A 143,423-nucleotide genomic window follows, 5' to 3' on the forward strand; every position below is an offset into this window, starting at 1 on the left:
ATTGATTAACTTCATATTTCCCATTAAAGCACATCAAATATTTATAGTGCTTTTCTTCGATCGATCGTTAAATGAATATTTATATCTCTTCTTTCCTTTTTTAATATCCATTTTTCTTATCAAGTTTATTCGTGGCTTGAGTCAAGTAATTGGATATTCACTTTGCCAATTTGTTTAAAATTTTAAACAAAACTTCTTCGTGTCGTTGGCGATAGGGTTAAACAGAGAGAAATAAAGAAAGAAATACAAACAAGTAAGAAAGTCGCAGTCGAGTGTGCTCGACTCTGAGATACCCGCTACCCATTTTGAGTAAAACGAATTTGTGCAAATATACCAAACATTAACCTCAAGAATACTAAACCGAATACTATACCGAAGGCTTTATTTGGTATATCCATATTGTACTACGTTCAAAATATACCACAGTTCAATAAAACCATATTATACAAATATAGCACAAAATACTAAAGTATACCAAAGGCTTTATTTGGTATATCGATATTGTACTATGTTCAAAACATATCACAGTTCAATAAAACCATATTATAAAAATATACCGAAAATATACCACAAAATACTAAAATATATCAAAGGCTTTATTTGGTATATCGATATTGTACTATGTTCAAAATATATCACAGTTCAATAAAACTATTTTATACAAATATACCAAAAATATACCACAAAATACTAAAATATAACAAAGGCTTTATTTGGTATATCGATATTGTACCACGTTCAAAATATACCACAGAGTACAAAATATACCAGATTATTTCCCAAATATACCAACATATACCGCAAAATACTAAATTACCGAAGGCCATATTCATCGATATTGTACAACATTCAAAATATACCATAGAGTAAAAAATATACCAGCTTATTAGCCAACTATACCAAAATATACCGCAAAATACTAAATTATACCGAAGACTATATTTGGTATATCGATATACCAGATTGTCAGCCAAAGCAACTAAAAACAAATAAAAATATTTATACTATATAAGGTCGGAGACTCCCTTTCTTTCATAAGGGCACAAACTTGTAATACCCTCCTACCATATTGGTTAGCGGGTATAAAAACGTTGCGAATATTTGCATAAGAATAAGCAACAGGCCCACGACAACGTCGAAAGAGAAACGTGTTTGGAATTTATACAAGTTAAATAGCAAAATATTATCATGTTTCATGGATGTCGTCGACATTGTTTAACCTATTCACAAATAAAAGTCGAAAAGTTTTTATTTCAATTTGCTGAAACTAGCGCATTTATTAAATTATTCAAAGAGCAGTACAAAAACTTAAAACAATTGCATAGCCATAGCTATCAGGCTATGTTATAATATGAAAATAGTTGCTTCTCAATTTTTTTTTTAAAGAGTTTTGCTTAATGTTTAACAAAAATTGCTTTTGCATTTAGGGAGTTTTTTTTTCTTTTTAGCAATTAACTAAATAAACAAAGGGAGCATTTAATGTATTAAATGGCATAAGGCTGAGGAAGGATTCAATCTAATTTATATACGATAGTAAGTAGTATTTAGAAATGTATACTTAAGCTCCCCTTAAATTTTTGAAAAGTACATCAAGCAAGTAAGAACTAAGTTATATATTGAAAATGAATGGGAAGTCGCTATTGTTTTACAATTTTGATAATTAAACGCGATGGCTAATTGATGGTTGGTTGATTGATTGGTTGATAGATTGGTGGATTGATTGCTTTACAATAAAAAAAACCATATGCAGTAAATTAAGATTACATTATGTACGTACATTTTACAAACTAATATCAAAGTTTAGTTATCAACAGTTTAATTTGTGACCGTCGCATGCAGCATGCGCGTGCCTTTGCCCTCTTTCTATATAGTACACTATACAGATAATACATGAAATAGCTCTGAAATAAAGTACACGCTACTTTCCATATATATAATCATTATATATTTCCTATAGATGGTGCATGGATTAATTCATGAATTCATTCATACTTGTGTTACACAGTAGTAGTATTTAATTTGTTGCTATTTGTCTGTTTTTTGTCTATGTAGCTGTCTCTGCCTCTGCTTCTGCTTCGGTTGTTACGTTATGGCTATAAACTTCAGTGTTCAGTGTTGCATCAACGTTTCCTTTTTTCTCTTTGCTTTTGTTTTTACAATTCTTACAACTTCTTCGTGACGTTCTAACTTACATGCAATTATCAATGACTTTGTATGCATTACGCGTTTATCACAATTTCATTTGTTAATTTCCATAAATGTTTTCTTTTTTGTTTTGTTTTGTATTTCTATTTAGTATCTCTATGTGTTTGTTTGGGTTTTGTTAATTCAATTCGCTGCTTGTCGATGATTTTTGGGATTTTTGTTGGATGCGATTCTATTGTCAACTATTTTGTATAGTTAATAGGTAATAAATTATGAAAAACGTTATATAAAAAGATAATCAGGCTTTCGGTTGTACGGGTAGAAACTTCATGGTCTAAATGTCTATTTATGTGCTACGTATAAAAAAAGTGTTGCGATTCTTGGTATAAACTCAAAATTCAGTTGGCAAATCATAAATATTGAAATACAGCGATTAGCTGGCTGCAGTAAAGATGTCAAATTTGACCGTTGTTTATGTTGCTGTTGTCTCCAGCAACTGTTGTTGTTGATGGTGCTGCTTCTTCTCCTGCTCCAGGCTTGCCTGCATTCAGTTTCGCTTTAACTTTCAGCAACAGCGCCTCAAATGAATCCTCCTGCGGAGCAGCAGCCGGCGCTGCCTTGGGAAACACGTACGAATGGTAATTGTTAATGCCGGCATTGTCTGCAAAATTTACAAGAGAGCGAGAGAGAGAAATTAAATTAAATTTCTTAAATCAATTTAGTGGTTAACAACAACAACTCACCCAAGTCGGCGTACGATGCGCGACAGAAGGCGCGTCTGCCCCCGAAACTAATGTCATACATGTTGATTTGCGCATCCCGAGGGCTTGTGTCGATGGCTGTGAATGCGTCCTGCGCACGTTCAAAGGTCACAAAGCCATACTTCATGCTGCGAAGGAGACATTTAAATTGAACTTTAATTCACTTTCTCTGCTACAATCACGCTTGCTTGCTGTCAACTTACCCATTCTCCTTGTAGTGTATCGTTATCTGTTTGATGCTGCCGTAGGGCAGAAATTTGCGACGCAGCATCTCCTTTGTGGTCTCCTGCTCAATGCGTCCCACGTAGACAATGCGACGCTCCTCCACCGCTGGCTGCGACACATTGCGGTCCACGTAACCACGTCGATTGTTGTTGCTATTGTTGCTGCTGTTGACAGTTGGCGAACGCGAGCGTCGCAACGGACTGCGACTGCGCTCGCGATCGCTAAACTCTGATCCCGAGGTGGAACAATTGTCGCGCGTTAGATTTTTCGAGCGGCGTTTGTTGTAGCTGGTGCGACGTTGTCGCTGCTGCCGTTCGTACTTGCCCGACTCCGAGTAGGATGAGGAACTCACCGAGCTGCGATGACGCCGTGTGCTGCGCGATGAATAACCACCGCCATTGATGCTTCCGCCTACGCTGCATGCGGCAGTCGCATCCGAGTGGCGAAGTCGCTCTGTTGAGTTGGAATTGGAGCGAGAGCGATACGAGGCCATGCTGCTGCTCGAGGACGAGGTTGAGGAGCCACTCGAGCTGCCATTCGAGCCATCAACGCGACGCTTGCGATAACTGCGACGCGTGCGTTCACGCGACTGACGCGCTGTGGGCAACGTGAGGAGCGGAAATTCGGGTTGCAGATCTGTCTGAGTGCCCATGGAAACCATTCGCTTCCGCACACGATTCTTGGCCAGATGCATGATGACCTTATCCTCGCCATGATGTGCATTCTTATCCGCCAGCGTCGCTGTCGCTGCTCCCGTTGTTGCCTCTGCTCCTGCAGCTGATGTTGCGGCAAGTGCCACGCAATTCGTTTGTCTCACAACCTCGCTCTGTATGCTGGCAATCAAGGAGTTTGTCATATCCTTGCCCGCCTCGCTGCTGTGCGACATGTTGTACAGCAACACCGAAGACTTGAGCAGTGAGCGTGACGAGGGCGTCGTTGTCTTGTTGTCCCTGAGCGCCACGCTCGCCTGATGCGGCGGTATCGTAATGTCTGTGTTGCAGCTGGCCGACACAATGATGATCTCCTCGTAGTCAGCGTGCAGTTTGCTATTCGCAGCAGCTGCTGCCTGCGTCTCCGGCTCTGGCTCAGTCTCCATGCAGTACGTGTCCCTAACAATATCCTTAAGTGGCGGCAACTTTGTCACGCGCGGCACCTTCGCCGACACCCGCGAATCGATAATCTTCAGCTGCTGCGCACGCTTCAACTCCAGCATGCGTAGCACTTTGTTTTTGGCCACCGTTATGGGATCTGTGGGCGGAGCTGCTGCCTGACTCGTCGGGCTCTTCAGACTGTTCACAATGCTGCAGATGGCTGCCTTTTGCGGCGATGGTTGCGTCTTCTGCACCGGCATTGGTGGCGCCACCACCGGCACCTTGCTAGCCTCCAGCTTGGGCTGCTTGGCAGGCACGGGTGTCTGCTGTCTTGTGGATGTGGCTGCAACTCCGCCGCCACTCTTGCGCTGCTTGTACTCTTCCAGATTCAGCTTACGCTTAGGCGCAGGCACCGACACGGGCGTTGGAGACGCTGCAACTGTCGCTGTGGGCAACAACGCAACAGCCGCATCACGTTCATGCTTCAGCAGCGCAAGATTCTTGCCGCCCAGACCGAGTCCAGTGCTGATGAGCTGCTTACAAGCAGCTGCGCTCTTGTGGTTAGCCTCTTGCGCCTTCTTGGCCGCTGCCTTCGACTTGCCGCTCGTCGCTGTGCTGACTGCTGCCTTGCCGCCCACCTTGCGTTTGAGAAACTCGCACTGCTTCTTGTTGGGCACCAGGCAAATGTTGTTGCTGGTCTTTGGCTTCGCTGCACTGGCTGCTGTTGTTGCTGCTGCTGTTGGTGTTACTTCTGCTGCCACTGGAGCTGTCTTGGCTGCCGTTTGACTTGACGCCGCCTTGTGCTATGTGAAGACACCAGTTGAAGAATGAGTTACATGCTTCAATGTGTGTTTTGGTTGGCTGCCCAGCACTTGATACTCACCTCGGCAGAGACAATCCGCTGTTTCGGCTGCTTGGGACTCCACGATGGATCGGCCTTCACATTGTCCACATAGCACAAATCGTCAGCGGGAGCCGTTTGTTGTTTGGCCACCCACAACGATTCATCCACATCGATGACATCGACAGTCTCCACATCAATGATGGAATCCGAGTCGTAATCAGAGTCACGACTCTTTGACGAGATAATCACAGGCTTTGGCAGCGCTGTGACCGGTTTCACAGCTGGTGTTGTTGCCGCCTTTGCTTTGACTGGCGCTGCAATTGGTAATGGGACAGCAGCAACTGGAGCCACTGCTGCGATGGGTGCTGGGCTTTGCTCCATCGTTTTCACCGCCTGCTTCGCGCGCAGTGAGCTGAGATTGTCGGCGAAATCATCCTTTGTGATAAAGTCAGCCAAATCGAAGTTGTTCACATCGATGTTCAGTCCCAGGGCATCGGCATCGGAGCCAATTGTATTCGTGCTCAACGTGCGATTCTTGCGCTCATCCTGCAAGGCAAACATATCTGCCGTCAGCAGATGGCCAGCATCACCTAAGGAAGCCATTGGTTCATCGGGCACATCATCATCGTAATCACTCGAATGCGATTCGTAATCGCCAATCGAGGAGCTGTCAGTGCGTGTGCGAAATGTTGAATTGCTGCACTGGCTCTGCACTTCATCGCCAGCCACATCTTCTTCGTCATCCTCATCATCATCGGAGGTAATCAATGCGCTCAGCTGACGCTGTTGCTCGTAGGCAGCCTCGACCTCGCTCCCTGAGATGTGCCTATAAACCTGACCATTGAGCACATTTGCATCGTCGCTCAGATGCTGATCGACAAAGTCGCTGTAGATGAGCTGTAAATAAAAGCATTAATTAGTAACTATTATAAAGCAGTTTGAGGGCTTTCGATCTCACCAAGTTCTTGTTGTTTTGCAGCTGCTCATCGGACTCCTTTTGGCCAAGCAGCGATTCATCTGTGGGCGCAATGGGCAAAATACCATTCAGCGTATCCGTGAGCTGCAAACTATAAGAGAGAAGTGTCAATAAGAGTGGTCAATGTGTGTTGGGGAAAAATGACACTTACTCATCATTGGCGGACCAGAAATTCGGTTCTGGATCATACTTGACAAAGTTACCCTCGAAGGGATCCTCGTGAAACACATTCAGCATGCGTGAATCCATTACAATTAGTTTGTGCAATCAATCTGTTAAAGAAATAGAAGAGTGCAGAGTTAAACATAATTGTTTTGCTATCTTAGGCGGCCATGAGTTTTCGTTGAACATTTAATATAGCCTGAAAACTAGTTTTGTGCATTTTTAAAGCCCAGTCAAAGCACATTTCGAAATTTTATAGAGGAAATAATGCCTCCCAGAAAGGTCATAACTCGACGTCAGCGCAAAGCGGCCGAAGCCAAGCGTCAAACGCAGGAAGAAAGCATTCTAGAGAGCAATAATGTATCGTCGATGCCCCTTGCTGGCTGGCCATCGAACAATAACCATCAGAGCATTACAGAGCACGTGACCAAGCCAAATCATCAAATTGTTGATGTTGTAGAGACCGAGGGCCCAACAAGGGCTCACAATATTATCAACGATCTGAACGAGGCTGGAAATGTCAACAAGTCAAAGACACAAACACCGCCAGAATTAATAAAGGAGCAAAGCAGCTCCTTAAGCAAATCTATGACACGCAAAGCAGCTGCTACAATTACGAGAATTCAGAGATTGTCCAAGGCGACCGACACAGTGGTCAATGAATCGACATCGTCAACCGACAACAGTCTGGACGGGACCATCAGAAAGGCACTCGAAGGATCCGAAAACAAAGGATCACCATGCAAATGTGAGTTCTGCAAAGTGATCTTGAGTTACTTCTTGCCAAGCAAGAAGGCAAAGAGTGGCAAGAGGTCCAAGTATCGAGCAAGCAATGTGGAGAACGAGGAGTGCAAATTGCTGCCATCATTGGGAACTAGACGCCACATTTTACAGTTGCTGGAGAAGAAGGCGAAGCGACTGGCTCGCCATATGTTAAGACAAAAAAGCGAAAAAACCGCTCACTTTGGGAAAAGGAACTGCACTATGTCACGCTTTACCAACTAAACCCATCGTCAAATCTTCTTTGTCAGAACCTAAAAACAAGAGCAAAGTTAATGAAACACACGAGGTTGCGGTTAAAGCGCCACATGAAATGACCACGAGCAGGGAAAACTTTCTCAATGCCATGCAGCAGTTGAAGACCCCCTCAGCGCCCGTCAAGGTGATCGGCAACACCGGATACTTTGTGCTAACTGGCACCAGGGATGAGTTAGCCGTACAGCTTGCCGAGCTAGAAGAGGATCACAACGTGCTCATCCGACGTTGCAAGGTGCTGATGCCCGGCGTGCCTGACGCAGTGGAACCGCAGCTAGAACATTTGGAACAGCATCGAGAGGAGATATTGCAGCAAATGCACGCCAAGCACGAAATGTTGGAACCACGACGTCAGCGGCGTGTCAAGCGACCCCCAGCAAATACCATTAAATTATATACGCGATTTAATTGGAATAATTATTAATCTATATCTCACAAATTGTACTATTTAAAATTCAGAATTTGAATATCCACGTGCAGCGAATTTAAAAATCGATAACTTTGCAAAGTGGCGCGCAGTAGTCAACAAGTTGGCAACGCTAAAAGTGCACCGCCGAATGGTCGCACAAAAGGGAACGGCAAAAACCAGCGTGGCACGTTTTTTTCTCTTCATGCAGGCAGCAACATGCTGTTGTTTTTCTTATTCGCCATGCGGCATGCCGCTAGTCGCCAAACTAACTCGAAATGCTAAATGGTTTATACTGTTTGTTGAGTTAAATGCTTAAACAAAATTGTTGGGTATTTTTTTTAGGCATCACTTTTTTTTTAAACAAATCGTCATCGCACAAAACAATAACAACAAACACACTTATAAATACACAGACAGCCATGCTTGCGCACACTCACATGCAAACACACACGCACACAAACACTCACGCACGCACCAAACACCGACAAGGCGACCACGTGTGTGTTTGTGCCGCCGCCGCACCATGTGCTTTTTTGTTATACATGTGTGTGTGTGTGCTAATGCTAAATAACAATCTCCTCTTTTTTCATTTCTTTTTAATAAAGTCTACTATCACATTTCACACACGTACACACACTCACACACAGGTTTTTGTTTAGAAAGCCATTTTCTTGATAAATTCAAAGGCGACGGCGACATCGCATTGGGTTTCGTGCGAATTTTTTTTTGTGAACAGCTCGTGTATCAACGCACTTGTAGACGGGCGGGAGGAGCACTTGTCTTTCTTTGAGGTGTAATTTTTTGATTTACAAAAGCAAAGGCATTACCTTAAAAGAGCACTCTGCTCTACACTCGGCTTTAATTGTTTATTACTTTAGTCACTGCTCGAATTAGTTATTAACAGTTGTTGCAGTCGTCTGTTTGTCTGCTTTAACCTCACATGTTGAGCGCCGCGTCTACAACGCCAACGCACAGTTTTAAAATATTTAAATGTTACAAGACGACCACGTTTGGATTGTTTATTTTGGTTTTGAGATTTTAATTGGACTCTCGGCAACCACCACACGGATTTAATACGATTTTTATCTAATAATTAATGAATCACATTGCTGAATGATGTTGTGTTCACGTGGACGCGAGCGAACGGACGCACGACCGCGGGGAACGAAACTTATTTACTATTATCGCAGCGCTGGCAGAGGGCGGTGAGTTATCGATGACAAAATCGATAAGCACATCGATTCTTTTTGCGGACAAGTGGCAGTATAAATTCGTTATTAATTAACAATTTATTTTTATTTTGAAAAAAGTTTTGTTTAAAGTTAATTTTTTGTGGGGATGTGACCAGAAACTGCACGTTATAGGATATACCGAAACACTGAAACCCTGCATTGCTGAACGGTTACACTGTTCTAGGGATTGCACAATATTTAAAAAACGCGAAAAAAATAAATTTCACATTCCATTCGGATCTCCGCCTACCGCTGAGATTTTCTTTAACAGAAATGCGACTTTGCGGCCCAAAACCTAAATCGAAAATAAAGTAACGGCAATATTTGGTTGGTAGTAAAAGTCGAAAAATCTCAAAAATTTGTCTTTTTTTTTAAATTTGGTACGAAGTGTATATTATATATTATCTTTGCGCGCTGCGATGGCAAATATCGATTTTCTCACCAATTCTATTTTAATCGAAGTTAAGCGATGTGACCGATTTTACAATATATACGTTAATTTACCGATGCGATTCGGTATATACCATTACCACACTTTTGTCCGTTAACAGCGAACTTAACAGAGTACTAAGCAGAGGACCGGTGGCGCAACTTTCAAAATTCAACAATGTGCCAACTTCTTAAGTGTTTTGCAATTTCAATTAAAGCCAACTGGTCAATTTACTATTTTTGATAAACAGTTTTATTTGTATGTACTTTATTTATGCATCCAATTCTAGCAAACCGAGGCGAAGGTAGGCTAGTTGATTATTATATTTTGTAATTGTGATCAATTTGTAAAAATGTTGCCAAGCATATTACATTAGGGCGAGCGGGATTAGCACATATTTCGGATAAAGTACAATACATTATGTATATTATTTGTTGTATATATAAAAAAGAGGGTACGGTTACATTTGCTGTGTTGTATATATTAGACAATGCGGAAGAGAGATAAATATTTAACGCCGCTTAACGCTAGTCCATTCACCATCATCGCCGGCCTTGTTTTCTGTTCAAAATAAAGATAATCATAAGTAAATGTATGAGAATATATATATTTTTGGACACTCACCCTTGTCCTGGGGCTGTTCGCGCTTGGGAGCAGGTTTCTCGTCACGTGGCGAGGGAGCAGTGCGCCAGTTGCCGCCACCACCGCCTCCTTCCTTGGGTCCAGCGCCAGCACCGCGATTGTCGCGTCCATCACGACGCTCGCCTCCAGCTGGGCGACGATTGTCACGGTTGTCACGATCGCTTTGGCGGGGAGCATCGCGCCAGTTGCTGCCTGTGTCACGAGCTTGATCATCATTACGACGGAATCCACCGCGATCATCGCGGTCGTCACGGCGTGGTCCATCGTTACGGCGGAACGAATCACGATCGCGGTCACGATCACCACCGAGGCGATCACCACGCTCGCGGTCACGATCACCACGCTCACGGTCGCGGTCACCACCACGATCACGGTCACCACCGCGACGCCACTTGTCATCGCGTCCACCAGCTGGAGCACCACCGCGCTCGCCACGATCAGGGCCGCCTCCGCGTTGAGAGTCGGGCTCGCGACGCACACGCCATGAGGAATCGGCGCCACCTTCGTTATCCTTACGCTCACCACGGTCACGATCATTACGGTCGCGATCGTTGCGGTCAATGCGATCATTGCGCTCTCCGCGATCACGATCATTGCGGTCGTTACGATCGTTGCGATCATTGCGCTCTCCGCGATCACGATCGTTACGGTCATTACGCTCGTTGCGGTCGCTTGGTGGAGCATTGCGACGCCATTCACCGGCACCACCGGTGGCAGCTGCTGGACGCTCACCACGATCGCCACGTGGACGCCAAGTATCGCGTTCCTTTTCGCTGCGCTCACGCTCGACAGCCACCTCACGAGCCAGACGCTCGCGATCCTCTTGAATCTTGCGTTCGGCTTCCTCCTCCTTGGCACGTTGTTTCTCGTACTGCTGACGACGTTTCTCATCCTCGGCTTCGCGTTCCAGGCGACGAGCCTCGGCGGCTGCACGCTCTTCGGCCTCGCGAGCGTGACGAATCTCCTCCTCCTTGCGGAAACGCTCCTCCTCCTTGGCACGCAAAAAGGCCAAGCGGCGTTCCTCGCGACGACGAACAACGCGATCGGCCAAACGCTTCTTGCGCTCCTCGGCAAGCGCAATGTCAAACTTCTTCAACTTCTCGACATAGAGCGAAGCGCGCTCCTTCTTGAGAGCTTCGAGGAACTCATCGCGATCGGGATACATGCGCTTCAGACGATCTTGCTGCAGCACAGCATCCTTGCGATCGGAAATAGCCGTCTCGATACGAGTTTGTTCGGTGGCCTCCCAGAACTCCTTGTCCTTGGCATGTTTCTCAGCCAGATACTTCTCAAAGAGCGGAATCTCTTCTTGACGCTTGGCACGCTCGAAGTAATCGATCTTCTTCTCCTGCGACTTGAGCTTCGACTGCAGCTCCTTGCGCTCACGCTGCAACTCTTCGCTCTCGCGCATTGCGATTTGCTCGGCATCGAGCTTCTTGATGCCCTCTTCGTCGAGCTTCGACAGCATCTTCTTGCCGTGCGCCGTCTGCGAGATTTGCTGCACCTTCTCCTTGAGACTCTTCTCCTTGATAGCCTGAATCTCGTTCTCGTGGCGCTTGCGTTCGCGCTCCTCCTGCTCCTGCTCGAGGCGCTTCTGCTCGGCCAGCTTTGCCTTGCGAGATTCCTCCTCGTGGCGACGTGCCTCCTCCTCTTCGCGGGCGTTGTTCTGCTTCTCAATGAACTCCTTGCGATCCTCGATGATTTTCTGGCGCTGCAGAATGCGTTGATGCTCGCGATCCTTGATCTCATGATAATGATGCACCATCTGAGTACGCAGCTTGGCGCGCTGATCACGCTCACGATTCGGATAGACAATGGACACGGCACGGGTCAGCACTGTCGACATGTTGACGAGCTGCGAGCGAATCTGCTCCGAGGGCATAGATTGCAGAGCGGGTCCATCGGGACGATACTCGCGTTGACTCTCGGTCAGATCGGTGCCAAAGAAGATGCTGTTGCGCTGATGATCGATGCGAATCTGCATGTCATTGTGACGCACCGACTCCACCAGCAACTTCTCCAATTCGAAGAGTTTGCAGAAAGGTGCCAGCTCAAGCAAACGCTTGAACTCGATGCTCTCGTACACCTGCGAGATTTGGCGAATCAAGCGCATGATGGTCACATCCTTCAGAGGCTGGATGTAGGGAGCGAGCAGGGTGTTCTCGGTCTCACCGCTCTCAATGGTGTCCACAATAGACTGAATGCGCTTGCAGAGGTTTAACGGGTTGAAGTCAACCTCCAACCAGTTGTACAAGTTGCGGAACTCGTCCGACACCAGATTGGGCACATTCAAGCGCACCTGGCGAAAAAAAAAGGATTAGCAAAAGTTAATTGATCAATTATTGATGCAACACTTACAACTTCGCGTATGAGCGAGACACGGGTTGGTGGCTGGGGCAGACCCAGCAAGACGGCCAGCTTTTGTGCCTTCTCCAGCGGACTCTTGTCCGCCTCAATGAAGCGATCGAATTCCGGATGAGCCGATGGCAGCGGAATCGAGAGAGTAGCGAGCAGCACGTGAGCTGCCATGCGCTGCAAATCATCCTTGGTCAAGTTCTTCTTGAGCTCGCGCGTCAGTTGGAACAGCTTCAATAAGGCCGCAGCATGGAAGAGCTGATTGCCAGCCTTGCTAAAGACCATAGCCAGCTTCTGGTAGTAGTTGGCCATAGTTTTGGGCACCGGTGTCTTCTTGGACATGGCCATCAGACCATGTATGTCCTCAATGGCTTTGTAGGCCTCCTGCCACAACTCCATCTGTATGGCCGAGTCAAGCAGGTATAGCCTAGTATCCAGGCACATCTGCTGAGTCTCCACTTTGTTGATGGACACGCCAGTGGTTTGGTTGCTGCTCTTGCAGATATCCTCGAGATGCTTGCGCAGCTTGTCGCACAGACGACGGAACTCGCTCTTGCGATTGTACTTCAAGCAGAATTGGAAGGCCATGCGAGCAATATCATGATACAGGGCCTCACAGTGCGTGTTAACACGCAGCAGCTCCAAGCACTGGCAATAAGATTCCCAGAGGAACTTCACCCAGGGCAACAAAATAGTACGATCCGAACGATCCTGTGCATCCTCACCGCATACAGCGCTCATCAAAATGCTCTCAGGGGTGGCAATGTTGTCCAGATCGTCCAACTCGAGCACTGCAACGGCCGCCGAAGATTGCGCTTGAGCTGCTTCGGTGTGCTCCTCGGCCATCTTCAGGTAGCCGCGAATTACATTCTCCAGGGAGTTCACATTCACCAGCTGGAACATGTTGCGGTACTGGAAGAGACCCTCCTTGGCAATGTGGGACTTCTTGAGCTCCACGCACAAGTACAAGTACTTGAACATGAGGGGCTCAATGACCGTCTCGGAGTAGGCATAGTTCCAACGCTTGTTCCTGAACACCTCTTGCAACGTGTCCAAGGCACGCAGTGGTTTTCCCACCTCAATGAATTCTGCAAAACATCATAAAGGGGTTGGGGGGTTGATGAAAGGGTAAACGAGTTTCAATTGCCCATTCACAATGCGCGGCAACAATACGCACTGCGAAACGGGTGAGTGGCATTTTTGACATTTCACTTTGACCAGCTCATTCGTAGCCGCATGGAAAGAAAATTTTTCACCCACTCACCATTAGCTCGTTTAAGAGCATTTTCCGGACGTTGCGTGTAACGCGCCATATTCACTTGATAACAATTTTATGCACGGGCCACTTAACTTATGTTTTTCACTTTGCTTGTGCAGCTTTGAAGCTTGCTGTAGCTGAAAATTTATTAAAATCTTCGGCTCGCCTACGTGTGCGCCTCAGAAATTAATGCGAAAGGCCGTGTCGATTACAGCGTGACCGTAAGTGCAATTACAAAATATACTTTTTCGCGTTGCAAACGAATTATTGGTCGGCTGGTCACACTATGCAATGAGGATGATGAAACTTGTTGTTTTAGGCTTTGGGAACTTGTTTAAGAAAATTTAATCTAATATTTTGATTCCTGAGTTTAAATACAACACGTTTAATTAAAATGCTAATGTGTCTGACAACTAACATTTGCAAAATTCATTTATTGGTATTTTTATATACCAAACAGCTAGACACACAGTTTATGGAATGGTATCGATACTTGCGGCGCTTGTACAAAGTAAACATAAATAACAGCACATGTTGTTATAATTTTTTCGCATAATTTTGATTGAAATGACAAAGTTTTGGAAGAAGTATGTACTTTGGTTTGCCCAAGAGCATGTTGATTTTCGTGTGGCTGAATTCGAGTCAATCGTCAAGCTGTTCGGTCTGGAGTTTCGGCATTTTTCCGACAATCGCTTAGTAAGCAAATGGAATACTTCGATTCAATTGTTATAATGAATTGTTTATGCTTAGAAACCCTTTTGGCTAGTGGAATTTCCCAATGATGAAACCGCACTGCAGTACGCTTCCCGTTCGGTGGCATTGCGCTCCATCATTGAGCTGCAGGCACACGCCAACACACTCCCAGAATTCCACCAGAGATTAAAGACGCTAGTGGACACAGATCGAGGAGCACTCTCGCAATATTTCAATGCGCAGAGCTTTAAGGTGACAGTGGAGACGTACAACAAACACTTTACGCAGCGCGAAAAAGTAGACAAGATCGAAGCCATGGACTATTTGCCACTCCAAGGAGCTGTCAATCTTAAAGATCCTCAAGTGGAATGGTGGTATCTGGAATTCTGGGGCTTGGATCCCACAGATGTCCCCGATGCACCCGAAGATATAGTCTTTGGTCGCATGCTAGGCCAAGGACAGCGACACCTGATCAAGCAACTGTCGCTGAAACAGCGCAAGTTCATTGGCAACACCAGCATGGATGCCCAGCTCAGCTTGCTGATGGCCAACCAGGCGATGGTTAAGGATGGCGACTTGGTTTTTGATCCCTTTGTGGGCACTGGTTCTTTGCTAGTCAGCGCTGCCAAGTTTGGTGGCTATGTTCTGGGTGCAGACATTGATTTCATGATGTTGCATGCGCGTTGTCGTCCAAGTCGCATTACACAGAAAGTACGTGAGAAAGACGAAAGCATCAGAGCTAATCTGAAGCAGTATGGCTGTGCAGAGCGCTACATGGACGTGGTGGTGGCTGACTTTTCCTGCCCGCTGTGGCATAAGAGCATGCGTTTCGACAGCATCATCACAGATCGTAAGTATGATCTATGAAAATAGTTTTATTGTTGTTTGTAACAAGCTTTGTCCATTTGTTAGCTCCTTATGGGATAAGAGAGGCAACAGAGAAGGTGGAAAACAAGTCACACGGCAAGGACAACACACGCTCGGCGGACATGGCGCATTATCCCTCCACTTCGCACTACTCCCTGCAACATTTGTACACGGATTTGCTTCAGTTTGGAGCGAAACATTTGCGGCTTGGTGGTCGTCTTGTTTGCTGGCTGCCTTTTCATCGGTAACTAGATGAATCTGTATAGTAATAGTATCAGCATTCAATAGCTTCACCCTTTGCAGTGAGGATTACAATGAGGCTATGCTGCCGCAGCACACGCATCTCAAATTGGTGGCCAACTCAGAGCAGCTGCTGGCAGGTAACACAGCGAGACGTCTGCTGACATACGAGAAGTGTACAGAGTACAGCGATGACAGTAGTCCAAATCCTCTTCCTCAAGAGCCTGGACAAGACTTTAGAGAGCGCTACTTCAATACCAATGGTTCGCTGGAATCTCGGCAGGATCGGCGCATGCGTAAAGCAGCGCAGCGGGAAGAGGGGCGACTGCAAATGGAGATGCGAGGGAAAATTCCCTGCGATGGTCGCGCCAAGAAATGTGATTTGAACAAAGCGCGTTTTGACTAAATAATTTACTAACTGACAACATGTGATGGTGGTTTACTATAATTGTTAATTCGGCTAGTTTGTGACTCGTTCTTGTTGTTGCTCCTGCAGCTGGCAATTGAACTTCTTGGCCAGACTCTCTAACAAGGCAGCAGAAGCCTCGGATAGACTGACCTGGCGTTGGAGCTGCTCACTCAACGAAGTGACGCCCTTGCCCTCAATTCCGCACGGCACAATGTGTTCGAACCAGCTCAAGTCCGTCGAGCAATTGAGGCCAATGCCATGGGTGGTGACATAACGCGAGCCATGCACGCCAATCGCACAGATCTTCTTATCGCCCACCCAAATACCCGTGTCCGCAGTGGTGCTGGCATTAAGTACTCCCAGCTGGCGACATGTTTCGATCACCGTCTGCTCCAAAGTAGCAACATAGCAACGCATGCTCAGCTTAAATTGACGCAGATTTAAGATGGGATAGGCAACCAGTTGCCCAGGTCCGTGGAAGGTAATGAGACCGCCGCGATCTGTGCGATGAAATTCGGCGCCCAGCTCTCGTAATCGTTTTTCATCCTCTTCCGTGTATCCTTTGGTCCGTATTCCAATTGTGTAGACAGGATCGTGCTCCAGAAGCAACAGGAAATTGCGAAACTCTGCAAAATCTACGGTTTTTTGTTTTGCCAGTTGTTGCTGTAACTGCAGACCAGCTGTGTAACTCAGGCGTCCAGCGCGTACAACAGTGAGTAGGGGTCTAACGACCATAATATAATTAATTATTTAAAGTATATCAGACTTTTTGCATCTAAAAAAGCTGTTTTATTTGTGGCAGTGTGACCACAATCCGTATTTTTTAAATATTCAATATAATACGGATAGTATATACAAAAATGCAGAAACTGCGATAATTTCTATAACTGGCACGCTGTAATCTAAATAGGTAATTTCCGATTTCACCGACTAATAACAATGCCATTTATTATATTTTATAATTTAATTTGCATAATGCAACAGCTAAATAACCGTTTTTTCGCAATACCCTAAATAATGCCACCAAGAAATTTAATCGATATGTAAGTTCGTTTGCCAGCCCTGTTGACGCTCCGGGTGATTGGTAAGTTGGTATTCTTCTTGCCACATACACTCACACACGCAAGCATAATATATTATTTGTGTTAAAAGTTATTGCAAAAAAAGCGAGCAGTGTAGCAACGTATTTATTATTTATGTGTGTCGTTGCCACACAACTAACGCAAGCAGCAAACAGCAACTTGCGAATGCAAAGATTGCGCGCAACAATTGACGCACTACACAATCGCATGAAATTCTAATGGGACTCTCAGCGTCAGTGCGAACGAGAGCGTGAGCAGAGCAGAGAGTGAGTGAGTGAGAAAGAGGGAGGAGAAGAGCAAAAAAAACGCGCTGGCATTGGCACGGGGCTGTTCCCGTTGTGTTGCGGGATATGACGACACGGACACGTCAGGATGAGCGGAGCGGCATCGTCGACGTCGATGAGGCAATTGCCGCCACATATCATCAGCTGCCGCCGCACAGTGCCGAGTTGGCGAACTTTCTGGCACATCAACAACAACAGCAGCAGCAGCAACAACAACAACACTTGCTGCATCAGCAACAGCAGCAGCAACAACAGCCTGGACAGGGGCCGTTGATGTGGCCACCACCGCCACCCCCGCATTTAGGTGTTCAATATCCGCCCCATCATCCACACCCACCACCACCACCGCAGCATCATCATCAGCATCCCCAACAACATCCCCAGCAACATCAGCAGCCACAACAACATCCTCAACAACAACCACCGCAATCTGCGCACGTCTATAACGAATATTTGTACAACTTGGCTTACCCAGGAGCAGCTCCTGGCCAACCCGAGACCTACTCTGTGCTCCCCGTGGGCCATGGAAACTTTTTGAAGGTTTATCACTGCTCCGAGAATGCTGTGAACGATGTCTACGCTCAGCAAGCAGCGGCTGCTGCGGCCAATTTCTCGCATATCAACATGGCAACACTAAACCAGCATCAGCAGCAACAACAACAGCAGCAGCAGCATCCACATCATCAGCAACAACAGCAGCAGGCAGCTGCTCCGCAGGCACAGGGACAACAACAGCCTCCGGTGCAAGTTCAGGCGGCAGCTGCTCAACAGACGCCTCTCTATGAGCTGTTTGCCACCAATCCGCTGTTGCCGCAACCTGAAATGAACATTGCCACGCAACAGCAGCAACAACAACAACCACAGCAGCAGCAGCAACCACAACAGCAGCCAGCACCTCAGCAATTCCATCAGTTCGATGAGGCTGCTGTCATCTCTTCAAACATTGCAGCCAGCAACAGCGCCAACATGTTCATCAACAACCTGGTCAACAATTGGTCGCCAAATCTCACAGGCGCCAGTTACATTCAGTTTGGTGGCGAGCTGCCAACGGAGCAAGTCAACAATAGCTACAAAGAATCCACGCCTGCCACTCCATTGGCAGCGCCAGTTGCAACAGCTGTTCCACCAGCTTTGACGCCACCACAGCAATGCTCACCGGTCAAGTTGCAACAACAACAACCGCAGCAGCAGCAGCCGCCAGTTGTGCTGCCGACCAAGAGCGTGGAAGTGCCGCCCAAGCCAGCAGTGGAAGTGGTCAATACAATAACCCCAACACTTAACACAGCCGCAGCACCAGCAGCAGCAACAATTGCAACAACTCCAACAGCAACCGCAGCCGTTGCAGCCACTGCCATTAAGAAGGCGCCCATTGTGGTGCCGGGAATAATGTCCGAGGGCAAGAAGCGCATTGTGGCCGAGGTGAAGCCGATGCCCATGTCCTACTCCGATGTGCTCAGCAAGGGCAGCAGCTTGCGCAGCAGCTCGGCGACAATACACGCCAACAGCAACCTCGGCGAATCGCGTTCTGTGAACAACTTGGAGAATGGACATGCGCCGCAGCGTCGTCAGGGCAAGGACGAAGGCAATGGCAATCGGGAGCAGCGCAACAATGCGAAGCGTTCGCCATTGCATGAGCTCAAGGATGTGCCCGGGAATACAACAGGACATCGCGGCAAGAAGCGACAACAGCAAGCAGCAGTGCAAAAGCAACAGCAAGTGGTGAGTAGCAGTTGAAATAGTTGAATAAGTAAACAGTTGAATAAACTGTTTTTTACAGCCACTGTTGCAACAGCAGCAGCAACAACAGCAGCAGCCAGCAACACAGACCACGCTGAGATCAAGTAAACCATTGCAGGAAAAGAAGCGTCCAGTGCAGCTGAAACTCAACAATAGCAGCAACAACAACAGCAGCAGCAATCTGAATGGTTACGCCAAGGCGAGCAGCGATAGCAAGGCCAACAACAACAGCAGCAGCAATGGCAACGGCAACAGCAGCAGCAGCAATGCTTCGAACAGCAGCAACAGCCAAAACTACGCATCTCGTAAGTCCAACAGCAATCGGAGCAACAGCGGCAACAATAGCAACGCCAACTACTCGAATGGCAATTCAAGCAACTCGACGGGTGGCAACAACAACAGCGGCAGCAACAACCACCATAACAGCAGCAGCAGCAACAACAATGTCAACTCGTCGTCCTCGAAGCGTTACGCGACTTCATCGAATTCGAATCTAGGCTCCAGCTCCGGCTCCTATTCGTACTCCTCGAAGCGCAATCGCAGCGGTGGCTACGCCTCATCCAATTCGCCATCGCATGCGAGCAGCTCGAATCGCAACTATGAGCTGGCAAAGCGGATACTGCACACCTGGTGGATCTACACGCTCAAGTTGCTCACCTGGCTCTTCTATCTGGTCTACGATATTGTCGTCCTCGGCTGCAGCATGGCCTACGAGCGTCTGACCACAGCGTATGTGGCTGGCGTGGCGTATGCTCGTCAGCTGCACAAGGAACTGAAGCAGAACTCGGGCAAGCCGAGCATTTGGTGGCGCAACTATTGGCGTCGCTTCGATGCTCGTTTCAAGAAGAACTCGCGCTGGGCATTCTGGCGGCGATTCTACAAGCGCAAACCTCCCGAGGCGAACGCTGAGGCTTTCAAGACGGGTCGCCTGCCGCAGACGGGCGAAGAGGCCATGTACTCGCTGCTGAATTGCAAGGGCAAGGATGCCTACAGGCAAGTGAATGAATATGCTTTGGTTTATTCAAGTCAAGTACTTAATTGTCTTTTGTTTCTTCAGCATATTGGGCGTGCCAGCGGACAGTCCGCAGGAGCAGATACGTAAGCACTACAAGAAGATCGCTGTGCTGGTGCATCCCGACAAGAACAAGCAGGCAGGCGCCGAGGAGGCGTTCAAGGTGCTCCAGCGTGCATTTGAGTTAATCGGTGAACCGGTAAGTAGAGTGAGGATAACTACAACTTAGATGGGATAAAGGCAAGAGTCATAAAAGTAGATGGACATATCTAAAATGAAGGAAGAGATTAAGCAATTCTTGGTTAGAATCAATTGTAACAAACTTCACTCTTTTAAGTGATGAGATTTGGCATTTAATTCATTGTAAAATAACCAATTATCAACTGTAACAATCTTCACTCTTTTAAGTAATGAAAATTGTGATTTAATTCATTTTAAAATAACTAATTATCAAATGTAACAATCTTCACTCTTTTAAGTAATGAAAATTGTCATTTGATTAATTTCAAAACAACTATTTATCAAATGTAACAATCTTCAATCTTTTAAGAGAAGAAAATTGTCATTTAAATAATCACATTTAAATAATTTGAAACAACTAATTATGAATTGTAACAATCTACACTTATAAGTAATGAAAATTGTCATTTAAATATTTTCAAAATGATCATTTATACACTCTTTAACATTTCATTTAAGCAGTTGCTTCTACCCATCAAATTTTGTGCACCATTTACCATAAATTAAGTTATAACTTGTACTCACTGTTTATTTCTTCAATCTAACTAACTTGTATTGTCTATAACAGGAAAATCGTCTTGCCTATGACCAAAGCATCGCGGAGGCATTGCACGCGGAGAAGGCGTGGACGGAGCTGCACGATTTGTTGTCGCAGTTGCAAACCAAAATGACCGAGGCGGCCAATACTATAAGGTAAGCAGTCTATTATATTTTATACTATCTAAATAATTGCTAATATTCCAACTTAACTATCGCAAAACAGATGCAGCACCTGTGCGCAGCGTCATCCTCGCAAACTAACCGAACGTCCTCATTATGCGGCGCGTGAATGCGCTTCCTGTAAGATACGCCACTCGGCCAAAGATGTGAGTAAAAGATCTCAATCTCTATCTCTAGCAGAGCACAACTAATTGTATTCCTTCTGCAGGGTGACATTTGGGCAGAGACTAGCATGCTGGGTCTGCGCTGGAAGTATTTGGCATTGATGGATGGCAAAGTCTACGATATAACCGAGTGGGCCAACTGCCAGAAGGGTGCGCTGTCGCATCTGGAGCCCAATTCGCACATGGTGCAGTATCGCATTGTGCGCGGCGCTCAGCAACAGCAGCAGCAACAACAACAGCAGCAGCAACAACAGCAACAGCAGCATCCCCATCAACAGCAGCCACCGCCACATGCCCATCATCCCGGTGGCCCAGCCAGTGGTGTCAGGTGAGTAGCCACTTAATCTTCGAGAGAAGCAAATTCAAATAATTAACTGTTTACAGCGAGGCAACTTTGCATGAGTTTCTGGACAACTTGTACAGCGGACAGCATCCGGGAGCACCGAATGCCACACCATTTGCTGGCAATGCACGTCGTCGCGCTCGTCGCAATTGATACGAAGATGATCGGAGGAGGCCGTTTGCTTGGAAATAGAATTAAGATGTTTTTAAAATCTCTAATCTACAGTTGGCCGTTGGCTGCTTACTCACAGATACAGATACCAATATAAAAGCAGATACAGATACAGATACAATTATCGATACAGATACAGATTAGATGATAACCCCACTCACAGGCCAACAGCAGCGCAAACATCTCTCACTTTGCACACCCCAAACAAAAACAACTCAACACACACACGCTCCATAAACACAGCAGCGCCTAGTTCTATGTTTACTCTACACATAAGTACAATGACTACAGATTACAGATTACGAATAGATAGCTGTTTGAGATGATTTTTCGTTGTACTACTCGTCGTCGTACTCGTCGTGCATAAGTATCAATCAAATGATGATAACAATTGCCTACCACTTAAGTAGTTGACTTCTGTGTTCTACATTTTACATATTTTACACTTACACACTACACTTTACATATTACATATTTTACTTTCTGCCTACCCGCTTATGGACGGACAGCTTAACACGCTTAGCTCGTAGAAAAACAAGTCTAGATCGTAAGTTTAAAATAATATCGATAGACCGCAAAACTGCAACCGGATCGCTGCAATACGTCCTGCGTTGGCGTATGCTCTCCGGCCAAATATGTAAAATCTAACACATCCGAATTATAAATGTTAATAAAACCGTATAGAGAACCTACAAAACATTCTTGAATTTATTTTGAATTTGGCGCCTTACATGCGTTTATTGCATTGCAGTGTAACCAAAATAAGTGAAGAAATGGTAAATTTGGTATATTTTTTTGCTTTTGAGGTATATTTTAAAGTCCAAAGTATGGTCACCCTAAAGATAGCGGAACAGCAGTGGGCGGAAATGGGGCAGAGCGCATGTGCGAATGGCTGACTTTAGCAAGCGAATGAGCTTGTTGCCATTTCTGTTCGCCTGGTACACTTGCTTAATTTTTCAATGCACAGCAGCCGCTTCAGGTTTCCAAAATATTCTGTGCGTGCGTGTGTGTGCCTCGCATTCGATCGAACGCCAAACGAACGACTTTTCCCATACCCACAGTCAGCTAAAGTACCAGGCGAACAGAATCCGCAGTGAGCGAATTTGTTTTGCACAGCCGCCATGCTGTTAGAGAGCGAGAGAGAGACAGCGCACTGCACATCACTGGAAGTGGGTTGAGCACATGTGTGTGTGTGTGTGAGTCAGCCAACAGCTGAGAAAGCTTTGTCATAGTAAAGAGAGGAAGAGAGTGAGAGAGTGCACGCTGCATTTTGGCGGGAATTAGATCAGAGTTTACATCTGTTGTGTGACGTCACAGCTCTGCAATAGAAATGCGCCATTTTAATGCAAACGTTGAATTTGAATTTCCAGTTGCAATTATTTGTTAATTGACCACCGATTAAAAAACGCCTTTTTACATAAGCGAACTTTGTGTTTGTTGTTTTTTTTTTGTTGTTTTTTAGTGTTTTATTGAAAAAATGCTCCACTCCATTTTCGCCTAATTTTCTACACATTATTTTTGTTTTTTGTATTTTTTTGTTTCTGTATATAATAATAATAATCATAATCGTAATAATAATAATAATAATTACAATTACATACATAGTGTTTACATACTGCTCCACGATCCACAAAAATGGCTACCACAACGCATACAAAATGTATTGCAATTGAATTACCTATGGAACCTAAATTGTGGGACTTAAAGTCTACTTTGTGGTTTCTGTTGTAATCGGGGATTTCTTTCGGGATTTCTTAGTTTCATTTTGTCAGCTTATAAATATTGTGTGGGTTTTTCTTTTCTTTCTCATTTCATTTCATTATATCTCATTTCATTTCATTTTGTTGTAACATTATGAAATAGCAAAATTTGCATATTTTATAATTAATTTGTATTTGTATTTTGCAGTTTAGCGGTATAATTTATTTGTAATAAATTAATGAAACATGTGGGTAGGTTTTTGTTTTTTGTTTGATTTTCATTTGTTTAAGAGTTTTGTTTGCTTGCTTTGCTTTACTTTATATTCGTGGTCGTTTATGATTGAAACGTCATTTCTTGCTTGACTTAAACAATTGTGACTGTTGTTGTAGTTGTTGTTGTTGCTGTGTTAAATTCCTCAACAATTATTGCGACTAATATTAAATTACATACAATTTATGACCATTTCTGTGGTTTTCCATTTACTTATGCTTTTTGTTTTTTTTTATGTTTATACATTTACAAAACTTTTGTGACTTATGCTGGAACCAACTAGTTGTGAATTTTTTGTTTTATGTATATTTTTTTGTTGTTTTGCCATTTATTATTTTATTATATACTGTATAAATTAAACTCTATGCTTAAATACATAGATTAATTCCTTGCTCACACACAATTAATTTTAATAAGCATTAGGCTCAATTAATAAATTGTTTTTATGCTTTTGTTTTTGTTGTTTTTTTTTGTGGTTTTTAAGTTGTTTTTTTTTGTGTTTTTGTTTTCTTTATCTATACAAAGCTTTGTACAACTAAAATAGTTAAAAAGAGAAAAAAGCAACAAAAAAAATGTATTTTTCATTAATTAATTAATGGTATGCAATGCAATGTGAACAGCAATGCACATACATACACACACACACACATACATTATCATAATTATTATTAAATATTTTCGTATCAATAACAATATATTTCTTCTCTTTGTGTGTGCATGTTTATGCTTGCTTCGTTGTGTGTATGTATGTGTGAATGCATGTGTATGTGTGTGGTGTAGTTGTAGTTGAAGGTGTGTGTGTGTGTGTGTGCTTATGACTCGTGTGGAACAAACAGTTTTTTGCTGCTCCTGGCGCTGCTTAGCTATGCCTGCTCCTCGATCCTCGATCCTCGATCATCGATCTTCTCTTCTTGATCTTTTCTCCTTTCTCCTCTCTCTGCTCTAAGCTCTGTGTTGGCGCCGACCCGCATTGCCCCGATATTATTTGGGTGTCTTTCGGTGTGTCAGCTCCTGTGCCACATCGTCGAGCAGCTTTGTGGCATAACCGTTGCCATTGCTGCCATTTCCATAGCCATTGAGCAGGATGCCATTCGTTTTGCTGTGCACCGCATTCCCGTTGGCCACATTCCCGTTGCCATTGGCCAGCTGCTTGTAGCCATTCTTGAGGCCATTCGCATGACCGTTGGCCAGCGTGCCATTGGCCTTGGCCTCTGTCGTTGTCGCTGTGGCAGCTGTGGGCGTGGCTGTTGCCACCGGTTGTGGCAGAAACAGATCGTCATGGGCATTGATGCTCTTGCAGTAGCCATTGGGTTTGGCATGTCCGTTCGCCAGCTGCGCGTTCTTCTTCTGCAAAAAAAAAGAGAGATTGTGTTACTAGGCGTATGCTTGTTGATCGCGCACATTGCGCATGCGACACGTTGGCTGCCCCACTAAAAGCCGAAAAGCGAACGCGAACGAACCGATTATGCAATCGCTTTGTCAGCATTTGTTTATTATTTTTACTTTTATTATTATTTCTGTTCATTTGTGTGTCTCTCTTTTGGCTCTTTCTGTTTTTTTTCTTCATTCAACTTTCACTTGTGTGAACCGCACTCAATGGATGCTGTGGGTCGCTTTTCGGTTGTCTGTTGTCTGTTGTCGACTCGCAACTCCAAGCACCGTAAGCGATCATTAAACGACGTCATTTGGCGTTTTTATGTCGTTGCTTGTTTTTTTTTTGGGTCTTTTATGCGGCAATCGGAATTCGGCACCCAGTTTCTCCCCCCTCCACTTCCCCTACAACCTACTTGACGAAATTTCGTTAATGAATTTAGACCACAGAGACAGAGACAACATGCAATAGGCGTTCGAGTCGATAAATGGACGCAGATGATATAAGAGTTGGCATTGCAACGCTTTCATTAACTCAATCCGGCATGAATGTGGCCCACAGCAACGTGGGAAGCGCTGACAATTATCAACATAATGGGGCGGACGTGAGAAGAAGATCAAGCTCATTTCCGTTTGGGAAACTCACCATGAGACGGTTTTTGTAGGCTGCCTTGTAGAACTCGTTGAACAGGAAGAAGAACATGACTGCATGCATTCCGATCCACCAGACGAAGGCCTTCGGGTAATTGCAATCGATGAAGAGCAATTGGAAGGCGTGCACCATGATCAGAATGAACTGGACCTGCAATCCCAAAAGATTAATAACTAAAGTGTTTGTCGTTTAACGTTTTCAACTTGCCATCTGCAGCGTTGTCAGGTACTTCTTCCACCAGAGATACTTCTGGTATTGTGGACCCATGGCCGAGAACATGTAGTAAGTGTACATCACAATGTGCACAAAGGTATTGAGCAGGCCAAAGAAGGTGCTGTGGCCACCTTTAAGAAGGAGAAGGGATTGAGAGAGAGTTAAGAGTGATTGATAATGATTTGTTACTCAAAGATTACTCACCTGGCGTGAACTTGACGCCGAACCACACGGACATGGGCATGCAGCCGTGATGAATGACATGGAGCGTAGTCACCTGACTTGTCTTCTTGCGCAGCACGAAGAACATCTTTAGAGGGAAAGGGAAACACAGAGAGAGAGAGAGAGAAAGAGAGAGTTAAAAAGTCAATTATTAAGTCCATACTTTTCGCTTTCTTTTTACGTAATTACTTAACTGATTTATTGAATCATAAATCAAAAAAATTTAATAAATATATACTATACATCAACTAAAACTTAACGATAAATCAATTGCCAAAATAATGTAATAAATATGTAAAAATATTTTAAAATATATAATCATAAATCAATTGCCCAAATAATGTAATTTATATGTAAAAATTGTTACACAAAAACTCAGCTCTGATCAGTAATTTATTAAATGATTTTAATTTCCATTCGAGCAAGTGACGTGAATGTAAATTGAAATCATTTCATAAATTCCTGAGCCGAATTTCTTAAATACATTATTTTTGGTTCAATCAAGGGACTCTAAATTAAATAAAAAATGTGAAATACTATATAAATATGTAAAGTTTAAAAACTGGAATTTCAATTCGAAACATTTCATAAATTATTAAACATTAGCGACCGATTTTTCAATGACCCCATAAAGTGACGCAAAGCTATGTTTCAAATTGGAAGAAATAATCATTAATTATATGACAAGTGTGAAAAAATGTGTAACTGAAATTTCAATTGAAAACAAATTTCAAAATGTCACTTTAACAAAAGGAATAATATATTAAGTATGTCAAATACAATACAAAAGAAAATAAGACCTTTCAAGCATGAATTTGAAGACTCTACAGTGCATTACATATGCTGTAATTTATATATCATAAAAACACAGGACAACTTGAGAATGTTAAATGTACATCAAAATAGAAAAAGTTTCTTAAACGCTGGGAAAGTCCCTTAGGAAAAAGAAAATATGTTAGCCATAAAAGACCTAGGATTTGAAGGCTAGTAAAGCATGAACTTGAAGACGACACAGTGCATCGAATTACCCTGAGACTATATAAATAAATCACCATATGGTGTAATTTATAAATTTCATAAAAACACAGGGCAAATAAGAGAAGATCCTAAAAATGTGACTTGAAAATTTTAAACACTTTAAAATGCCCTTAGAGATGTCAAATGTTCATGTATTGTATCACATATAGATAAAAATAGAAAAGGGGGGTTCCTCCAAACTTAGAAGGTCCCATAGAAATAAGAAAATTTGTTAGCTATATAAGACCTAGGAATTTACGAAATAGTTCAATAACAGAATTCACTCGAGTTGTTGTGGTCTATTCAAAGACTAATAAGAAAAGAAAATAATACAAAATATAAAATACATGTTCGATAAATGCAACTACATACATTAAATACTTGTATAAATTTAATTTAAAATCACACGAAAAATATAATAGTTTAAATCACTAAACTAATTGCAGTTAATTGTACACTTCTTGTATGCAATTATCGATAGTAATGATCGATAGTAATAACCGATAGTAATAATTGATAGTTATAATCGATAGTAAATATTCTAGGTTAATCGAACTGAATTTCAAACTTCGAAACTTACCGTATCCATGAACTCAGTGAACTTGGAGAAGTAATACCACCAGCACGCATGAACCATCTGACGAAGGAAGTAGATTGAGGCAGCAAAGGGAGGAAAGAGAGCAAAAATATCGATTAGTCAAGTTTTATTAATGATCAGCGATCAAGTTAAATTCATGCATACGAGTCTAAGCTACGTTCATGATCATAAACTTTGATTCATTTATCGACGTAGCGTAGACAAAGTTCGAGCAAACCGAACTTGCTCAATTCACACACACTCAGCGCGAAAGAGAGAGTGAGAAAGAGTCGGAGAGAGAGAGGGAGAAAAAGTAGATTCATTGTTAATGTTAAATCATAATCAAATTCACTTTCAATTCATTCAATTCAATTCATTCGGGGTTCATTCATGCATCACGCTAGATCAATTAAAGACTATAAGTAATTATATTAATTGTCAAAATGCATCAAAATTGTTTATATAGAGAGTGGAGAGTTCAGTAGAAGTAAAGGGGGTAAGAGTAAGGGGAATATCAAACATTCAATTAATTAATTAAAATTCGAGTTCAACTTGAAGTCCTGACCAAGAAAGTAATTAAATTGTATGTATATATATAAAGTAGATAAAGATATCAAGTGTAGAGGTTGAGGTAGGTCGGGGCCCAAGAAGAAGATATATATAGAACATAGATCCTAAGGTCTGTAAAAGAGAGCTGTGGAAAGGTCTCAAACGTTTAGTGACACATATTTGTGGATAGAAATTTGTTTGCTGACAGTTACATGCTTCAAATCGGGATTAGCATCAGTTAGTGCTATATACAAAGATATGGTTAATGCTTATGATAGATCACCGGGAATATTAAGTATATATATGTGGTATATAGTATTATTATTCTATTCTAATCCAGAACCAAGTTGTTCGGTACACGCACACACACCAAAGCAAATATTGGGGAAATATTGGGGGGATGCATTTATCGTAAGTATTATCAAATATATGGTTTATCGTTATCGTTATCGTTACCGTTGTGAGGTTAACACATACCCTTAACGTTCTAGGATTATTACTATAGTCAACTGGCTGACATCGGAAGCTATAATGTCCTGTTAGCCAACCGGAAACTCCTATCTGCAAATGTAGAGTGTTGAGAAACGTTGTTGTGTGTTCGTTGTTGGTTATCGATAGTTCGTTTGATAGTTGATCGATAGTTCAGTTTGTTGTTTGTAGTATTTTTGTAATGAATTTTGTGAGTTGTGGCGTTTGTTTTTGATTCGTTTTTTTTGGCGTCGTCTTCTTCTTCTGCGCTTCAGCTGTAAAAGATACACACACACACAAACACACACACAGATAGACACACACACACATACAGACAGACACACAGTGCTATTTACACATGTGCAGATTGATTTATTTATTTAAGGGATGTTAGTAGACAGCGTTTAAATAGTTAATAAACTAATAAGAAAATCAAAATTAAAAGGCAATAAATTCGATTAATAAAAGCAAAAATATATTGTTTTTTTCTTTTTAATCACCAGCTAGCATTTATATACAAGACAGTATATAGTATTGGTATTATCTAGTCTAAGCAAGTCGCAACCAGCTACACAATTGCTCGCCTCGTGTAGTACTTTTTTTTCAGATTGTGGAGCATAAAGCTAAATAAAAGTAAATTAAAGTATAGTTTATAATAATAGTTGAATGGAAGCATTGCTTGGTTATTTGGCTGAGCGAATAAAGCGAATAATTTAATCATTTCTAGCTGTAACTGAACAGAGAAAAAAAAAGGGCAGAGACTTCTTTTGATGCAAAATAATCTGTGGAGAGCACTTTCACTTCACTTCACTTTACTTTACTGACGATCGAAGGGCGGTTACTAGCATATTTATTTGATATAGAGTAGACTAGACTTTGTGGCACTTACTCTCCGGGATGTGGGACTATCGGTGTAGTCCACCGGCTGACAGCGGAAGCTGTATGCGCCCCACCAGCCGCCCATTAAACACTAAAAACGAAATCAGATTAATGCCAAAAAAAACAAAAACAAAACGAGCACAAAAAAAGAAAGACAGCAAGTAAGAAAGAAAGAGAGAAGATACGTAAAAAGTAAACATAAAATTAAAAGTGCACATTAAAAGCAGCAGCAGCGTTGACAGTGGCAGCTTAGTTGCAGGTTGCATGTTGCAGGTTGCCTGGTTGCAAGTTGTCTCCACTTCGATGTCGACGACGACGCCAGCGATGCGATGCGTTTGATAATTGTTGTTGATGGTTTGTTGTTGTGTGTCTCGTTGTTGTTGTTGATGGTTTGTTATGTGTGTTGTTGTTGTGTTTGTTGTGTGTACTTTGTGTACTTACCTCGTAGAAGAGCCACGCGCTAAATACAACCTGTGACGCATTGTAGACGACCAGCAAATTCTGTAGATGCAACGGCTTTCGATTCTCCATTAATCGCGGCCCAAGCACCTAAAAAAATAAAACGTACACAAATATTTATCATTAGCTACATTGCTAATTGTATTTTATAGCAACTGCAAATTGTCGAGTCAGCACGACAATTGAAATCGACTTGATTGATACAGATAATTCAGCAATTGAATAGCAAAGAATTTTGCAACTTTTTTAGAGTGTCTTTAAAATTGAATAGTTTCTTAATTTGGTTGACTGATATAAAGTTTGCATAAGAATAATCTTTGAAAGATTGTGTAGCTTTACATATAGTTATCAGCAAGTAAGAACTCTTTGCTATGAGCCAAGTATTATACATTAAAGTTGTAGGCAGCACAAAAAAATACGCATACGAACCGTTGACAACAAAAAATATCTTATACTTAAGTAAGCTGCATTTATGTTTAAAGATGTGAGATACTCGCTTCTCATTATGAATAAAAGCTAAGCAGTGTGGTATTAATTTTAAAATATACCAAATTAATATACCACACAAATACTAAAAATACATCCAAGGCTGTATTTAGTATATTGCTATAGTACTACATTGAAAATAGTAATTGAAAAAATATACCAAATTAATATACCACAAAAATACTAAAATTATACCGAAGGCTATATTTGGTATATAGATTTATAAATTCATTTGAACTTTTCAGCATCTGCATTCTTTGAATAAAAGCTTAAAAGTGTGGTATTAATTTCAAAATATACCAAATTAATATACCACAAAAATACTAAAAATATACCCAAGGCTGTATATGGTATATTACTATAGTACTACATTGAAAATAATAATTGAAAAATATACCAAATTAATATACCGCAAAAATACTAAAAATTAACTGGATAATACACTCATTTAATTTTAAAATATACCAAATAAATATACCGCAAATATACTAAAAATATACTGGATGTTATAATTGGTATATTGATATAATACTACATTGATAGTAAACCAAAATAATATACCTAGAAAATACAACAAAAATACTCAGAAGACTACATTCGGTATATTAACATACTACTATATTCAAAATATACCGTGTTGTCAGCCAAAGAAATAAAATAATACCATTCTTCGCTATGAGTAGCGAGTATAAAAATAAGAAAGCTCAAAATTGCTTTAAATTTAATTGCAATTTAACATTTCATTTTTGAAAATCTTAAAATTAAATAATCTTCCTAACAAAACTAAAATCTATTAACTGACATTTCAATTTTAATGAAAATCTGTCAACAATTAAACTGCAAAAGTGACTCTCAAAGTATTTTGTAATCAAAAGTAAATCAGCTGTCTAAAACATAAATATATGGTGTTAACTCTTATTCTTGTCGTTACAATCACATTCAGAAGTGGTTTTTCAGCTGTGTTAATCTAACTTTGTGCAGACCGAAAATGCAGTTATCTGTCTGTTAATCTGTCGCGTATTTTTTTTATTTGACTCACTGTTCAGAGTGGTTAACCACGTATATTTTTTGGTGTTTGCTATCAGAGCGAGTGCTGAGTGGGCTGGCCTAATATTAAAGCAGGCCTCATGATTAGAATGCCTGCATAAATGTGGGTGTGTGTGAATCATAAATAATGTAGTGTGTACTTGCTCAACACAATACACAACACAACACACCACACAACAAAAAAAAGAGTAAGCAGTCAGTCAGCTATCAAGTGATAACGCGGACGCGACGCGTCGCCCGATTTCCGCATGGGAATAGTACTTGAGATTATCTTAAAGATTGAGAGACTGACGGACGGACGGACGCAGCCATGTGACCCAAATCCCAGGTGTAAAAGTGTAAAAGTGAAGTGGATGCCATAAAAGAGCATAGAAGAGAACAGGTGGCTTTTTATACCTATTAGCCATAGGGTAAAAAAAACAGCATGAAGTATATTCAGTACATAGTATATACTGGCTTTTTACACCCATGAACCATAGGGTAAAAAAGTATGTAACAGAGAGAAGGAGACATCTCCGTCAGCATAAAGTATATTCAGTATATAGTATATACTAACTAAAGTATTTATGATTTCTAAGAGAAGTAGCTGCCAAACAGATAAAAATCTTAAAAGGTTAAAAAATAATTGTTGTTGCTTAGGTATATTTTGATATATGTTGAACTCTACGGTATATTTTGAATGTAATAGTATATCGATATACCAAATATACTTCTTAGTATACTTCGGTAATTTTGAGTATGCTCATTTGGAATATCTTAGTATTTTTCGCAATATTAATTTAGTATATTTTAACTTTTTAATTTGGTATATTTTAAAAATACTATTTCATACTTTTGGGTATACTCATCTGGCATATCTTAGTATTTTTTTGGATAACTAATTCGGTATATTTGAGTCTTTTTGGTATATTAATTTGGTATTATTAAGAATATTTCACAAATTTATAGTATATTAATTTGTGATATTTTAATATTTTTCGTGATATCAATTCGGCATATTTTAGTCCTTTCGGTATATTAATTCGGAACATTTTAACTTTTTAATTTGGAATATTTCATAAATAATAAAAATTTTTGTATATTAATTTGGCATATCTTAGTATTTTTTTGGCTGACTAATTCGGTATAATTGAGTCTTTTCGGTATATTAATTTGGTATATTTTCAGAGTAATATCGAGTAATATCGCTTCTATTCCAAATTGGTAACGTGTATCTCATATCTAGTAATATTCGGTATACTAATTCACTATATTTTGGCTATTTCGGTATATTAATTCGGTATATTTTTAAAATAAAACCTCACAGTTTTGTGTTTATTAAAAGTAAAGCTAAAAGGTATCTTTGAGCCGATCACACTCAACTATTGCTTTCTTCCCTGTTTATTTTTCAGACTTACCTTAACCAGGTAGACGTATGTGAGGCAGACAGCCAGTGTGGGGAAGGGTGACGACATCATGGGCCAGTCCTTTGTCCTTGAATCTGGCAAAGAAAATAAAGACACAGAAGGTTAAGGTTATTCAGAAACATGTAACTACCGACTAACAACTAATAGATAGATAAAAGACTTGAGTAAACGCTGTTATCATGTGAACAACATTAGCATTGCACATTGACCGTGATCTGTTGCACGTTCCCAGCAAAAACTAATGATAATGCTAATGATGATGATGATGATGATGGTAATGATAATGATAATGAGGCGTGAGCAGCGAGTGAGACGTGCAGTGAGAAAACTTACAGATACATTTTGTATCTTTTACTCGCTCAAAATTGATTGCTTCATTTGGCATTCAGTTCAGTTCGGTTTGGTTAAGTGATAAATTTAGCTGGGGCGTTTTTTTTGTTTTGTTTTTTTGTGGGTTTCTGCATAACTTATGCAAGCGCAACTTTTGGATTGCCAAACGCGGCGAAAAATCAATAATAATTATTAAATATAAGCAAACATTTCATCGAATAGATAACACAAAAAAAACAGAAAACAAAACGGAATTGATGAGCGCTAAGTTTTGATGAATGGATTACGCGAAAAACTTGCAAAGTTAAAACAAAAAAACATACGAAATGTTCGTTATTAATTAACGCGTTTGAAAAATGTGCCAAGTGAAATTGCGAAACGAGTTAATCGAAAACCAGACAAAAGGAAATCTACTTTGAGTGGCGAACAACTCAAGTTCAAGTTTTAGATTAGCGATTTATGGGACTTGAATTGTTTTTTAATTGAGTTGCTTAATCGTTTATGAGGTTCTTAAGTTTGTGGATTAGCATTGATTCCAAAAGGGAGATATCGCACTTGAGACTTTGATTAACTCATTTCCATAGAGACTAGCTGGCCAATAAGTCATCATTGCATGTGGCGCCCCTTAAACTGTCTGTGTATAGAAAAGTATCTGATGCCGCGTCGAATGTATCTCGAAGTCGTATCCATGTCATGTTGAAACATAAATTTAGCGCTCGCGCTTCAAATTGCTAAACATTTGTCAAACGCGGCTGTTGGCCCGTGTTTTTTCTGCTGTTTTCTGTTTTTTGTGGTATAATGTTTAGAGTCAACAAAGCAGCGACAACTGCGAATAGCGATAAAGGATCAGACTGAGACACGTTTCTGACATTGAAATAGAAACATTACAAAGAGAAGAAGATCTCGCTGCTCTCTTTAATTAGTGAGCTGGTGTCAAAAATTACTCAATCATTTGCTAAACCTTTAAACATTTCGCAGAGAGAGAGCGAGAGAGAACACAATCACATCAAGGTTACACAAATTAGCAGAGGCTATATACAAATCTATATAAAGTTGCTTCTTACCACTATGTGAGTCCATATATCTGTTTATGCTCTCGATGTATTTCATAATTAAGGCCATTTTGTTGCTGTGTGTGTGTGATGTGTGTGTATTTTTTTGGTGTGCTGCTTGTTTTGCGGCTTCTGTGTTGATTTCTGTTTAAGCGATTCGCTGCTAAAGTTGTTCAAAACTGCAAAGAGAAAGAAATTGAAATTAGTTAAATAACACAACAATAACGAAATTATTCTTAGTTATATAGTTTCATATATTGAACGCGGCAATAAACTAATCGAAATTGGGTTAATAAACTGACAAAGTTGCGAGTCAGCATTTCGGCGGCACATATTTTTACATCGTGTTGTTTATAAAATTTGATGTGAGCTCGTTGCTCGCTTCCAATTCCAATTCGAATTCCAATTCCAATTCGAGTTGCCGTTCTCTTTTTTTTTGTTTTTTTTTCGATAAGCGCAGACTTTGAGCTGCGGGCCAACAACAAAAAAAAAAAAAAGACAGAAGATATGATATGAACGGGGAATTGAGCGATAAGCCAGATAAGCAATGAATCGATATCAACACACACACACTTTGAAGCGAGGTGAGAAATGTAACATGCGGCGTATGAGTAATAAAACGAAGCAAATACTCGTAGGACAAATGGCAAGCGCAAAAGTTCAAGGACAGACAACTCAAACACATTCTGTTTTAAAAGTGCAATAGCCGCATCTGCTGACAGCTCTTTTCTCCCCTTTGTCTCCCTCTCTCTCACTCTCTGGAGATTGCAATTTGGAAATGTTGCCCAAAAAAAGCAGCCGCACTTTATTTAGCCAAGTTAGCTCAATTGGACGGGCCTCTGTATAAATAAATAAAATATCGTATGCATAGCAAGTGTTGACGTCATTTGCCACCCAACAAACAAACACTTGCTTCCACACATTACTCATACGCTCAGTAGTCTTTCGTTACTCATACGCCGCGTACTACTGTAAATATTTAATAACCACGCTCAAAAGGAATCTCGTGTCTAATTGCTTACATCACAGACAGCAGAGAGAGAAAGAGAGAGTCGGAGAGTGAGAGAGAGAGCGAGAGAGAGAGTGGGCAGAAAGAGGTCAAGCATGTCTGACATTGGCCAGCTACAGTTTCTTGGGGCCAGTGCAAATACACTGAGCGAAAAAGGCTGCTAAACATACTTTGTGTTGATTGAACATCTGCTCATTATGCATGCGCTGCATTCACTTTAATTCAATTGGCTGTTAATTGAATATTGATTTCAATGCTAAACAAATTTTATGCACTCGCATTTTCTTAGCGCTTTCTTCAGCTTCTTTTTTCTTTGTAATATTTTCCCAGCTACCTTTTTCTTAGCAATATATTCCTATATTCCTTCAACTTCTTTTCTCTTCGAGTACAGTAAAAATATTCCTATATTCTCTTCACTTTCCTTTCTTCGAGTGCAGCAAATATATTCCTATATTCTTTTCGTTTCTGTTTGCTTTGAGTGCACCAAAAATATTATCCTATATTCCTTCAGCTTCTTTTTTCTTTGAGTGCATCAAATATACTTGTACTATATATTCTTTCCGATTTATTTTCTTGGATATTCCTTCAGATTTTCTTTTGCATTGAGTGCAGCAAATATATTTAAATTCTTTGCACTGTCTTTTCTGTGAGTGCAGGAAATATGTTTCTATATTCCTTCATCTTCTTTTTTGTTTGTAACATTTTCCCATATTCTTTCATATTCATTTTGCTCTGTAGTTTTTTCCTATATTTGTTGCAGTTTCTTTTCTTTAAGTGCAATGAATTTATCCTATATTCCTATAGCTTCGTTTTTCTTTGTAACATTTTCCTATATTACTTCTTTTTTCTTTGAGTGCAGTAAAAATATTTATATATCATATTCCTTCAACTTTGAGTGCCTTCAAATCTATTCCTACATTCTTTCTACAGCTTTTTTCTTTGTAACATTCTCCTATATTTCTTGCACTTTCTTTTCTTTGAGTGCATCAAATATGTTTATATATTTTCAGCTTCTTTTTTCATTGCAATATTTTTCTATATTCCTTCAGCTTCTTTTTTCTTTGAGTGCATCAAATCTATTCCTATATTCCTTGAGCATATTTTTTCTCTGTAATTTTCTACTATACTCCTTGCACTTTTTTTCTTTGAGTGCATCAACTGTTGCTGCATTTAGATGCTGCTGCGTGTCCTGCAAACCTTGCTCCACTTGCAGCACAAATTAATTCAAAGTCACAAGCAACACAAACTTGGCTGTCAACAACAAGCAGCAGTAGACTGTGTTTTACTCTGGCCCGTTTTTTCCTGCCTTAGGTCGACACCTCAACAAGGGGGGAAGGGGAGGGGAAGGGGAGGCCCTTGGACTGAAGCTTTACCTTCGCGTCGCTGAAGAAGAGGCAAACAGCAATGCGATGCCAAACAACAACAACGAAGCAATAGCAAAAACAGAAGCAAAGCATCGACTTAAAGCCGTGCCAAATATTGCTATTTCATTGACCTGATTTCAACGTTCATTCGTTCGCTTTGTAGTTGGTTGTTGTTGTTGCCATTTGCTGAGCCCCGTTGTAAGCCCACACACACACACACACACACACATAGACAGAGAAGCGAAGCATGAAGCAACAATGTACAACATGAGCATGTAAATCGACACCCCAAAAGAAAAATAAAAAGACACCCCCCCGCCCGCTCTGTTGGCCAGGCCAACACTCGCGTCCATATCCGAATTCGAAGCCAAAATCCGTAGCGAATTGAGTTCCAGTTCCCCTTCCCCTTCTCCTCTTCCTCCTCCCTCTACTGCTTGCTGCCGAGACAGCGACAAACATGCCGCTTAACCGGCGCCACGTTGTCACACACACACACACACACACACACACACACCATCACGTGATGTGCTACTCCCACTCCTCCTCCTCCTCTCACCCCCTCTTTAATGCCAGCTTGCTAAGGTTTCTCTTCGGTGGCTCTTTTGCCTCTTTCATTTGCCAGCTGGCTTTTGCGCAGAGTCGCGCAGCGAATTTCTTGAATGAAAACGCAGAGAGAGCTGCCTCTGCTCTCCAAGTGAGTCACAAACCCTCCCTATTCCCCCTACTCGCCCACTCTTCACCCCCGCCCACTTTCAGAGCCCTGGCACAAAAAGCGCCTAAAAGAAAAGCGCGTTTAATGTGCAAGCAACACGCCATGAATGACGCCTAAAAGACGCGTGGCTGCGCGTAATTGTTGTTGTACTTGCCACCAGCGGTGGCACGAGTGGCAATAGTGGTGGCAATAGTGGTTGCTGCCACATATTATGTCAGTGGCTGCTCAATGAGCAGGGCGAGAAGGGAGTGACAACGACGACGCCTCAACTCGACTCGCCTCGCCTCGAAAATAAAGAAAATAAAAAGGTGTCACGTGCGTTGCAAGCCCCCCAAAAAAAAAAAAAAAAACAAATAAGAAAACTAGAGACGAGTGTGCTCGACTGTCAGATACCCGCTACACACATTTTCAATAAAACCTTATTCTACAAATATATCACAATAATACTAAAATATACCAAAGGCTATATTTGGTATATGGATTTATTACCAGGCTCAAAATAACATAATTCAAGAAAAATCATATTCTATAAATATACCGAAAGTATACCGCTAAAATGTACCAAAGACTATACTTGATATATCGATGTTGTACTACGTTTAAAATATATTTTAGCTCAATAAAACCGTATTCTACAAGTACACCAAAAATATACCACAATAATACCAAAATATACCGAAGGATATACTTGGTATGTGGAAATAGTACCAGGTTTAAAATGTACCATAAATCAATAAAAAAAAATATATTCTGCAAATATACCAAAAATATATTGCAAAAAATACTAAAATATACCGAAGACTGTAATTGGTATATCTATATTGTACTACGTCAAAAATATATCTTAGCTCCATAAAACCATATTCTACAAATATACCAAAAATGTACTGCAAAAATACTCAAATATACCGAAGACTATATTTGATATATCGATATTGTACTACATTCAAAGTATATCTTAGCTCAATAAAACCATATTCTACAAATATACCAAAAATATACTGAAAAAATTCTCAAATATACCAGACTAAATTTGGTATAACGATATTGGACTACGTCTAGAATATATCTGAGCTCCATAAAACCATATTCTACAAATATACTAAAAGTATACCACAAAAGTACTAAAATATACCAAAGACTATATTTCATATATTGATATTCTACTACGTTCAAAATATATCTTAGCTCAACAAAACCATATTCTACAAGAATACCAAAAATATACTGAAAAAATATCACATATACCAGATTAGATTTGGTATATCGATATTGAACTACGTCTAGAATATATTTCAGCTCCATAAAACCATATTCTGCAAATATACTAAAAAATATACCGCAAAATACTAAAATATACCGATAGCTATATTTGATTTATGGATATTGTACTACGTTCAAAATATATCATAGCTTAATAAAACCATATTCTACAAATATACTAAAAATATACCGCAAAATACTAAAACATGCTGAAGGCTATGCATGGTATATCGACATTGTGCAACATTCAAAATGTACTGGAGAGTAGAAAATATACCATTGGGTACAAAATATACCATAGAGTACAAAATATACCAGATTATACAGCTATAGCTATACAGATCTAGGTGTTCACACAGTCAGGCAGACAGACGGACATGGGTATATCATCTCGACTGACGCTGATGAAGAATATACTATATATACCGAATGTGGTCAGGCAAGACTTCTGCTTATAATAACATACCATTCTCCCCTATGGGTAGTGGGTATAAAAAATAGAAGGAGGGTCTAAGCAGCTCGCGTATTCAATTCTACCTATTGATTTTTGTATGGCAACAACTTAGTTGGCCCCAAGTGTTAACATGCTGGCTCGACAAGTGCTGGCCAGGTCAATGAATGGGCCAAAAGACACGACAGTTAAGCCAAAACAAGAGCAGGCCAATTATCTAGAGTGTTTTTGTATTTTTTTCGATGTTTTCAATGCACAGCGAATCGATCTTGAATAACAGCATGTAATTACAGCTCAACAGCTATGAACAGCCATGAGCAGCAACTGTGGCACGTGCGCAACATTCATGAGATACAATTTGTATCTTAAGGGCACACACAACAAGTGCGAAGTGAAGGTTTATGTTTGAGCATTAAATCGTTTGTTGACTTCCAGTTCAATGCAACCTGGGGGAATTACCCGATATTAACCCGATATTCGAATCAATGCACCTTCTACAATAAAAGAGTTAAGCAAACGAAAGACAACCTGATTTTTAATTATTAAAAATCAATTTCTATCTGAGGGATTCATTCGATTGAAATTGTGTCAAATTAACGGATTCTTTTTCGCAACCTGTTTCTGCCTAACACGATGACCGAGCAAGAATCATTATGAATCTGCATAAATGTTGATTAAATGAATAATAAAATACACACAACACAAATTTTTGACGTTATGCTTGACTGAAGTTCAAAACTCAAAACTCAAAACTCAACAATGCAAACAATTGTTTGACAACAAATATAATAATAACACAATAATGAAGATGATGTAATCTGCGTAATTTACGTTGAAAAAGTGTTCCAGGAACGCGCAGGTAATGAGCAGAGTAAACTTTTAAATTGTTTATCGCATTATACTTTGAAATGAAATTTGCGCACAATTTGTGACATTATCAGCTTAGCGTCTATAAATAATTATTAGCAGATTTCATTTGACAGCGAAAAGTGTCAATGAATTTGGTAATTGAATAGAGACAATACTTTGAAGGATCATTTCTAACAAATTGAATAAACAGATGAAACACTTGTTTGTGTTAATAGATAAATAAAGACCTTAATATGAAAGATCCTTTCTATACAAATTAATAAAATGAAGAGATACTTATTCGTTTTAAGCAAAAATTAAATATAGACAACACTATAAACAATCCTTTTGGTATAAATTCATAAAAAGTATTAAAATTTGACGTAATGAATTTTAATTTCTAATTATTCAAGATTATGAAAGATCCTTTTTATAGATATTCATAAAAACATCTGTTGAAAAAGCACTTGTTTTTTTGTTTGTGAAGCAACTTCATCAGCTTAGTGTCTAAAAATAATTGTTAGCTATTTAATTTCACAGAAGTAGAGTCTATAAATTTAAAATTGAATTACGCCAACATTCCGAATGATTCATTTTAAACAAATGAATAGAAAGAGCAGGTCAAGAACTGCTTGTTGTTTGTGCTACCAAATTTTAGTCGAATTTTAAACATTATCAGCATAAATTGTGTCAATTAATTGAAAAATTGTAAGTGCCAAATTTATAAGGAAACCCTTTCTATACAAATTCATAAAACAAATAATTTAATAAGCTCTTCCTTATGTTTTGAAGTCTATTTAAAATTGTTAGACAAATAAATTGAAAATTCAAATTTAAAAATATCCTTTTCATACAAATGAATACAAAAATCACAGTTTATAAGCCACTTGTTGTTGTGCTAGGTCAGTCAGCTTTTGTCTGCCTGCAAACTTGAAAGTTGTTAAGTTGGGATAAGGGATAACGATAACAGGCATATCGATAACTGGACAAAGCGTCAAAGCGCCGTCAAAGCAGTTTGGAAAGCACCTTAGGCTTAGCGATAATCTATCAGTCTTGTGATTTCTTAATTAACATTTAAATATGCAAGAGCTGGCACACTTTTTATTGTTTATGGCACATGATAATGAAGCATTTTGTTATGAATTTTGTGTCGGAATTTTTGATCGCAACGAATTGGAATTGGGAATTGGAATCGGAATCCGAACTCGAATTTACCTTTTGTTGTTTCGCTTGCTGCACTTTTGAGTTTTTGTTTTCTGCAATTTTTGCACTATTTCTGTCTGTGTGTGTGTGTGTGAGCTCGATTTTGGAGATTTTCCAATATATACTACAACTACTAATACAACTAGTAGTATATGTGTGTGTGTAGAGACGTGAACAACAAATTGCCAGTGGCTAAGGAAATTGGGAGTAAAACCAGTTGCATTTAGTCCAAATTCATTTGATTGATTATAATTATAAGTGTGTTGCTATTGTTGTTGTTGTTTGATTTTGCGTTTTTTCGATTTTCGTTTTTGACTAGGATATATCATTCGCACGTTGCTTTTGTTGTTGTTATTGTGGTTTGTTATCAATTACTCAGCAATCGATGAAAGCTATAAAAAATCACCATTTACTTTTCTTGAGAGGCCGCCAGCACTTTTGATTTTGTTTTGCATTCGACGAATATTATTTGCTTATCACACAAATACAAATATATAAATTCAATATATATGCGTGTATATACCAAGTATATATCAATTAATCATTCAGTCGCGAGTCCTTTTTCCATAGCACATTTTCAAATAAATTCTGCAAGCACAAGGCACACTTTTAAGATGCGGGGCCACACTGGGTGACGGTGACGCGAGGTGGACGACGAAGACGACGACAACGGCAATGGCAACGACAACAAGGGGGCTGCAAAGCACACACACAAAACGGAGAGACCGATAACCGCGAGAGAGGCAACAAACCGCAGACTGCGACTAGCAAAGCACGACTAACTGGCTGCAGCAACGGCTGACTAACTAAAGCTGTAGACGTCGCGTCGCGTCGTCCAAGCCGCTGCTGCGGTCGCCGTCGCGTCGTGGTCGCGCGGTTGCAGTCGCAGTCGACGCTGACATCGCCGTCACACATACTATACAACTAAAGCTGCTGTCGCGAATCGAGCGCGCAGAGCTGAGCTTTGGCAGCGCTGCTACGGCGATGTTGACGTCGCTGCTGTTGCTTTTGCGGTCGCTGTTGATTACGAATTAATAAATTTTGATAATTTCAATGCAATGCGATCAATCTGTGTATGTGTGTGTGTAGGTGTTTGTTGTTTTGATAGTAATTTAAATAAATTGAAAAGAAATGTAAATTGCAACGCTTTGGCGCGCCTAACAACAAACAGCGGAGGAAGCACAACAATAACAACAGGTGCATGGCATGCTGCTGGCTGCGAAGCTTGCAGCGCTGTCGCAAGCAGCAAGCGTTGCTCGACGATGTGTTGCAAGGGCCCCCAAAACAACAGCAGCTACAACAAAAACAACGACGACATGCGACGACGCTTCAGATCGATTTCGATTTTCGGCGACACGATACAACAGGCCACGACATGACGCGACACGATGCGACACGACGCAGCGCAGCGCATACCAAACCAAAGCTGCGCACTTGTCGATCAATTAATTATTACGGCATTTCTCACACACACACACCGTCACACACACTCACGTAGATTGCTATGCGCAAAGCTCTTTGGGTTTTTTTTTATAGGTGGTTTCGCTTTTTGTTTTTGTTTCCCTCCCCAAATATTTCACGTTTTTGGGACTTTTGCATTCAAAATCGAATTCATGGTCAAAAGTGTGTCGCCAAAAGCAACAACAACAACAACAACGACAACGACAACAAATGAAAGCGGACAGCAGAGCTACTAAACAGGTAAACTTGACGAAATGGAAATTAAGACGACGCCGTTGCCTAATTTTTTTTTTGTTGCTGACGCTTATCTATTATTTATTGTGTATGCACACCCAAACGTATGTGTGTTTGTGTGTATTTATTGGGTCGCCATTGCAGAATGCAATTTCGTAATAATAAGCGATCACATTTTTGGTTTTCTAACCCCCACGCCAAATATGCAAATATGAATAGACACACAAACAAACACGCACCGACACACACACACACGCACACACAGACACGCATTGGCAAGTGTATTTGTGACTTGGGCAAAAAGGCAGCGCCGGCATGCATTTTAATTAAGTTGAAGGTGGGCGTCGCTAAAGGGTTTGCTGGGTGGGCTGTGGTGAAGTGTGTGTGCTGGTTTGGTGTGGTGTGGTGGGTTGCCAGGCAGCAAAAAACGTTTGCCGTCGCCGCCGTCGTGGTGTGTTGGGGGGAGTGTCACACATTTCCGCTAGACAGATTGAATTAAGTGCTGCAATCGGGCAAACGCGCAAGATGACTCTGATTGTGACTTGTTGACGACGGCAGCTGCAGGGGCAATGCGAGTGAATGGAAGGGGGTGGCGGGGGGAGTGCAATCGGGCGATGCCGATGCTGTCTTCGTATCGTATTTGGGTTTCGGATCATTGGCGCACCTGACGCTCTCAATTGCTGCTCTCTTACAGCACTTCAGAAGTTGGCTGCTCTCTTTTTACGTGTGTGCGTGCGAGAGCAGGCCATTGAAAAAAGAGAGCGAGCGCGCTCTCTCGGACTTTTTTTTTTTTTTTGGGTGCCATTTGTATGTGAGAGGAGGCAAGTGAATGTCTTGGAATTATGTCATATCTTCCAATGCCACCACACACATATGCCCACAAAACGTGCAACGTTGGTCGTCGGTCGCTTGTCGAAGCTTTTTCGGCGTTATCGTTGTTGATTAATTAGCTGCCCAAATCTCTCGCTTGCCCAGCCAGACTGATAACTAACTACAGCCAGGTAAGGTGACAATGCGACGAGAGGCGAAAGTCAATCGAGTCGAATTGAGTCGATCGAGTTGGAAAATGTGCCTTGAGAGCTTTGAGCGTAGCGAGCTCAATTAAATGGGCGATGGAAGAAAGGAAAAGAGGGTGGGTGGGTGAGAAAGGGACAGAGGGGGGGTAAACAGAGGCGAGCTAATTGAGCGCATGATGCCATGAGAATGAGTCTCATTCAAGTGGGGGCGTCTGGTTATGCAGTTATGTAGTATGCCACATGCAACAGCAAACACAAATAGATATAGTAGATAGTAGTAGAGAGGCGTGTGTGTGTGTGAGTTGGTTGTTGCATTAACTACTATATAGTTGTTGTATTTATTTATCGAGACGATTTTGCAAAGCGTTGCGCGCTGATTAAACGGTTTTTCAGTAGGCGGAAACTGACACTTGAACCGAACCGAACTGTTTTTATTGTATCTGCGAGATACATTTGTGTGTGACTTGTAAGTTGCGAGTTGCAACATCGACGACATCGACGACGGCGGCGGCACTGCAACTTAATAGAACTGTACGTTTCTTCATTTTCATTTTCATTTTCATTCGCGCTGTGATGTCACGTGTAATTGAATACCCTTTTTCGTTAACTTCTCATTTGTAACTTATTTTTTTTTTTGGCAATTTACTTTTTCTTTTCTTGCGCTCCGGTTTCCGTTTTGCGTTTGCAACAGTTTTTATCTTTTGCTTTTGGGGGGCAGGGCAGGGCAGGCAGCCTAGGAATTTATTTATGCGAATAATAATAATCTACTACTATGCGAATTGAGTTTGATTATTTAGTCAGCAATCTTGTTCTTTTTTTTGCTATGCTAAATTTTTTTTTGCTTTTTAGTATTTTAATATGCTGCTGTTTTGTGGCCTGGCCTGACCCAAAAGCGAACCAGAGACGAGACACAACCCAAAGCGAAATGCAAACTGAGGCGCTCGAATTGGGCGAAGAGCGCGCGAACCCCGCCAAAGCGAAAAACAGCACACACAGAGCGAGAGCGAGAGTGCCAAACGTAGTATTGGGAGAGCCAATCAAAAAGAGAGAGCCAGCCAGAGCGAGAGCGAGTGAGAGTGCCAGGTGCTAGGCTGTGTATCTGTTTCTTGTGGCTGGCAATCGGCAAGAAGCAGCAGCAACAGAAGCAACGGTAGCAACATTCGCCTTTGCTACACACGTTGCGTCACGCGGCAACTACAACTACAACTACGTGCGCTCTCTTGCTCTCTCTCTGACAGATACATTCAAGATTCAGCGACAGGCACAAATTCGGTTGTGGATGTGGCGCAAAAAGGCCGGCTGCCAAAACCGGCGCTCTCTCTTCGCTCTCTCTGTCGTCTCGTTCCCTGCTCTGTTGATGATAAGACGCGCGCTCTCGCTCACTCTAACGCTGTATCCATGGGATATGTGTGCTTTTTTTGAGGGTTGTCGCCTATTTTATTTTTGTTGCTGTTGTTGGTCTTAAACGCACATGCCGCAAAATAAATATGAGTAGCCCAGAGCCAAGTAAACGTAGTAAGCGTGTCGACAACAACAACAACAACAACCACTCGCATATGTATGTTCATATGTCAACACCAACACACACACACACAGACATACACTCTCAAGTACTCATACTCGCACTTGGACTCAACTCGACTCATGCTTAGAGACTCGACTCGACTCATACTCCACTTGGCATTTGGCATTATGTCATCCCAGTTGAGAGAGGCCTGGCGCTTTCAGTTATTGCTATTGCCATTGCTATTGCTTTTGCTATTGTTTTTGTTGTAGTTATACTTTGTTGTAGTTGCTCTATTAATAGTGGTTGTTGTTGTTGTTATTGCTGCTCTTCCTGTTGTTCGCCTTGTTGTTGTTGTTGTTTAAACATTTATTTTCTGTTCATTTTTTTTTGCTTAACTCAATTTGCAGTTGAGCCACCCCTTTGGCTCTGACCAGGACATGGCTCAGTAGACACCAACACACATACAGAGATAATCACACACACACACACACTAGTACACTCACTAAGGGCCGCACCTCGCTCGAGGTGTGCGGAAATGAACCGGAAATGATTTTACCCCCATTTAGTTAGTGAGCTTCGCTCCTTTTTCCTCCTCCTCCCCCACCGCCACCTTCTTCTTGCTGCTCTGACAAAAACAACTACCGAAATGGCCAAGTTATTAAACGAGCAATAAACGCCAAAAAAACAAAAACAAAAAGAAGGCAACAACAACGTCAATTCAATCATAACACAAAACGCATTAAAAACACAATTTCGCTGCTCGTTAAGCGTCGCACAGCTGAAGGATAAACAAATGGATTATTTGCCGACAAATCTTAAATTAGTTGAGTTGATCTATAAATTAAAAGATGTGCGCTAGCCTGCAGCATAAGTAATTAAAGCAAAATAAGCTGCTAATGCTTAATTGAGTCTGCGGAATGTTAAAAACGAATAAAATGAATATTTAAACAATCCAAACAACTCTTAATACAAATTATCAACATAAAATCATAGAAAATTGATGTCTTAGTTAGTTAATAGTTAATTTAAAATGATAAGCAAATAGATAAATTTAATCCTAAAACCAGATTTTGAGAGCTAAGCATTAAAGATCGAATATTTAAAAAAAAACAAATTTCTTTCATTATATTAAAAAAAAAAAAATTGAGAATGCCTTCAAAAAAATAAAGTTTTACTTTTGAAAAACCTAATTTAAATGGATAATAATGATAAAGAAAGACGACTTGCTCAGAAAAAAACAAAACAAATTTCTTTGATTATATTTAAAAGAAAATAAAATAAAATTGATAATGCCTTCAATATAATAAAGTTTTACTAGGAAAAACCTATTTTAAGTGGATGATAATGATATAGGAAGAATTCCTGATATAGTTGGGTTGATCTTTATATAAAAACAGTTATGATCGACCAAACTTCAAAAACTGAATTCACTAATTGAAATGTTATTAGCTAGATTTTGACTTAAAAATACATAAAATCAGATATTAAACATCGACTATTTTAAAAAAAGCAAACATCTCTAAATGCAAACAAGATTGTTTTCAACAGAAAATAAAACTAAATTGATGAGGTCTTCAAAATAATAAAGTTTTACTAGGACAGACTTAATTTAAGTGGAAGATAATGATAAAGGAAAACGATTTGCTCAGAATTCCGGCAATAGTTGGCCTAATCTACATATAAAACCAGTTGTGATCGGCCAAACTTCAATACCTAATTCACTAATTGAAATGTTAACAACTGGATTTTGACTGTAAAAAAAGGATTAAATATTCTAAACATAAACATCTCTCAATACAAACAAGATTGTATTCAAGAGAAAATAAAACGAAATTGATGAGGTCTTTAAAATAATAAAGTTTTACTAGCAAATAATTTATGTCTTAACTGTTTTTAGTGCTTTTTAATTTGATGTTGCATTAAAAGTAATTTCAAATACTCATAAAAATAGTTGTAAAGCAGCAGACAGTTTTTATTTGCATCGAACTATTCATTTGAACTTGCAGCTAAGTAAGATCTTTGATCATGTATCTTTAATTATGCATTAGATGCAAAATTTAGATGCCTCAGCTGCAGATAAAAAATGTTGTTTATTGTGAAATTCTGTAGCAGGTCTCAAACTAAATAGAAAACAAATCTACAAAAAAGTATCTCTATTACATTTCAATCAGCTGCAATTGCTAAAGTATTTTAAAGATACTAAATATATCTTTAAGTAGTTACTCTCCAAAATAAAAAAAAAACTTATCTATAATAATGTAAGTATCTCTTTATCTTAAAGATACTAAATGTATCATTAATTTATTACTATTCAATTTAAAAGAAAATAAATCTACACAAAAGTAAGTAAGTTTATTCGCTTTCAATCAGCTGCACTTGTTAAGGTATCTTTAAGCTTCTAAATGTATCTTTAAGCTATTACTCTTCGATCTCTTCAGCTTATCTCTTAGCAAATTAAAGCAGCGTCAATGTGAATATAAATATCTTTCAATTTATTGCCAATATCACTTATTAAACAGCACTCAAAAAGTTGCGAGCTGTAAAAAGTATCTCAAAGTTGCACTTATTAAGCGTTCGCTTTGATTGCTTTTTGAAAGTTCTGCGTCAAAAACAGGCCGCTCTCCCCCTCCCCCTCTCCCTCTTCCACTACCTCTCTCTGGGCACTTAGCGTGTGTGTAAATTTACAGCAAGCAGTGTAATAAATCGCTACTAACAGCTGCAGCAGTAGAGGGAAAAATGGCAAGCTAATTAGCTCATTAGCTGAAGGCGCGTAAAACTTGTCAACTTTGGCATACAAATAGAAATTGCTTGACTGCCACAATAACAATAACAATAGGGTTAAAGAGTTGATGAAACTATTTGAAATAAGCAATTAATATTGCATTATTACACAATGCAATAAATAAATAAATAGATACAAAGCCAACGACAGCGACAACGACAGCGGACTACGCACTTTAAAAATATACCAAAGTCACACACACACACACAGATGTAGAAACAAGTGGGAAAGCTAGAGTCGAGTGTGGTCGACTGTGAGATACTTTTTACTAATTTTGAATAAAAGCAAAACATTGCGGCATTATTCCTAAAATATACCAAATGAATATACCGTAAAATACTAAAAATATACCAACGGTTATATGTAGTATATTAATATAGTAATACATTTAAAAATATACCATTTAGTAAAAATATACTGAATACAAAATACTAAAATATACTAAGAATATATTGACGTAGTACCACATTCAAAATATACCATACAGTAAAAAATATACTAAATACAAAATACTAAAATATACTAAGGGTATACTGGCATAGTACTGCATTTAAAGTATACCACAGAATCAAAAATATACCACATACGAAATACCAAATACTAAAATATACTAAGGATATACTGGCAGAATACTAAATTTAAAATATACTATAGAGTACAAAATATACTATATACAAAATGCAAAATACTGAAATACACCAAGGGCTATATTTGGTATATTGACATGGTTCAACATATAAAATATACCACAGATATAAAATATGTCACATACTAAATAAAAATACTAAAATAAACTAAGGGTATATTAACATAATACTATATTTAAAAAATACCATAGAGTTCAAAATATACCACATACTAAATATTTTAGTAATGCTATATCATATTTCGTGTATTGACACAGTACTAAATCTAAAATATACGATAGAGTACAAAATACTAAAATATACTAAGGGATATATTTGGTATATTGATATAGTACTTCATTTAAAATATACCATAGAGTAAAAAAGTATTTCATAAATAACTTTTACAATTTTCATCTGTTCGCAATCAAATTTTCTGGTATCATTGATAATGCAGTTGTGATTGTATATTCCGAAAATTTCCTGCATTCACAAACTTATAATACCCTTCTATGCTATGTGTAGCGGGTATAAAAATATACACACACATATTCGATGACTTTGTTGTGTGTAATAATAAAATTAAAAATTGATACGCATGCGCAAATGTTTCTTTTTTTTCTGCGATTGCGACAGCAACTGAGAGAGCGAGAGAGAGAGAGCGCGTAGAGAAAGAGAGAGACAGAGAGAGTATGAGGAGGAGGAGGAGAGACACTATCGCTGACAGTCTGTAGGCTGGCCGATGGCCAAGATTCTTTTTGGCTTTGGCAAGACAATGTCAAAACTAAACGTGTCAAGCGAGCAACAACTTTTGATTTGTTGTTGTTTTAGTTGATGTTGTTGTTGTTGTTGCGTGTCATCATCAACGCAGCACCAACGCTAACGGTTAATGTTAAACAGACAAACACAACAATTTACATCTCACCTTGGGCCCACATGCAACGCTTATGTATGTGTTAGTATCTGTGTATCTATGGCTAAATATATTTTTGTATCTGTGTGTGTGGAAATGCCAAAGAAATTGGCCGAGTGTTTGTCGAGTTGCGATCGCTTTTGCTTGTCTCTCTGTCTCTGTGTGCCGGCGCATATAAATCGATTAATAAGTTTCGTAAAGCCATTATCAACGCTAACGCTGACTGCGGCAGCGACGTCAGCAGCGACTGCGACGTCGACGTCAGTTGCCCAAACGCGAGACGCATTGCGATGTCGCGATGTCTGCGCAATAATTTTGTTTGTCAGCTTCAACTTTAAAGTTCAACTTCAACTTCAACTTGCTGGCGATGTGTGTTAATTAATTAATTAATTTAATTAACAACTAGTCTCTCTCACAGACAGCGTGTGGGCAGCATCAACAGACTTGATTAACATCATCATAATCATCATCAGAGTACTAATGTGCCATCAGCAGATCCAACAAGTATGAAAGGTACAGTCGAGTGTACTCGACTGTGAGATACCCGCTACCCATTTTGAATAAAAGCAATATATTTTGCGGTATTATTCTCAAAATATACCAATTAGACTGCAAAAATACTAAAAAAATATACCAAATGGTATGTTTGGTATATCGATATAGTACCGCATTCAAAATATACCATAGACGACACAATATACCAGATTGTCGGCCAAAGTAACTAAGACCCCTAGTAAGTTGGCGTTTTTGCCCATACAAAAGTATTTCTTTAATAACTTCGACAAATTTGTATCTGATCGTAACCAATTATTCAGGAATCATAACTACTATAGTTATTATTATATATACCAAAATTCGCAACTCTAGCATTAAAATTAAGCTTGTTATTCGATTTTTTTTGATTTGCGGGGGCGGAAGGGGGCGTGGCCCAAATTTGAAACAAACTTGATCTGCGTGCCAACATAACAAAAGCTGTCGAAAAAAATTATAGCTCTATCTCTTATAGTCTCTGAGATCTAGGTGTTCATACGGATAGACGGACAGCCACACAGTCGGACAGACGGACATGGCTAGATCGTCTCGGCTGTTGATGCTGATCAAGAATATATATACTTTATAGGGTCGAGGATGCCTCCTTCTACCTGTTACATACATTTCCTATCGGCACAAAGATATAATACCCTTCTACCCTATGGGTAGCGGGTATAAAAATCTTCAGTTCGAAGTCGAGTCAACTCTCGATACTCGATACTCGGCATTCTGCGCATGCGCCACGGCCAGGCCAAGTAATTGAGTCAAGGGCGGGCGCCGTTTTGGCAGCGTGTTGACAATAAAAAACATTACACAGCCGACACGTAGTACGCACACACAAATAAAACTATTCGTTCCCTGGCAAAATTTTACATTTGTGTACAACGAACGCGTACACCCAGCGCCCCAAAAAGTGGGCGTGCCAGAGGCCAACAATTGACTTTGTTTTCGCCTAAAGTCAATAACTAAGAAACACCAGCAACAACAACAACAACAAAAACGACAACAACAACAATGAAATCGAAGACAAAACACAAATTAAAAAGTATGTCAAAATCGAACAATGAAATTTGTATGTAAATGCAGACAAAGTGATTTTCAAATGTTTGCCAAATGTTGTAATCAATGCCATTGTTAATAATATTATTTATGCGTTTCGTTTGCTTAGTTATAGCTCAACATATTCTTAAACTAAACTCTTTCGATGTGACTTCAGTAAATGTAGCTTAACAAAATTATGATTAAATTTACTGTCAAATAATATATTACTAAAAGTAAATTTAATTAATGGTTCTTCGTTTCTTTAAATATTAAAACTTTTATTAAATGTTCACTTGTTTAATTTTATATGCTGTATTAAAAGTATCATTCATTTAAGCTAGTATATTCAATATACTAATTGAACTAAGCTCTTTCAATCTGATCCCAGCAATTGCATCGGGTGATTTTCTAAACGACTTTACGATTCAATTCCAAATCAATGCTATACAAATTTACTGTCCAATAATATGTTACTTTAAGTAAATCTAATTAATGTTTCTTCAATTCTTGAAATATTAAATATTAATTACTTAATTTCGAACTGTTTTATTTTGAATAATGTATTAAAAGATTCTTTCATTTAAGTTGGTTCAATATTTCAAAAAGACAAACAACAAAAGACAAATCTTATTACAAAAATGGTATCAAAAAGGCCGCAATAATCAGAGTATCACTTTTGAATGGAACAATGTTAAATATAGAACACGAATTTAAAAATATGAAGCTGTTTTACTATGGTGGGATGGAAATTTTTCAATGGAGGTGTTATTTATTTTAAACTTGTATGAATAAGAAAAGATTTGATTTCTTTACCTAATTAACATATTTATATTACTTATTTATTTTAAACTTGCATAAAAAGGAAAAAATATGATTTCTTTACATAACTAACATATTTTCCAAATACGAAAAGCAATGAATACTGAATATTTAGTATTAAAAACATTTGTCTAATCCCAACAAAATTGTGATTACTTCGATTCAATTATTTCTTGCTAGGAGAAAGGAAAAGTGCTTTTAAAGTGTAACTCTAATTTCCGAATAGTTTAGAATTACGACATTTTGGTATCTCGCTGGTAATCTGAGTAATTAGCTTGATTAGAATGAAAGTTGCAGAGTGTTAACTCACAGGTGAATCGAATATATAACAAAGCTAGCTTGCAATGCGTTAGATAATCGCAGATCGTTGCAATGAATTAAGACTGCACTCAGATTGAATCGTAATCCGCTTGAAAGCGCCGCTAGAAAGCGATTGCGATTGTTTGAGATTCGTTTCAGGTGAGCCTGAGAGCAGCGAGTGATCTTCATAATTAGATTAAAAGTGCATAGACAATGGAGCTTAGACACACACTTAGAAAGCACATTTAAAGACTGCGCTTAATGAGCTTGCAAGCACTTAGAAAGCTGTTTGGCTGTTGACTTTATAAAATGTTAGCACATCAAGATGATCATCATCGCATCGCATCGCTGTGTTCATCATTTATTTCTTTGGCAGTGGAAATACGAGTATCTGATGAAATGAATAGCGCTAAGGCTCTCTCATTATCTTCGTCTGATTGCTGGGGAGTGCAACAGCAGCAGCAACTTCGACTGGCAGTTAACTGTTTTATGTTGTCGTAGTTGGAGTCGGATTCGGAGTCGGGGAACTGGGATTTTGTGGCCCCCATAATGACATACGACTATAAATTGAATTATGTATGCAACACAGCTGTAAACAAAGCCAAAAAAAAAACCAGAGACAAACTATTTAAATTGAAGTCGATGCCTGCTTTTGTGCTTTGCTTTGGCTTTGATCTGTTTTTGTGGCATGGGCATGGGCAGGGGCAATTGCAATTGCACAATGGTCGAAGCCGAAGCCGAAGACTAAAGACTGAAGACCAACGATAACTAAAAAATACAAATAAAAAATAAAAATAAAGAAAAAGACAAAGACACCTTTCAAATTGAAGGCTCAGCCAACGCTTGGGCTAATGTGTGGTAATGATAATGATTAAGCTTGGCAAACACACAACAAATAAATCGTCACCACGTCTAGCTTGAGGGTTTTTTCCTTTTTATACCCGGTAACTCATGGGGTGGAAGGGTATTACAACTGTGTGCATACTGTCAAGAATATGTTACTTGATCAGCGTTAACAGGAGATGCAAAGAATAGTATACACATATACCGAATATAGTTTTCGGTATATTCTAGTATTTTTGGTATATTTATTTGGTATAAGTTAAGAATAATACGGTAACGCATTGTGGCTACAGTCAGAAGTATATTTATTGATTGCGTCAACAGCGGACAAAATACTAAAATATACTGAAGGCTATAGTTGGTATATTGATATACTAGAGTATATAGTATAAATAAACCGAAATCTATATTATCATCGAAAACAATATATAATGGTATTATTTTTAATAATATACTCAAAATACTAACAAAATACCAAAGGCTATATTTGGTATATTGATATATCAAATACAGCATTTGGTACTATATATAATACGGTATCGATATACGAAAAGTATACCATTTGTATTTAGTATTTAGTATTTTCGGTATATTAATTTGGTATACCAAAAGCTATATTTGGTATATAGATAATAATGTATCGATATACGAAAAGTATACCATTTGTATTTAGTATTTAGTATTTTCGGTATATTAATTTGGTATACCAAAAGCTATATTTGGTTTATTAATATATCAAATATAGCATTTGGTACTATACATAATAATAATGTATCAATATACGAAAAGTACACCTTTTGGTATATTCCAGTATTTTCGGTATATTAATTTGGTATAATATAACAACAATAATGTAACGTATTTTGTCTACCAATTACAACAAATGTATCCTTTGGTATGTTCCCGAATTTTTCAAAGTTAAATTTGGTATATTTGAAGGATAATAATAAAACCTAAATTGTCAACAGGCGATATGCGTATTTTGGCACTTTTGTGGTATATTAATTAAGTATATTTTAATAAAAATACCATAATACTCTAATTGAAAATGGTTAGCAGGTATTTCACAGTCGAGCTCACTCAACTGCAGCTTGCATACTTTTTTTTTTCTTTGCTTTAGACATTGGCTAAGACACAAGCTGAAAGCTTTCTCATTGCTTCTCATTAATGGCCCTGAGAAGCCGCATAAACAACTGAGGTTTGCTTCGTCTACGTCCGTCAGACCGTCCGACAGAGCGACAGTTGAGACATCAAATATTTGTCAAGCGATCCATCTCGGAAACGAGTTCTAAGCTCTCGTGAAATTTGGCCAACAAAATGTGCTGCTCGGTGTTCAGTTGTTGAGCTGCCTAATGATAATGAGAAACACAATGAGCGCAAGTACTAACTGGCTTAAATATCAAATACACACTTGCCTGCCCTCCCTCCCCTCCGCTCCTCTCCTCTCCCCGCACTCCTCTCTCCATTCAGCACATCCCCAAATACGTTCGAGATACTCGCTCGTTGTAGTTATGCGAGTGACACGCCCAAAAATGGGCCAGCTGTTTGCCCAATTGGCGGACATCAACTGCAAACATCTAAAGTTGCGTCGCACACACTACAACCAACACATACACACACACTCATACACACACCAACACACTCTATACACTGTGGATATAAAATGCGCTCAAGCGTTACGATTTCGCAATTGGCAAGCAAATAAAATCGCATACGATATCAAAAAAAATTCTCAGCGCACAGAGCAAAGCAACAACAAATAGTAGCAACAGCAACCAACAAAAAACAGTAGCAACAACATCAACATCAACAGCAACAGTTCCGCCAACGGTTCGGCTACTTAATCTTGTGCTCAGTGTCGCTGCATTGCGAGCGAATTAACAGCACATAACATTTTCGTTTATTAAATGGACTGCAAAAGATTTACTAAACACTTTTGGTGACCTTAGCAAAGATCACAAACGTAGTAAAAGTATCTGTGAGATACTAAAGTATCTGTGCTTTAGAAGCCACATCAAATTAGTAGCTGGAAAAGAGGCAATGAACTAAATGAAACTAAGTATGAAACATAATTTCATGGCTATATAAGAAAAGATTAAGCTGAATGCTCAAAGCGTCAATTGAGTTACCTATTTAGTTACAATTATGATAATCTAAATTTATAGCTTAAATATATATGTCTTTAGATTCTTATTCTAACTATTCTGATACCCAATGAGTTTAATTGAATGATAGATTGCGAGAAATTCAATAAATCGATTCGCAATAAAAGATACATTTCCCTTTGCACTTGGCATTAAATGCAGCACATTATGTAGCTCCAATAATTCAGATACTAAATAAACTGTGTAGAATGATAGACTCCAAAAATATAATAAATCTGTTCACAATCAGCTACATCGTTCATATTTGCACTTAATATTAAATGCAACATGTAAGCTTAGCACATTATCTATTTCTAATTATTCTGATACCCAATATAATAAATCTGTTGACAATAAACTAAACTCTTTGCACTTAAATGCAACATGTAAACCTCTCACATTATCTAGCTCTGATAACTGCCAAGAGCAGTTCATTATAATAAATCTGTTCAATGATAAGCTGACAACAAAAACATAGAACACACTCTATATTAATCTTTGTAAATTTAACCATAAATCCAATGTAATCACTTCAACTATCCAACTAATCCATAAACATGAATTATGTTCAACAAGTGATGAGAACTTTCTGATATATTCAATCCATTAATCAACTATATATTTCCTCAGAGAAATAATCCAATTTTCACACAGCTAAATCTCTAATGAAAACACTTTTAAAGAACTTCTGTTTGCAATCAGGCAAAAAAAAATAAACTACGAATCTCTAAGCTGCCAAATAACAAACCTTTAGTCAATGAAATTAACTTTTTTTTTGAGGGAACACTTTCAATAGAAGAATATTATCGAAGAACAATATCGAAACAATACTAAAATATACCGAATGCTATATTTGGTATATCGATATACTATATTTCTCTTAGTTAATTTAACCATAAATCCATTGCAATTGTTTAAAGTATCTAACTAATCGATTAACTTGAATTATGCTCAACAAGTGATGAGAACATTCTGATATATTCAATCCATTAATCAGTTATATATTTCCTCAAAGTAATAATCTAATTTTCACACAGATAAATCTCTAATGAAAACACTTTAAATTAACTTCTGTTTGCAATCAGGCATTCTTCCAAAAAAAAAATAAACTACGAATCTCCGAGCTGCCAAATAACAAACCTTTAGTCAATGAACTTTAGTTCAACCTTTTTTTGTGTGTGATGATGTGTGTGGGAAGCACATTTAAAATTTTAGTGTGTTCTGTGGCACACCTCTCTGTGAATTTCATTGAAATTGCTTATTAATATTTTGATTTTTCATTGTTGTAGTCGTTGTCGTTAGTTTGGCGGAAAGTTAATGCCTCGTTTTGGGCCGCACAAGGCGCAATTTTTAGATTATTTACCTGAACACAAGCACAAGCAAATAGATAAACAAAAACAACAAGCGAGTACTTTGTCCGTCCAGCTAAAAAACACTTGAATCCCAGCGATATATAGATAGATAGATACATATTTGCACACTGTAGTGGACCTTCATCTCGACTTTTTGCTCAGCTGCTGCCGAACTTTGCATTAAAAAAGGCCAACCGGAAAAACAGGCAAAGGGAAGGGAGAAGGAAGAGAATGTTACATGAGAATTATGAAGTGAATGCAATCAATATCACATTCGAATAACTAATTAGACAGACTTATTGATTAGCTTTCATAATTATTTAAATTATATAGGAATTGAGCAGCTTAAGGTGAGATAATTATAGGAAATTCTTGCTATTAAATTTGAAACGTGCATAACAAATTCTTAAACACTTTGAACTTGAGAGGGAGGAAGAAAAAGTAGTAAAAATTTAATATTGATTCTGATTGCGATTATCTAATGTGTGCAGTAAAAATGCTAATTAGTTAAATCAAAAGATAAAGTAATCTAAAGGTTCCTATAATCAAAGTCAAACTTAATGAATACTTAATATACAATATAGAATCGTAAATTACATAAATAAAGACAAGTTAAGGTAATAATTCAACGCCTTCAATATTTCCTCAAATAAATACCTTCAATTAAAGTCATTTTGATTTTAGAAGTTTTATTTATGGATTAAATATGCTAATTATCTAAATAAGAAGACCTTAAATTTGATTAAAGGGAAATAAAATTCTGTAAAGTCTAGTCGATGTAATCATTTAGTAATGCCTTCAACATTTCCTCAAATAAAAGAACTTTATAATTTTTTAAGAATTTGACTTTGATTTCAAAATATACCAAACTAAAATACAGCAAATATACTAAAGGTTATATTATGTGTATTGATACAGTACTTTAAAAATATACCAAATTGAAATACAGAAAATATACTAAAGGTTGATACAGCACTTTGATTTAAAAATATACCAAATTGCCACACATATAATATACTAAAATATACCAAAGGTTATATTTTTAGTATATTGATATAGTACTTTGATTTAAAAATATGCCAAATTGTCACACAGATAGTATACTAAATTATAATAAAGGTAATATTTGGTATATTGACATAGTACTTTGATTTAAAAATATACCAAATTGTCACATAGATAATATACTACAATATACTAAAGGTTATATTTGGTATATTGATACAATACTTCGATTTAAAAATATACCAAATTGAAATACCGAAAATATACTAAAATATACTAAAGGTCATATTTGGTATATTGATATAGTATTTTTATTTAAAAGCACACTAAATTTAAATACCACATATATACTAAAATATACTAAAAGTTATATTTAGTACATTGATATAGTACTGCATTCAAAGGAGACAAATAAAAATGCAAGTTTTATAAATAAAAATAGAGATAATCTTCAGTTTAGCAAATTAAAGGAATAACTACAATGAAGTCAAGGCAAATCATTGTCTGCTCTCGACATTTCCTTATAAAGAGTCTTCAGCTAAAGCACTTTTGTGTAAAATAAATGCGAGATTTAATGCAACATTCAATCATCTGTAGAAGTTGAAGCGAGGTAAGCTAACCTTCCATGGCAGGCAGCGAAAATAAAAGAAGAGCAGCGTCTGCAGCTTCTGCAGAGACAGACAGTGAAAAGCGAAGGTCTTGTGGCATGTTGTGGCTAATTAAAATTGTTAACTGGCAGGCTTATGTTAAGGCCATGGCAGAGGCAAAAGCAGACGGCAGACAGCATCCCTTGACCAAGGCAACCGTCGTGGCTAATAAGTCACTAATCTCTGTGCAAAGTCTGTCACAAAAACACAGACCAAACAGACAACGGAGAAGAGACAAGAGACCATCGTCATGCGAGTAAAACAGCAAATTACGATTTAATATAATGCGAGTACTTACTCGTACTTTTGTGTCCAATATATGCGGCTAAAACAAAACCCATAAACCACAAAGGCTGAGACAGTTTCAAAGGCAAAGGCAACATCCAAATGACAATGTCAAGTGAATATATCTGTGAGTGTATGTGAATGTATGTGGACTATTCATTGTTGTTACTTTTGTTGCTTTTTGACAACTTCATCAACGTCTCTCTCTACAGCTTCAACCTCAAACATTTGCCCAATTTCAATGTCATCACAACAACAACAACGAAAAAAATGAGAAGTTTTCATTTGTTATTCTGCTGCTTCTTCATTGCTGATTTGTTTATAGCAAGTTCAATGTAGGCGGCATATTAACAAAGTATTCATTAAAACCAACTAAAAATACTTTAACTAACTACGCATATTCTATTTCAATTTATGACAGCAAACTGCTTTATACAATTGCCTTTTTGTTTATGCGAATTTGAATAAAACTTTTTGCTTCAGAATGGCAAAAGTTTAAAAGTTGTTTTAAACACTTCCGATTTCTGTATTTAACACCTATTTTAGTCACATTTTAACATTACTTTAAATAAGTATTTTAAATTTATATAATTTATTTGCTTAGTAAAGAAAATACAACTTAAAATTGCTTAAGAAAAATTTGAAATCTAACAACATAAAATATGCGACATCTAAATTCTGAATGAATAAGAAATAAATAAGCGTCAGATATATGATCAAAAAGAACTATAAGTAAATAATAATAAATCCCATTCTAATTTCTTTAAAATGAAAATATAATCCAATACAATCATAAATAAGTTATCTATTAAGTTATCTATTAAATACAATTTAAAATTGTTACAGAAATGAAATCTAGAAACATACAAAATGCGACATCTAAATAAATAAATAAGCGTCAGATAAATAATTAAAAATAACTATAATTGAAAAATAAATCCCATTCTAATTTCTTTAAAATGAAAGTTCAATCCAACACAATCATAAATAAGTTATCTATTAATAAATACATTTAGTTCTAGGGAAAGCAAAGTTTTGTGACCTGCAAATAAAGTTGACAGCATGTTGACAAAACATTTAGCAAATTGCGCTTTAAATTTACAGTTGTCAGTTGTCAGTTAATTCTTTCGTATTTAACCAATTACAAAGGGAAACACAAGATCATTATCATAGTTAGACAACAATCTTTTTGCCTGTAAAAGTCACAAATGTGACGACCTTTCATTAACGTCTTTCGGTTCTTACGGAAGCCACAACAAATATTTAATTGACTACATTAAATGTAAAAAAAAAGAAGAATTCTGTAAAAATTCGAAATGTGTTTCGAGTAATGTTATTTGTTTATCGCATTAAACTGAGACAGAGACAGAGAAAGAGAAAAGAGACTGAGAATGAGACTTTTGTATTTAGCTAATTAATTCATTGCAAATTGTTTGCTTGCCTTTGTCGCTTGAGGGAGAGAAGCAAACGGAAATAATTAACACTCAAGATGCACTTGCAAAAAATCACAAAATCTCGAAATCTCAAAAGTGAAGTTCAAGCTGCATAAGCTGCGCTTTTTGGGTTAGACAAATCGAAGAAACGAGCAACAAATTGAACAAATGACTTTTGATCATGACAAGTCAGTTAATTGAATTGAGTTTTGAGTAAACAAAAAACACGAACTTTCCAAATTATCATTTAAATACAAAACAAATTAGGGAAGAGTTCAAAATATAAAGCATAAATTACAATTCTAATTCTTATTTGAATATAATATTAGCTTATTTACTAAATAATCAACTAAAAATAAAATAGAAAACTTGTATAATCCGCAATGCTCAAATTTGGTTCAAGTTGTTCTTTGAACTCTCCAAAAATTTTGTGAACTTTGCAATCTTTAAAGCTAATGAACTTCTAAAAATAACAAATAATTAATAATTTGATTACCTCACTTTAAAATATATTAGAAGTTTAGTGAGTTTCCCACGCATTCTTTTTTAATTTTTAATACATCTACATATTTAATGAAAGCGAAAAGATTTCAAACGAATTTCGCAATGCTCCCTTTTTGGATCGTGTGACAAATTAGTTTAGGAAACATGTTATTCTTTAAATTTCTAAAGCAAATGAAACTCATCTTCAGACAATACCAAAAAAAGTAAAGTAAGGTACTTTACTACAAAATATTTTAAAAGGTTGCAGACACTGAAACAAGTTTATAAATTGTAGAGTCGCAATTTGAAGCTGCTTAGCTTAATTGGTGACAATCTGATTATCATCAGCCACTTATTGTAATTATAATTCCAAAAAAAGTTAATACACCAAATAATGAAGGAATTAAGCGCCAAATATTTGTGGGCAAAAGATTTCGTTGCAAGTGATGAGCAAAGGTTAAAATGATAAATTACACACGGTTAATATCAAATGTACAGTTTGAATATGCGAAACAGAAATTAAATATTAAATATGAAAGAATATTCACATCTATCTGTTATTGTTAGTTCAATCTTATTGCCTCAATCATTATTGAAGAAAGTTAGTTGTGGCTAAGGAAAGGAAATTTAAGAATACAAAATGAATTGCTTAAATCGATATTCAATGTAAACGAAAATGACTTTAAATAAAATGTATCAAACTTATTAAAAAAAAATTGGTACATCTTTTCAATAAAAAGTGAATTTGAAGAATACAAAATAAGGTGTTAAATTGATCGAACCTTGATATAAACCAAAATTGCAATATTTAAGTTAATAAAAGTAAATTTTAAGAATACAAAATAAAGTTGCAAATGGCTTAAAATGAAAAATGAATGTAAATCACATAAAATCAAATGTGCCAAATTTATTGAAAATTTAAGTACTACAAGTTCAAAGTAAGAATTTTAAGAATTCAAAACAAAGTTGCTTAATTCAAAATAAAAACCACTTATGTAAATAAAAAGCTCTTAAATCGGGAAGCAATCGACTGCAAATAATTGTCACGCATTTTCGCATAAAGTATCTGATTTATCAACAATAAACTATTTGAGTACGCATAAATATGAAATAAAGTACATTCAAGCAGGTGAATGCAAGTGCGTATTTGTCATATTCAAGTAAATAAAAGTGAAGGCAAAGTGTGAGGAAGAGAAGGGAGGAGAAGGCAGACAAGTTAATAGCCCGAGTAGCTGAACCGCATGTTTTCCTTAATTAGCTGAACCGCGTTGGTTGTTAAACTAGGCTTGAACTTTGGCTAAAAAAAAACCGTTAAGCGTGTCAGAGGTTAGCCAATTAATTAGCCATGCATGCTGACCAACTGACTGAGTTTCGTGGCTTACACTGCGTATACTTTATACTCTCTGGCATTTATAGTGTTGTCTGATTATGTTGAAATCAATTTGTTGCATTTTTCGCATTGCTTTTGTTCGACTCGACTCGAGTTAAGCGCACTAATTACCTCAATTAACAGTTAATATCTAAACATGACTCCATTCGCAGTATCTTTCAATCGTGTTTCCCATTTGTTTTGATTTTGTAAATCGCCACAAATGGGCCAACAACTGATCGCTGATCATTTATTGGTTTGGTTTAAAACGGAATTTGGGAATCAGCTGATTTCGATTTGAAACCACAGCTGCGAAGCTCAGCTGTTTATGCAGTCTGAGCAGAGAAGGATAATAATTCTAGAATTACCGGCAATATCTGTCTGTCTGTCAGCTATGTTTTGATTATGCGGCACACGTACAACGCGAGTTGGCAGATAAAACTCTGTTAATTGTTTTCATTAGTCATAACACACAACAAGCGTCGACAATTTGCACATATTTACGCATTGCAAAATCGCAAGTGTCTCGCCTTATTCTCATATATCATCATGACGGAAACAAAGTTCTCTCTTGACTTTTTTCACATTCGGTTTGTAAACAATTTCACAACACAGAACGCAGATCACAGATCAGGCCAAAGTTCGCAAACGAAACTTCTTCACGTAACACGCGTCGTATGCGCAATGTGTAGGCGTAATCTTAACTCTACAGTTTGACATGCACTGCTCACGTGTTATTTCCATTTTCTATTTCTGTTCTCTGTTTACATCGCTTAATTGCTAATTTATGGCATTTAATTTTAATCGGAAAACTTCTCTTCTCACAAATATTCCGCGTAAAGTTTGCACATCAAATTATTATTATAGCCAAATGGAAAATTTAACAGTTTCCAGGTAAATGATTTCACAATAGACCAAAAGTCAAAGTTCTTATTCTAATGAGGCAATCACTTGATTTTTATGCGTCGCACCGCAAAGCACACGTGTCGTATACGCAATCAGGCGGAAAGGGAAACCCATTCTATACAGTTTGACAGTCCTTGACTTTGTCAGACGATTTGCATAAATGAGTCATGGTTATAGTAAGAAGGGGAATTAGTTGTTTAACTATTATCAAGAATTTACGCAACGTGAGACTATTTTTTGTTGAGGGAAAAGTAATGTAAACTTGACAGATTTAAATTTCCTTGACTTTAGTAGAAGGTGCAAAAGTTGCCATAAATCAACAACTTTTTATGGTGACTTAATTTTTCAATAAAATATAATTACTAGCTAGAATTTACACCATTTAATGCTACGTTGTTAAGAGAAAAGTCATGTAAATATTCAGTTTGAAAGACAATATTTGAATCTAATTTTCGGATGGGAATTTTAAGGGAACTGAAAGAGTTGCAATAAATTCAAAACTACTTTTTGATGAGACTACGAATTAAATATAATCATTATAATTAAATAATATTAACCTTTCAGCTTGAAGGAATACTTTTTAATCCAATATTTTTAAAAGGGATTTATTTTAAAGTAAATTTCAATTTGCGAGATAAACTATTAGAATCTTTGAAAAAAAGTAAAATTGATATATCATTGTTTGTAAAGTATTCCATGAATTTGTAAGTTAAACTTAGAATAAAGTAAAAATTAAATATCATTGTAAAGTATTCTATGTATTTTATATATTATATTTAAATATTTTATACTTAAACATGTGAGCTAAACTAAAATAATCTTTTAAATAAAGTAAAAATTAATTGTTTGTATAGTATTCTAAGTATTCGTAGTATAAGTTGAATTTTGTAGGATAAACTAATAAGATCTTTGAAATGAAGTGCTATAAAAATGAATTATCATTGTTTGTAAAGTATTCAAATTATTTTATTTATTATATTATATTTAAACATGTGAGCTAAACTGATAGCATCTTCTTAATATAGTAAAAATTAATTATTTGTATAGTATTCTAAGTATTCTCAGTATAAGTTGGATTTGTAGGATAAATTAATAAGATCTTTGAAGTAAAGTACTATAAAAATGAATTATCATTGTTTGTAGAGTATTCCAAGTATTTTTATATTTAAACAAATGTGTATCAAAACATCTCGTGCTCTTTTGCAATCTTTCTATCTTTCTTTTTCTCTTCTTCCCTCTCTTTCTTGCTCTCTCTCTCTCTCTCTCTCTCTCTTTCTCTTTGCGTGGAGCTTCTTCTGCTGGGCTTTTTATGAATGCCCAAAATCACAGTTGGCTGTCAATGTCAGCTCGTTGTTGTGTTTACAAATTAGCATGCCGCAGACCAGGCAAAAAGACTTTGCCCCGTGCCGCCCCCGGCCCCCCTCCAGGTCAATGTTAAAGGCGGATCCTGTTCTAGACAAACGTGCGTTTGAATTATTTATAGAGAGTGAGTGAGTAAATGTGTGTGTAAATGCGAGTGTGGTGGAGTCCACACTTCCATTTGTCTGCTCTCGAAGCAATTTTTATGTTTGGGGAATTTTGCGCTGAGCACATTGACCGCAGTGTGATCGGAGAGCGCGATCTTTAGATCAGTCAGAATGGAAGAAGAAGAATAAGAAGCAGAAGGGTAAGTCTGTAAATTTCATGCTAAATGTGAACTACGTGAGTGGAATTCCAAGTAAAGAGCAAAGAGCACGCGGAATAATGTAATGTAATGTCTTTGAAAGCGAAATCCCGAGCGATTCAATAACTCATTCAATTGGCAGGCCACAAAATAAAGGGGGAATTTCTGAAGGAACCGGTTGATGCATTCCCATTATCATTACCTAGGCATTAACAAGTTCAATCAGAAGAAAAAACATCCTCTCAATAAGCAACACAATACGGAAGTGAACATCAAACTATTTATAAATATTGTATATCAGATTGATATGGCAACGAGAAGAAGAAGAAGAAGCTGGGAGTCATCCCGATCTTGCACTAGGCGAGGGAGGGGAGTCATAAAACATTCTTGCCTCACCAGACGCAAAATAAACGCTTGAAAGTTGTTTCCAAAAGTTGTTTTAAATTGGCAACACAACAGGGCCAAGTTAACCGACTCGGCTATAACAACAAAGGCGTTGCCTCTCTCATCAGCCGGACATAATGTGACAACGCAGGCAGGTAAAACGAAGCGATGCGATGCGATGCGATGCTCCCGGACAACAAGAAGAGTCAAGTCCAAGGTTGAGCATGGACTGGGGTTAAATTTTCTGTGATCTGTGATCGTGCGGGGATTTCGTGCAGCTTGTAAATGGCACTGCATAACGAGCAATCAGTTAACACAAATCTGCTAATTATAGTGCTGCTGACTCAAGATTTACTGCACTGCTAAATATGTAAGAAGAAGAACAACAGCATAACAAGAACCATGGCTGGAGAGTCGCTGGAACTTTGCACTGCCAAATATGTAAGAAGAAGAACAACAGCATAACATGAGAATTGCTAGAACTTTGAACTACGTCTCCAGCCCTGCAAGCGCCCTCTATGTAAACAAAAGTCAGCTGATCATCGATGGCAGCACCTCAAGCGAATTAGACGAAAAAGGGAGAGTGAAGAGAGAGCGAGATGGCAACCAGTGCCATAAATCATAAATTACACATTAGTAATTAGTTGCCTGATAGCGAATATATATTAATTAGCCAATTATAGCGAGTATTATATTATTTATTGGGTCAAGTGTGCAATCGCAAGAAATGTGCATCATAATTTTCGTTGTTTTTGTATTTGCAATTGCCAGTTTCTTTTTTTTTTCTGGTTTGCTGGTGCCGCTGCTTCTACTTCTAGTCTGCGCTTTGTTTATTATTTGAGGTATTTCGTTATTGGGGCAGTGTTGCCAGCTTGTTGGACAAAGCGCAAAGCAGAAACAACAACACAACAGTTGCAAAAGAAGTAATAGCACAAAACGTATGTGAAGAAAACTTACCAACAATTTTGCTGCCCGCTGCTCGCTTCTTGCTGCTGTAGCTATTGCAGTTGCACTTGTTGTTGTGTAGCTGTCGCTGTTGCACTCGTTGCTGTGTTGTTGTTGTAGTGGTTGTTGTGCTCCTGCTTGCAATCAATTGAAACTGGAACTGAAAACCGCAAAAAACCACAACACACAAATATAACGCTAACGCACGGCCAAAAGACTAACTAAGTATGTATTTAAGTGTGTCTGTATGGTATGTGAGTGTGTTTGTGTGTGAGTGTCTAGCTCATACGTACATATTTCACAAGAACTTTGTAAAAATCGAAAAAATTTTCGCAATTGCCTAATGAGCAACGAACGCGAGCGGGAGACAGAAAAGCAAGAAACTGACTAACTGACTGACTGACGTAGACGCGTTTAAGCTTAACTTCTGAATGAAACTGAGCTCAAACTGTGCGGTGCGCCTGTTAAACGCGCAATGTGCGACGACGCGACAGCCATCAGCAGCAGCGACGACAGCAGCGCGACGCCTTGCGTCGGCCGTTGACGTTGACGCGAGCAGCGCGCGCGCAAAAAAAAGCTGTGCGGGTGAGCAGGCGCAGAACCAAAGGCGAACTTCAAAAGCTTCTTCTGACTGACAGCTGGCAAGCAAGCTCGCCCCAGACTGCATCGCAAAACTTTTTCATGTAATTGTCCTCCCCTTCTCTCTCTCACTCACTCCATCTCGTTTGAGTGCAGCCACTTAAGCAAACCGACTAATTGCTCCGACAGAGGGCGCGCTCCTGTTCTCGGCAACAGATTGAAGTTCAAGTGAACATTTGTTGTACACTACGTAGTAGTTTGTGTATATTTAGTCAAGTCAATTGGGCGCATGCGGCATGCAGCTTGCAACGTTGTAGCCGGCAAAGCCACTTGGCGAGTGAACCCCATGATTATCTAATTAACTTCAAGTGACACTCTCAGTGCAACACAACAACAAGTCATGCAAACAATAGCTGACGCGCGCTGCACTTCACCAAGGTCAAGGGGACGAGGTGCTAAATATTTGCCAGCAGCTAACACACCAACACAACAACAGCAGACGGCGGTCAAGCAGTCCACAGAGCGTCTGGTCGACTAACGCCATCAGGCGGCTGGCAGATGCAACTTTGTTTGCCAATAATTAGTTGTTGAGGTAATCGTTAATTTTTTCGTTAATGTTAAGCCAACAATAAAATGCGCAGTCGTATTCGCATTCGTATTATTGTTGTTAACTTTTACTTAATTGCAGCTCCTTTACTTTTGGCCAGCCAAGCGGCAAACAGCCTTCGCTTAATGCATTTATTTAATATATCTAAATCTATTAACTCGACTCCTGAGTGCAACGTGCACTGTGTTGTTGTCTTTGGGCTTCCCCTGTTCGTCAACACCCCCCTGGCCCACCCGCAAAACGGGGGCAAGGGCCGTGTGAAAACGTAAACGACTATAAACAAAAATTTGCCCACTTCCGTTTTTATTGACTTGGTATTGGCGTGTTAACTGCCTTGTTTGCAAACGTTGCTTGTCTATTGACCGCGAGTCAACCTCATTGACAATTTGCCCCCGCGGGGCATATCCAAAAATACAATTTACATTGTCCGGACTCCGGAGTGCAATTGATTGATTTGAATGCGATTCAAGTCGAGAGTGCGAATTCATCGCTTATTATTATTTGCTTTTACAAATTATTGACAATAGCATTAACAATGTACAAAGAACATGTTTGAAGGGTGCTCGAATGTTAATTAATTAAATGATTATGAAAATGAACTTTACTTACTTCATTATCTGCATTATGACCGCCTACTATTTGGTTTGGATTTTCATCATTTGAAACTGCGTTGCACACTAGATTTGATCACTTGTTGATAATACTAATAACTTAACTATAAACGGTGTTTCTTGTTTTTTTTTTTTTTTTTGGGGGGTGTATGAAAATTAATTAATATTAATTTTATTTGAATCATAATTCAAAGCCAAGTTGTTGCCTGTCAAAAGCTTCCCTTGCATGCATAATTCATTCTTTTAACGCCACTGCCTAAAAGTATGCAATGGAATTTTGTTTGTACCTAAAAGTATGCAGGGAAATTTTAATATCGGGGAAATTTTTAAAAGCGCGCGTTCAAATGATTTGCGAGCGTCGAGGCGAACTTTAGTTGAATAAACTGACGTTTTCATTGCCTTTTGATCACATTCAAGCTTAATTCAATATTTTTTTTATTTCATTCTCAAAGCCAACAACAATAATACAAAATTATTAAAGCTTTCGCTTAGAGAATTTGTATATAATTAAAGCTTGTTATATCCATTCTATCGAAATTATAAATGAAAACAATTAAAAAACAGTAGCCGAAATAATTTGCATAAATATCATTATTAATTAGCACAGACTAATTAAGAGATACAAATATCTAATTAAGCAAGTAATTCCTTATTTGGTTGAAACTTCAGCAGATGCTTATATTGCAAATTATTTAACCAATAAATTGCAATTAATACTTGTTTTAATGACTCCTAAAATTGTCATTTCCATAAAAAGTCGTCTTGTTTGTTGTTTTCATAATATTTCTTTAATATAAATTAATAAGCTTTTTCTTACTCATGTTTGTTTTGAACTTGTCAGCTTAAACCACAACTTAACAAAGAAACCAATGCACAGATTAACAGACAGTAGTACAATTAACTCTTAAATCCTTTTTCTCATTTCACATAAAAATTATTCAACATTTACGAACCCAAAATACATTAAAAAAAAAAAAAATACATACATACGATAGATAGATAAGTAGATAACAAATAAAAAAAGAAAACTACGCACAAAAGCCACACCGTGTGAACGAAATTTCGATAAATTTGTTATTGTTAATGTTTTGTTTTGTTTTTTGTGTGTTGCTCCTCTTCGAACTGATTGATTGTCTGCTCCTTCAGCTGGTTGGTTGCACTTACAAGTCTAATGTTTTGTTGCTTAGTATTCTTTTTGTTTGATTGGCTAGCTAACTACAACATCGCACTAGACATTTACATATAGGTTTTTAACTATTAGACTTTTACAAAATATTGCAACAAACATACAAGTATTTCAACTTCGATCTCCAATCTCCAATCTTCATCACTTCTTCACTAGTTCTCTCTTTCTCAAATATACAAAAACAAGCTACAAATAGTTTAACGTTTTAAGTTTAAAGCAGGCTTCAGAGCATGTTTGTTTTTGTTTTCCATTTTGTTTTTGTGTTTGTTTATGTTATCATTTATCTTTATCGTTAGGTTGACACGTCTCCGTTAGTTATCCAAAAATTGCCATATAAAAGACTACACCTAGTTAATGTGTATGTGTGTGTGTGTGTTTGTGTGTGGGTGTGTATACAGGCGTGTGTGTGAATCAAAAAGTTGAGAAATACTTATTTTGAGCCTACAAAATACGATTACAAAAAATATGCTTGTGATTTTGGAGGTTTCTTGAGGTTGTTTTTCGGGGGGATCAAGGGATCGAGATAGAGATAATATAATAGAGAATATATATATATAAAAAATTTATATGCAGCACTTGTGTTGCTTGTGGTTCTGGTTCTGTTCTTAACTCTAAACTCGACGGCTGCTGCTGTGCTTGTGTTGATGTTGTTGATGGTGGTGGAGAGGGACTTGAGGTTCCCCTGGTTCTGTTCTGCTTTCTTGCTCTAAATAATTCCACTAACAATCCGGCATGCCATGTCCACATATATATATAGGAATATATATATCATTCTATTATAAATTATATTAATAATTATTGTGCTGCCTTCTCTGCTCTGTTCTGTTCTGCTTCTGCTTCGGTTCGGTTCTGTTCTCTTTTCGTTTTCTGTTCTGATCTTCTGGTTCATCCGCGGGTTACATGCTAAACACTTAAAGTTAACATAATGAATATCATCGTAGTTGTCCTTAGTAGTAGTTATTTGACTTTGCGCTGATGCAGACTAGAGCTACTGCTGTCCGGGTTCAAGATGGCATCGTTGCTGGACAGAACGCCCTCCTTGAAGTAGCCATCCCCATAGACATTCCCATGTCCGTTCCCATTGCTCTTCACCGCATACTCATCCTCCAAGACGGGCTGAAAAAAAGTTGAATGTGCAAAAGAAGTTAAATTAACTAAAATTCAAATACAATTTAGTAGTTGGGTTAAGTGGTTAAGAGAGGGTGTGTGTGTGTGTATTCATTCAGTATGATTGGACCTTCGCATCCGGCTTCACATGCTCACGCTAATTGAAATGTCCCCCGCACGCACGAGCGTTGAGAGTTTCCCCCTTCCTCAGTTGCTTGCTTGCTTGTTTGTTTTTTTTTGTTTGTTTAACTAAGCTAGTTAGAATTTTTAAGTTGATATGTGCGACGAGGTATGTAAATACTCATACATATGCATATGCCAGATAAAAGACAGAGAGAGAGAGAAGGGGGGCTTGGCATAAGCGAGGAGGCAACACTCAACACGCTCGCCACTCAGCGACAATCGACAATGTGATGTTTGTTTAGCCACGGCTAATAACTTTCAAGGGCTACTTGATTTACAAAATGCTTAGCTACTTTTTCGCGACTATTGCGACTGCGATTTAATGGAGATTCGATTGGGGATTGGGGATTGGCCTCACCATGCACGCTCCCTTATTGCTGTTGCCATTGGCTGTTGTCTGTGCATCGCCATCGCCATCGAAATGCTTGTTGTTGACCTTGCCATTGGCAGCTGGAATAGCTGAGCCATTGACATGTCCATTGGCCTTGACCGCTTCGCGTCGTCGTCGCTGGGCATTCACGTATTTGGCTTTGTAGAAATCGGAGAAGAGGAACAGGAACATCACGCCATGCAGTCCAATCCACACCATGAATCCCTTGGGATAATCGCATTCGCGGAACAGCAACTGGAATTGATGCGTGAAGATGGCCACGAATTGCAACTGCAAAATGGGAGGAGAAATTGTTAATGAAATGCTTATAGAAATGTAAATTCCTGTAGCTTACCATTTGGAAGGTGGTCAAGTATTTCTTCCACCAAATGAATTTCTGATACTTGGGTCCCATGGCAGCAATCATGTAGTAAAAGTACATTACAATATGTACGAACGAGTTGAGCAGGGCAAAGAAGGTGCTGTGGCCGCCTAATTCGAATACAAATCATCAATTAATTGCATGCAAATCAATTAGGTTTGATTAAATGTACTTACCTGGTGCAAACTTGAGGCCCATCCAAACGGAGAAGGGCATGCAACCGTGATGAATGACGTGCAGCGTCGATACGTGCTCGTTCTTCTTGCGCAGAATGAAGAAGAGCGTGTCAAAGAACTCTGTGAATTTGGATATGTAGTACCACCAGCAAATGTTCACCATCTAAGGAAGGAAAGAGTAATAAGTTAATTAAACTGATCAGAGAAGTATTTCAACTTTCTTAGATAAGGTTGTTGAAAGAGTATTAAATAGGACTCCTTGTGCTTAAATTTCAGCACTTTAGCTTTTCTAATCCCAGAGATTGTTACTCTTGAACAGAACATTGTCATAGGACTGTTGTTAATTATTATACAAAATAATATAATAACTAAAAGAATGGAGTGCTGGCTACGAAGGCCATTGACTCAAAAGAGTAATAAGATAATTAAGCTGAACAGGATAATGAGGTAAAGTTCTTAGATGTTATTGAAAGAGTATTAAGTAGGACACCTTGTGCTCAAATTTCAGCACTCCAGCTTTTCTAATCCCAGAGATTGTTACACTTGAACAGAACATTGCCATAGGACTGTTGTTAATTATTATACAAAATAATATAATAACTAAAAAAAGGAAGTGCTAGCTACTAAGGTCATCGACTCGAAAGAGAAATAAGTTAATTAAGCTGAACAGGGAAATATAGTGGAGTTCTCAGATAATATTGTTGAAAGAGTATTAAATAGGACATCATGCTCTAAAATTTCAGCACTCTAGCTCTTCTAATCCCAGAGATTGTTACACTTGAACAGAAATACTTACGCGCATTGCCATTGGACTGTTGCTATAATCGACGGGTTGGCAAGCGAAGCTATAGTTGCCCCACCAGCCGCTCATTAAGTACTGTTGAAGAAGAAAAATAAGTTGTATTAGTAAGTCAAACCATTTGATTACATCATAGTTACCTCATAGAAAATCCACGCACTGAATATGGTCTGTATGGCGTTGTAGTAGACTAGCACCTTGCGCAGATCCATCGCCTTGCGATTGGCCATCAGTCGGGGGCCGAGGGATTTGCTGAAGTACGCATAGAAGAGGCACATTCCAAGTGTGGGCAGCGGCGACGAGGCCAGAAACATGTCTTTGACACGCGGATCTATTTCATCCGAAGAAAACCACACTTTAATAAAACACTTCAATGTAATAATCAACAATTTATTTACCGCTTTTGTTGTCCATGAGGTCTCGATACCAATGTATCGCATCGTGCATTAGAACATCCATGTTGCAGAGGTCTTGTTGGTTCTCCTTCCTTGTTTAGTTCTTATTTTTGGTGTAGTTGTGTGTTTTCTTGTTTTCGAGTCTGTAATTCAATCAAAAATATATAGCTTTGTAAGTAAAATAGTAACTTGAAATCTAAAAGTAATTTATAGGAATATATATTAATATCATAGCATACTCAAAGTCCGAACTTTGTTACGAGGAAGTGTAATTAATAAATCTGTAATCAACACTTGCATCATCACGAAAGTTAAGATTGAATATATTCTATCATTGATTTTATGGCTGTTAATCACAGGGTCAATAAAACATTCTACAATGGAATTCAATTAGTTTCTTTTCTTTCATTTTTTGTTGTTTTTTGTATTCGCAGCTGCCTCATTAACATGCCAATGATTATTCTAATGAAAGAATGCACTCTGTTGTTGTCAAACGGAAGCTGTGACCTCAGCTCATTTAGTGGGTGGATTTGCATTACAATTTCCATTCCAAAGCCCCAGAACCTGTGCGTTCAGTTCATTAATACGCATGGCAAGCGGAAGACCCCCGAAGAGAACATTTTTAATTAGATTTGCAAACATATTAAAACTAGTTTCATTAAGAACTCGATTCATTAATAGATATTTTTGACAGTGCATTTTAATCACAAACAAGTAGTATTAAGGTAAGAAGTTCAAAACAAACAGTAGAATGGCAAGAATTATAGTTACTGAACTAATTAAGGTTTATTAACATTTATAATTAATATTAATATGGTTTAAAATCTTAATCTTAAAGTCAAACAAGTAAAAGTTGAAAACAAACAGGATTAAGGTAAGAAGTAAAAAATAAACGGAAGAATGGCAAGAATTATAATTGCTGAACTAATTATGGTTTATTAACATTTATAATTATTATTTATTATCGTTTAAAACTGTTTACTAGTCTAACTTTAATGACAAACAAGTAGAACTAGAAAACAAACAGGATTAAGGTAAGAAACACAAGAGTAGATGCTAAAAATAAACAGTAAAATGGCAAAAAGCATGAACTAATTATGGTTTAATATCAGACAAATGTTATTAATTTACTAATTAACTAATTATGTGCATATAAACACAGAAATTAGAATAATATATTAAACTTTTTTACTATAGGAAGTATTCACAGATCGCAAGATTTAATAAGATTTAAATTTCGCAATTTTATACAATACAAAATATTCCATGATCGTATAATCGTAAAAAATTATTTGCGAAGTTTTGCGAATTTTCGAAAATTTATACTATGCGAATTATTTGAAGATCGTAAGTTATAATAACTAAAAAAAAGCATAATGAATTATTAGTTTTGTGATATTTTATGTTATATGAACTATTCGAGGATCGTATGATCATAATGAATTATTAGAGATTTGTGAAACTCTAAAGTTTTAACATATACGAACTATTTGAAGATTTTATAAAGTAATAACTGAAAAAATCGTAAATATTTATAAGAGTTTTTCGAAATTGCCACCGAAAAGTATTAAAATTAAATGCTCGTTATTAAAAGTAAAAAAAAGACTTGATCGACTTGACCATGCCATAAATATTTCGAGTAATTGAAAAACATTGAGTAATTTTTAACATCCTATGCTACTTTTAATAAAAATAACAACTCAATTAGTGGCTGTTAAAAAAACTTCGCACTCTTGAAACTTTTCAATTGAAATTGATTCGATTAAAATTTCCGAACGCGAATATTTCTATATAAGAAATCGTTTTCGACTTGAACAAAAATTCGATATGAAAAAAGTCAGATAATAAACTATCATTAGAGTGCATTAAACTAATGAACTCGTTTTAATATCAATTCATTTCGTAATTAATGAGTTGTGGAAATAAGTAGTTACAGTTATGGTTCAATAAGTAACTAATTTTTAGAGCATTGCACTTCAAGTTCCTTGAAAACTTAAAGTGTTTGCAGAAATTTCCATTATTACAAAATCGTTTTGTTTATTACTCGCATTTGATTCGATAAATACACGTGACATTCATTAGAATTTGTTATTGGCTGCACAATCACACAAACACACACAAACATTCGCACACACATTTTGCACATGCTTTGACGGCCTTCCGCATACAACAGTTGGATACAGTCCCATGACACAGACAACAATCCCCATTTCCCTCCTCCTCCTTCTTCTTCTGCTTTTTCTTCCTACACAACAACTTCGCCGCTATTCGTACGAAAACTTTGTCTCTCTCTCTCTCTCACTCTGTCTAATGGCAATTGAAAGGCAATGTACTCGCGAGCTGCGACCACTTGAAGTTTGTTTTGAATGTCATGAACAATGACTGGCAACGCCGCGTTTTCGTCGCGTTTTCGCCGCTGGCGTTTCAGGCGACCAAGGCGAAGGCGAATTCGATGCCGATGGCAACTGCGACGTTGACTGCGACTGCGACTGCAACTGCGACTGAGGCTGTGCAGCGCAAGTGCCGCTTGCTTAATCTCTGTGTTGCCCGCTGCTGCTGCGACAAAAATGTGCCGCTAGTCGGTGGGCTGTGTGTAGCCGTTTTTTATTACCGTTGCTTATGGCCACTTGTTGTTGTCTCTGTCTGAGTCTGAGTCTCAATCACAGTCTCAGTCACAACTTCAAACGGTTTGTCGCTGCCGCTGGCGCTTGCTTGTTGCTTGCTCGTTTGTTGTGTGGGTCAGTGGCAAGTTTTATGGCTTTTCAACAACAACAACGACAACAGCATCTCAGATCGGAGTCAATAAATTTCAGTCTTTGCTGTTTTTTTTTTTTCTCTTTTTGTCTGCTTTTTGCATTACAAACAAATGTTGAAAAATTCGTCAATTATGAAATGTTGATGAAACACGCGGAATCGCATTCGTTTGTTGGGCACGTCCATTTAAGCCAAGCCACGTCACAGTCTCTTGCCCCTCCTTCCTCATCGGTGTGTGTGTGTGTGTGTGTGTGTGTTGACAGTTCGAATTGTCAAGGTAAACAAACATGCCGTGAGCTGTGGCATCGTAAATCGCGGTAACAACATGTACAACAACTACACGAAAATAACAACAACAACAACTACAACTACAGCAACAACAACTACAGCAACAACAACAAACAGCAGCAGTAACAACTCTAGTTGGCTTACATAATGAGGCCGAGAAGAATTACAACTCAAAGTGGAGCAAATAAAAATTGGCAAACAGGCGACACGAAATGGGTGCGACGAAGTGTGCGATGAATGGAATGGAGGATGCTACATTCGTAGTATTCCACCCAGTAGATACCCTGTTGTTGAGTTGTATCCATTCACACATTTCTTTCACTTGAAATAACTAAACTGTGATTAAGAATTTAATAGACGTCCTTTAATTTAAATTGAATTCATAGGAGATTTGGAGTAATACATCCATATTATTACACTCCGTAGATACCCTGTAATTGCGCCCAGATGAGTTTACTCTCATATGAAAGCATTCAATATGAATTTTTATCGACTTTACTTAAATTACAAAGTCAGTTGACGATTCACATCATTCTTCTATTAAAAACAACTAAACTGGGATAATAAATTTAATTGTCCCTCTTTAATATTCATCTAATTCAAAGATTTTGAGTCATATAAGTGTAGTATAACACGCTGTAGATACCCTTTAATTGCGCCCAAATGAGCTTACTCTTATATGATAGCTTTCAATCGGGATTTTTACTAAATTTGGTTGGATAATAATGTTAGTAATCTATTCACATCTTAATTTTATTTGAAATAACTTAACTAAAGAAGAAATAACTAACTAAACGTAAGAATTTAATAGGCGCCCTCTAACATAAATGTAATTTATACAAGATTTCGAATTAAGATTAAGAATTTAATAGGCGCCCTTTAATTTAAATCGATTTCATAGAACATTTCGAATCAGAGAGGACAACTATTGAGCTTTTAAATATATTTAAAGTCATAAATGATTAATAGAAACTTTATGCAGTGTTCATTCAGATATTCGACACTCTAATTCCTTTGGAATGTACTTACTACAATGATAGTATGGGGAATCCCAGATAAAACAAATCCACAAAATTAAATGCAAAGTGAATGATTGCCTGTTGGCAAACACACATGAAAAGTTTAACAAGGTTTGCAATAATTATAAAAATAGAGGAACGAAATCAAAGAAAACAATGTGAAATCTTGCACGATTATAAAAATAAAGTATTACTAAGTAAGTATTTTGTACTGTAGAATTTAATTCAAAGATATAAAGAAATTACTGCTCTAAAAATACAACTATGTGTAATCAGTTTAAGTGGAAATGGTATGGTATATATTACCATACAAGGGTCATATAAGAATAATATGAATCATGCTATTTATATAGTGTAATCTAGTTGAAAACACTCATTGTTTTAAAAAAAAACATATGAATGAATGCATTCCCTATACTGCAGTTATCTTGCTTCATTCTTTATAAAATTCACAACTTGTTAAAGATTATGCAATTCCTTTTTACAGGGCATTCTACAGTTGAGCACACTTTTCGTGTGTTTTACGGTTTTATCTTATTTTCAATTTTGCACATTATTTTGTTGAAGTTGTTGCTTTTGTGCTGCGTCATCAACGATGTCTGCACCGCCCAAGTAAACAATCAATGAGGCATGCAACAAGAGGAGAATGACTTCCCCTTAACCCCGTTAACTCCCCCCGTTACAATCGCTGTTGCTGACGCCTGTTGCTTCCGGCTGTGTGCATTTTACAGTTGGCAGATTGGCCAACTAATCGAAGCAGCAGCAGGTGTTATAGAAGGAGCCACAACATCAACATCATCATCAATAACAGCAGCAGCGGCAGATTGCACACGCAAGTGTTAACATGCAGCTATTGTTTTTGTTTTCATTGTTGTTGTTGTTGCATTTTGCCATATTAATTGGAGCAGACACAAACGCCCACAACATTGAGCTGAAAACGCAAACGCTGTGAACTACACACAACACAAACAACAGAGAAGAAGGGCAGAGCAGAAGAGCGGACTAAAAGAGTACACTGAGAGAAAAAGTCTATTTACTTGGCATATTGTTTGTTGGTTGATAAACAAGACCATAAATAAAGCATTTTATCTTGAACAAGTTTGATAAGTTTCGAGGCAATTAAACTGATTATGCTGTAATTAAGATTCAGAAGCAAATACTTTGATAAATAAAAAAACAAAATTGAAGAGAAATTACAAAAATTGAGATATCTTAAAATTTTTGGAATTATTATTATTGGTTATAGAAAAGAAAATAGAAGAGAAATTACTAAATTTGACTATTGTACTATCCTAAAATTTGTAGAATTAATGTATTATTATTTATAGAAGTGAAAATAGAAGAGAAATTACAAAAATGGACTATTGTAATATCCTAAAATTTGTGGAATTAATATATTATTATTTATAGAAAAGCAAACAAAATTTCAATCTTCAGATATCTTAAAATTTTTGGAATTATTATATTATTATTTATAGAAAAGCAAATAGAAGAGAAATTATTGTTATATCCTAAAATTTGTGGAATTAATATATGTATTATTTTTTATAGAAAAGCAAATAGAAGAAAAATTACAAAAATTGACTCTTGTGATATCTCAAAACTTGTGGAAATAGTATGTTATTCTTTCTGTATATTATTTTGACCAATACATTCCCAAAATAATACAGCGATTTCCCACAAGGACGTTAAGCTGATTATGCTGTTATTAAGATACAGAAGCAACCAAATTTAAAAATAGAAAATACAAAATTTACTTCCTTTAAAGAATATTTTTGTGGCGAATACAAATTTCTCGAATTGTTATATTATTTATGTATACTATTTTAACAAAGATGATCCCAAGTGAACTCTGCGATTTTCCACAAATTTGTTTAAGAGAAAAATGGTTTATAACAACGAAATTGAAAAATACAAAATTTACTCTATTTAGAGAATACTTTTATGGCGAATAAAAATTTCTCGAATTTTTATAATAACATATATATATATATATTATTTCGACAAATTCTGTGTTTTGTCACAAACTTATAAGAGATGAATTGATACTCAAAAAATGAAATTTAATCTTAGAAAATTGTAAGAACCAAAATGCTTTAAATTGTTTCTCTGTTTTTCTACCACTTTTCTCTCAGTGTATTTGCTACTCATTCACATAGTTTCAAGTTTGTTTGATTTAATCTAGAGGGACAGTATAGAGGAAGAGAGACAGTTGGGGAGGGGAAGGGGATGAGACTGCCTGTTATGCGATCCATTGTTACATGAGAGTGTGTTATCGGCTATAATCGCTCGTTTAGAAAACTTAACTGAGCGCAAAATCGATGCATAATGTCGCCTATTCCTAAGTGTGTGGACGGAACTCAAAGAGGGGCGTGTTCAAGTGCCACAGTTGCAAGCTGGCCGTGACGCATGCAAAAAAAAAGAACGCCTTTCTAGCTGAGTCACAAGACGCCACCAATAATTCACATTCGCGAGAGCATAAAGATAAATCCCCAACCGATAAGATTAGTCTAATAAATTTATGAGGAGGTCATCGTCTAGGTGTTTCACCTGCCGATGCCGATTCCAACTACAACAGCTGAGTCAGCTGTAAAGATAAACAAAGTGGTCCCAAAGTATTTATTTCCTTGAAGCAAGCGCCCCCATAATTGCCGTTAATCAGCCCCTATCAATGCCAATTGGTGCCCATTCCCCCTCTCCCCTCTTCCCACCATGGTAGAGCCTATTAATAAATTTATGATTAGCCTTCTTCAGTTTTTGGTGGGTTTTTTTTTGTTCGTCGATTTGGTAACTGATAACACAGTGAATGCGAATGCGAATGCGAACGGCGAACGTGGACGCGAAAGGTGACTAAACACTCGCACCTGGCAATGGCACACTTAGGAAAATATCAGGTAATACCAGATCGGGGAGTTAAAGCAATTCGGCTTTGCCCTAATCTTTTATTTCTTTTATGTTTCTTGTTGTTTTTGGTGTTTTTGTTTTTGGCAGGCGAATCACGTTTGCGTACTTGGTGCGATTATACAATGCGAATTTCGTATACAGACAACCGGGGACAGCGAGCGAGACGGAGATAGTCCGAGTGAGTGAGAGAGAGAGAGAGAGAGTGCGCGACAAGCTGGTTACAAAGTTCGTTAGTTGACCACGCACCTGCTTTTTCAGCAGTTGTTGTTGTTCGTTATACTTTTTTTTTTATTTCTAATTATATTATTTATTTATTTACGTTTTTTTTGGAAAGTTGTTGGCTTTTCTTGTTGGCTGCAAAAATTGCTATTATTTTTGTTTTTTGCTTTTATTTTTAATTATGTATGTACATTGTATATGTATTTTGTTGTGTTTATGACGATTAGATAATCACAGAGACACACAGAAACAGAGACACACTGAGTGACACTCACATAGATATAGACAAAGACGGTTGACGAATTTGTGTTGTTAACGTTTTCCGTTTTCCGCTTCTCGTTTACCGCTCGATGCTTCGCCTTGCGCGCTTTTCAGCCAACTGACGATTCAATGGATGCGCCTGTGAACCTTATCAGGCAGCAGCGACTACAACAGCGACAGCGACCAACGACCACCGATTACAACAACAACAACAAGAGTAACGACAACGACAGTAAATGTGACGCGTGACGAGACGAAAGACGAGTCGCGGCGACTGAATCGATCAATGCGCGCACGAGCAAAGCGATTACAGAGCTTAACGATGAATCATGCCCTAACGAGCTATCGAAAGAGCACAGCACACACACAGAGAGAGAGCGCAATCGAACACGAGAGCGGAGAGAGCGCACGCGCACAATTGAGTGTGACCGCACTAACTACTGCGCTCTTCTTCGATACCAGAAAAAGGAGACGAAAAAAAACGTTACCTTTGCTCAAAAGTGTAACTGACCGTTTATCGGCGTTTGTTTGTTATTGAGAAGCTGATTATCGACGAAGACGAAGAGGAGGCGCAGAAGAAGCAGCAGCATCAGCATCAAAAGCAGCCAACGGCGCAGATTGAAGCGCTAGCTTGTGAACCGTTGGCCAGCGTGCCAAAAATACAACTGAGCCGTCGCTGGTCTGGACAATGCTGCAAAAGCTGAACTGAGCTGAGTTCCCTGTATTTGCTGAGTTGTGCTTGCATTGCAAAAGCGTCAAAGAGAAGAAAACAACACACACATACGTATATGTAATCAGTGTATTAGTATGTGTGTGAAATGAGGCATTTGTGGCAAGGCAAGTCGCGCGCTATCTTCTGCGGCGGCAATGTTGACTGACCGTTGATGTAACTGCCGTTTTGCTGGCCATTTGTCTAAGCGTTCACTTTCGCTTTCCGGCTTATGACTGTGCCATGTAAATACTTATGTGTGTCTCCTCTGTATGTATGTGTATGTGTGTAAATGGGGATAGCAGACAGCCAAGCATTTAGAGTTAACTGTGCCACATGCAGCGGACACCGCACACCAATCAACAGGTGTGCGAAAAATTACAACAACAACAGCAGCCAGAAAAAAGCCGCAACAAGTCCCACAAAAGGCCGAACAAAGTCCACAGCGCAAAGAGAGCGCCACAACAGAATGCAAGAAAGCACAAACATAACTGTGCTAGAGCAAAGCGAAAGAGAGCGCGGCTTGAACTCGTTTCAAATCAAAACGAAACAAAAACAAATGCCGTTACTTGCATATGGCAGAGAGAGAGAGAGGCCTAATTTGTTAATCGTCTATGTTCTGTCTGAATGTCTGTCTGTCAAACATATTCCACCAGCTTTGGGAAGAGTTGTCTAACTGGAAATTACAATTCGAACGCGCTTCTTTCGACTGCTTTCTTTTCATTCGTTAATCAGTTCTATAAATGCAAATGTAAATGCATATTAATTATTTGACTTGGGCGTTTCCATCCGTTTAGTTTTCGCCTCGAAATTGTTTATTCATCGCTTCAAATGACGTTGCCTACTTTGCACCCAATTGGTAATGCACTAAACCCCCAAAGAGAGACGACCGACATGTGTCGTTGCAAAATTATGCAATCAGGCAAATAAGTCAATATCCCTGTTTAATTTCAAAACAAACAACATTTCAATTACCAAACTAAAGTGACAATAAAGCAAATTGACTGCTTAAAGTTCAAGTGCAAACGATTAACTAGCGTTAAAAGCTTCAAGTGCGATTAATAATCGATAAATTGTTTAGTATATCCGCTGCGTACTAAAGTGCTTAATAATCGATTAACTTGAAAAAGCAAGTATTGATATTAATGATCGATAAACACTAAAGCATAACTGTCTCCCTTTTACACGCTGTTCTAGTAATCAATCAATACTCTTTAAGAACAAGCACACACACACACACACACACGCACACACATGACACAAAAGTATTACATTGTCATTTTTTATGAGACAATGAAAGCGAACGTCGTTTGTTTTGTGTCACAATTGGGGGCACGAAAAGTGATTTCAGGAGTCACTGAGTTGACCCCACCACCAACGTCATTAACCGTAAATTGAGTTGAATGTGGGTCAGCAGCAAATAGCAGGGTGACTTCCAGTCGAGCACACTCCAATTGATTCTATACATACAAGTAGTTGAGTGTATAATATTTGTTACGCCCACATGTAAATGAGAAACAATTAAACCAAAACAACAACAACAACAAAAAATGGCACGCGAAGCGGGTCAAAGTCAAAAATAGATAAATAAATATGATGTTGAACTTTTTGAGGGCAAGTGCGAAATCATTGCACAAATCGCACGACATTAAACAGCAATAGCAATAGCAAAGTCAAAAAAGTAGCAGCTGCTCGTCGTACCATACAAATTGGCTTTCTTACAAAACGGAAACAACAACACGTAGCAAATGAATTTCATGGTCAGATTCGGATTACGGCGAAACGTCGAAAAAAAAAGATATCTTTCAATTGGGATGGATGAGCAATAGATGCGCGATGTAAACTGTTGACCCTCAACTGGTTTGACTTTGACTCTCTGTTGTTGTTGTCGTGGTTGTTGCTATTGTTGTTGCTCTGCGTGTCCATGTGTGTGTGCTTGGCTCATTAGCGCTAGATGGCGCTGATTTCAAATGCAAACAAAATGGCGTACTCACAAGCCTTGTTGTCGACTGACTCTTTGGGGAATGTGGATACTAAAGCTGCACATGTGTGGATGCCGTTGTGGATGATGTTGCAAAGGCGGCCCACAAGCCAACAATTTGCCGACGTTTTATTTATGAATGAGTTGGGCACACACACAAACACACACACGCATACATGTATCTATGGAGGTCGATAAAAAACAACACCTGCTCACACACACACAGACACACACACGCACACTTGGCATGTAAAAAATCAACAACAAAGTCAATTAATTTTTGATGCGCTCGAAAATTAGCACAAGAAAATGAGTTCACTACCGATTCCGCTAGAGATGTGAACTATTTTTTAATTGTAACTTGCTATTCGAATACACTGTAAGTACTATTATAAGAAAAAATCATTTACCAAAACAATTTATTTCTTTTGAATAAAGATGAATCGTATTAGCACTTTAATTAGAGCTATGAATGTTTTTGGAATTATTTTTTTTGTTTTAAGACAATCGCATAAATAAAGAAATTGTATAATAAAGTAAAATTTTGTACATATTTTATTGTAAAAAGTTCCTAAAATCGATCTAAGCTCTTAATAAATTGCTAATAAGAATAACCTTTACTTATTTTTTGACTATTGTTTCACTTTGTTTTTTTTTTACTATAAATAGTATTTGCCAGGGGAATTACCATATTTACTTTTTCAGTCATGTCAAAGTCAAGCTTTAGTTTTAAAGCTCTTTTGAGAAATTCACACTTTTAGGCGCGCGTGTTTCAAGGGCAAACAAATCTTAAGTGCATGAACTCTGTTCCTAGGAAATATACTGAAACTATACTTTGTATAGGAAATATACTTGCGTACAGTTCTGTATATAACAAATATACTGAAATATACTGTATATGGGAAATATATTGGGTATAGGACATATATTGAAAATATACTATATGTATATAGGAAATATACTGCATATACCATTCTTTCAGCTCTGAAGTTTGTAGAATATATGCACAGAGATTACTTAAATAAATACAATAATATACTGAAAATATACTATATAGGAAATATACTGCATATACCTTTCGTACAGTTCTGAAGTTTATAGAATATATGCACAGAGAGTAAATAAATACAATAATATACTGAAAATATACTATATAAGAAAATATACTGCATATACCATTCGTTCAGTTCTGAAATTTGTAGCAGATGAACTCAGTTATCAGAGATTACTGTATAAATAAATACAACAATATTTGGTTTATTCATAAGATTGTTTATACCATCAACATGGGATATATAGAGTGGAAATGATCGATGAATAATGCTGTTGAGGTGCATTTTTGCTCATCTCTCGCGTGGCAGCGGAAAGAGGCCGCAAAGTAAGCGCAAAAAGCGAAAAAGCGCAGACACAACTAAACGGGCCAAAAGTAGCTCAACACCCAAAAAAAAAAAGCTGCTCAGGTGCGTGACTGACTGAATGACGGACTGACTTGGAGCTGAGCTTGGTGCAGAGACCGAAAGACCACGAAAGAGTTACAGCCCCAAAATGTGAGTATTGTAGTTGAATACTTGGCATTCCAAGCGTTTCAAAAGTTAAATAAAGGCAACGGCCGTTGAATTGGTCGAGGGATCGATCGCGATCGTACGATTCGCCATCGTCAAGTTTTAATTTATTTATTTATTATTATTTCTTTCTTTTACCACGTTTTTTCTTTTATCTTTTAGTGATGTTAATGATGTTGTAACGAAAACGCAAGTAGCCCCAAAAAAAAGACAAAACTCGAACCCGACCGACATCCGACATCGAGCCCTTTTACTGCGATTCAGTGGGAAAGTTTCACTCGCAATATCAAAGTGCCTCCATTCTAGGATGTGGAGAAACTCGCCAGATAATGGACTTGCATAATGCCTAGGGCAAACATCAACGACAACGACAACGCAAAAGGAAAAAAACCTGCCTAGTTTACTTCGAGAGTAATACCTAATTTATGACAGCAAAGAAAAAACGAAGGCCGCCAAATTAATGTGCGAAAAAAAAAATATGAAATTGAGTCAACGATATTAAGTTTAATGAAAGCATAAACAAAACAAAATGCAAGAAATGCCAAAAGTTAAACAAAATATTCGAGATGCTTCCAAACTGGTTTAACACACTCGGAAATCTGTATCTTGTGGACAAGTATTGGCCAAAATCCCAGCCAGAGATGATATGATATGTATGGTCAGAGAGAGTGAGACTCGTCCACATCTTTGGCCATTAATCACATACACATATTTAATTCAAGGGCGACTGTTTAAGTTTAGTGATCAAAATAGATAGAACCGCCTTATAAGCAATACAATCAAATTCAAGTGGGAGAAACGCGTTGTCTTTGAAGTTACCAAAAAACGAACTGAGGCTAATAGACTCGCAAGTTCTTATATGTAGAGCATGAGCATAGAACTCGGATATGGAAATGCTTCAAATGACAATATTATAAAAATGTATATGCTTCACCCATATACAGATGCATATATATAGATATCTTGAATTCTTTGAGCTTCACAGAAAACTCTCAAGTGCTGTGGCAGCCACCGCAAAGAGATAACGGCATCTTTTGTAGTTTCTCAACAGGTGGTTGAGAAGTCGGTTCTGTTGTCGTTCTCGTTGTTGTTGTTGTTGCTTTTCAAATGTTTGTGGTCAAACACAATAACTGTAAAGAGAGCTTATGAAGATTTGAATACGAATTCGTATTAATTTCAATACATAGATATACCCTGTAGTCATAACTAACTGCTGATGGGGTATGCTAAAGTTTAGCTGATGTGAGAGTTCTTAAGTAGTGGGAAGCTAACACTTTACAGGGTATTCTTCGTGTGCTCTTCTTTGGCTGCGGTGGGCAAACCGGTTGAAAGAACTTCCAAGCTAATAGCCGTGCCAAAGAGTGCTTATCAAGCATGAGATGCTAAGACACACACATATATACGTTTCACTCGCACATCAGCACACCAAGATCCACATATTTCACTGTATATGTATGTGTGTGTGTGTGTCGGCAATAGTGGGTTGTGGACTTTGATCGCGCTGCGTTGCTAAAATGAAATTTCTATACGATACGATATTATTTTTAACGCTCTCCCAATTTGCAGTGCAATCAGCCAGCAACAACGGCAACGGAATCTTCACTCTTCCTCTTCCTCTTCACTCTTCACACTCTTCTCTCTTCGACGCTCGCCATCTAGCGGGCGTTGTTCGCATGGCATGCGAACTTGAAACTTGGGACTTTTGATTTCAGAGTGTATTTTGTTTTTTTTTTCTATTTAGTGTTTACTCTTTACAATGTTTAGTTTGCAATTAAGACAAATGGCCAAATGACGCAAGTGCCAAAAGATGGAATTGCGCAAGGTGCAAGGTCTTAGAATTTAATTAACAACTTGCAGTTTGCATAGTCTAATGACATGTTATTACTTACGCACACACACACACGCATGGCAACTTGTGAAAGCTTAAAAGCTTTCATTCCATTTGGCACCCATTAAGCAAAGCGATCGACCTTCTGCAATTGCATGAACTCAATTGCCATTTCGATTACTTCGTCGATAGCAAATTTGCGGCCAATGTTTCCGCATTGCTGACAGGTGAAACTTTTTTGCACAGCAATCGACAATCAACATACATACTATATAAAATGCAATGCTGAGGGCTGCGCAGGCGCGCGACGCCAACACACACCTCCGCCAACTTCACCGCACCTCACCTCACCCCTCGGCGAGCACTTTGTCGATTTGCTGACAACTTGACGTTGAATGGAGGAGAGGCCGCGACGTGTGATGCAACAAATATGAATTGACATAACGCGTCGTCGAATGGTGTGCAAACCAATTCGCTGGGAACGATATTTGCATAATTCGATTTTAAAAGGAATCCATTAATCATTTATTACTTCCCTCGATGCGACATTAATATTTATGCCTTAGTTTGTTTAGTTTTTTCATAAATCATAATAGTTAATATTTTTCTAGTACATTAAACACATCTATTAATGGCCCCTCTAAAAAAAGGGCAAGTCGAAACACATACGACCATGCATACGGACGCCTTACTCTCACTCTCGCGCTCTCCCATCATACACACACACACACTAATACGTTCAGTACACGCAGCAAGTAAGAGAGGGAGAGAGAGAGAAGTACGCGACTCACACACGTGCACTCTCTTAAACTCTTACTTTGGCTGTTGCTTCCCTGCCTTGACACTCTTCTTGCAATGCGTTGCTGGGCGCGGCGGGAAACAGGAGACCGTTTTTTCCGTTTTTTTTTTCTTTTTTAATTAAAAGCACGCAGCAACTACAGTGGCAGCGATGACTAATTTTTCTCAATGTAACGCACAACAAGTTGTTAACTGAAAATCGATGGGAAAAACTCACCGCCAATTGAGAGTAGAGTGTGATGGGGGGCTGATTTTCAGGCCGGCGAACTTGGCAAACGTGCAGGAACGATGTCGACAACGATGGAATTTTGCTTAAATTTCAAGAATTTCACACACACACACACACGTATGGACGCACACGCACACGTACCCGCACACACTTGTACGCTAATGAACTGATCGACGAAACGACGCGCGAACTGTGAGTGCTGAGAATTTGTAGGAAACGTTTTGGTTTTGGTTTATTTAGCTTGTTGTGCGACGGCGGTTGCTGCTGATGCTGATGCTGTTGATGGTGATGGTGATGATCACAATGAAAGCAATATTTTTACATTTAATTAACACACACGCAATACGATACGAACACACACGCAGCACCCACGCACAGGAGGAGGAACCGAATCGAAGAACAACTAACAAATGATATCCGAAAAGAAAACGGCAGCAACAACGGCAACAACCATGCACAAGAAAGTCTAAAATGAAACTAAGCGGGAAACAAAAACAAAAATCCCAAAAGGAAAACGACGAAAGTGAGCGAGAGAGAGCATGCCATGTTGCCATCCACTCGATGAGGTTGCCACAAAAGAGACGCCTCTATCAATGACGTCATTCGCGCAAAACGAACAGCGGCAAATAAAAGTACTTGGCATTGTGTACTTTTGATGAAACCAAGCCTTTCTTTATCAACTATTCAGTTAAACAGACATTTTCTTATTCGGCTTTTTGCAATCGGCGGCCAAATATGGCAGTTTTGACGTCACGCCTTGTGTCTCTTTGCGAGAGTCGCTCTCTCGCTCAGCAGTGTTGCCAGTTTAGCAATTTTATGGCTAGTTCTAGCCATTTTGAAAGGCCGAATGCTAGAAAAATTAAGAAATTGCTACTAGCTATAAATCTAGCTACTTTAAAATAAACATCAGCTATTTTTGGCAATTTTCTCGAACCCGTGATTTTGGTCTGTGAAAATTACCAGTTACAGCGAAAATACTCTAAGTGACTTGAGTGAAAATACTTATCGAACAGTGATTTCTACTTTTGACCATCACTGCTTTGTGTGTTTCATCTCTAGTTTGTGGTGTACATTAAGTGACGCAAAAAAGTGATGCAAAAATGCCTAAAGTGCTTTATACGCAAAAGTTTCGCGATGCTTGGATGCAGGCTAGTGAGTTCAAGGCCTGGATCCGGAAGGATGAGACGGATTTGTCAAAAGCTTACTGTAGCTACTGCAAATGCAGTATTAAAGCGAAAATATTCGAAGTAAATTGCCTTTACTTATTGTTTTTGAAGCCGATATTAGTGGAAATGCAGCGCTTAAACAAAAATTTTCAAAGCAGAAATTCAAATGCTACAAAACTTTTGAAAGATTTAATAGCAACAATCAAATCGTTGAAGGCTTTAATTATACCACCAAGCTGTGATATCGACATTTTGAAATTTGATTTCAAATGTATGGTTGAAACTAATCTAAGCTTGGGGTATGACTTTGAAAAAAAAATTAAGTCCTTACAACTTCAGGAGCAGATCGAAGTTGAAATTCGAACGAAGTGTGCGAATTTCGTTGTGGAGTTGGTCCAACAGCTAAGAGCCAGGTAAGTTAGGTATTTATGATATTGACGTCCGAGATATTAACGATTTTGTTTTAATTTTAGATTGCCGGAGAACTTCGAAACGCTGGAAAAAATAAATGTTTTTTCTGTTGATAGGATTTTGAGAGCTCAAAAAGAAAAAATTGAAGATTTCTTAAAGCAGCTCAATGTGGAAAATATAAGCGATATCCTAACGCAATACGGAAAGATCCATTTATTTGACTGGGAGAACAAGGAGGACACTGTCAAATTTTGGGCAGAAGTGCTGAGCTTTAGGGACTCAGGTGACAACAACCCTTTCAAGTCCTTAGCGCTGTTTGCTATAAGACTACTCTGTTTGCCTTGGTCAAATGCTGAGGTAGAGCGTGTGTTCAGTCAAATGAACATAGTAAAAAGTAACCTCAGAAACAGGTTACATATAAAAACACTAAATTCAATTTTAAAAATAAGGTATTTCCATTTACTTAAGTTTTTAAAGCAGCATTATTAATATTCCTCTTTATAGATACGGCCTGCGCAGAAATGGAAAATGCTGCCACGATTATGAAGTGCCAACGAAATTTTTAAAAATGATGGCCGAAAATGAAAAATATAACAATGAAGACAGTGAAGATGTAGATTTAATAAAATCATTATTGGACATTTAAATTAAAATTCAATTTTTTTGGTTATTTTGGGGTTATTTGGTTATTTTTTGGGGTAACAAAATGTTAGCCATTTTTTCAGCCATTTTTACAAACAAATTTGCTATTTTCAGCTAGTTTTTTTCGTAAATCTGGCATTATTTTTTGTTCAAGACCTGGCAACACTGTCGCTCAGTCAAATTGGATAAAAAGAGCGAACTGTTTTCAGTGATATGGCAACGCTGTAGCAAAGGTGGCCAGCTCGTAAAGTGGATAAATATGCAAGGCAAAAAAATACTAAAATACCAAACATGGCGGCATTATTTGAAATGTGAAAAGTAAATATGCAAATTCCTTGGCTAATTTAGAAAATGTACTTGACGATGCATAATTACATAAAAGTATGCGACCAACTGCTTAGTCAGTGTCTTAATAATCTGAAAAGCTTGTAATTATGTATCTACTAAATGCCAAATCACGATGACAATTGTAACTAATCTTCCCTCTCTGTGTGTTGTTATCTTAATTAATCATCGAGTATTATTAATAACCAGGTAAAGCGAATACGCAAAACCAGCAAAACAAGACAAGACACGAAAAGACAAGAGTTTTTTCAATCTCGATTTTATTTATAAAATAAAAAACACATCTCTGTTGATCAAAAAAATCCAAAGAAATAATTACACACATATAAAAAATTTGTTATTTGCTTGCAATACCAAAATCGGTTATGATATATCATATATACATATATTTACATACATATCTATATATTAAGCTATGTGTGTGTGTGAAAGGGAGAGATAGATATAGATTAGTATAGATATATATGAATATATATAACATATATTTTTGTGTTGTGCAATTTGGATTTCGATGACATGGATTAGTTTTCCTTTCTTAGAATTACACTTGGACTCCCTATGCTTATAATTAGTTCATTAATGTTACGTTTTCATTTATGTGGTACATTTAATTAATTTATGCTTGGTTCTTTCTTCTTCTTCTTCTTCTTATTATGTTTATTTATTAATTGGTTTATTGGTTGGCTGGCTGGCTGGCTGTTTGGCTAGCATTGTGGACGGCGAAGGCGAGGATGAGAAAATCGCCTTTTCTTCACTTGTTGCCCGCATTCACATTCACTCGCTGTCTCGTCGTGTTCGGATTTATGTTTGAATTGAGAGCTGGATTGCACATTTCGGTTGTGAATTTGTTGAACGTGTTCTGGAATCGATTCACACTGAAGGGAGAAACCTTCTTTGGCGGCGGCGCATCGTCGTCCTTCTTCACGTCACCATTCGCATGTCCATTGGCCTTGACAGTGGATTTGTCCTACGAATAATAATAGATTAGCCTCTCTCTCTACTAAGTGAGAACTCTTTAAACTCACCTTGCCATCGCGCTTCACATAGGCACGCTTGTAGAAGTTGGAGAAGAGGAAGTAGAACATCACCGCGTGGGCGCCAATGAAGTAGGCAAAGCCAATGGGATAGTTGCAATCGTTCTTGAAGAACAACTGGAACGAGTGCACCATCACCATCACGAACTGGATCATCTGCATCACCGTCAGATACTTCTTCCACCACAGATACTTTTGCACCTTGGGTCCCATCGCAGCGAGCATGTAATACGCATACATAAAGATGTGCACGAATGTGTTCAAGAAGCCAAAGAAGGTCGAGTGGCCGCCGGGTGTGAACTTGACGCCCCACCACACCGACACGGGCATAATACCGTGGTGGATCACATGCAGTGTGGACACTTGATCGTAACGCTTGCGCATCACAAAGAAGAAGGTGTCAAAGAACTCGGTGAACTTGGAGAAATAATACCACCAGCAGCCATTGGCAGTCTGTAAAAGCGGAGAGAAAACATTTCAAATTAGTTAAAATATATTAAATGTAGCGTAAAAAATCGTTAAACTGTATTTTAAGCTACCACAGTGCGCATGCGTAATAAATTCTAAGCTTAAGACTGCTATTCGAACAACTAATGTGCCATAGATGGCGCCACTTCGCTGCTAAGAACATTTTCTCACTGCAGCTTAGACGCAACTTAAGCATAGATGGCGCCACTGAGCTGCTTAGAGCATATTCGCAAAGCTGCGCATACGCAACTTATGCAAAGCATTCTAAGCAAACGCGCTATAGATGGCGCTAATAGCATTTTTTGCTTGCTTTGAACTCAACTGTTAAAATTCACAGTTTATCTGAGAAATTAATTAATATTTCGACACAGACTAGTTAAACTCGTATCTTTAGAATCTCAGCAACACAATTAATGCCACTTATTGATAACTTATTGTTATGCTCAACCAAAGAGCATATAATTATAATAAATTTAAAGCTAAGTATATCAGAATTAATGATAACTTCGTTTTTCTGTTTCAAGCATTAAAATTGGCGCTGCATTCTTTTCACCAAATTATGAATCTTGCGGCATATTTATAATGCCATGCAAATTTTAGAGAGAGAGAAAGAGAAAACACTTTCTACAAAGGCAGTCGTCAAGCGGACTAGGTTACAGCTTTTTCCAGATTGGCGACACGTGAGAGAGAGACTTCATCTTAAGAACCTAAGGCTTAAACTTAAACCGGCCGGCATCGAGTCTGAATCTTTGGCATTGTCGTTTGTCATCGATTGATTAGCATAAGAAGAACCAGTCTGTAGTCTCCGTTATAGTCAAAAACTTAACAAAACGGGTTGACTTAATACATGCTATATAAAACTGGCACACTCTACAAACATTTGTGGTTTTTTTTTATATTCTTTTTGGCAAGCACGAGCTTCAACTTGTCTCGCTATATATTGAATCGCTCATCATTGTTGTATATATCTCTATCTCTTTCTGTATATATAACTCACCCGTATCGCATGCGGTGAAAAGGAATAATCAACGGGCTCGCATCTCCAGTTATAGCCATTCAGCCATCCACCTAGGCATGACTATAAATTCCAAAAAGAGTGGAGAAGTGAGTATTGAGGTGAGAATTGCTCAGAGAACTTTTATGGCTTACCTCGTAGAATAGCCAGCTGCTGAAGAGAACCTGCAACGCATTGTACACGATCAGCACTTTGCGCAGCTCAAACGGTTTTCTGTTCTCCATGAGTTTGGGACCAAGAACCTGGGAGGGAAGAGAAGGGGAAGATTAGAGAAATGTATGAAATTTGTTATAGAAGGAATGTAAGTTATTATAGGCAAGGAAAAATACAATATTTTAAGGGGAATGTCTGATATACGAATATAAAACTATTTCTATCATCCTAGCTATACCTTTATATGTAGGTTGTAAATGAAAAGAACAATTAAGGGGAATGTTAGAAATTTCTTAGAGAAGGAAATAACTACATATATTTAAATAGGAAAGAAAAGGAAGAACATGTAAGGGAAAAGACTCTTAAAAGAAAACAAAATATAAATAACTATACCTTGACTTGAAAGAAAAGATAAGAACAATTAAGAGGAATGTTAGTAATTTTTGAGACAAGAATATACAAAATATATCTAACTCTCTAACTAAGCCCATATCTCCCAGTAATAAGCTTAAAATTGAAAGTGTGTCAAAAGGAAATAAAATATATAAGCTTTATAACCTAATTAAGCGCAAGAAAAGGGAGGCAACATTAGAGAAGAAACTTGAGAGAGGAAAATATAAAATGTATTTATCTTTTTATCGATTCCTAAAGCTGCATTTCTTTATAAATTAAATTAGAAAAGTAAAGAATTTGTTCAATAATGAAATACAGGATAAATGGCAAATTCATTTGTGCTTATATTGTATATATGAATCATCCTTTAAAGCTATCTTCATGTACAACAATTTGTGTATCCAGTATCCTTATCAATATAATGAGGAAAAGGATTAACTTATAAAAGAAAAAATATAATAATATAATAAACTGAAAGAATTCTATGACTAAATCATCTTCATATAATTTTCATTATTTATAACTATGCTGAAAAATCTGACTGCATTTGAGTCTCATTCTCATTATCATCTCATTCTATGTCTCAAGTATCCAAATAGAACTCTCATTATTTATGTCAATCTAATTTTGCATTTATTTTTTTTTTGTTGCAGCTCTTTGACTATCTCAAAATGTTATCTGTTCACTGAAGAATAGTTTCTTCTGCACTCAAATATCTTTTCACAGCAACTTTTTCTTTGCACATCTTTCTCTCTGCACTTTGTGCATTTCTCTTTAGCGAAGCTTCACTTTAGACAGCCGCCGTTAGTCTATTGTGCGCACTGCTTTTAATTGCTTTTCTTCTTTTTTTTCTAGTTAAGTTAAGAGGCGGTCTGTGATCACATGCGCTGTTCAAACAAAGGCGCGATGCTGCAATTATCGAATCAATCGGATTGTTGATTTTGGGACAAGTTCGTTGCCTAAGTCTTTTGTTGTGTGCGTGCGTGTGTGTGTGTGTGTTTGGCCGCTATGTGAAAGCCAGTTAAATGTTTAAATGATTACATGCATATGTATGTTATATGTTGAGCTCAGCTCAGCTCGTTGAATCTGTATAAAACAGAAGAAAACAAAAATGTAAAGCAAACCTAAATAGAAATCGATTTTGGTTTTGATTTTGGTTTTTTGGATTTTTCAACTCTTTTGGAGATTTTTTGCATATGTAATTTTGGCCCACTTGGGTCAAAGATTTCAACATCGATCGAGCGAACGAACGAACGAAACAGACAACTGGCTGATTGGCTTTGATTGTCGAATGGATTGACTGGCCCTGAACTTATTTCACCTGCCATTTTTTTTTTGCCTCTGTTGTTTGCAATAAAAAATCTGAAACTAGTTTCAGGACTGAGGCTGGAAATGCATTCGTGTGGCAAGTGGATGATCATCAAATGGGATGATGCTAGGTTGAATTCTAGAAGCATTCTTCTCTTAATAGCTGCGTGTTCATTTCGGTTTTTTCCCCCGAGATAATTATAGACAATGCTTCGGGTGTTTCCCCCTCGTTGAGAGAACGAAGATCGGAGATCGGAGAGTGCCACTTACCTTTACAAAGTACGCGTATGACAAGCTGATCGCTATCGTTGGGAACGGCGAACTCATGAGCGGATAGTCGCGGGTGCGCTGATCTGACTTGTTGTCCATAAGATCCCGCCAGCCATCGTAAAACTGTGAGAGGTATTCCTGCAATAACGAAGAAAAAAACAGACCATAAAATTAACAACCACATTGATAGCAAGATACAAAACAACATGCAAATCCATTAGCTTTGCTCACAAGCTATTGCTTAAGCTTAAAATTCAGCCTTGGTCGCTTGCAGCAAAAGGTTCAAATGTCAAATCAATATAAATCCACGTCACAACGTTGCAACATTCTCACGCCCCTTAATCTACACTGCACCAAAATCATAAATCACATTTTAGCTGCGGTGATTTATTCAACGTTGGGGCTAAGAATTGACGATTAACTTAATTTTTGCATTATTTAAAAGTTTAGAAATAGAAAAAGAATGATAAAAGAGGTTAAATTTGCCATTTAACAACTAAATTTATAATTATTGACAAATAATATCTTAACTCTATATAGAACATTAATTTATTTTATAATATATCCTATGTATTTTTACTTTTTGTACTTTTAAGCACAGCATTTTTGATTGACTTAAGTTTTATATTATTTAAAATTTCAATAATTTCAATAATTTTAAAAATAATATTCCAAAATAAAGAAAGGTAAAACAGCTTCCATAATTTTAACAAATAATATTCCAACTCCATAGAAAACATTATTTTATTCAATTCATCTGTGAATTTTTGAATGTTATGGCTAAGAATTGACCATTCATTTAATTTTTGCATTATTTAAAAGTTTAGAAAAAGAAAAAGCTAGATAAAATACTTTCGATTTGTCATTTAACATTTAAATTTATAATTGCTACACATAATATACCAACTCTATATAAAACCTTCATTAATTTAATCAAATATCCTTTATATTTTTTTAACTTTTTAACAAAGAATTATCCATTGACTTAATTTTTGCAATATTGAACATTTCAGCAAAGAAATCATGTTTAAAATAGACATTTTTCCATTTCAGTTATAATTTAAATATCCCAACTCCACATACAAACTAAATTTATTCAATCCTAATCTGTGTATTTTTTTTAACGTTGTAGCAAAAAACTATTCATTAACTCAACTTTTGCATTATTTAACATTTCAGAAAAAGAAAAGAAGCTTCAATTGCCTTTTTTTTTAATTTAAGTTATATATTTGCAATTCTAATTTAAACAATCAACATCGCACCTCTATATAAGACATTAATTTATTTTGAAGATGTTAGTAGAGCGTTATTTCAGAATATTTAAACAAAAAGATTTCATCATTTAATTGATATTGATATATTTGGCAAAACACTTTCAATTGTCGTATTTCAATTTCAATTGTATATTTGCATTTATAATTTGAAGAATTAACGAAAGAAAAATTAATTCACTTGGTTGCAATATATTTCTCTTATTATTCTTTTTAACATTTAAGCAAAGAATCATTTTAGAATTGTGGAATTGTCCATTTACGTAAATGAAATACTTATTTGGCAAAGTCATCTTTAATTGACAAAATCTACTTTTTGTATAATATATATAATATAATTATTTGCATTTATAATTTTAGCAATTCATTTCGCTACTTTATATTCGATGCACTTTGGAACACTTTCAAAAAAGTATTATTTTGGCAAAGAATAACAAGTTATCAAGAATTGTCCATTTAAGTAAATGATTTATTTGGCAAAACATTTTTAATTGCCATAATTTAGTTTTAAATTCCCATTTGCATATCTAATTTTAACAAATAACTAAGCAACAATCTATTTATAAAAATGAATATTAGTTTATTTTTAGCAAAGAATTGCGTATTCAAGTATATAATATAATATAATTGACATATTTAAATTAAAATTGTATTTTAACCATTAATAAAGAAACTCCATATTAATGAAATATAATATAATATAAAATTCAAGTATTTAGCAAGGAATTGTATATTCAAGTAAATAATATATTCTAAAAAAATAAATAATCTTATATCTTATATCTATTTTTAAATTAATAATAAGTTTGGCAAAAAAAGATTCAATTGCCATATTAAAATTTAAAATACATATAAGGAATTAACTACGCAAAATAAAATATAACTTTACTGTGTTTTTTTTAGCTATTTTTGTAATTAATTTATTTATTAAAAACTATGCAACTCTATATATTTTTTAAATATAATATATCTTTAATTTATTCAGTTCTAAAGTCGCTAATAATAGCGTCTTTCTTTTGTAATTATTTTGGGGAACATTTTTCTTGGTTGAAGAAATCTGTGAATTTAAATCAAATCCCACATCAAATCGAATAAGGTAAAAAATAATTTGTTCTCTATTTAAAATTTCAATTGTATCCCATGAGGTAATATCCTTATTTAGTTGTTTTCTTGTTTATTTCAATAACAAAGAAATTATTTATTGCGCATGTGTCGAAATTTAATCAACTTGACTTTCTTTTAAAATGTATATTTTTGTTTTTTAAACTGAATAAATTATTTTTGGGACAGTGTACATTCCGTTAGATTCGTCAAAAGTTGAAGCCTACGATCAAAAGGTTTTTGCGAGGAGGAGGAGGCGGGGCAAGGGAGGAAGATAATTTGTTGGTTATTGTCTGGTTGCCAGCTGTGGTTGGCCTTATATATAATATTATGTATGTATATGCGATAATAATTACGTCCAAAGGTGGTTGCCACCTACCCAATTGATCTCAGGCATTTTGTTAGCTATTTTGTGCAACGTAAAACATGAAATATTTAGAAAAAAAATTCAAACCGGCTACGACAAAATTTGTGAACAGACTTGCGGAAAATTTTCCGTATTGAATTTCCATCTACAAAATTTTAATAAACTGGTTCGAACTTTTGCAATAGCCTTGGCACAAAGACTAATGAGCTTGGTGAATAAAATTGAATCGAATTGAATTGAATCAGGAAAGAACTTGTCTTAGATCTCCGATCATTGGAATGCAGCGTGCAAATTACAAATGTGTTTTTTCTATTTGTAATTTGTAATTTGTGTAATTTGTACAAAAATGAGAAATTAAACAAGTTATGCTAATGTTAATCATTGTAAATCATTGTTCCACCAATCAAGTTTGTTCCCTTTCCCTTTTCCCACCTCTCTCTCTCTCTCTCTAATTAGTTGTAAATTGCAGCGTGATTATAGCGAAAGAGAATAGACTATTCTATACCCGGCAATTGGCTTTCTGCTCCGACTTCTCAGTCTATAATCAATTGGTCTGTAATCAATGCTCAATCTCCATTCGCAATTCGGCTTGTGGCGAATATGCAATTATGAAATGGCAATTATTGAGTGTGTTCACTGTTGGTACACAGACATTTGCACTCACTGTTTGCCAATCATCAATATTGAAATTCAACAGCAAATCGTGAAGCTTCGCGAGAATGCAAACTGCATTTATTTTTGTTTTTGTTTTCTTGATTTTTGTTCACAGTTTTTAGAGAATTTCCTGGTTCAGTCACAATACTAATAGCAGCCACTGTGGGCGTCTCATTGATAGTCTGTAATCGCTGCAGTTATTCATAATTTCATACTCAATTTTGCAATGTATTGAGCCAAGAAAGCAAATTTTTCAGTTGCATTTTCAAATATTGATTTGGAAGTGTTTTTTTTTTTGGTTTAAATATTGTGTTTAGTTGTAGAACAGAGTTTTGAGAATAAAGACATTTATTTGTGTAATCAAATAGCTTCCTTCTCAATACATTCTTTAAGCTCTAAGTGCACGAAACTTTAAGTAAATTGACACTGTAATAATATAATTTTGATGCATATTATTATGCAAAGCATAAAACTAGACACATTATAAATATTGTTTTGGCTTTGAAATATAAAGTAAGGTGCTTCCTTATATTTACATGCTAAGTGTTAAACAAGTGTTAAACAGATTTTTTAGTATTAAAGTATTTCAATGTTTAGTTAGATTTGTTTCATCTAGCAACATTCTAAAGATTTTTGCTTATTGAAGAAAGTCTTGAGAACTAAAGTATTTATATATATGCATAAAGCTTCGTTTTATTTAATGCACATTATAAACTCAATGTAAATTCTTTAAAGTGTTGAACAAACTCTTTAAAATTAAATCATGTATAGTATCATTTTAAATATTGTGTTTGCTTATAGCACAGAATTAGAATTAAGAAATTTATTTTTCTAGTCAGACAGCTTCTTTATAAATACATTTCATATGCTCTAAGTGCTTAAACATCGAAGTAAGTTTAAGAAGCTTGACAAAGCATAAAGCTAGATAAATACTAAATATTGTTTTACCTTATAAACAGAGTCTTTAAATTTAAAGTATTTATATTTCTACACATTAAGCTTCCTTATAGTTATATGCTAAATATTGTTTTTAGAGTTAAGCAGATTCTTTCAAATTAAAGTATTTATTTGTCTACTCAGACAGCATCCTTCTTTATAAATTCTACATATGTTAAGTGCCTGAAACTTGAAGTAAATTGATACTAAAATAATATAATTATTAAGCTTAAGCTTCAATAGATATTCATATCTAAATAGAAAGCATTTAAAGAATTATTGAGGAAATAAGCAATTAATGTTTCATAAGAACTTAACTCATTATAATTGAAATTAAAAAATTCGAATTATAAACTTTTTGAATCAACTTGCAACTACATTTATTTTAAGAAGTAGAGCTTAAGTAATTAGTTATTGTATGGCAATTTTTATTCTTGCTCTTTATAGTCTATGAAACGTTCAGTATTCTAGTTGAATGACTCATTAAGCTAAACTGCACATTAATCGCTTTCAAAATCAATTTTGAGAGTATTCAAAATTTAATTCTATTCTAATTTGTGATTAAATTGATTTTCATATTAGTCACTCTCAAAATTCTACTCCATTTTTTGATTAAATGAAATTGCACATTTATCACTTATTTATATTCAGTCACAAAAATCACTTTGCACTTTGTAATACTTGTTTGTTTTTCTTATTTAATTGTCATTCTTTGTTTATTCCCGACCTTGCTTTACTTTCTCAGCTGACTTTCGTTTTCTGCAGTCTCATTATTTGACTGATGATTGTGTGGTTAAGAATTCGACCTTGTTGAGTGTAAATAAAAAGGCCGTAAGCATTTTATAATTGTGTGTGGACTTTAATTGTTAGCACACTTTCAGAGTGAGCTGAGTGATTGAGTTTGCTTAACATTTCGAAACGTTGCTAATTTATCCTGGACTTTGTCTCCGAGTCTCGGAGTCTCAGTTGTTGCCTCATCTCGAGAGCTGCATTCGGTGGGCAGTCCACCTGTTGGCACAGCCCATTCATCTGCATGTCATGCTGAGCTCGAGCTACTCGATCAGTCTTTCAGTCAGTCATTTAGTCAGTGTATGTTAGTCAAGCTGTCAGTCAGTTAGTTGAGCCAAACAATGCCTATTTTTCTGTTTTCTGTTCGCTTAAAGCGTTGAAAGCCAAGTCATGGCATTTGGCTTGCAGGTTGATTGTGCTAATGGTGTACAGTGGGTGCCATTAGGCAGTGTACTACCGAGGTGAAAGAGGAGAAGCCAGAAGGGGCAACTGTAATTACTGGCTGTAGAATCGCCACAAGTTGTTTTTCACAGTCATATTTTCATTTTCTTGCGAACACATTTTATTGTTATTGAAACGTTACATGTGTGTGCGAGACTCTGTGTGTGTGTGTGTTTTGTGGGTGTGGCAAGACTGGTATTTAGTTAGGGCCATTGCAATTTGTACGCCAAGTGGGAGGATCTCAGCTGTTACATTGTGCATATCACGCATACGCACTGTGAACCAGCATGACTAGCAAAAAATACTGAAATACTGAATGTGTGTGACGCAATCTCTGTATACAGCCAGTGAAGCGTGTTAAGACCGACCTTATAACGAATTGTCACCCAGCAACTCATCATCACAGCATGATTCACCGCATCAACTTGAGACGCAGACGCAGATTGGATTGTTGATTGCATCTAATTACAAGAGATTTTCACTTTTTACGAGCCATGCGTGTTGCAAGCTGCTTTAATTAAATCTTTTTCCAAATTGCGCCCTAACAACAACAACAAAAATAATGGGCGAAAAGATAAAACAGCTTCCGCTGCTGCTTCCAAGCAATATTTTCTCCTTAACAGTTTCCGCCTCAAAGTTAACAAGAACTTTGATAGAGAGTTGCTTCAGTTGTGCTCTATAAAAAGTGCAGCAATTGATGACAGTTGAAAAGAGGAAAGTCGAGGTGGAAATACTGAATACTAAACAGATCTTTAAACTAATTAAATGTTCAAAAAGATATGTAACTAAAATGAAACAAGTAAGAAAGTTACAAAGGAGTGTGGTCGACTGTGAGATACCCGCTACCTATTGTGAATAAAAGCAAAAACTGTGGGGTATTAATTTTAAAATATATCATATTAATATGCCGTCAAATACTAAAATTATACCAAATTATATATTTGGTATAGTGACATAGTACTACATTTTAAATATGCCTTAGAAAATACTAACATATACCAAAGGCTACATTTAGTATATTTAAATAGTACTACACACGAAGTGCAAAATATACCATAGAAAATACTAAAAATATACCAACGGCTATATTTGGTATATTGACATAATACCTCATTTAAAATATACCACACAGTGCAAAATATACCACATACTAAACAGAAAATATACTTAAATATACCAAGTGCTATATTTGTTATATTAGTATACAAAATACTAAAATATGCCAAGGGCTATACATGGTGGATTGACATAGTACCACATTTAAAATATACCACTGAGTACAAAATATACCATATACCAAACAGAAAATTCTTGAATATACCAAGTGCTCTATTTGGTATATTAGTATACAAAATACTAAAATATGCCAAGGACTATACTTAAATATACCAAGTGCTCTATTTGGTATATTGGTATACAAAATACTAAAATATGGCAAGGACTATATTTGTTATATCGACATAGACATACATTGAAAATACGAGTTTACCATAGAGTATAAAATATACCAGATTGTCGGGAGCACTGCTATTGCAAAGTTCACAAATCTTCTTAGCTGTTGACGCTGATCAAGAATATACATATATGACATACTTTACTTTGCCTCCTTCTGCATTTTACATACATTTCCTGGAGGCACAAAGTTGTAATACCTTTCTACTCTATGGGTGGCGGATATAAGAATATAACATAGAACAAGATTTGTTATTTAGTTAATATATCAACGTCATCAGCTCAAATGTCATTTAATTGCACAACTCAATTTGTTATTTATTTATGCACTTATGCAGCTGACGTAGGTCAGTTACAAGCGATCGATTGACTGGCTGCATTAATTTGCCATTCTTTATGTCACCGATAAGCAGCGAGGAAAACTACTCGCGACATTAGTCTCGATGTCGGGTTATTAAACCAGTTTAACGCTTTTCACACTAGTCAGATTGCGGCTTAAATAATATACATTTAACTGGCATTAAACCGCAGCTGCAATTACGTTTAATTGTTTGTCTTTCGCTCTGCCTTTCAGCACTTTGTGCATTTCCGTGTGGTTCGCTTAGAATCGCCTTTTGGGGGCGTGTCTCGGGCCCCCAAATATGTCAATTTGTCCCAAAACGGAAATCACAGCTCGTTAGCTCGATCGATCAATCACAGCGAATCGAATCGATCAGGCTTAGCTAACAGAGTTGTTTGTACAAATCTTTTTATCGCGAGCAGCACAAAACAAAAGACTTAAGACACAAACTTGACCCCCGCCAGGCACAGATTATAGGGTATACATTCAGTTGGGGTCTGCTGTGCGTGGGTGTCATAAGGAAATATAATGCAAAGTCATTTGAGGCCTTTTTTGCGAGTTACGCAGTTTTTTTTTCTCGCTTTTTGCTTTTTGCATTTCTTCGAAGCAATCGCATCCGTATTAATTGATCGCACATGTTGGCACTTGTTTTAATGGTTGTTGTTTGTTGTTGTTTATACCCGCTACCTATAAGGTAGAAGTGTATTATGCCTCCAGGAAATGTGTGTAAGAGGCAAAAAGAAGCATCTCCGACTCTATAAAGAATATATATATAGTATATATTCTTGAATTGTCTATTTGTCTGTTTGTCCGTCCAAGATGTCGGAGACTATAAGAGATACAAATATACTTTATTCCTAGTTAATAGGTGTCTTAGCTGGTTTGTCTGACAAACTAGTATATTTTGCACTATATGGTATATTTCGCACTCTATGGTTTATTTGACACTCTATGGTATATTTTGCACTATATGGTATATTTTACACTCTGTCGCATATTTTACCCTCTATGGTATATTTTTTACTCTGTGTTATATTTTGCCCTCTGTGGTATATTTTACACTGAATGTTGTATTTGCATTCTATGGTATATTCTTCATTGTATGGTATATTTTGGTCTCTATGGTATATTTTACAATCTATGGTATATTTTGCACTCTGTGGTATATTTTGTACTCTATGATATATTCTACACTCTATGGTATATTTTACACTGGATGTTTTATTTTGAACTCTATGGTATATTTTTCATTGTATGGTATATTTCGCACTATATGGTATATTTTGTACTCTATGATATAATATGTACTATTTTGCATTCTGTGGTATATTTTACACTGAATGTTGTATTTTGCATACTCTATGGTATATTCTTTATTGTATGGTATATTTTGCGCTCTATGGTATTTTTCGCACTCCATGGTATATTTTGTACTCTGTGGTATATTTTGCACTTTGTGGTATATTTTACACTGAATGTTGTATTTTGACTCTATGGTATATTCTTCACTGTATGGTATATTTTCCTATCTATTGTATTTTTGCACTCTATGATATACTACATGTAGTATTATATCAATATACCAAATATAACCTTTGGTATTTTTTTAGTATTTTGCGGTATATTAATTTGGTATATCTTAAAATTAATACACCATTGTTTTGCTTTTGTTTACAATGGGTATTTCACAGTCGAGCACACTTGTTGTTGTTGTTGTTGCTATTGCTGTTACACCGCTAAGCGCTAATGAGGCAACTTTAAATGCTTCGCGCATTGCGCAAAACTGTTTTCTAAACTTTGTTTACTTTTGCGTGTTTTTTGTGTTCTTTTCTGGCATTGCGCAATTGATTTAGATTTATTTTATACACTCAATTTACTCATTAAATGCACTCGATTCCACATCTCGACTACTGGGTGGGCCTCCCATAAAATTGACATCAATTGACAGGCCAACAAAATTATTGAACATTTGTAGGCAAAACGCATCAGGCACAAAAATATTTCTGATGCGGTTTGTTGAACTTAAAAGACGCTATTAAAATTGACAAAAATAAAAGACAGATAAATGAAACCGGTCGGGACTAAACTTAATTATTGTTAATATATGTTATGAGCGAACTGAGGCCAAGGCGATGGAAATTTTGAGCCACAAGTTCTGGCCAAACAAAAGCTCGCTCTTTAGAGTGTTTACATATATATATATTAATTAAGTCGTATATATATGGAGACATACTAATATCTATTTGCCGCTTTGATTTTGCCGTTTCATGCTGACGCTTTGCTTTACGTTTCGATCGATTGTCAGAATTTTCGCCAATTGCTGTTGCCGCTGTTTTTGGCCACGCATTTGCTTGGACTTTGAACAGCTTCGAGCGCGCGAAATGTAAGTTTTTTTTTCTTTGCCTTACATAAGCTGGTCAAGAGAGGAGAGGGGGAGAGGAGAAGGCGATGCTTGCGTAAGCTTCGGGCAGCATCTCATGTCTTGACCCTTTTTTTTCTTTCTTTCTTTTGCTTTTCGAGTTGTGGCTTTCTTTGGTTCACACGCGCAGCGCCAAATGCTTTCCCAAAAAAAAGTGACCACAAAAATGCTTCCGTCAGCGGCAAGTGTAAAAAGGTATTTGTAATTGTTGTTGTTATGGTCGTTGTCATAGTTGTTGCTGCTGCTGTTGCGCGTTACATTTTAACGCTTCATTATGCGCCATCAGCGCCTCAAACAGAGAGTTAGAGAGACAGACGCAACTTTTAAATTTACTATGTCAATGATTGAGACTGATGCGACTACAACAACAGCAACAACAACTTGAAGTTCCTCCTCCTCTTTCATGACTCTAGACAATGGATGTTTTGTATTAGCAATGCCTAAAATGAAGCCTTGGCTTCAGCTAATTGCTGCGCTAAACTGTGACTCTGTGACGCCTTAATCATTCCCAATAAAAACCCAGCAGCTTTTTCATTGTCAATTTGCTTAAATCGACAAAAGTTTCCACACACTTAAAACTCAGTCTCAAGCTCAAGGTGATTTCCCCTTTGGATTGGATTTATTATTACAGCATTTCAATTGATCAACACACTTAAAGAAGTGATTAAGCTTAAAGCGTATTAAGTTGTCAATAGAGTGGAAAAAAGTGACGAATAAATCAAATTGTTATTCAATAAATGACAGCAAAGTGGAAAAATTAGAATATCAATCTAATAAGGAATCGATTAAAGAAATTAATTGTTAGAGAGTGGAAAAATATGAATTAAATTACTATAGGAAGATTTTAGAATATCCATTTAATAAGGAATTGAATAAAGAAAAAATGTCAGCGAGTGGAAAAATATGAAATAAATATTTATTGAAAGAATAAAATTAGAATATCCATCTAATAAGGAATGGAAAAATATGAAATAAATATCTACAGAAAGCTGGAAACAAAACACAATACGTATTAGCATATTTACAGACATTCTTACATGCTTCACTGTAAGAACTTAAGATTCAATGGAAGATAGTTAACTACAATTACTGAGGAGGAGCTCAAAGAAAATATGGAAAGTTTACAACGAATATCCGCATTAAGAATTAAACGCTCATTATTTGCATATTTACAGACATATTTAAACCAGGAAAAAAAACTTTATATTAGAGAGAAGATTGGGAAATATAATTGCTATGTAGAAGCTGAAGAAAATATTGAAATATTCAGCGTTTAAAATAATAATTATCAATACAAAGTAGAGAATTGAGAAATGCTTCATTAGAACTTACATATTTACGGATTTATTTATGCCTGGAAAAACTTTAAAAAGATGATTGTGATATATAATTGCTGCATTTGAAGAGCTGCTCAAGGAAATTACATTTGTTTTATTTTATTTATTATGTGTCATTTAGACAATAAGCAAATTTGATATGGCAATTTTGTAGGGAATTTTTGTGACTACTAATTTTATTAAATAATAGAAAGATAGCTGAATTTAGACTAAGAAGAAATACAAATATTGAAATAAATATCTATTAAAAGTTATGAATAAGAAATTTACAATTAAAATGTGTATATTTACAGACATATTTCTAGCAAGAAAAGTTGTGAGACAACTTTATATTGGCGAAGAAGATGTTGAAATATAATTGCTGAATGCGATTTTCTGTATTTTTATTACTTAATTTATATGAGAAGCTCATGCCAATTAATGGCCAATTTACAATAAATATTTCTGACTAATACAACAATTTCAAATACATAAAAAATAACTAGCTAAATCTCGTCTGCAATTAAAATAAGTTTATTCAACTAATCGTGTAATTTCTAAGCGAATTCAAGAGGCTTAAGCTGAAGCAAACGATGGCAAGTTTTTCAATAAATATTTGTGACTAATAAAAAAAACTTGAAATACATAAAAATAACAAGCTATAAGAAATCAGCCATTAAAATAAGTATATTCAACTAATCGTGTAATTTCTAAGTAAAACTTAAAAGCAGAAATATCCACTCAATAATAATCTGAAAAAGGCATAAACCCGTCAAGAGTCTATAAATGGTGAGTAACTATAAAAAATCTTTGAGATGAAGAATTCAAACGACATTTATGATGAGTAATAGAAATAGCCCTCAGATTATCTTCTAGTGTGTGTGTGTTATATTGACACTTGGCAAGCTCATGAAATATTAATAGACCCTAGAGAGGGTCTTAAAGGTAGCAGCAGCCAAATGTATGCAAAGTTGAGGTCGAGTCGAGTGTCACCTTGGTCAATGCCAAGAGCTTGACGAGGCGACGCACTAAAAAGCAACAAAGGTGGAAGATCGACTGCAGTTTAAACAAGTAAGAAAGCTGCAGTGGAATGTACTCGACTGTGAGATACCCACTAAAAATATACTGACAATATACCAAAAATATACTAGAATATACTGAAGGTAGATCGGTATAATACTACTACTAATACTCCATTGATAAAATACCATAAAGCGCAATATATACCAGATTGTCAACATAATTAAGATACCAAAAAATACTAAAATATACCGAAGGTTATATATGGTATATAGATCGAGTACTACATTACCGTAGTGCATAAAATATACTATAGAGCATAAAATATACCAAATTGTCAACCTTAATAATATACCAAATAATACTATAATATACCAAAATCTATATTTGGTATATGTATTGAGTTATACATTCAAGATATACCAAAGAGTAAAAAATACACTGCATAGATTGCAAAATATACCAAATTGTCAACTTAAATAATATACCAAACAATACTATAATATACCAAAATCTATAGTTGGTATATAGATTGAGTTCTACATTCAAGGTATACAAAAGAGTAAAAAATATACCATAGACTGCAAAATATACCAAATTGTCAACTTAAATTATATACCAAACAATACTATAATATACCAAAATCTATAGTTGGAATACAAATTGAGTTCTACATTCAAGATATACCAAAGAGTAAAAAATATACTGCATATACTGCAAAATATACTAAATTGTCAACACATTATTTCCTACAGGCACTAATTTATAATACCCTTCTACACTATGGCTAACGGGTATTAAAATATATTTGTTATTAAAGATACAACAAAATATTGATGATTGTTAAAAGCTTAGCTAATCGGGAGATGCATATATGCAATAAATCAAGCAAAACATAATAGATCAAGCGCAGTTTACAGAAAGTCAACAAAATGTAATTAAATTATCAATAAAATGTGAAAAGACAATGCCGGGCAACATTATTACTATTACTTCTATTATTATTATTCCTATTATTGTTAACACTTTACAACATCTGGGCAATTAATTAAATCGAGACAAGTCCCAAAAAACTGACACAGACTGCAGACGGCCATAAAAAATACGAGTTTCAAATGCAAAGCGCTGCGATGCTGTGACTGTGACTGAGACTGAGATTGAAGAAGACAACAACATCGCGATGAAGATGACGATGATGATGATGATGATGATGATAAAAAGGTGTTGAGCCGATGGCAACAACGATGGGGCAACAATGTCTGTTCATAACACAGACACAGCACATACTATTTCTCTTTACAAGGCCAACCAGACCAAGTCCAAGACTTGCTTACAGAGCTCTCTTCGTTTTTTCTTTTTCTTTTTTTGCCAACCTCAAACTCTTACGCTGAAATGTATCTGAATGGGATTGCGATTATGCGAATGGAATGGGAATGGGAATGGGATGCTGCTCTTCTTCTTCTTCTTCACTCTTCTTCGCTCTCATTGCATTTGATTTATTTTAATGAGGCTAGCGGCAAAGCCTTTTATATAAGTCCGCAGAACTGTCATCTGCCATCGCGGTGACCGGGGCGGCACTAAGCAATTTGCAATGCCATAAAAAGAAAATAATAATAAAAAAAAATAAATACGCGCGCCAGCTCGAATATTTGTAAATCCGTGTAATTGAGGCAGCCGAAAAAAAAACACTTTTACTTTCCCTCCTCCTCACTCCCTCCCCAACCGGAAACTGGTTTAAAACTACAACCGATTGATAAACAAAAATTTTAAATTACCAACTGGAGAGGGGGAAAAAAAAATAAAGGTGAAATAAAAATACTTGTCGACTCGTGTCGCACTTTTTTTGCTCCCTCTTGCGGTTATTTAAGACAAAAATTGCTGCGCTTTGAATAGACGTAATAAAATGAAATGGAATGAATTTATTATATGTATGTTATACTAAAAATATACCAAATTAATATACCGAAAGTATACTATATTGAAAATATACCATAGAGAACAAAACAGACCATTAAAATCGTTTGAAATCAACTTGTATATGCTCACAATAATACCAAATTAATATACTGAAAGTATACTAAGGGCTATATTTGGTATATCAATACAGTACTGCAACGAAAATATACCATATAGTACAAAATGTAGCATATTATCAATTTATGTAAAAATCGGTTGAAATAAACTTGTATATACTAACAATAATACCAAATTAATATACCGAAAGATACCAAAATATACGGAGAGTTTTATTTGAAAATGTACCATAGAGTACAAAATATACGAAAGAGAACAAAATACACCTGATTATCAATTTGTGTTAAAATTGGTTAAAATTAATTTATGTATACTAAAAATATATCAAGTTAATATACCAAAAAGTACTGGAATATACTAAGTGTTATATTTGGTATTTCGGTATAGTACAACATTGAAAATATACCATGTATATATTATACTAACAATAATACCAAATTAATATACCGAAAATATACTAAGGGCTATACTTGGTATATCAATACAAACTACATTGAAAATATACAGTACATTACATATATGCTAACAATAATTAATATACCGAAAAATACTAAAATATGTTGAGGACTGTATTTGAAAATGTACCATAGAGTACAAAATATACGAAAGAGAACAAAATACACCTGGTAATCAATTTGTGTTGAAATCGGTTAAAATTAATTTATGTATACTAAAAATATATCAAGTTAATATACCAAAAAGTACTGGAATATACTAAGTGTTATATTTGGTATTTCGGTATAGTACAACATTGAAAAATATACCATATATACTAACAATAATATCAAATTAATATACCGAAATACTAAAATATACTGAGGGCTGCATTTAAAAATGTACCATAGAGTACAAAAATATACCTGATTATACCAGATTCATTTATGTGTACTAAAAATGTATTAAATTAATATAACAAAAATACTGAAATATACCAAGAGCTATATTTGCTATTTCGATATACTACTACATTAAAAATATACCATATACATATGTATAGTACAAAATATACCATAGAGTAGAAAATATACCATAGAATACAAAATATACCATATTTTCAATTTGGGAACATTTTTTAATCAGCCAAAAACACTTTTACTTTTCCTCCTCCCTCCTAACCGGAAACTGGTTTAAAACTACAACCGATTGATAAACAAAAATTGTAAATTACAAACTGAAAAAAAAATGTGAAATAAAAATACTTGTCGACTCGTGTCGCACTTTTTTTTTGTTGCTCCCTCTTGCGGTTATTTAAGCAAAAATTACAAATTAAAGACAAAAATTGCTGCGCTTTGAATAGACGTAATGAAGACGTAATTGTGGAACCTGCACAACATTAAAATCAATTTATAGGTCAAGTTGAGCGCAGTCGCTGTTGGGTGAATGTGTGTGTGTAAGTGTGTGTGTGTGTGTGTGTGTGTGCAACTCGCTTTTTCGAAGCCGAAAATTCAGGTTCAGCTCTTGTGACTTTTACTCGAGTCTCGAGTCTCAAGCGGCATCTCTGTGTCTAATAAGACGAATTATGCAACCGCAGCCGCAGACATGGAATGGTCCGAAACACACTCACAGAGTCATACACACATACACCCAACACTCAGACACACAAACACACACAGACAGAAATGGCTTTAAGCAAATGCAATTAGCTTCCCATTAATTTGAGCCACGATTTGTGTAATCGAAATAAAAGAGAAAAAAATTAAAAGCAGTCAACACAGACAGACGCTCGCTTTTTTCGCTTATGCTGCACTCGCTTGTGGGTCAAGTTGAAAATGCAACACGAGCTGCACAACATTCACATTCACACATTCACATTCACCAACACACACACTTACACACATTCACATTCGCTGCAACGAAAAAGTCGCGAGCGACTTGCGCGCTGTTTAAGTCGCGTCTTTCAGCGCGATTTCATCATCGCAAAGTCGAAACCGCTTTGCGGCAACATTTGCTGCAACAAATGAAATCAAGAAAATACATCTTGTCGCTCGTAAACACAGCTTTGAGAGTCTTTGGGAGTCACAAATCGCGTTAATTTGGCAATCGAAATGGACGCTAGTCGCGTTGTTTAGCCTAAAATAGCGAGTAATTGGTGCAAGACCCCCTCGTTTTATTATACCCGCTACCCATAGGGTAGAAGGGTATTATAACTTTGTGCCGGCAGGAAATGTATGTAGCAGGTAGAAGGAGGCATAAAATATATATATTCTTGATCATCATCAAAAGCCGAGACGATCTAGCCATGTTCGTCTGTGTGGCTGTCCGTCTGTCCGTATGAACACCTAGATCTCAGAGACTATAAGAGATGGAGCTATCATTTTTTTTCCACAGCATTTGTTATATTTGCACGCAGATCAAGTTTGTTTCAAATTTTTGCCACGCCCACTTCCGCTCCTGAAAATCAAAAAAAAAATCGAATAACAAGCGTAATTTTAAAGCTAGAGTCGAATTTTGGTATATACAATAATAACTATATTAGTTATGATTCCTGAAAATTTGGTTGCGATCAGATAAAAATTGTCGAAGTTATTAAAGAAATACTTTTGTATGGGCAAAAACGCCAACTTCTAGGGCTCTTAGTTGCTTTGGCTGACAATCTGGCTGTCTATGGTATATTTTGAATGCGGTACTATATTGATATACCAAATATACCATTTGGTATATTTTTTAGTATTTTCGGTATATTTTGAGAAAAATACCGCAAAATATATTTCTTTTATTCAAAATGAGTAGCGGGTATCTCACAGTCGAGTACACTCGACTTTAGCTTTCTTGCTTGTTGTTGCCCGCTCACTGTTTCTGCGTTTCAAGTTGCCTTTTAGCATGTGGCATATGGCATGTGGCATGTTTGTAGTCAAGTGCAGCGTTGCAGCTGCAAATACTTCACAGAAGGTGCGTAATCAAGTTCCACACTCCAGTTTCAGTCGAAGTCGAGCATCAATTCGTTTGACATTTTATTTGGCAATAGAGCAAATTCGAGTTTTATTTTTATTTTTCGGCATATGCAAATAAACTTCATGTTAAACATTTCATGTTCCCGTTCTTCACTCTGTGATTTGTTAATAATCAACTTTTGTGCTTTTCTGCTTAACTCGTATTCAAAACAGCCGATTCATTGCACTCACAATCGCACTCACACTTCGTCAATGCACACTCAATTGTTTATTTACGAATTGCAGTCGATTTGGAAACACAAACGATGACATTTCAATTTGCCCAAAGGGCTCTCAATTAGCGCAAACTTCAGTTACTCTATCGAGTATTGCAATGATTCAAACATTCCTATAATTTTCCGGTTTTTTTTTGTTTTCGCTGTTTATCCATAAATTACTTATGTTTTTTTTGGTGTATGCTTAAGAACCGGCTAACACCTTGAACGCCTTAATCGTTGATTCAACAACCTCCACACACATACGATTTATGCGCATTTAAGCATTATATTTGATACTTTCACAAAAATAATTTAGCTCACGAGTTCGATTTATTGAAACGAATGTTGTGGAAATACAACTCAACTTAATATTCAACTTTTATGCGATTTTTTTTTAAATTCTTTGGTTACTCAAATAAATATATTTATTTAAAAATGAATTAGAGTTAAAGAAACCAAGATCTAAAAGTTGATCAAACGATAAAATTGTTTTAGAGGAAATAAATTCAAAATATTATATAGTAATTGTAGTTTCTTCAAATGAATAAATTAAAAATATTTTAAATCGCGAATGTTGTGGAAATACAACTCAACTCAATATTCAACTTTTATGACATTTTTTGTTTAACGAATTCTTTTTCCCTACATATTTTGTTTGCTTAAATAAATATGTTTATAAAAAAATATATTCGATTTTAAGTAATAAGATCTAAAAGTTTACCCAACGAATTAAAAGAATATGAATTATTAATCCTTCACATAATTAAATAAAAATAATTTAGCTCACGAGTTCAATTCATTGAAATGTAAGTTGTAGAAATAGATCTCAACTCAATACTCAACTTTTGGGAAATTTGTTTTTATAAATTCTTTGTATCCTCAAATAAATTTGTTTATTCGAAAAATTAATTAGAATTAAAGAAAAAAAAATCTAAAAACTTTATGAAACGATTCAATATTTGTTTGGTGAAATAAATTTAAAAAAATAGAAATTATTCTTCCTGTACATTTTTCTATACAAATGTCTTTGAAGGAATATTATTTATTTATTTATTTGAAGAAATAATAATTTCTAAATGTATTTGAAGGAATAATAACTGCAATTCGCTTGAAAAAGTGTCTTATAGAAAATAAATTCAATGAATATTATAATTTTATAAGTTTTTTTCAAAGAGTTTAAGTAAAAAGAGATCTACAAAAAATAATACAAAATAAATGACATTAACTCAAATTCATACTTCAATTATGCTCTCCACACTTTCAACATAAAGCGACGCATGTAAACACGTTTTAACGATAACGATAACACGATAATTTCCCTAATCTTAAATGGACAGTAATTGAATTACAAAAATGGGACTCACTTCGATCGCAACGCGATAAGAAGCCGCAGTTAGCGTCGGCGTCAGCGTCATCGACATCGTCATAGCACACACACACACTCACACGCGTGTTTTATTATTATTTGGAGAAAAATCCAAAGCAAAAACAAAAAAGGCAACTTATCAGTTAGTTTTTTTTAGCACTTGAGCGCTATATAGACTCGCGACAGCAACAGCAACAGAGACAGCGACGCTTCTACTATTCGAGCGTCTACACGACTAAAAGAGTTAACTCTTTGGACACACACGCACACTAACACACACTTGCACACGCACACGCACACACTTGTGTATACAATTGATGTAGAAAATAGGCTGACGAAGGCACGCATTTCGATTCAATGTCAGACAATAAACCTTTGGCCAAATTGCACTATTATTTTGCAACATGCCGCGTCTCCTAGTTGTTGCTGTCTCTCTCTCTCTCTCTCTGTGTGTGTGTGTGTGTGAGTGTAAGTGCAATATCAAGCATACGCCGCGGTGTGCAAACAAAAGCGCACAACGCAAGTCACATGCGACAGAAACAGAAACAACAACAACAACAGCTGCTGCTTATCGCACTCTCTCAACAGCTGAGCGTCGCAGTCGCAGTCGCAGTCGACGTCGATGTCAACGCATTGCGCTCTCTCTTCCATTCTCTCTCTCTTCCTCGCTCAGTTGCAGCTTGCAAGCAAATGGTTTGATTAAAATCCATTTTTATTATCAATTGTGCTGGCCTAGTAAATGGCGCAGCTTTTTTTTGGCGTCGTCAGCGCGTCTTGACAAATTTTCGGCTTTTCAGTGTCAAAAAAAAAGAAGCGCAAAAATAGTGTAAAGCTGTAATCATAATAATAATAATAATTGTGCAAGAAAACACACACACAGCAAAGAGAAAATGAGCCAAGGATTTGAATACAAAATAAATGCTGCAATGGGAGCTGTTATTTTATTTTTTTTGAAGCTGTGGCTAATGATCCAACCAAAAAAACACCAAAATTTTTTGTTGTCTTTCTTTTATGTTGTGCTTTTTCCTCATTTTTATTGTTGTTGTTGTTGTTGTCGTATTTGCAGCTTCACTGCTGAATGAATATAAAAATCATGGGATTTCTACACCAACCAACCAATGATGAGTAAAAAGAAGAAACGAAATGAAAGAAAAGACAAGCGAAGCAAAGCGCAAAAGGGGCAAAAACAATGCAACAACAGCCAAAGCAATCACTTGTTGTTGCTCTTGTTGTTGCTGCAATCGAGGAGATCCAATTTGCTGGGGATGCGACTGTTAACTGGCCATGAAACAATATCCATTTCATTTCATTTTAGTTAATTTCACTTGCCAATCTCGAATCACCTGCAAAATGCTGGTAATAAAGCCAAATGTGGCAACTTTATCCAGTTATCCAGTTAAGTGATTCAAGGTCAGCTGCAACTCCGTTGCATTTCCGTAAGAAATGTTGCCAATCCAGCTACATACATACACACACATATATATCTATATAGGTAACAACCTCGCAGCTTCACAGTCACTTCACGGCCTTCACTTCAGTTCGAAATCAAAATCAAATTGCAGCGCTTGCAATATGATCGTATTTTTTCTTTTTTCTTTTCTTAAAGTTCAAGTGCGAATGTCTTTAGCAAAACAGAAGAACAACAACACAAAACACACAGCACAAAAAAATCAAAGTCGCATAAAAATTGCATAAAAAGAAGAGAACCCAAAAAAAAAGGTAGAAAAAGCGAAGAAAAGCAAACAAACTTGGAAAGTTCTGTGCGCTGCAAAATGTGCATTAAAAGACATTGAAAACTGCGGAAAATTTGTACTTGATAAATACGAACTGTTTTTTCTTTTCTGTTTGTATTCGCGTTCTTCTGAATTTGAAGAACCCAAATACTTGGAAGAAAAAGCTTTTTTTGCCACAACGTCACTAATTGAGTTGAAGAATTTCCCCACATACTCGTATTTTCAATTAGATTTTTCGACACTTACCATTTTGGTTGAGAGATAATTTAACTCCTTTCGCTCTGATTTTGTGCAATGTGTAGTTATTAACAATATCACTTATTCACTTTTGTGGTTACACTATTATTATCCTTCAGCTTGCATTGGACTTTAATACTTGTAATTGTTGTTGAATAGTTATTGCCTTTTATCGTTTATCGTTTATCGAACACGCGCACCACTCAAAATATTAAGAAACAGTTAGACAGAGAGAGAGTGTTTTAGAGTCTTAGAGTCACACAGTCACAAATCGAAATCACTTAATTTTTTTTGTCGTTTTCTTCGTTAACTAAAATCACAGACTCGTAATATTACATATGTATGTGTAATTCCCGTAACTCTGGCTGGCCAACTGAGCGCAACCAAACTCTGTTGCTAAAACTGCTGCTCGCCTGATTTTGCAATCTCTATCGAAAATCTCGTATATCGTGCGAGATATCTCTGTCTCCAGTAATAATATCTCAAGTCTGTATCTCAAGTCGGTGTTTGGACTCGACCGGGATTGTGATGTGATGTTGTTGGTTGTGGAGAGCGTACGTTTAACCATTCAAATCAAAAACACTGAAATAAGTTTGATTTCACGCTGCCGCTTTACTTTTATACGAGCCCACACGACGCCGGCAGCGACGTCGCAACGTCGAGACGTCAGCGTCGGCGCAGACGTTTTTCGGTGAGCGAAGCGAAGCTTTTGATAAATTCTGAGCGCAGTTTTCAACGCACACATGCACACGAGAGCTGAGCTGTCAGCGTTAATGTTTATGTCTCTGCATGACTGCGCGTGAAAGTGTGCGTGTGTCTAAGAGTGTACCTGTCTGCCTGTGTGTGTGTGCTTGTGAGCGCATGCTCGGCCGCGCTCTCTGCATAGTCCGAGGCTGCGTTTTTCGGTAGCTTCGCTGCGTCACGACGCGGCGTCGGACAAGGATGCTGCTGCGCACTGCGCAGTGCCGCATTCGACTTTGAATTGTGAGCTGCGTTTTGAGCTTTGCGACTTGTTCGTCGGCCCTTTTGTTTTTTTTTGTTGTCTTACGATTCACCACTCACCACTCTCCCTCTGTTATTGTCTCTTTCTGGCGTGCAGTGCTTGTTGCTGCTGCCTTTGCACCCACACACAAAGGGCACTGCTAATTATTTAGTTATTATCGAGTATTGGGAATTATGATGATGACTGCTGCTGTTTGTTGCTGTTATTATTACTCGTGCTGCGGCGCTTTCAGTGCAAAGTTCTATGAAAAAGCTCATGGCAAAACGGTTAATTAACCCACGATGACACTGATGGCTCTTAAAGCTGCATTTGAATGCAAATACGGAAAATATTTCAACGCTTGTTTTTTTTTGCACACCGACAAAAATAAAACTACATACGAATAAGAGATGATATTGATGAAATATAGTTTAGTAGTGGTAATAATAATGAGACAAAACCAGTTTAAAGTTTTGCGCTCATTTCAAATTCCTGATAAAGAGCCCGACTTAAACTTGGTGTCGCTGGCCGCATTTTTCTATTGTTTATTTAAAGCGCAAGCGTGTGTGTGTGAGTGTGCGTGTGTGTGCATGTATTTCTTATTGGCCCACAACGATGTCCGAAACCGAAACGACGGAAACGTTAAGCAAAAAAAAAAAAATACAATAGCTTGCGTTTATTGGATCTGGCATGTGTCGCTGCTGTGACAGAATAAGAACTAACTGGCGAGTGGTCGGAATGACTAAATGACCAAAAATCGATGGCCATCTGTCGTCGTGATTATAAAGTGACTCTGTGACTATATAGTATGGTGGCTTCCTCAATCATAAACCAGATGCCAGCCAAGCCCAAAGCGACTCTCGAATTTGAATGCTTGCAAGATAATGTTCGAGTTGTATTTTAATACCCCAGTGCTTTGGCTTTGGTCTAGCTAATCAGATTTAATTATTGTCGATTGCCTTTTGGGGTAGGCTCAATCAAAAATCAAAAACAAAAATCTGCACTCATTTGTGATTAGTTCACACAACAACAACAACAAATGCTAAGTGCACATTGGGCGTGTTTCCCTTCAGCCCTTGGTCATTGGAAAGTCCAGCACACGTGAAACGGTCACAAAGACTTTTCGAATTTGGTCGCTAACCAACGCAAAAAAAAAACCACACAACGCACATCGCCCTCCAGAGCTCACATTCTTGGCAAACACATTCTTAAATCATTGTTTTAAATAACTTATTATACAAGAGGCTAAGTACTTACTTAGTTAGCTGCTGTCCAACTACAATATTTCGAAAGGGGCTCATACATATTCAGAACGTACTCAACGAGTAGTTACTTGTGTGTATGTGTGTGTGTATCCGATAACTCGTACTCGTATTTCGCTATTGTGTTTGACCTCCGACAGTAAGCAACTTACGTGTTAGATACACCGAGGACTTTCCTGGCCATAATAAGGGGAGATAATGAATTCTAATTAACAGTATCGACGGCTCTGAAAAGTGATTACAAATGCAATAATTAAAAAGTAATGGCATGCAATTTTTGCTTGCACTACAGAAAGGGTGTTATTATAATTACTGCCAAGGTTTGCGTAAACACCACTAAAATCGTTAATTAAATATCTTAATAAAACCGAGTATTAAACTAGGAATTTGCAATACACTCCCATTAAATAAAAGGTATCGATTTCATTTCTTTTTTTTTTTTTGTTGCAGTGTTTCGATAACTTTTGAACTGCTGCGCTGTGACTGGCAAAGCTTTTTGCCTCCCCCGTTCAATGATCATCGCACATGTTTGCGTGTGTGTGTGAGTGTGCTTCAGCTTCCGCCGCTGCAATCATTCAGAGGTACAATGACATGTGCTGACGCAAAAAAAAAAAAAAAAAAAAAACAAAACATACGTTACTGGGCTTTAAGTTATTAGCGCTGCCTGTTTTCTTACAAATATATTGTATTTGAGACTGATACGAATTTAATATGCCATCTCAGTAGCAGATCTAATTGAAGCAACCTTCAGGTGCTGAGACACACACACATCAGCTAACACACACGCTGTGGATGTGGTCAAGTATGGATGATCGAACTTTTTGGCAGAGATGAGAGACTTTGGAAGATGATGCAAAGGTCGCCTCAATCCATGTTTGGTCAGTTTTATTTTGTGGGCGTTCCTAACGATTTTCTCGATTTTTTGCTTGCTTTTTTTTTGTTATTTTTTGGAGCGACTTTTATTTGTTTATTGTAAACACGTTAAGACAATTAACCTTATTCAACAACCATCAGCAACATATATTAAATATATGTATAATAGGCAAAGTTGCGTCGATGGGAGTTCAAGGTCTTTAACCACTTTTGCTAATTTTCGGCGTCTGGTTTCCATGAATTGACCTAAAATAGCGAAACGTGTGCGATGACTGCAATAAAAATAGAACTCTACTTGACATCGATGAGTAGCGAATAAAGTGAAACCGCAGAAAATTATGGAATTATACGAAAAAATAACAATAAATACCTAAAGTTGCAGTATTGTATTGTGCAACTTTCAATGATTGATGCGTTGATTTGGCGCTGCCAGAGAGCCTCAATAGCTCTCCAAGCTTCAACAGCCAGCAACATCTAAAGCCAAAGACAAAGGCAGCCGCAGTCAAAGCTGCAATCGCATTGCGCCACGTTGTTGTTGTTGTTGTTGTTGCTGTTGTCGTTGCACTTGCTGAACCCAACATCATGAATGCTATGATTATTAAATAACGGTTAAGTCAAACGCCATTTTCTAATTCTGCAAATCATTCTCACATTTACGTGGCCTATTCATTGGGCAATCAATGCAATCGAAAGTCTACAAAAATAGAGAAAAAAACCCTCCATTAAAGTAAAAGAATAACAAGTACTGCAATTCCAAAGAATAATCAAGAGAAACCTGTTTATAATTTTGCCAAAAAATAATATTGGAAAACAATAAAAATGTTGAATTAACACGGTAACTGGCCTTTCCCGCGTCAATACTTCATAAAACGTGCTGCGCGTCCATTTAAAATAAGCAAAAACAAAAGCAACAGAGAGAAAAAAACATTTGTCAACAGCCCAAACAAGTTCAAAGCAAATCGATCAGCAGCCTCAACTTGAAGTGTGAATGTGAATGTGAATGTGAATGTGAGTATAGATGATAATGATCATCGGCATCAGCATTGATGGTGGATGATGGTTGATGGCTAGTTGGTTGCTTGGTTGCTTGGTTGGGTTTAGTACACACATAAAATCAAACAGAGGTATTAGAAATTGCGCAAGCCGCCAGCTCGTATTTTTTAAAGTCGGTTCGGATCGGATCGGCAATGCTGGAAATGATATCAAGGTCAGCAGGTTGACACAAAAACCTAATGAATCAGCTAACTCATATTAATTGGTCATTGTATTCATGCTCGGCTAGGACAATTATATCAATTAGCACAAAATGCACAGATACGCATAGTACATTTGCATGAGAATTTACCAAATTTGAAGTTCCCTTTTTACCAGCATTCGAATGATTTGTCATATGCAAATGATATGAGCTCATAAATACAATGAATGAAAATGCATCTCATATCTTTGGCTTTGGCATAACGGCATAAACATGCATTTTATATGCATCTCGATTGATTCCAATGGAAACTTTGTTGAGTTTTGTCTTTTTATGGGATGCACATTAACAATAATGTCGCGCTTAGCATGTGACATTCAAACACTGATGGGAATTTGGTAGCATTATTGATAAGCAAATGCCTTGAAATATTATTCCCAATATACATATGCAAATGCATTGCCATCTAATTAAGTCATGATTGAGCTTTTATCAGCTAGTGCAACTGTGCGACACCTTGATAACTTCCAATTTCAAATTAAACTACTGCTGCTTCCGATGCATTTCAAATTCGTATCGCATGCCAAATCCGTTATTAGTAACGTGTGTCGTCGATAACTGCGATATCGATAACGTGCTGTTATCGCACGACATCCACACGCGATAGTATCGATACAATAGCAACAATTTGGTACTCAACCGATACCGACGGCTGCTGCTGCCTGCGCACAAGAAGAAAATAAACCAAACAAACGGCGAAAAATGTTGCAACAAAATATTTTAGATCAGCTTAAACAATTTATAGAAACAGTTAGCAGTGACCACAGTAATCCACAGTCGCTAACAAAGCCCTCACTCATCAAAGTTGCGTAAGTATTGCAATTGTAAACATGCCACACACACTTTTCTCACGATGCATTCGATTTCACGCCATGCTGCTGCAGTTTGGGCTTTCTCGATGAGTTGCCGGCGACGCGCGACATTGTCTTCGACTACTTTGGCATTCTGGCCGAGATCGGTGTGCAGCTGTATGTGTCGCCCGAGATGATGGACCAAAAGACGGGCATGCCCGTCTCACAAATCAAACAAGGCGGCAATCGACAGCAACAAATGCGCGCCGAGGAATACGAAAGTTTCAACATGGTGAAGACATCGCTGCAGAATCTGGTATGGAAGGGTCCGCCTGCCTGGTCGCCACTTATAGCCAACTGGAGCCTGGAGCTGGTGGCCAAGCTGTCGGATAAATACACCCAGCGTCGCATGACCATCACAGCCAGCTGCAATTATTGGCTGGAGTGCAGTGCAATGCATGGATTGCTCACACTGATCAATAGTTGCTTTCGCAAGCTGAGCAATGCGGAGGCGGAATCGTGTGTGGAAACGATGCTCAATGCATTTCATCGCTATCCAATGACGTTTGATTGGATTGTCGCCAGATTGGGAGGCTGTTTTCCCCACAAGATTATCATGCAGATATTGCAGTGTGGCATCAAGCGTTTTGCGGAGGATTATCGCTGTCATTTGGACTCGGAGGCGGGCATTTTGGACTACATGACTTCTTGTCACGAGCAGCAGTTGTGTGCGGCATTTCGCGAGATGTTAAAAGATGGTTTGGCACCCAAGAAGCCACTCGATGTGGCCATTGTGCCGTTTCTGTTAATAACCACCAATTACTCCGATGCCATACTGCAGAGTTTGGTCAACGTGTTCATAGAAATATGTAAGTATTTAATGAAGCTATACTTGTAGTTTGTTAATCTTTATTTTTGGCTTACAGTCACCGATGAGATGTGCGATGCCATTGTGCAGAAAGCGCCGCTTTGGCTGAGCAATAAAATGTTTGCAGACATGCAGCCATCTCTGAACAACGCTGTGCTGCGTCTCAATCAGCATGGTGCCAAGTTGCTGCTGATGGTCTCACGCATGGCTGAGAAGTATACCTGGTGTCAGGATTTTCTCGACACCTCAATGCAGGAATTGGAGCAGTGGGTACTCAATATGCGCAACTTTCCACTGCTTGTTGACTTGGCCTTTGAGGAGACAAAGTATATGCTGTGGAAAAGCTGTCTCAGCACAAATATATTGGAACAGCAGACGGCAGTGCGACTGCTCTTGGTTGTCTGTAAGTTACTGGGCTTTAAATTATATAAACATAATAATATAACTAGAGAATTTGCTTTACAGCCTCACAGCATCCGCATATCTATTATCAAACCATATCAGAATTGCTGCGCAAATCGTATGCCCAGAATCCAAGCACTATTGGTGCGCTAATGCGTTTGCTGGGCGGTCAAAGTGGTGTGCTCAACTTTCCCAGCATCACGAAGGGTTTCAAAATGGTGCTGGAAGACATAACGCTGCAGGAGCAGGTGAACAATCGCTTGCCTGTGGAGCCAGGCACGCCAACCGAGGCATACAACACATTCTACAACCTCAACATATTGACCAAGTGAGTTTAGAAGATAAAAGTAATGATGTGATAATACATTTAAAATCTTTAAACAGAATGCAGAAGAAGAATCACTTTCCACACGTTAAGCCGCAGCTGTTGATGCAATCGTTGAACGAATGCCTGCCCAAGATTATACAAATACTCGACTGCACCATTCAGAAGCTAGTGCTCAAAATGGACAAGGATGCAGCTGAGCACAGTGCGGAGAAATTCAAATTGCAGCAGGCCAACAATAACAACAACAACAATAATGGCTACAGTATTGATGGCATAAAGCGAGCCAAGCTTGACTCAGCCACAGATGACGACGCCAGAGACGCAGCACGCATGCGTTTGGCCCATCAAATCGTTGACCTGTTGAACAACATTGAGGCTGGAGCCCGAGCGAATGTGCTGCGCACTCCGTTGGTGCTTAAGCTGGCCGTGCTCAGCGTCAAGTACTTCTTTGTGGGTCTCACAGAGCAGAGTAAGTGCTTCAAGTTGATTTTATATTATGTGAACTAATTAAATTTCGTTTCAGCTATTATTCGTCGAGCTGTTGCTGCTCATCGTGCTTATGCGCTGCTGCAACGTCAGTGCACAGCGCGTAAAATTGCGCGCACTGTTTGCTTGCGTGAGCTGGTGGAGAGCGCGCTCTTCTATCATGGGCATCTGCTGGGACAGCTGGAAGAGTATGAACTGGATGAACTGAAGATACCCGAACATGAGCTGCTCATTCTACAGAATTTACACACCAACTCGGGCACCAACTCGAATCGTTCTGTGCTGCATTCAGGCATCATTGGACGTGGCCTGAGGCCGGTGCTGCCCACCAACGAAAGAAGCTGCGATGCAGAGAAGCAAGCATTGTATCTAAAGGCGCTCAATGCGTGCTGCACAGATCTGGTAATAGTTAGGGTCTTTTAAATCAGTTCAATTCTAAACTAATCCTGTTGATTATATTTTCAGGACAAACCCAACAATGTCGAGGGCTATTCCTTGGTCTCGTTGACACTCGTCGAGCTGGTTTCAACGGATGTGATGTACAATGGACTGCCCTTTCCGGACGAGGAGTTCACTCGCGTCACCATGGAGCGGGATATGCAAATACGTCGTGCCTTTATTACCTCACCCGTACTTTGGGCAGTGCTCGGTTTGATTGCCACACACAGACCCGCCTTGTGCTACTCCTCCGTATTGTTGCGAGCGCTGTGCGCCACCTGCTTGCATCACTGGCGTGGCAAGAATGGTAAGTGTAAAACTTTTGCTCTCCGATTACTTTCATTAACAATTGTTATCTCTTGACAGTTAACAAATTCCAGCCTACGGCAGCCAACGATGAGCTCATGCTGTGCACCAAAAAACTGCTGCAGCTGCTGGCCATGAGTCAACTGATACCGCCTCCGCTTGCTAACCTGCACACGATCATCGAGCACTTCGAAGCGCCAGAAGTAAGTTGTCGCTTTCCTCTGTTTGATCGATTTTTAATAATGGTTCTCTTTACAGATTGCATTGCTGCTGCGTGAATGCATTTGGAACTATTTGAAGGATCATGTGCCTTCGCCTGCGCTCTTCCATGTGGACAACAATGGTCTGCACTGGCGCAACACAAGTCAGGCCAAGGTGGCGCCTCAATATGTGGATACACTTCGTCAACTAATGCAGAAGAAGCTGAGCAAACTGGGACCTCACTATCATCAGATGTTCATCATGAGTGATCTGCATGTTGCTCAGCCAAATTCAACAACAATAGCAGCGACAACAACAACAGCAGCAACAGCATCAGAGCAGCCAGCAAACACAGCAATAGCCAAAGCCAGCATTGAGGTGGTCGAGTTGGAGTAATAGACAATTAGTTAGCTATTTAGTTAAGCATAGAGTAAAGTGTGAGTGTGAAGTGTGTGATTGGATTATATATGTGTGTGTGTATTTTTGTATTTTGTATTTGATGCGTTTAAATTTCAGACTCTGTTTTTGTCGGAGCACACAAGAATAAACAGCAAAGCAGTCAATATGCGATGCAATTTAGATATTCTCAATTTTTGTATACTTCAGTGGTTCTCATTTTATTAATCTCATAAACAAATCCATTGCAAATACTGTCCAGCAGCAGCGCCTGTAAATTTGCATTTGAATTCCAAGCCAATTTAAAAAGCCAACAATGAGTTGAATTTGTTTTTTGTTTTTCGACGCGCAATTTACTTTAACGGATCTTTGCTAATTGCAATTATTCAACGTGATTTCTTGTTTGTTCTTTACATTTAATACATATCAACGATCTAATAACTCTCTCTCTCGCCTCTCTTCATTCCTCCCACATTATAATCATTCATATAATACACGGTATTGTCACTTGGATTTTTAACTTGCATTCTGCTGTCCGCTCGCTTTCAAAGCTAACTCGACTTTTTAATAACTTTCTTTTCACTAATTCTTTTTTTTTTATGGGATCTTTCAATGTGTTTGTTTTTTGTCTCTTCAGCTTAATAAATACTTGGCGAACGTAAGACAACAAAAAATAATTAAAACGAAAACAAAAATAAACCAAAAAGTTGCTCACAATTTGTTAACAAAGTTATTACTTTTCCATATTACTCTAGTAACTAGTTTTTTCGGGGATGCGGGGGTGCTGGAGATGTCGCCTACGATGTCCGGCAATGGCTCAATTTGATGCAGGATACAATTTTCTTGGCGCGTCTCTTAATCGCCGAACCCTTTTTTCTTCACCCTCGTCTCCTCCAGCGAGCCATTGGCCAAGCCAGCTTCCGCAGCAGCCTCAGCGCTTGTCGATGGCTCATACAAATGGCACGCGGCATTGGCAGCAGCCGATTTGCGAATCTCTGCAGCCGCCGATGCTGCACGTCGCGCCAACTCCTCTGCAAGAATATGAATGTATGAATGAATGTATATTTCGAATTGTATTTAAATATAATCCAAACTTACGATTGACATCGTGTTCGGTGAAGTAGACATCTTCCTGATCCTGTTCGTTACCGTAGTGATAGGCTTCCAGGTAAGGCAGTACTGAGGAACGTCCGTATTTGTCGCCCTTGAGTGGAGGAATGGGTATCGGTGGGCCAGTCACCGCTGGAGCGGACAGGAACCAACTGCAAAGGGTATTCAAAAGTTAAGAATTTAGTCATGTATGTATATATAAGCTATATAGTAAACAATACAATAATTATATTTCAGTTTTCTAGACTAATTTCTACAACGATTAAGATTAGGTTGATGAAGTTAATAGATCTTAGCAAATGAATTAATAGGAAACCAATAAGGAAGCTTATATGTTCTATACTACTTAAGGAATTCAAGTAATTTCTTTTTATCATAATAATAATGTATACTTGAGTTAGATTTATTAAACATTATTAGTAGTAGAACTCAAAAGGAATCATTATTCGCGATAAGACTCAAAAATAAATTATTATTAATCTGCAAAAATTTTCTATACTACTTAAGGATTTCAACTAATTTCTTATAAACATAATAATAATTTATACTTGAGTTGCCATTAATAATCATTTTTAGGTTGTCGAACCCAAAAACAATCGTTATTTATGATTGAAATAAGACTCCAAAATAAATTATTATTAATCTGCAAATATGTTCTATACTATTTTAGGATTTCAACTAATTTCTTATAAAAATAAGAATTTATACTTGAGATGCCATTTATAATTATTAATAGGTGGTAGAATCCATAAACAATTATTATGTATGATTGAAATAAGACTCAAGAATAAGTTATTATTATAATTATAAGGAATTAGTTCAAATCCTTAATTAATGGGATCATGTTTTCTGATTTTTTCATTTTCCAAAATTTTTTCGATTTGTACATTTTTTCATTTTCCAAAATTTTCCCGATATTTACATTTTTTCATTTTGCAAAATTTTTCCGATTTTTACATTTTCTCATTTTCCAAAAAATGTTGTTCCTCAACTACTAATTCTTATTTCTATTCTAACTATGAGGAATCATTACTTCTCTTTAAATACTTACGCATCTTGGCGTATCTGCTGTAGTGAGAGCCTCGCATTGGGATCTGCTTGGAGCATGCCCAGTATCAGATTGGCAAAAGCGGCATCCAGTTCATAAAGCCAGTCGGGTGCCACCCACTGACTGCGTCCGATGTTCTCGAGCAGTCGATAGATGTTGTCGCCCTCGAAGGGATACAAACCCGTCGCCAGATTATATCTGCAAAGTAGAATCTAAAGTTAATTCAAGGATTAAACAGTATGGAAGCTGATAACATACAGTGTGACGCCGCTACTCCAGATGTCCACCTTGAAGCCGGCAAACGTTTCGTGGCCATTGGCAATTTCGGGTGGCTGAAACGCCGGCGATCCTTGGCCCGTCGTGCAGGTGTCATCTGGCGCAAACAGATCCAGCTGCTCGGCCACACCGAAATCGGATATCTTGAGCGTCTGATCCAGCGTCAGCAGTAGATTGCCCGGCTTGATGTCCTTGTGAATGATGCGACAACTGTGCAAATGCTCCAGCCCGTTGACGAGCTGCTGGAAATAGGTGTGCGCCTGATACAATGGCATCTTCTTGTCAGGCGCATGATCGAGCATCTCCTGCAAGCCTCCAATGCAATACTCCATGACCAAGTACATCTTTTGCTTCTCATCGTTGTAGAGCACATCGACCAGCTGCACCACATTCTTGTGCTTCAGCTGCTTCAGCAAGTGAATCTCACGCGTCACATTCTGTTCGCCATTTGGAATGCGACGCAGCTTGCGTTTGGTCAGAATTTTCACGGCCAGCCGGCAAAGATTCTCCGAGTTCATGGCCTCCTTCACCTTGCCGTAGGAACCTTCGCCGAGCACATCGCCCATCACATATTTGTCGACCATCTTGATGTTTTTCTTCTTCTGTTGATAGATAATGTCCTGGCTGTCGACGCGATTGAAGAACATGTTGCCAATGTCCAACGTCACGCGATCCAATGTATCGATTTCATCGTCATCCAGCCAGGTGACCTGCGGATGCTCCGCCGGCTCATGATAATGTGCTCCACCAATGGCAGCCTCCAGATCCATGTCGGCGCTCTTGCCACCGCCGCCGCCATTGAGCTCCACGAACGCCTCGTCCGCTTCGGATGGGGCGTCGAAGTGAAAATTTTTATTTGTTAACAAAACTGTAATTTCATCATCGGCAGCCAAGTCGACGTCGTGCTGCTGCTCACCACCGCCTCCGCCCGCTGTTGCTTTAACTTGTGCCTCCATTGCATGTGTTGTGCTGGTCACAGTAACAGTCATTTGGATGCTGCCCGCTGCTGCTGCTGCCGCCGCTGCTGCTGCTGATCGACACGCTATTTGTGTACACACACTTATTATACTATATATCAACAACGTAAACGGCGCTCCGTTGCTCCGCTCTCGCTCTCTCCTTGCTTTGCTGCTACTGCTGCTGCTGCCAGAGAACTAGAACATTGCATAAACCTTCGAACTGCCCAACAGCGAGAACAGTTCACATTTCTTGTTGGGCGGAATGCTGCTGCGGTTCGTTGTATCCAGATTACGGCAGCAATGTTTACTTCGATGCGTTCGTTGCTTGCTTTTTATGCTGCAAATTTTTGTATGTTTACTTTAAGACTGAATATGTTGTTTTTTTTTTTGTGTGTATGTCAATTGTTGATATAATATCGATATTCACGATATTTTCCCTTTTGCACGTAGCCGTATTCCCGTTCAATATCATTTAATTTCGACAGCTTCATCGATAACAAATAACAGCTGATTGTTGCGATAATTTTTGTGGCACTGCGATCATTCCACTATCGCAAGCATTTGTTATCGAAAAGAAAAAGAACGCAATTCGCTTTTCCAAATAAACAATAAAACAAATATATAAAATTATAATACAACTAAAATTTATTTTTGTAAGTAAGTTTTAATTTTCATTCAAAAGGCGACCCGATAGCAATTGGTAAAAGTTAATTAATATATCGATGTTGCTTAAGGCATCACTGACACAATTTATCGGGCAGGCATAAAACATTGTTATTAGTTAAAATATTTTGTTTTGTAAATATTAGAGAAGTTAATGCAAGTCATGGCAACGCAAATTACAACAAAACAGCGCCTGGAGCGGCTAATGACTGCTAAAAAGGATCTGGAATCGCAAATAAGTCGCAATGGCGAAATATTGGCAGCGGTAAATATGCACAACAATAATATAAAAGACGAGTCAGGCCAGCATGAATTGACGTTCCATGAGTGCTTAGGTTCATAATACTTAATGATTTCCTACTTAAATTGTCTTTCTTCTCTTTGCAGAATGATAATGTAGGCATGAATGGCCCTCTTATTGACGCCGAGGGTTATCCTCGCAACGACATTGATGTTTACCAAGTGCGCCAGGCGCGTCAGACAATTATCTGCTTGCAAAACGATCACAAGGAACTCATGAATCAAATACAGGATCAGCTGAATAAATATCACGCTGAGATAGCGACCACAGACCCAGAGCTGGTGAATCGCGCCTCCGCCCTGGAACTGAATGAAAACAACCAAAGAGGAACTGGCGGCGCTGTTTTGAGTTCTGTGGATACACGCGTTTTAGTTATTGTGAATCTAGTTAGTCCCAGCTCGCCGGCAGAAGCAGCAGTCAGTATTAAGATATATACAAATGTGGTCCATTATTAATTGCCTTATTTACAGGGTCTCCATGTGGGTGATAGAATACTCCGATTTGGCTCTATTAATGGCAACAACTTTAAGGACAATCTCGCTCAAATTGGTGAAGTAGTGCGTAACATGCAAAACCAAAATGTCCAGCTGAAGATTAAGCGGGAGGAGCAGATACTAGACTTGGTTCTAGTACCCAAGACATGGACAGGACGTGGCTTGTTGGGCTGTAATATTGTGCTGCCGCCAGAGCAAATGGAGCATTAGCATTTACGTAGACTTAGACTTTCTTTTATGCGCATGTAAAATTACGCACGAAATAATTTTAAAGAAGATTACTTTAACAGTCAGATGTAATTGATTTCAATGGATAGCTTGTGGCCTGAATAATCATCGAAGCTAAGCCAATTTGTGATTTCAAAGTGACAGCAACGGTTGCCGGCTAACTGTGTCATGGCAGGGCATCAAAGTAAACAGATCAATTGCAGTCAACAGCATTTTAAAAGTAGTTCAAATCTTTAAAGAGTCAAAAGCAGCGTTTAAATAAGTGGAAAGTCTCATTCGAATGCGCGCCTTTTGCAAAAGCTTTGGCAAGTTGGCATGCCATATGGAGTGTTACCAGCAGGCAATCGTTGGTGGTTTGGTATTTTGGTATATTTTAGAAATTTGCGGCCGCACTATAGTTAAAAAAAAAAAAAAACAATTCAAAAGAAAGCTTTTTTTTTAAATGGCAACTGTACTAATTTAAATTTAAAATTTATTAAATAATAAATAATGATTTAAATTTACATTGCTTGCCTTCAAATATCTAATCCATATATAAAGCCAGTGCTTAAGAAAGTTTCACAATCATCGATAGCGATGTTTCTCCATCTCTAGTCGGGATGCTCACGACCCTAACGGATCCAGCAGCCTGTCGTCCTTTGTGCGCCGTTGCCGTGCCAGTTGAGAAATACAATCGAAAGTGCGTGCATCATCTTTGCGAACAGCGGAAGCAGAGTCGTGCCAAAAGCGAATTTCAGAAAAAAAAAGAGATGAAATTATTGTAGTGAAAATTTGTGCACTTGTGGACAAAAAAGTGAAGAGAGCTAATGACAAAATAACACAAGAATGCGCCAACGAGATTGCTGCAAAAATACAGCATCTAATTTGTCGCCCCAAATCTAATTAACGCGTATGTGTTGTGTAATGTGGAAATACAAAAGTTTGCTATTTCTCTTCAATTTTTTTTTCTTCTTGTTTGCTTGATGCTCTCGTGTAAATTCCTTTTTTGCGAGCACGTTTGGTTGGGGAGTGGGACGAATTAGGCGCATACATCAGACAGTTAACGAGACGACAACCACAGGACAACGACGACAACGATGATGATGATGATGCTGCTGATGATGGTGATGCTTTTGTATGTAGATAGTGTCACAGTCACAGTCATTGCCAGTGAGGAGTGCACAGCAAATGTCAACGACAAGAAGAAACTCGGGAGGCTGCGCGATTACAAATACAAATACAAATACAATTACACAGTTGCGATTGCGATTGCGGGTGGCGCAACAAATAATGTGGTGAAGAAAAGGAATAGAAAAAAACGCGAAGAATGGAAAAATACGAATATGGCATAGGGAAACTAGCAAAAAGTTAACTAAGGGCAGCAAAGATGGCGACGGGGGATGAGGGGGATGACTGGGGGCGACTGCAGCAACATTTCGACACAGAGTTCCGCAATCCGCAAAACTTCAGTTCTGTTGTGGCATCCTCAAAGTGAAGAAACCACCCTCTCGCAGTTCCAATAAATTATCAAAAAAAAGCCAGCATGTGTTTGTGTGCGTGTGTGTGTGAGTGTCTCTCTGCCTGCCTTCTGTGTGTGATGTACGCTTGAACGCGCAATGTTAACGTACTGAAGACAGCTTGAGACGCGCGCACACACACAAACACACGCATACACACACACACACATGGACACAGTGAGTTAAATTCATATACAAATACTGGAAGCATGAATAATTCAATGGCACTGCAATGCTGCCTGCTTGTTAGCCAAATTGAAAAGCAAGGGGCCAAGCTAAGCTAAGCAAAAAAAAAAACATAGTACGCTGTGCCTTTAAATTTGCTTACAAAAGCGCCAACTGCACGCGGACACAATTGAGCTGTCTTTTCTTTTCTCTTCCCCTCCACATTTTTGATACCCGTTAGCCGTAGTGTAGACGGGGTATGCAACAAGCAGAAGGATAAAAGCTCAACGCTGAAAAGTATGCAATTGTTTTTTTTTTAATCAGCATCAACTGCTATCCGAAAGTATAAGAGGTAGATCTATCAAAGTTTGTGCTAATAATCTTTTTGATTGAAGGCCAACTTGTTTAGTATTACATTTTTGAATAGCTCACGTTGCTGTCTTATATTTGAGTGGATTTTTACATTTTATTTTGAAGTATATGTTGTATGTTTATATGTCAAAGTTACTCTATTTTATAACTTATACTAGTGTGAACAAAATTTAGGTTATGAATGTCTTACTTGCTTATTTATTTATGATAATTATATGTAGCTTTTTCGAAGTCGAGCTTAATTATCTTCTTGAAAAAACAGACGCTGCAAAACGCAGCACTCAAAAGTATGCAATACTTTTTTTTGTCAGCATCAATAGAGGTGTCCTGCTTTCTGTCTGTCCGTATGAACATCTTCAGGAATCTCCGTAAATAAAGCTGATAGAGAAATCAAAATTAGTGGTATTCAACTTAAAAGTTAAAGAGATTTTTAGGTTATGGTTAGGTTGCTATGCTTCATGAAATTTAGTTTCAAATTTTCTTAAGACATTTATTGTACAATTTATTTATTTGTTTTTTATGATGATGCTACTCACTATTGTTATCGGGTATCTCAGAGTCGTCTGTAGCTTTCTTACTTGTTTTCTTGCTGTTGTTGGCACTTTTCATCTCATTATTTGGTTAAGTTGCGCGTGGCGTGTCCCTTTCCCTTTCTCAGCTCCCAGCTCTCTGCAGTCCGTATGTGTTTTGTTTGTTAATAATTCACGATATAACGTTACCGCCAAATCTGGAAATTGCTTACAGGTTTACACATTTTGGCCCACATTTGGCTGCCAACGAAATGAAAAAAAATCTTGGCGCTTACAAATGAATATTTCATTTTGTAGCCAATTTAATGCAAACACACACACACACACACATACTTACGTAGTGTGTAGAACATATGTTTTGGGCGAGAGCTGTGTCATGTTCAGTGAGTCCTTGTGGCGTGGTTTTGCTGGTTTTTGCCTTTTGACGATGACAGATTGGGCATTATGCATCATTAGTCCCAAGGATGTGGAATGTAGAATGTGTCGAATGTGCTCACGCTATTTTTAGCCATAAAAGCTAATTTATGTCACTTTAAATCCTTTACTACCCCGCAGGATGCGTGCTGCTGCAGCAGCGTAAATGCGGCCGAAGGACATTGCAGCGAAAACTACTACGAAATGCCGCCATGTATGAGTGTGATTGGGTTAGTCGTCCACCACAGCAGCAAGAAGAGCCTTGAATGTGCTGATGCCAGTTTCAGAAGGAGCACAGAGGCAAACTGATGAAGCAGCAGCAGCAGAGCATGAGTCTGACTACAATGATGATGATGATGAGGACGACGCTGATGATGATGATGATGCAGTTACAAATGCAGCAGCATTGCTATAAATAACACAAGGACTTGTGGAAGGGCGGCATCGACAACGACAACGGCAATGGCATCGCATAAAGTGTGACAGAAATAGTAAATGCAACGTGCGAGAGTACAAAGTACATTTGCAAGTGTGACTAAAATTAAAATATACATGTGTATGTGTATCATATTTAATGCAATTGCACTCTCAAGTGCAACGACGACGACGACGCAAGTGACAACAAACTAACTGAATTTGTCAGGTAATTGCCCTGTGCGCCAAAAAGTAGGCAACAAAAAAACGAATAAAACGAAACTCAAGCTAAACGACTACGCGAAAGACACCGCAAGTGAATAGACTGTGCGTGTGAGAGAGAGAGAGAGAGCGAGTGCTAGTGGCAAGTGGCCAAGGTGTCGAGTGTCGAGTGGTTTCTCTGTTTGCCCCGCGTGTGTGCTGTGCTGTGCTTAACCTGATTTAGAAAAGTTTGTCCGCGACGAACGGAGCACACACACACACACACACCACAACACACCGCACCACACAATGTACATATGGAAGTGTGGAGCAATAGCAGGATTAGCAGCAACCGCAAGAGAAGACGTCGACGTCAGAGAAAGCAGCAGGACGAACCGAGTATAGTGAATGGAATGCATGTGTTTATAACCAATAACCTCGCCTAAATGAAGCATGAAGAAACAAAATGTGCGCACGATATCCCTGATCGTGTGTACATTTACATATTTGCTAGTGGGTGCCGCCGTCTTTGATGCCCTCGAATCGGAGACGGAGAAGCGGCGTTGGGAGGCTTTGCAAGGTTTGCTATTGAAACATTTCTTCAATAAACCCGATTATTATTATCCACTTATCCACTATTCAACTTGCAGCTGTCGAGGACATGATAATACGCAAATACAATATATCACAAGAAGATTTTAAAGTCATGGAGACGGTGGTACTCAAATCGGAGCCACACAAGGCCGGCCAGCAATGGAAGTTCACTGGCGCATTCTATTATGCAACGACAGTGCTAACCACAATTGGTATAACTCTTTTCAATTATTTCATCTAGAGAACAGCATCTACCAGCATATTTAACTGTATTCTATTTTAGAAATATTACTTATTCTTTTACTCTTTTGTAAACTTGTTATGTTATCAAGTCAGCATCTAAGTTTACACATTTTAAGTTTAATTTAAAGAACAGTTTCCTAGCCAGTTCATAAGTTTATATAACTAACTCCAAGCCACTCTTATTTTATTTCTGAATTAAAGTACATTATTTGTAACTAAACTCTGCTACTTTTTTTGTTTATTAATTTTTACGAAATTAATCAAGTCAGCATCTAAGTTTACACATTTTATATTTGATTTAAGAGACAATTTCCTAGACAATTCTTAAGTTTATGGTATTCGAATCAACTCTTAATTTCAATTCTTTACTTTGTCTTAATCGTTTTTATAAACGGATTTGCTTTATTTCGAAATAGATTGCTACATTAATCTACAACTACTTTCGTTATTTATATATTTAAGAAGTTAATCATCTTAGAATCAAAGGTTACATATTTTAAGTTTGTTTTAAGCTACAATTTCCTAGATTATTCATAAGTTTATAGTATTCCAAGTTACTCTTAATTTCAATAGTTATAGTTTTGACTTAATTCAATCCTTCTTTCATATTGTGAATATATATAATATTTGCTTTATTTCTAACTAATCTCTAATACATGTTCCTATTACTAATTTTGTTATATTTAAGGAATCTAAGATTACACATATTAAAACTGATTTAATCTTAAATTTCCTAGCCAATTTATATGATTATAGAATTTCAAATTACTCTCAATCTAATTAGTTTTAGTGTAGTCTTAATTATTTTTTCTGACTACAATCTTATATATTTACTTTTTTCCTGATTAATAGAAATTTAAAACAATTTTATAAGATAAGATAAGATAGATTCTAAACTAAAGACTCAACTTTTAATTTTTTATTACCGTAAACTATTTGGAAAACATTTGTAATCCCAATGAGTATTTACATAGAAAACATTTCAAGATTTTATGGATGTGTGTTGACATAGTACAGATTTAATGGTGTATTTGACGAGTTTGTGTAATTAAGAAGTGACCTATAAAATGTCGAATAATGACAATTTTTCAGGCTATGGACACTCGACGCCAACCACCCGCGGAGGGAAACTGTTTACAATGTGCTATGCCATTGTTGGGATACCCTTGGGCCTGGTCATGTTTCAGAGCATCGGAGAAAGAGTGAATAGACTGAGCAGGTGGGTGTCTCTCTCCTCCTTTCCCTCCCTCCTCTATCCATTTGCCATCAACTAATCACTTTCGGTATGTTTGCAGTTATGTTATCAAAGCGGTGCGGACATCGCTGCGCTGCAAACGAACAGTTGCCTCCGAGGTGGACCTTATATGCGTTGTCACGACGCTCAGTTCACTGACGATAGCAGGTGGTGCTGCGGCCTTTTCAAGATTTGAGGGCTGGAGCTACTTTGATTCAGTATATTACTGTTTTATTACTTTAACCACAATAGGTGAGTATCTAAAGAGTATCCGAATATTTCAATTACAACTAAATTCTCTTCCTTCTAGGCTTTGGCGATATGGTAGCTTTACAGAAAGATAATGCGCTAAATAGGAAACCCGAATACGTTATGTTCGCACTGATATTCATACTATTCGGACTGGCAATTGTTGCCGCCTCACTGAACTTGTTAGTACTTAGGTTTGTTACAATGAATACCGAGGATGAGAGACGTGACGAGGCCCAGGCCATGCAGGTGAGTTTCCGTCCAACGTTTTTAATATTCTCTTTCCTCATTTTATCTGTAGACTGTTGCGGACTGTTCCGAATGTTTTCTCGTACTTTACATAATTCAAATTTAATCCTGTTGGACCTCTAGTAACAATTTACTCGTAAAACCTTAAGCTTATAATCAATTTTAGTCTCACTGCGCCTTCCAATTCCTAACTGACATACGTATATTATCTTATATATTATTATATCTTTTAACTGAAGATCGCATTACTTTCATATTTAAAATTCTTTAACATTTCGACTTTGCTTAATCATTTTTCCAAACTTTTGCTTATAGTACTCGTAAATCGTACAATTAAAATAAAAGAGATCATTTCGAAAGCTTATTTGTTTATTAACTATTTGCTTGTTCCAAACTTGTTGCACATTTTTTTTACAATTACAATTTAATCGAGCACCTTCTGTTTTGTCTTCATTCGATATTTGCAAATTTTGTACAAAAAAACAAATTTGAATTAATTAATTTATTTATTAAATTCATGCAGTCAGTGAAATACGATGAAGACTTTAATCGAGAATCGAAATCAAATCAAATCAAATCAAATATATATATATTTTGTATCTTTTTTGGCATACTTTTTTCGGTTGCTTTTGACTTAACAAAATATGAAAAACAAATGCAAACGCGCGTGCTTAGTTTATGACCAAGTCCACTTTATGGACCAATGAGGTGATTGCGGTTTTATTGAGCTTATTCAAAATACTATATTACATTTGACCAACTACTACTACTACTACTACTAATCTATCAATAACTAGACCAATCAACAACTTGCTCCACACAACACAACAAAATATACACACACACACAAGACACACACACTTTCTTTCACTTTCCATTCAGCAAACAAAACACGCGGAATATTAAATACTTGAACTAATCAAATCTTGTATGCGATATTACAGGCACTTCAAGTGGCTGTCAAACTGGAGGGCGATGTGATAACATCCAATGGTTCCATACTGAGCGGCTACGAGGGACACGACGGCCAATCTCTCAACGGCACAAACACATCCTCAATGTGCTCCTGCCGTTGCATCTGCCTCAATGGAGGGAACCGGCATAAAAAGTATGTAATCCCCTAGCACTTTCATTTAGATCTACTCTCGAGCATCTCAGATAAAGTCCCAAGACTGTGCATGGGCCAATTAGCGTTGCCTTTTGTCTCAGTCTTTGTGTGTGTGTGTGTTTGTGTGTCTGCTTCCTGCTCTCAGGATGCGGCATAACTAAGAACGTGTTGAGACATGTACAGAAATAATCTGTGAAAGGTGGAAGAGTGTAGAAAGTGGCAAATTTTTGAGAAAGTAGAAGAAAGTGAATTGAAAAAGAAAACTGATATTCTTAAAGAAAATAGGATTATTGAAGATATGAAAACTAAAAGAAGAACACATAAGAACTTAGAAAATATGGAAGCATATGAAGCAAAAAAAATAATCTTAAAATATGGAAAAAATAATAAAGGATTACATGATATAGAAAATGGGATAAGTAAAGAAAATAATCTTAGAATATGAAAAAAGAGGATTAAATGAAAAAGATAATGGGATAAGTAAAGGAAATTATTTTCAAATATGAAAAAATAAAAGAGGATTAAATGAAAAAGAAAATGGGATAATTCCTGAGAAAGTAAAAGAGAAATACATATTAATAGAATAAAGTTTGAAAAGGTCTCTAAAAAAACCCCTTTAACTAAATCTTGTAGATATAATCTTATAATTTTTTAATATAGATTTTTTTTGTATATTTATTAAGTGAAGAATCTGTACAACTTAATATGTACCTTAACTACATAGAGATAGTAAACGAAGACTAAACTAAAAGATAATACAAAGTATGAGGATTACATATATAATCTTATAATAAACTAAAGAATGATATTAATTTTGAAATATGATATTAAGTTCACGTCATCATACTTAATGAACCTTGTAAATATAATATAATAATAGTTATAGTATATAACAGTTCTATAAAGAATGTTCTTAAGAAATATTTAGTTAACATCATCTTTGTTTTATTTGCTGTTTTTAATCTGTGGATTTGCCTTAACTCTGAGAATAGACACAAGAATGCGAGCAGTGACCATGTTGCAGAGTAAGCAGCACTCTCTACTAGTAGTTTCTTATGAGTTCTATCTACTAAATATAACATTATTTATAATCATCCTTATTTTATGTGCTCCACAGGCAGCAATACAAGATGCGTCGATCGCCCACGCACATAAGACACTTGCTGCCGGAAGTTGTGCCGATGCAGGATCTGAACTACGATACGCAGAGCATGCATACGATTGGAGCACTCAATGGCAGCGGGATCATGAGCGGAAGTCACATGGGCATCGGTCTGGATGTTGTGGATGATACGGGAACTCGATCGCCGATTAAACCGCAGCCGCATCCACAGAAGCTGCTCAAACGCAATGTATCGCTTTTATCATTTCGTATTTAGGAGGAACGAACAACGACTCGACTCTTGTAGTAGATGCCCCCTCCAAAACACACACACACTTACACACACAACCATGAAAAAGGACTTGCAAATTAAAGTGATAAACTAATCTACAATACATAAACTAATGGGAATACTTGAAACTGAAAACTGAAGCGATTAGCGATTATTTGAATTGAGATTCGGATCTTGCGATCTTATAAAATCTACAATATATTTATGTGCATTTACAATGTAAAGTTACGCCGCATAAATATCGAAGAAGAGAAGGAGAGAAGCTAGTAGCAAGCATTATAGAGATACTACTATACTATATACTATACTTAGATATCTAGAACTACACACAACAAATACACCTAAACATTACTGAATTAGGGCACTATCAAATTGATCTAAACCACTGCCATTTCCGAGCGATAGAAACAAGACACCACACACTCTATATATGATACATATATCGAACTCTTCTATATATAGCATTCATATAACCAAACTATTTAAACAGGAACTGCCTTTTCATGGGGCTATCTCTTCCACTTCCACATAGAGGACATGCCAATCCAGTTGAAACTAAATAGATTCGATCGATATAACAAGAAAAACTTAATTCTGTAAATACCTAAGTAAATGCTTAATCATTTTATTAGTACATAGTCCATTTTATTATGCATTTGTATTTCTTATGATTATGATATTAGTTTAAACATATTAAAACATACATTTACTATGTATATAACATAATATAAACTAGTTTGTAGAAGCATCTAAAACGCCAAACAAAAAAACAACAACAACTTGTGCTTATCAAGTGCTCAATTGTCTCCGCAGAGTGCCAAAAAAAGATATATACATAGGAGTAGGGGATACTGAGGACCCACTCAGTCCTACAGATATCGCATCCTAAACCCTAACCCAAATCCTCAATCGCATTTAGGCCAAGTAAAAGAAAAGCAAAACTAAAATCAGATCGAAAAACAAAAAAATTTGGTTTATAGTATTTCTTATTTGATAGATAATTAATAAAATTTGAAAATTGAGAAAGTGAGAATGAAATTCTTCCAGTTATAGATTAATTTCCAGGTATTTTGCTCACTCGTTAGATAACAAACCCGATTATATATAGAGTATATAATATAATATGTCCTTATGTGCTTTGTAAATAGATTTAAATTACTTTAAAACAAATATTGTTAATACCGAAAGCAGAGTTACGAAGCATAGTTATGTATTTAATTCTGTATTGATGACAAATAGCGTACGAGACTTTTTAATATTTGCAAACATTTATTTCAAATTTTCAGTAGTTATCGTATCCGTATGTGTTTAAACAATTTCAATTTCAAAAAGAAAACAAATATGAAATTTAGCTACTCAATTCTAAAAATGATAAAAGAAAACAAATTGTAATTTTAATTCACAAAACAAATAAAGCGAAACAATTTCAGTAAGACTTTGTAATATACATTTCGAGTATATTCAAAATCGAGAATAAAATCGATCCCAGAGTTTTTCTTATCGAGTATGGAAATAAAACAACAGTTCTCTTTACATTATTTTTAAATGTTTTCATTCAGTTTTTATTGAAGTAGACCTTTTTATATAGACAAAATGTGATATTTTGGTTTAAACAGTTTTTCATAGGCAAGAATTCAAATTGCCCGGATTGCAAAAGATATTATAAGCTATGGACAATTTTCGACCTTTTAAGTTTGTTTTGTGTTTGTCTGTCTTCTTATTTGTTTTGGAATCGAATCCCTTGTATTCAACATGAAAATACATTCGGGATTGCGATTCCATTTCAATGTCAAAGAAATGCCTAAACATAATTTTTAAATATTAAAAAAATGTTCACTATGCCTGGTAGTGGATTAAAAAATGTTCAAAGTTTGCCTTCATTATTCTTTGCACTTGCTGGCAATAGCTTTCCTGATGTTTTAGGGTTCAGCTTTACAGCAAGGAATTATTTTGGTGGATTAGGTGTCTGTATATGTTGGGTTTTCTAGAGTAAATTGTCGAAATCTAAAATCATATTTATATTATTATAATGGGACAGCTAACTAATCTAATCGTCCATGCTTTCGTTGTTGCGATCCGGTGAGGCATTTCCATTCTTTGCCGATGCTGAGCGTGAACGAGAACGCGAACGGGATTTGTTGTCAGCCGATGCCGAGCGATCGCTGAGAGGGAGAAAAGAAGAGAGGAGTTTGCCATTAATTATTATTGATTATTCACAATTTGGGTTACACCAAGCAGACACGACGCTCTGCGTGCATCATGTGCATATATCCAAAGAAAATCAAAGAAAGCACGAAAAGAAAGCACAAAACACGAATAAAGAAAGCCAAATCACCAGACTAATCAAATTATCAACTTACCGTGAACGCGAATCGTGGCGATCTGACTTGGAGCGAGTACGAGATCGCGACTCACGCTTTGAGTTCGAGCGTGTGCGGGAGTGAGAGTCGCGCTTAGGCGAGCGGGAGCGAGTGCGAGAGCGGGACTTTGACTTTGACTTGGACACATCACGAGATTTGCTGCAAAGCAGATAAAGATTAATATAACGATCTTAAAGCGATGCTTCAATCTCGCAACTTACTTTGAAAAACGCGAGCGTGAGCGGGAACGCGACTTGACTGGCGACTTTGATTTGGAGCGTCCACCGCGTGACTTGGATCGGCTGCGCGACTTGGAGCGCGAGTGCGATGAGCGACGAGAGCGAGAACGCCTGCGGGAGCGAGAACGTGAGCGAGAGCTAGATGAACGGGAACGTCCACGTCCACCACCGCCGCCGCCACCACCACCGCCGCTGCGTCCGCCACGACGATCCTCGACCAAATGGATGCGACGTCCATTCAACTCGGTGTCATCCAGCTTCTCAATGGCTGTCTTCATGTCCGACAAAGAGGCAAACTCAACCACGCTGTAAAAGAAAGAAGAATTTAGTTACGATTCTAGTTGAATAGGAAGTGATGAATAGTAGGATTCTAGAGATAGAGTAACCTACTATTCATCACTTCTAGAGGTAAAGAATCCGGCTATAAATGCAGTTTACTTACCCTTCGTTGCGACGCTGCTTGTGGGCATCAGCATAGGTGACTTCGCCAGCCTGGCGCATGTAATCTTTCAGGTCCTGCAGAAAGCGCACAAACAAGGAAAAATGTCACACAGAATTAGTAAATGGAAACAACTTTAAGATCAAGTTATATGATACTCTGGTAGGCAAAACAAATACAACGTGCAGACGCAGACCAAGTCAAGCAAGTTAGAATATATTTCAATCCGATCTGGAACTCGCAGTCAGTCAGTAGTGGAATGGTAATCAAGCGCAATTTGCTAAATAGATGGACGAGAGGCCTTCTCTCCTAACCAAAGCTCTGTGTCCCTGTGAAGCCTCTCTGATCGATCGCTCGCCTGCCTAATGGAAACCTCTCTGGCTCTCTCTCGAGTGTAGTGGGTTGGTTGGGGGGGAGTGAAGGAAGAAGTGCAAGTGCCAGCGCCGCTTTTGCCACACAGATATATAGAGAGCCCCATCCAGAGTTCGGATGAATTATTCGTGATTGCTTGCTTGGTGTGTTGCTTTGGTTGCTCTGCACGCGGTACAAAAACGTAAGCATAATATAATTATACATAAACATTCATATATATAGATATATAGACACTTTTTAACAATATTATTTTTTTTGGTTTGTTTCTTGATCAAAATGATAATAAAAACGAAAAGTTGTAATTGAGTTCTTACTTAATGCGCTTTCAGAGAGAGGACACACACATCTTTATCAACACCGAGAGCAAGTTTTGTCTGTCTGCCTAGTTACACTGTCGGCCAATGTGGGGGGAGAAGACCGCACAAGAAATAGCACACGAGCGGTTGCTGCATTAGCGATATTGATAGCTCCACACATCTACATCTCAACTTATGGTTATTGGTCAGCAGTAGCTCAGTAGCTCAGAGGAGGAGTAGGAGGAGCAGGCCCGGCCATCAAACATCAACCAGATGAGCAACAAATGCTTTTTAGCCAGGAAATACTTTTTCACACAGTAGCGTCATCATTTTGTTTTGTTTTAGTTATGGTATAAATATTGCATATTGGAAAATGTAATGTGTATTGGTAACATTTTTATATGTTGTTGTTGTTTTGATGTTTGTTTCTTAATCGATCGAAGATGTCGCGGGACCCACAAAAAGCGCACACAGTCAGAAGAAACAGTCGCCAGGAGCACACACCAGGGATTTGTGGGAGTGTGATGAGAGCGTGCGTGAGAGGCGAACGTGCGACAACCCAGTGTCAGTCAATGGAGTGGCAATTGGCAGTGGCAGTTTAGCAGAGCAGTACAACGGGCACAGCACAGCACATAGCACTCAAACCGGACGGCGGGCGGAGGGCAGTCAACCGTCAACCAGGCGGCGCGGCATCTCTTCCCACGGCCTCGATTTAATTGTAAACTGTAAAAATAAGAAATATCTTTTTGGGGCAGGGCGGCCCGCCTCTGAGGCAGCTTCATCTCTCGACGACGATGGCTCGGCTCTGGTGCGACGACGTTGCTCCAAAAGAGACTCCTCTCAAGTATCTCTCTCTCTAGTCTCTCTAGTCGGGCAGTCAGGCAAAGGGGGGAACCACCGGAGAGAGTATGATATTCTCTGCTCTCTGCCTAACACGAAGATCGATCACAAGCGAAATGTACGCGGTTACAAGAGTCGTCAGCCAGCATCACGATCATCATCACATCATCATTGCATGTCATCAATGGTCGTCTACATCATCATTACATCACAATCATCATCGTATATCGCATCGCATCGCATCTGCTTCTAACTGTTTCAAAGCTTCTCTCCCTCTGTCTCTCTGTTTGTCCCTCTCTTTGTCTGTCATTCGACCTTCGACCTCTCAAAACTCTCACACAATCGCTCGCTATAAGGAATTTGACAATTCTTTATAAAATTTGATTTTGTTTGTGGTTAAATTGTGAATGCTTAAACATTTTAAATACCTAAGCAAGGGCAAGGCAAAGGGGGGAGCGGCGTTTGCGTTTGCTATGGCCCAAATCAATCATCAATGTTTTGGTCATCAGTTGTGTGTTCATTTTATGCTTTGGATGACGAGGCTTCGACACTTCGACGATGACGATGGCGACAGCGACAGCGCGTTGACCACAAATGGGCAAGTGGTTTCTTACAATTCATTTTGTATGTTAGTGTTTCGGTATTATAACCCACAAAGCGATGATCAGACACAATGATAACGTGGGAGATGCTGTCAGGCGTCGAGAATCTCTATATATGGTTAAGTGCGTGTTTTGTTGGTCTCTGGTTTAGTTTTTATTCTTTCTGTTCATTTTTTTTTGGCATTTCCTTCTCTTTGTTTCGCAAAACTAGTTGTTGCCCCTCTTCAAGACACATGACGAAGTATTTGGCTGGGCTGGCATATGCATATCATTATCGATTATCGGATATCGCTTATCGATTTTTGTCAGCTCGGTATTTGGTATATACTGCCTGCTTGGCCTGTATATTTTGATTGTACATATTTGTCACTCTCTTCTAAGCTCTGTCTGGACGACGGTTCAGTTCATTCAGTAACAGACACCCATCAAACTCTTTTTGTGTGGTTGGTGTGAAAAAAACAATTGTTGGGATTGCACCGATCAGTACCAGAGTTGTAAAACGTACATATTTTTTGCATTGTTTTGCTTGATTGCTTATAGCTAGGTTCAACTGTACAGCTTATATAGTAATAAATATATATAACTAGATAGAATATAGTTGACGAAATTGAAAAACCAATGATGAGTTCAATTTTTATAATTAGAAATCTCTGGTAAAATACATCATTAGTTTTTCAACTCGTGCGACAAGTAAAAATAAAAAGTAAAGGAAACTAAATAGGGGGAAATAATAATCGTTGAGGGGATCAACACCAGCTTTGGAAGTGGAATTCAAAATAAAGAAAAAAGGTGCAACAAGGGGAATATTTTAGAGACAGAGATTAGCGCACAAATCTGTCGCCCAATTACAGTTAAGAGGAAGTCGGAATAGTTTTGTTAATTATTATATAGTATTAAACTACACTACGCTACGAGCCTCTCTCGATATGTTTTTGTAAATAAAAAAGAAAAAGAGTTCTTTGGACTTACCTGCCAGCTAACGCGGCTGGACAAATTCTCCACAATCAAACGATACTCAGTGCGCAATGGCGGTCCATAGCGGGAGGATGATCTGGAATTTTTGTTTCTGGTGAATAATTTAATGAATTTTAAATTAGTATTGACACTGCGCTGCTGCTCAAAAAAGTTATATATATGTATGTGGTTGGTGTACAGAATAAAAATGCTGTACAAATAAATTAAATTATTAAAGTGAGCAAAACGGAAGACAAGGGACGAAGAACGTGGGACGGGTTGTTATTATTATTATAATAGTTATTGTACATATTCGCAAAATTAATATATCGTGCAGAGTATAATTAAATAATAAATATTATTTGGAAATTAGCAAAAACAAAAAAAAAAATTAAACAGAATGTTATATTAACATATATATAATTATCAACAGCATGTCAGTGTCTTTT

At 37.5% G+C, this 143,423-nt stretch overlaps 12 protein-coding genes across 28 annotated transcripts in view; 5 read left to right on the forward strand and 7 right to left on the reverse strand.

The window, feature by feature from the left end:
• Positions 1–2,298: 2,298 nt before the first annotated feature.
• Positions 2,299–13,780, reverse strand: LOC132785218 (uncharacterized). Its single transcript, XM_060791212.1, has 9 exons — positions 13,572–13,780; positions 12,311–13,395; positions 9,935–12,251; positions 6,194–6,308; positions 6,025–6,133; positions 5,106–5,963; positions 3,110–5,025; positions 2,889–3,034; positions 2,299–2,806 (listed from the first exon to the last, which is right to left on the reverse strand). Exons 1-9 carry the CDS (start codon positions 13,618–13,620, stop codon positions 2,601–2,603), a joined length of 6,801 nt encoding a protein of 2,266 aa, XP_060647195.1. The 5' UTR covers positions 13,621–13,780; the 3' UTR covers positions 2,299–2,600.
• Positions 13,781–14,047: 267 nt separating this feature from the next.
• LOC132787402 (tRNA (guanine(10)-N2)-methyltransferase homolog) lies at positions 14,048–15,771 on the forward strand. Its single transcript, XM_060794411.1, has 4 exons — positions 14,048–14,261; positions 14,316–15,108; positions 15,171–15,369; positions 15,429–15,771. The coding sequence occupies exons 1-4, from the start codon at positions 14,133–14,135 to the stop codon at positions 15,769–15,771; spliced, it is 1,464 nt and encodes a 487-aa protein (XP_060650394.1). The 5' UTR covers positions 14,048–14,132.
• A 54-nt stretch (positions 15,772–15,825) lies between these two features.
• LOC132787412 (putative lipoyltransferase 2, mitochondrial) lies at positions 15,826–16,567 on the reverse strand. Its single transcript, XM_060794440.1, has one exon. It carries the CDS (start codon positions 16,507–16,509, stop codon positions 15,826–15,828), a length of 684 nt encoding a protein of 227 aa, XP_060650423.1. The 5' UTR covers positions 16,510–16,567.
• Positions 16,568–16,865: 298 nt separating this feature from the next.
• Positions 16,866–22,224, forward strand: LOC132787396 (transcription factor kayak). Its single transcript, XM_060794406.1, has 7 exons — positions 16,866–18,859; positions 18,918–19,870; positions 19,935–20,088; positions 20,698–20,822; positions 20,893–20,995; positions 21,058–21,341; positions 21,398–22,224. Exons 1-7 carry the CDS (start codon positions 17,207–17,209, stop codon positions 21,507–21,509), a joined length of 3,384 nt encoding a protein of 1,127 aa, XP_060650389.1. The 5' UTR covers positions 16,866–17,206; the 3' UTR covers positions 21,510–22,224.
• A 713-nt stretch (positions 22,225–22,937) lies between these two features.
• LOC132787406 (elongation of very long chain fatty acids protein AAEL008004) lies at positions 22,938–67,681 on the reverse strand. Of its 8 annotated transcripts, XM_060794427.1 has the most exons (12): positions 66,060–66,211; positions 65,779–65,926; positions 34,239–34,405; positions 32,836–32,918; positions 29,888–29,995; positions 29,457–29,537; positions 28,577–28,660; positions 27,554–27,610; positions 25,939–26,044; positions 25,729–25,865; positions 25,516–25,671; positions 22,938–24,845 (listed from the first exon to the last, which is right to left on the reverse strand). In XM_060794427.1, the coding sequence occupies exons 3-12, from the start codon at positions 34,294–34,296 to the stop codon at positions 24,480–24,482; spliced, it is 1,236 nt and encodes a 411-aa protein (XP_060650410.1). In that variant the 5' UTR covers positions 34,297–34,405; positions 65,779–65,926; positions 66,060–66,211; the 3' UTR covers positions 22,938–24,479. The 8 variants fall into 8 exon arrangements, with proteins under 8 accessions (XP_060650410.1, XP_060650409.1, XP_060650402.1 ...); XM_060794426.1 differs by lacking the exon at positions 28,577–28,660 and having other exon boundaries at positions 66,060–66,210; XM_060794419.1 differs by lacking the exon at positions 29,457–29,537 and having other exon boundaries at positions 66,060–66,209.
• Positions 67,682–68,757: 1,076 nt separating this feature from the next.
• On the reverse strand, positions 68,758–87,162 carry LOC132787407 (elongation of very long chain fatty acids protein 7). 4 transcript variants are annotated; one of them, XM_060794429.1, is made up of 8 exons: positions 86,702–87,162; positions 72,165–72,304; positions 71,907–72,097; positions 71,764–71,844; positions 70,968–71,130; positions 70,765–70,901; positions 70,398–70,700; positions 68,758–69,865 (listed from the first exon to the last, which is right to left on the reverse strand). In XM_060794429.1, the coding sequence occupies exons 2-8, from the start codon at positions 72,223–72,225 to the stop codon at positions 69,707–69,709; spliced, it is 1,095 nt and encodes a 364-aa protein (XP_060650412.1). In that variant the 5' UTR covers positions 72,226–72,304; positions 86,702–87,162; the 3' UTR covers positions 68,758–69,706. The 4 variants fall into 4 exon arrangements, with proteins under 4 accessions (XP_060650412.1, XP_060650414.1, XP_060650413.1 ...); XM_060794431.1 differs by lacking the exon at positions 86,702–87,162 and adding an exon at positions 80,118–80,253; XM_060794430.1 differs by lacking the exon at positions 86,702–87,162 and adding an exon at positions 80,095–80,113.
• Positions 87,163–89,541: 2,379 nt separating this feature from the next.
• On the reverse strand, positions 89,542–115,128 carry LOC132787411 (elongation of very long chain fatty acids protein 7). Its single transcript, XM_060794439.1, has 6 exons — positions 114,552–115,128; positions 93,919–94,056; positions 91,929–92,036; positions 91,777–91,857; positions 90,303–90,764; positions 89,542–90,244 (listed from the first exon to the last, which is right to left on the reverse strand). Exons 1-6 carry the CDS (start codon positions 114,552–114,554, stop codon positions 90,029–90,031), a joined length of 1,008 nt encoding a protein of 335 aa, XP_060650422.1. The 5' UTR covers positions 114,555–115,128; the 3' UTR covers positions 89,542–90,028.
• A 4,375-nt stretch (positions 115,129–119,503) lies between these two features.
• Positions 119,504–123,307, forward strand: LOC132787397 (integrator complex subunit 5). The gene is made up of 9 exons (XM_060794407.1): positions 119,504–119,723; positions 119,799–120,574; positions 120,632–120,976; positions 121,039–121,303; positions 121,360–121,772; positions 121,827–122,191; positions 122,255–122,534; positions 122,594–122,736; positions 122,792–123,307. Exons 1-9 carry the CDS (start codon positions 119,617–119,619, stop codon positions 123,128–123,130), a joined length of 3,033 nt encoding a protein of 1,010 aa, XP_060650390.1. The 5' UTR covers positions 119,504–119,616; the 3' UTR covers positions 123,131–123,307.
• Positions 123,308–123,315: 8 nt separating this feature from the next.
• LOC132787401 (serine/threonine-protein kinase STK11) lies at positions 123,316–127,196 on the reverse strand. The gene is given in 5 exon segments (XM_060794410.1): positions 123,316–124,005; positions 124,007–124,161; positions 124,229–124,392; positions 125,292–125,486; positions 125,547–127,196. Coding segments are annotated over 5 exon segments (1,599 nt in total). The 5' UTR covers positions 126,554–127,196; the 3' UTR covers positions 123,316–123,927.
• Positions 127,160–128,580, forward strand: LOC132787413 (26S proteasome non-ATPase regulatory subunit 9). The gene is made up of 4 exons (XM_060794441.1): positions 127,160–127,176; positions 127,333–127,451; positions 127,574–127,903; positions 127,958–128,580. Exons 2-4 carry the CDS (start codon positions 127,341–127,343, stop codon positions 128,189–128,191), a joined length of 675 nt encoding a protein of 224 aa, XP_060650424.1. The 5' UTR covers positions 127,160–127,176; positions 127,333–127,340; the 3' UTR covers positions 128,192–128,580.
• A 274-nt stretch (positions 128,581–128,854) lies between these two features.
• LOC132787403 (two pore potassium channel protein sup-9) lies at positions 128,855–137,492 on the forward strand. 4 transcript variants are annotated; one of them, XM_060794412.1, is made up of 10 exons: positions 128,855–129,098; positions 131,328–132,381; positions 132,452–132,607; positions 133,731–133,857; positions 133,934–134,124; positions 134,183–134,370; positions 135,046–135,078; positions 135,315–135,478; positions 136,471–136,503; positions 136,596–137,492. In XM_060794412.1, the coding sequence occupies exons 2-10, from the start codon at positions 132,255–132,257 to the stop codon at positions 136,855–136,857; spliced, it is 1,281 nt and encodes a 426-aa protein (XP_060650395.1). In that variant the 5' UTR covers positions 128,855–129,098; positions 131,328–132,254; the 3' UTR covers positions 136,858–137,492. The 4 variants fall into 4 exon arrangements, with proteins under 4 accessions (XP_060650395.1, XP_060650398.1, XP_060650397.1 ...); XM_060794415.1 differs by lacking the exon at positions 136,471–136,503 and having other exon boundaries at positions 128,856–129,098; XM_060794414.1 differs by lacking the exon at positions 135,046–135,078 and having other exon boundaries at positions 128,856–129,098.
• Positions 137,493–138,487: 995 nt separating this feature from the next.
• LOC132787408 (serine-arginine protein 55) overlaps positions 138,488–143,423 on the reverse strand; it is a 6,233-nt gene continuing 1,297 nt past the window's right edge. The window contains exons 1-6 of one of the 4 annotated variants that reach the window (XM_060794435.1): positions 141,847–142,344; positions 140,597–141,767; positions 139,914–139,987; positions 139,454–139,777; positions 139,233–139,391; positions 138,488–139,034 (exon numbers count right to left, since the gene is read on the reverse strand). In XM_060794435.1, the coding sequence (XP_060650418.1) occupies positions 138,920–139,034; positions 139,233–139,391; positions 139,454–139,777; positions 139,914–139,972 (657 nt within the window). In that variant the 5' untranslated portion in view covers positions 139,973–139,987; positions 140,597–141,767; positions 141,847–142,344 and the 3' untranslated portion in view covers positions 138,488–138,919. Of the gene's footprint in view, positions 139,035–139,232; positions 139,392–139,453; positions 139,778–139,913; positions 139,988–140,596; positions 142,453–142,989; positions 143,087–143,423 lie in introns of those variants that run through there. The other 3 variants (XM_060794434.1, XM_060794432.1, XM_060794436.1) reach the window with 3 other exon arrangements.

Source organism: Drosophila nasuta, chromosome 2R (assembly GCF_023558535.2).
Source record: "Drosophila nasuta strain 15112-1781.00 chromosome 2R, ASM2355853v1, whole genome shotgun sequence".
NCBI lineage: Eukaryota > Metazoa > Arthropoda > Insecta > Diptera > Drosophilidae > Drosophila > Drosophila nasuta.

Bases quoted from the DNA above. Each gene is read 5' to 3' on its own strand.
- LOC132785218 (XM_060791212.1), bottom strand. From the start codon at position 13,620: ATGGCGCGTTACACGCAACGTCCGGAAAATGCTCTTAAACGAGCTAAT. The intron at 12,252-12,310 runs GTAAGTGTTGCA...TTTTTTCGCCAG, and splicing joins TCTCGCTCATACGCGAAGTT to GTGCGCTTGAATGTGCCCAA. The intron at 5,026-5,105 runs GTGAGTATCAAG...GTCTTCACATAG, and splicing joins AGCGGATTGTCTCTGCCGAG to CACAAGGCGGCGTCAAGTCA.
- LOC132787402 (XM_060794411.1), top strand. From the start codon at position 14,133: ATGACAAAGTTTTGGAAGAAGTATGTACTTTGGTTTGCCCAAGAGCAT. The intron at 14,262-14,315 runs GTAAGCAAATGG...GTTTATGCTTAG, and splicing joins ATTTTTCCGACAATCGCTTA to AAACCCTTTTGGCTAGTGGA. The intron at 15,109-15,170 runs GTAAGTATGATC...TCCATTTGTTAG, and splicing joins CGACAGCATCATCACAGATC to CTCCTTATGGGATAAGAGAG.
- LOC132787412 (XM_060794440.1), bottom strand. From the start codon at position 16,509: ATGGTCGTTAGACCCCTACTCACTGTTGTACGCGCTGGACGCCTGAGT.
- LOC132787396 (XM_060794406.1), top strand. From the start codon at position 17,207: ATGACGACACGGACACGTCAGGATGAGCGGAGCGGCATCGTCGACGTC. The intron at 19,871-19,934 runs GCAAGTGAATGA...TTGTTTCTTCAG, and splicing joins AAGGGCAAGGATGCCTACAG to CATATTGGGCGTGCCAGCGG. The intron at 21,342-21,397 runs GTGAGTAGCCAC...AACTGTTTACAG, and splicing joins GGCCCAGCCAGTGGTGTCAG to CGAGGCAACTTTGCATGAGT.
- LOC132787406 (XM_060794427.1), bottom strand. From the start codon at position 34,296: ATGGCCTTAATTATGAAATACATCGAGAGCATAAACAGATATATGGAC. The intron at 32,919-34,238 runs GTAAGAAGCAAC...TTTCTTTGCCAG, and splicing joins ATATATGGACTCACATAGTG to ATTCAAGGACAAAGGACTGG. The intron at 28,661-29,456 runs GTAAGTGCCACA...CTACATTTGCAG, and splicing joins ATAGTCCCACATCCCGGAGA to ATAGGAGTTTCCGGTTGGCT.
- LOC132787407 (XM_060794429.1), bottom strand. From the start codon at position 72,225: ATGGATGTTCTAATGCACGATGCGATACATTGGTATCGAGACCTCATG. The intron at 71,131-71,763 runs GTAAGTATTTCT...TTCCTTCCTTAG, and splicing joins ACAGTCCAATGGCAATGCGC to ATGGTGAACATTTGCTGGTG. The intron at 70,701-70,764 runs GTAAGCTACAGG...CCCATTTTGCAG, and splicing joins ACTTGACCACCTTCCAAATG to TTGCAATTCGTGGCCATCTT.
- LOC132787411 (XM_060794439.1), bottom strand. The intron at 92,037-93,918 runs GTAAGTGGCACT...CTTCCCTCCCAG, and splicing joins CATACGCGTACTTTGTAAAG to GTTCTTGGTCCCAAACTCAT. The intron at 90,245-90,302 runs GTGAGTTTAAAG...TATTATTCGTAG, and splicing joins ATGTGAAGCGCGATGGCAAG to GACAAATCCACTGTCAAGGC.
- LOC132787397 (XM_060794407.1), top strand. From the start codon at position 119,617: ATGTTGCAACAAAATATTTTAGATCAGCTTAAACAATTTATAGAAACA. The intron at 120,977-121,038 runs GTAAGTTACTGG...TTTGCTTTACAG, and splicing joins GCGACTGCTCTTGGTTGTCT to CCTCACAGCATCCGCATATC. The intron at 121,773-121,826 runs GTAAGTGCTTCA...ATTTCGTTTCAG, and splicing joins TGTGGGTCTCACAGAGCAGA to CTATTATTCGTCGAGCTGTT.
- LOC132787413 (XM_060794441.1), top strand. From the start codon at position 127,341: ATGCAAGTCATGGCAACGCAAATTACAACAAAACAGCGCCTGGAGCGG. The intron at 127,452-127,573 runs GTAAATATGCAC...TTCTCTTTGCAG, and splicing joins ATGGCGAAATATTGGCAGCG to AATGATAATGTAGGCATGAA. The intron at 127,904-127,957 runs GTCAGTATTAAG...CCTTATTTACAG, and splicing joins GCTCGCCGGCAGAAGCAGCA to GGTCTCCATGTGGGTGATAG.
- LOC132787403 (XM_060794412.1), top strand. From the start codon at position 132,255: ATGAAGAAACAAAATGTGCGCACGATATCCCTGATCGTGTGTACATTT. The intron at 134,371-135,045 runs GTGAGTTTCCGT...GCGCGTGCTTAG, and splicing joins ACGAGGCCCAGGCCATGCAG to TTTATGACCAAGTCCACTTT. The intron at 135,479-136,470 runs GTATGTAATCCC...CTCTGAGAATAG, and splicing joins GGAGGGAACCGGCATAAAAA to ACACAAGAATGCGAGCAGTG.